Below are 144,179 nucleotides of genomic sequence, written 5' to 3'. Positions count from 1 at the left end.
AAGATTTTGTCAAAATGAATAAATTTTGTCAAAATTTTATGTGTATAGAAAATTTTGTCAATATGTAACTTTTGTAGACAATTTTGTCACAATTTTATTTCTATAGAAAATTTTGTCCAAATTGTATTTCTATAGAAAATTATGTCAACATTTTATTTCTATAGAAAATTTTGTCTATAGAAAATGTTGTCAAAATTTTATTTCTGTAGAAAAATTTGACAAAATTTTAGTTCTATAGAAAATGTTGTCAAAATATAAAAGAAAATTTTGTAAAAATGTTATTTCTATAGAAAATTTTGTCAAAATTTTATTTCTATAGAAAATTTTGGCAAAATTTTATTTCGATAGAAAATTTGGTCTAAATTTTTTCTATCAAAAATGTTGTCAAAATTTTATTTCTATAGAAAATTTTGACAATTTTCTATTTATTTATTTCGACAAAATGTTATTTATGTATAAAATTTCAACAAAATTTTATTTATATAGAAAATTTTCTCAAATTATTATTTCTACAGAACATTTTGTCAACATTTTGTAAAAATTTTATTTCTATAGAAAATTTTGTCAAAATTTTATTTCTATTGAAAATTTTGGCAAAATTTTATTTCGATTGAAAATTTGGTCTAAATTTTTTCTATCAAAAATTTTGTCAAAATTTTATTTCTATAGAAAATTTTGACAATTTTCTATTTATTTATTTCGACAAAATGTTATTTATGTATAAAATTTCAACAAAATTTTATTTATATAGAAAATTTTCTCAAATTATTATTTCTACAGAACATTTTGTCAACATTTTTTTCTATACAAAAGTTTTTCAATTTTTTTATGGAAAAAGTTTATTTCTATAGACAATTTTGTATTTTTTTGACAAATTCAATCAATTTTGCCAATTTTTTTTTTATTTTATATTTTTTTATTTTATTAAAATTTTAATAAGTAATTTTTATAGATGATTTTGTCACAAGTTAATTTCTATAGAAATTTTTTACAAAAGTTTGTTTCTATAGAAAATTTTGTTAAAATTTTCTGTCTATAGAAAATTTTGTCAAATTTTTTTTTTTATGGAAAATTTTGTCAAAATTTTATTTCTATAGAAAAGTTTGACAATATTTTATTACTATAGAAATGTTTGTTAAAATTTTATTTCTATGGGAAATTTTGTTCAAAATTTTATTCCTATAGACAATTTTGTTTATTTATATAGAAAATTTTTTCAATTTTTTTCTATAGAAAATTTTTTACTTTTTTATGGGAAATGTTGTCAAAAGCTTATATCTAAAAAAAATTGTCAAAATTTTATTTGTATAGATAATTTTGTCAATATGTAATTTTTATAGATGATTTTGTCACAATTTGATTTCTATAGAAATTTTTGACATAATTTTATTTCTATAGGAAATTTTGTTAAAATTTTATGTCTATAGAAAATTTTGTAAAAATTTTATTTCTATAGAAAAGTTTGACAATATTTTATTTCTATAGAAATTTTGGTTAAAATTTTATTTCTATGGGAAATATTGTTAAAATTTTATTTTTATAGAAAATTTTGTCAAAATTTCATTTCTATAGAAAATGTTGCCAATATTTTATTTCTATAGAAAATTTCGTCAAAATTGTTTCTATCAAAAATTTTGTCAAGATTTTATTTCTATGGAAATTTTTGACAATTTTCTATTTATTTATTTCGACAAAATTTTATTTCTGTAGAAAATTTCAACAAAATTTTATTTCTATAGAAAATTTTCTCAAATTATTATTTCTATAGAAAATTTTGTCAACATGTTTTTCTCTATAGAAATTTTTTCAATTTTTTTATGGAAAATTTTGTCTTTTTTTGTCAAATTCAATCAATTTTGCCAAAATTTTATTTCTATACAAAATTTTGTCAATATGTAATTTTAATTTTGTCACAATTTGATTTCTATAGAAATTTTTGACAAAATTTTATTTCTATAGGAAATTTTGTTAAAATTTTATGTCTATAGAAAATTTTGTCAAATTTTTTTCTATGGAAAATTTTGTCAAAATTTTCTTTCTATAGAAAATTTTTCATTTTTTTATGGAAAATGTTGTCAAAAGCTTATTTCTAAAAAAATTGTCAAAATTTTATTTCTATAGAAAATTTTGTCAAAATTTTATTTCTATAGAAAATGTTGTCACAATTTTATTTCTATAGAAAATTTTGTCAAAGTATTATTTATATTTATATAGAAAATTTTGTCAAATTTTTTCTATAGAAAATTTTGTCTAAATTTTATTTCTATAGAAAATTTAGTCAAAATTTAATTTCTATAGACAATTTTGTCATTTTTTTTCTATCGAAAATTTTGTCAAAATTTTATTTCAGTAGAAAATTTTGACAAATTTTATTTCTATAGAAAATTTTGTCAAAATTTTATTTCTATAGAAAATGTTGTCACAATTTTATTTCTATAGAAAATTTTGTCAAAGTATTATTTATATTTATATAGAAAATTTTGTCAAATTTTTTCTATAGAAAATTTTGTCTAAATTTTATTTCTATAGAAAATTTAGTCAAAATTTAATTTCTATAGACAATTTTGTCATTTTTTTTCTATCGAAAATTTTGTCAAAATTTTATTTCAGTAGAAAATTTTGACAAATTTTATTTCTATAGAAAATTTTGTCAAAATTTTATTTCTATAGAAAATGTTGTCACAATTTTATTTCTATAGAAAATTTTGTCAAAGTATTATTTATATTTATATAGAAAATTTTGTCAAATTTTTTCTATAGAAAATTTTGTCTAAATTTTATTTCTATAGAAAATTTAGTCAAAATTTAATTTCTATAGACAATTTTGTCATTTTTTTTCTATCGAAAATTTTGTCAAAATTTTATTTCAGTAGAAAATTTTGACAAATTTTATTTCTATAGAATATTTTGTCAAAATTTTATTTCTATAGAAAATTCTGTCAAAATTTTTATTCCTATAGAAATTTTTGTCAAAATTTTATTTCTATAGACAATTGTGTCAATTTGTTTTCTGTGGAAAATTTTGTCAAAAATTTTATATATATAGATAATTTTGACAAATTTTATTTATATATAGAAAGTTTTCTCAAAATTTTATTTCTATAGAAAATTTTGTCAAAATGTTGTTTCTATATAAAAATTTTATTTCTATAGAAAAATTTGTCAAAATTTTATTTTTTTTTGTTTTATTTCTGTAGAAAATTTCGACAAAATTTTATTTTGTGACAATTTTATTTCTATGGAAAATTTGGTCACAATTTTATTTCTACACCCAGAGAAGCAATATGGTCACCTCAACCATGTTTCAAGAGCAAAATGGAATTTTTGGATGGTGACCATGTAACATTTTTATCGCAACCATGTTATTTTCTCGGATATTATGTATCTGTTTTCGGAAAGCATTTTATGTTTGGCGAGAAAACAACATTTTTGCGATAAAAATGTTACGTGGTCACCATCCAAAAATAACATTTTGCTCTTGAAACATGGTTGAGGTGATCATATTCCACCTCTGTGTGTATAGAAAATTTGGTCAAAAATCAATGTATATAGAAAATTGAAGTACCTCTTAGTTGGCGAGAAATGTAATATCTACAAAAACATTAAGAATTTTACCAAACAGTAAAACTTCTACCATTTTTGGTAAAATTCTACCAATTGTGGCAACCGTGATTGTAACACCGATGGAGCCACCGTGGTGCAATGGTTAGCATGCCCGCCTCGCATACACAAGGTCGTGGGTTCGATTCCTGCTTCGACCGAACACCAAAAAGTTTTTCAGCTGTGGATTATCCCACCTCAGTAATGCTGGTGACATTTCTGAGGGTTTCAAAGCTTCTCTAAGTGGTTTCACTGCAAAGTGGACTCGGCGATCTTGGAGATCTTGGACCACTATCTTTCCCTAACTGTGACCGCCTTCCATTCATTAGGTATAGATTCCGCAATATGGAACAAGGGGGTATAGCCCCGTTAAGGATCAGGGACTTGCAACAAATATCAGACGATGTAAGGCTGCGAAACCTCGATGCTCTTTTCAATAATGGAAGCCAATGGTTAGCATGTTCGCCTTGTATAGAATGGGTCGTGGGTTCTATCCCAGTTTCGACCAAACACTACAAAGTTTTTCACCAGTGAATTTTCCCCGCTCAATAACGCTGTTGCCATTTTTTAGTGTCTCACAGATTCTCTAAGTGGTTTCATCGCAATGTGTACCGCCCCTCGGTCTTTTCTATAAAATAGATTCCTTATCATTGAGCTAAACATAGAATTTGGCAGCACTCATTGATAAGAGAGAAGTTCACCATTTGTAGCATCACAATGGACTGAATAGTCTAAGTGAGCCTAAAACAATGGTCTGCCACTATACCTTCCCCTTAATGCCATAATGCATGTACATAAATATGTTTCGCCAGCCAAATTTAGTTTACTTATTCAAATAAAAAACGTGATTAACTTATAAGAAAGAATTAAATCTTGAGCTGGAGTGTAATTTTTTCGGGATTGTGAATTTGCCTTCGAATTTTGTTCTCGATTCACATGTATCACGCGTACACCTGTCACACTTTCGTGCAACGCGTACACCGCCAAAATGTTCTGCCTCAAGATATTTTAGGCAAATGTACCACAATATTCTCGTCTCATATGACCCTCAAAGAAAGATTCGGAGAGATTGGAGGAAGACGTTTGCCCTTGAAACAAAATCAATAATAAAGCCTTCTTTTATCTCATTGGCTCAAGTTTCTGACACTCTTTGCTAAAGATAATCAAAAGGTGTTTTTCAACAATAAAAAAGTTCGATGACATTTTAATACAAAATTAAAAAAATTAAGTATAAGAAGCCTAGTATATAAGTTTGTCTAATGCACAACCAACCCCAACCATCCTATCTATCATCCCACACAGGGAGATGCATAGACAACATAGCTTTAAAAAGTCGCTATAGACAATGTCTCCGGTCTTGATGTTGTATCTATCACACATTTGCTTGATTATGGTTAAGGTTCAGAGACTTTTTAACCCAGTTTTGTTGTCTTTTTTCCGCGGCAACAGTCACGACAGTCACATTTGTTATTTGAGATGGCTTAAAGGTGTGAAAAATGAACGCGTGCATTATACTTGGGTGTCAAACTGCAAATCGCTCGCAAACCTCCCAGCTAACTAATTTAACTCTAAAGATGTTGTATTCACTCATGCATCCATCCATCCATCTTGTAAATGCATTTTCATACTTAACTCCAGTATGTGGGGTATTTTACTTAAATTAGCTTAACGCCTAGGAAATTATGTTCAGTTAAATTGTGGTAACTTAAGTTGTTTGTTGCTTCTTTGGAAAGCAAATTACAAGCATATTTCTTGGCTCGTTAGATGAGTGGGTGTAGGTTAATGAGATTGGCTGATGACAATGGCACGAACTAGTGAAGCTCTATAACCGGATTCAAGGTACAAAGAGAGATACATAGAAATTATCAGCCAAGATAACCAAAGGATGGGAACAGGAGGTGACTAAAGACAAAATTGAAAGCCAATCGAACTCGGGGCATTTTCTTCTAGTAACTTGGGACATTCTCTTTTAGATAGTGACCAAAGACACATAACTTTGGCAGAGCAGTTCTATAACTTCAGATATTGAACGAAGAAGATCCCACGATGGTCTGATAAACAACGTATCTTGGCAACACGGCATTTCACGGGGATTAGACCACCCCCCCCATAATTCTCATCTCATAATTCTCTAGGAGACTTCAATGCCCACAATGAACATGAGACATTTCCCCCTAGGAAATGACCAGACATTTCCCCCTAGGAAATGCCTAGCTTAGGCAGAGCAGATCTATGACTCATCGATATAGCACAATGGATGAAGGGGCCCCATTAAAATTATGGGAGATTGCAGCAGTTCGCTTGATACAGGACGTTATCAACCAGACATACGCATGCTTCAAACACGCTTACCACGTTTACCAACCCGAAGAAAGCCAAATGGGACAGCGTCAGAGAATGCACTGATAACCGCTTCTGTGAGGTCGTATCCCTCTAATATTAAAGAGGGTGTTCCAGGACATTATCAACCAGACATACACTTGATTCAAACACGCTGGTCGACCTACGTCCAGTAGAACAGGCGAGACTCTAGGTGAACGCCGTCTTGCAAATCCTACTGGTCCCAGAATCAGTGAATTCTATCTTGAGATTACTAAGGTAGTCGACGAGACTCATCTGCGTGTCCCGCAGAAGCGCTGCCATGCTAATCCTGCTGATTCTAGAACCAGTGAACTGAATATAGAGATTAGTAAGATAGTCATCGAGCCGTGGGCGGAACACATAACCTAGGCACAGGAACCCGTCCTTTCGCTGTGATCTGAGTACCGCCCAGAATTCTCACCATTGACCGACCCTACGATTTAATAACCTCTAAATGGCGGACTTTTACCAACCCGAAGAAAGCCAACTTGGACAGAGTCAGAGAATGCACCGATAACCGCTTCTGTGAGGTCGTATCCCTCTAATATTCAAGAGGGTGTTCCAGGACATTATCAACCAGACATACGCTTGCTTCAAACTCGCTGGTCGAATTGCACAGGTGATGACCTACGTCCAGTAAAAGAGGCGAGACTCGTAGGCGAACGCCGTCTTGCAAATCCTACTGGTCCTAGAATCAGTGAATTCTATCTTGAGATTGCTAAGTTAGTCGACGAGACTCATCTGCGTGTCCCGCAGAAGCGCTGCCGTGCTAATCTTGCTTATTCTAGAACCAGTGAACTGAATATAGAGGTTAGTAAGATAGTCATCGAGCCGTGGGCGGAACACATAACCTAGGCACAGGAACCCGTCCTTTCACTGTGATCTGACTACCGCCCAGAATTCTCACCAATGACCGACCCTACGATTTAATAACATCTAAATGCCGGACGTTTATCAAACCGAAGAAAGCCAACTGGGACTGCGTCAGAGAATGCACCGATAACCGCTTCTGTGAGGTCGTGTCCCTCTAATATTCAAGAGGGTGTTCCAGGACATTATCAACCAGACATACGCTTGCTTCAAAAACGCGGGTCGAATTGCACAGGTGATGACCTACGTCCAGTAGAAAAGGCGAGACTCGTAGGTGAACGCCGTCTTGCAAATCCTACTGGTTCTACAATCAGTGAATTCTATCTTGAGATTAATAAGGGAGTCTACGAGACTCATCTGCGTGTCCCGCAGAAGCGCCGTCGTGCTAATCCTGCTGATTCTACACGCAGAGAAGAAACATGATTGTCACAATCATATTCGAAGAGCAAAATAATATGATAGGAGCTATTTTTGCGGCGACCATGTAACATTTTAACCTGCAACCATGTTGGCTCAGTGAACATGGTTCTAAGAAAAATGTAATTGTCCTCATCTAAAATGTTATTATATTGATAAAAAGAATTTTGTTTGAATGAAAAGACAATGGTCACGATTTAAAATGTTATGATATTCATTCAAAATGTTTTTCTTCTAGTTAAAAGAACATGGTCACAACCTAAAATGTTTTGATCTTTATGAAAAAACTTTTTTCATCGTCGAAAAAAGGACGCCACTTGAGAAAAGAAAACACAAAATTAACTTTATTTATTTGTTTTTATTTATTTATAAACTAATCCATTGTTTATTTGTATTTATAATGCCGTTCAAGCAAACATCATATATTTTTACACACTCTATTTTATTTAAATTTCAACAATAAGTAATTATTCCATATTTACATCGTGCCCATCAAATGTACAAACGCAGACATCATGTAACTGCAAATAAAAATAAATGATACCATATAGCAAAATCCAGAACAAAAAACAGGTACATTTTTTCAATTACACTTTCCTTTTTTGTCTTCATATAAAACCAAGTGTCACTTCTGAATAAATAAATTAGCACAAAACACAGTAAATCCGTATTCTCCGTCCATTCCAAGAAACAATCAACACACGACTAACGCGCAAAATGAAAATCGTGTGTACATGCTCAATGTTTTTATAAAATTCTTTTCGCTGGAAAAAAGTTAAAAAATTAAATGGTCACGAAAAAAATGTAAATGGTCTTTATGGCCATGTAATGGTTCTAGACATGTCTATACTTAACCTATAAAAATACTTTTTTCCCTGCAAAAAAGTAAAAAAATTGAACGGCCAGGTACATGATTTTCCCGACCATGTAATGGTCTCAAATTCTATCATTTAAATAATAGAACATGTTTGCGGCATTTAAGAACCATTTAAATGCTTATTGCCACCATACATTTTTCCCCGCTCGAAAACTACTTTTACAAAGACAAAATACATGGTTTTCGCGACAATTACATACTCTATATAAGCATTAAATGGATGCGGCAACCATGTCCAAACATGTTTTTTCTATGCGTGTAGAATCAGTGAACTGAATATAGAGATTAGTAAGATAGTCATCGAGCCGTGGGCGGAACACATAACCTAAGCACAGAAACTGGTAAGTTGTGGTCAACAGTAAGAGCGCTGTCGAACCTCACTACAAGGAATGATGTGATCTCAGTCACCTTTGGCGACGTGGCGATGACTGCACCCAAGAGATACTCGAGGTTTTTCAACCAACAGTTTGTTGAGTATCCCAAAAGTTATGGAGCAAGAAGTTGAGCAATTCGTTGCATTCGAGGTCTTCGAGGCAGCGACACCCACGATTTACCGCAACCGTAGTTACCGGTGAACAGCTCAAAACCACAAAGCCTCTGGGGCGCAACGAAATTTCTAAGCTAATGTTGAAGCATCTGAGTTGAGTACTTGACCAGGCTTCCTCGATTTATCCTTGGAATCTCCCATTATATGCGATGTCTAGAAAATTGGTGGGGTGATTCTACTACGAAAGCTAGGCAAAGACTAGAGCAAGGATGAATCGTACAGACAGATCTCCCTTTTCTCGCTAGTAGCCAAGACATGAGGCACTACTCCTTCCCAACCTTGTGGAGAATTTTTCGTCTGCCAACCATCAACATGGATTCCGTAAAGCACACGGCACAATAAAACTTTTGCATACTATTACATCATACATAAAAAAAGGCTCACTCAGCCCAAGCTATGTCACAGGAGGGTCCTCGTGACGCTCGACATTGTTCGATGTTTTTAAGCTACTGCGCGGGCGCCAGTCGTGGGTTGAGGCAGAAAAATCAAGTAGGTTTATATCTCCGGCACTGTTCCACCTCTGCATTTTATCTAATGCACGCCCACCTGGCGACATTGAGATTGTATGATATTCTGATGACTGTAACAGGTTGGCTGATAAGTCCCCGGTCTGACACATAGATGGCGTTGATAGTATTAAATTCATATTATTTTTATATAGTACCAACCTTCAAATGATTCGTGTCAAAATTTGACGTCTGTAAGTCAATTAGTTTGTGATATAGAGCGTCTTTTGTGAAGCAACTTTTGTTATTATGAAAAAAAAATGGGAAAAAAGGAATTTCGTGTTTTGATAAAATACTGTTTTCTGAAGGGGAAAAAAACGGTTGAAGCACAAACTTGGCTTGATAATGAGATTCCGGACTCTGCCCCAGGGAAATCAACAATAATTGATTGGTATGCAAAATTCAAGCGTGGTGAAATGAGCACGGAGGAAAACATCAAAAAGATCCACAAAATGATTTTTAATGACAGCAAAATGAAGTTGATCGAGATAGCGGAGGCCTTAAAGATATCAAAGGAACGTGTTGGTCATAACATTCATCAAGAAGCTCTGTGCAAAATGGGTGCGCGCGAGCTCATATTTGACTGTTAACTCGTAATACACCCGAGTTTTCCGTCGATATGTGACAATGGATGAAACATGGCTCCATCGCTACACTCCTGAGTCCAATCGACAGTCGTCTGAGTGGACAGCGACCGGTGAACCGTCTCCGAAGCGTGGAAAGACTCAAAAGTCCGCTGGCAAAGTAATGGCCTCTGTTTTTTGGGATGCGCATGGAATAATTTTTATCGATTATCATGAGAAGGGAAAAACCATCAACAGTGACTATTATTTATTATTGGAGTTATTGGAGCGTTTGAAGGTCGAAATTGCGGCAAAACGGCCCCATATGAAGAAGAAAAAAGTGTTGTTCCACCAAGGCAACGCACAGTGCCACAAGTCATTGAGAACGATGGCAAAAATTCATGAATTGGGCTTCGAATTGCTTCCCCACCCACCGTATTCTCCAGATCTGGCCCCCAGCGACTTTTTCTTGTTCTCAGACCTCATTTGAGTATATGTAGGATGCTCGCAGGGAAAAAATTTGGCTGCAATGAAGAGGTGATCGCCGAAACTGAGGCCTATTTTGAGGCAAAACCGAAGGAGTACTACCAAAATGGTATCAAAAAATTGGAAGGTCGTTATAATCGTTGTATCGCTCTTGAAGGCAAGGCCGTATTCAGGGGGGGGGGGGGTGAGGGGGATCAAACCCCCCCGAAATGAATGAATATTTTTAAAGAAAAAAAAAAAAAAAAATATATATATATATATATATATATATATATATATATATATATATATATATATATATATATATATATATATATATATATATATATATATATATATATATATATATATATATATATATATATATATATATATATATATATATATATATATATATATATATATATATATATATATATATATATATATATATATATATATATATATATATATATATATATATTTTTAGCTGCATAAAAAACTCTTATCGAAGATGTTGAAGAAAAGCTGGAGGTTTTATTTTGAAAAACGCTTACCTACACACAAAAAAATAATACATTTATTTTAGTGTTCACAAAAATTTTCCAAACACGGGATTCATAAATTATATGAAAACAATTCATAAAATAAAAAATACAGGTTTTCATTGACTATGAATGTGTACATAATATGAATGGAATTTTTAATATTATAAATGAAGTATAAGTATTTTACTCATTGAAAAGTATGTAATTTTACATAATATATACACTGTTAGAAAAATATGTTTTTCATATGTTCCGATATAAACAAAATGTGTTTCGGGCACGATTTTAAACCACAATATATTTAAGTGCGAACATGTAATTTTCCTAAACTAACACTAAATGTTTGGGACATCTATGTTAATATGTTAGAATATATTATGTTTGGGGCATGAATGTTTCATAAAAATCATATGTGTGAATACAAACATATATAAATTTACAAATTTCAACTAAACATACATATGTTGTGATATTTTATTCAAAGCGACAAAGAGAGTATAGAGAGAAATAGAGATGGAAACCGGGAAAGTTGACGAAAGATATCAATATAACACAGCAAAAGAGTCAAAAGAGAACAATTTCTGTGAAACCGCTTGTATGTTGTTTCGGAAAACTGTTTTATGATAAGGCCAAAAATTTGATATGTTTAAGTCTAAATATTATTTAATTTGAATAAAGAGAATATACATTCTGAACCAAGAGAATAGACATTTGAAAAACAAACAGCTTATGTTTTCGCCTTGAGAGCAGCATTTTATGTATGTGTGGACATGTGTTTTGTTTATCATTTTGGCATTATTTTTTTCTTGGTTCGTTAAAAGAAATCAGGGGTCTTCATAAAAATAACGAAAGGGCACTATACTCTTTTTAGAGTTGGGACAGTAAAATGAAATAAGGAGGAAATAGTGAAAAATTACACAGTAAAATGTAAAAAAACAAACTTTAGTTTCTCTTTATTAAAAAGTAGTCCACGAGGAGTTGACGGACACCATCAAATATAAAAGCGGGCATTAAGTTCGACTTTTACAGCTAAAACAATTTAAAAAGTTTATTTTCTTTAAAATGAATTATTGAAGAAAAATAAAAGGAATTTTAGAGCGATGGTGTTAAATGCTAGTAAAAAACTGTTCACTCCTAAATAAATTTATGTTTAGATTATAAAATTATGTATGTATGTTTATACTCGACTCCACGTTCTTCTTTTGTTAGTTTTTGAATTCCTTCCAAATTTTAAAGTTTTGTACAAAAACAGTTTTTTATTACAAGATTGTTATTTTTGCAATAAAAAATAATATTTTATCCAAAAATCATTCAATTTCGTTTATATCAAGCACTGTTACTGACTATAAATCTTTAATAACGCACATTTCGATGTTTCATTTAAAAAAATTAATATAGTATAAATATAAATGTGTAAATTAAAAAAAAAAAAACAAAAAAAAATGTTCGGTCGGAGCAGGGATTGAACCCACGACCCTTTCCATGCAAGGCAGACATGCTAACCACTGCTCCACGTGGCAAACAAATGTATGTTTCTGTTAAATAATGTTATGTTTGCATGGGCTCGTGGGCGCTGCAAACTATGCTATATAAATGTAACTTAAAACGATAATTATCTACTGGTGACTATAACAGCTACGTAGCCCAGTGGATAGTGTGTTGGCTTACAAACTGTATGGTCCTCGGTTCGATTCTCCGTGCAGGCGAAAGGTAAAATTTAAAAAATTTATAAAAGTGAATAATTTCTTCAACATTATTTGTATTACAGAGAAAGGTGCCAATAACTAAAAAATTTCGTGGAAGTGAAAATTACGAGTATGTTAGGGAATGAGCACAATCGTGTTTGGGAAAAATTCTTCCAAGCATATAATATTTTTGGCTCAAAATGCTTCCAAACATATAATATGTTCACATAAAACAAACATATTAATGTTTCGGCAGTATGCAGTAATATATGTGCTTCCTGCAAAATATGTTTGGAACATATGTTAAAGAAGCGATTTTTTTTGAGGGTGTACTAAAAACGTCATGAATTATATGTATTTTTTTTACATTTTTCCCCTGATTCTTAATGCCTGCATAATTGGTCAAAATGTATGAGCCCATTTATTAAAACCAGCATTAAAGTTCAGCCAGCAAAGAACATAATTTTATAATATTTTATATTCTTGATAAACATGAGCACCAACGCTTCCAGTTAATATTGTTTTTCGTCAATTTTTGTTACAGCAATAAAAGATCTTCGAATCGCGATGACGACTCAAACTGTACTGAAAAAACTCATACACATCAAATACACGTGTTACCTTAAAAACGTTATGTTTCGTTTTTTTTTTTGTCTCGTATTATATGCTTGTATTGTATACATATGAGAGTAACTCTATGTTATGTTGTGGCTCTCTCACGCTAAGAGAAAACCAGTATTTTTTTGATATATTAAGTAAAATTTCATTAATTTTATGAAACCGTCTCTATGTATTATTAAAAAATTCATAATTTCATAACAAGTATTTATAAAAACAATACCTTATGTAAGTGTACACATTTTTTATGCAACAGTCCATAAATTTATAAAAATGTACAAATTTATGTACAAATTCATATTTTATTTTTTTGTGTGTATAAAACTTGCACAAATCATAGAATACTAGTTGAAGAGCCCGTCAAACGACGGTCGAAAAAAACAAATTGTTTTTGTTCTCGCACCACAAATTTCATTTTTGGAAAATGTATTTCTGCTTTTTATGTGTGTTTGTTGTTCTTTTTGTGAACATGGCTCGCTTTGTTTGGCCATAGCAACAACAACGAAACAGCCAAACACACATATGTAAATGAAATGGCGCAAAACCTGCGAAAAGAACCTGCCTAATTCAGCGATGGAAGCACTTGGAGAGTGGAATAAAGAGATATTTCCAAACGTGCATATTCTTTTAAAAATTTTGGTCACTTTGCCAGTTACTCAGGGATGGAAAATACAATTTTTAAGAAAGTACAAAAAAGGTATTTTTTGAGCGGAAAGGTACTTTTTACTAAATTTCAACAAAAATTTCACTGGAAGATTATTGTCAAGAGACTGAATTTTAAAGAAAATAAAATTTTGACAAAATTTTCTATATAAATAAAATTTTGCAAAAATTTTCTATAGAAATAAAATTTTGCAAAAAAATTCTATAGAAAAAAAATTTAGCAAAATTGTTTCTATAGAAATACAATTTTTAAAAAATTTTCAATTGAAATAAAATTGTCACAAAATTTTCTATAAAAATAAAATTTTGCAAAAATTCTATATAGAAATAAAATTTTGACAACATTTTCTACCGAAATTAAAAATCGATAATATAGAATCGCATTCTTTTTTCGACTAAAACATTCTTGAAGTTCAATAAAATCCTGTTTTTGACTATGTCTTTTACAAAATCGAGATGTTCTTCCCACATGAACATGTCTGTTTTGCCACATTTGTAAAAGACTATTAGCAAATAAGGTTGATAAAGACTTTCTCAAAATATTAAAATATTTTGTCAAAGCTATTGTACCATAAATCTGATATCGACTCAAAAATGTCTACACAAAAGGTAACGGACGGACATGGTTATATCGACTCAGGGACCCACCCTGATCATTATTGCCAAAGACACCATGTGTCTATCTCGTCTCCTTCTGGGTGTTACAAACATATGCACTAACTTATAATACCCTGTTCCACAGTGTGGCGCAGGGTATAAATATGGGAAGCATTTAAATCTGAAGCAATTTTAAGGAAATTTCGCAAAAGTTTATTTATGATTTATCGCTCGATATATATGTATTAAAATTTTAGGAAAATTACAGTCATTTTTACAACTTTTCAACTAAGCAGTGGCGATTTTACAAGGAAAATGTTGGTATTTTGACCTTTTTTGTCGAAATCAGAAAAACATATATATGGGAGCTATATCTAAATCTGAACCGATTTCAATAAAATTTGGCACACTTGACTACACTACTAATTATAGTCCTAGTGCAAAATTTCAACCAATTTCGGGTAAAAATCTGGCTTCTGGGGCGATATAAGTCCATATCGGACGAAAGATATATATGGGAGCTATATCTAAATCTGAACCGATTTGCACACTTGACTATACGACTAAGTGTTATGTTTGTACAAAATTTCAAGCAAATCGGTATAAAACTCTTGCTGCTGGGTCCATATTAGTGCATATCGGGCGAAAGATATATATGGGAGCTATATCTAAATCTGAACCGATTTCTTCCAAAATCAATAGGGATCTATTCTGACCCAAATTAGGAACATGTGCCAAATTTGAAGGTGATTGAACTTAAATTGCGACCTAGACTTTGATCACAAAAATGTGTTCACAGACAGACGGACGGACAGACGGACAGACGGACATGGTTATATCGACTCAGGGACCCACCCAGAGCGTTATTGCCAAAGACACCATGTGTCTATCTCGTCTCCTTCTGGGTGTTACAAACATATGCACTAACTTATAATACCCTGTTCCACAGTGTGGCGCAGGGTATAAATATTGTATACATACCTACACACAAAAAAATTTTTCTGGTTCAATCACGAAATTAATTGATCCAATTAATTTTTTAATTGAAATGTCTTCAATCACAGAAATAATAGTATCAATTAAAAAATTAATTGAAGGTCAATTAAAAAATTAATCGATCCAATTAAAAAATTAATTGATACTATTAATTTTTGTGATTGAATTTTGTTTCAATTAAAAAAAATTGTTGAATCAATTAAATTTTTAATTGAATATCTTTTAAAACTCACTTAAAATTTTAATTGGAAAAAATTTCGTGAAATTTTTTTCTGTGTATGCATAAATAAAATTTTCTACACATGCGATTATATGAATATTTTTTTTTAAAGAAGTACGCAGGCAGTTGAATATTAGATCAAATGCCGTAAAAATTCCGACAAAAAACTGCCCCAAAACTCTCCGGGTCACATTCGATAGTCTTTTTAAGCCATCTGCCCACGCCACTTCAATTTGTTATAAGCTCAGCGTTAGGAACAAAATTCCTAAGTCACTTGTCGGCAGCACTTAAGGAGCCTACAAAGAAACCTTGTCGGCCCGAATAGGAGGGTTTTGTAGATGAAGCAGCGAGAAGCTTCCAGGTTAATCTTGTTCTCGGACTCAGACCACCACACCGGAGGAAAGAGACCTCCCACAGCCCAACCATCAGACAAGTGCAATTTCTACCTACCAGTGATCAAGGCCGTAGCCAGGATTTTAATTCGGGGGGGGTTCAACTTTAAAAAAAAATATTCATATAATCTCATGTGTAGAAAATTTTATTTATGCATAGGTTTGTATACAATATTTTTATACCCACCACCATAGAATGGTGACGGGGGTATAATAAGTTTGTCATTCCGTTTGTAACACATCGAAATATCGATTTCCGACTATATAATGTATATATATTCTTGATCAGGGAGAAGTTCTAAGACGATATAACGATGTCCGTCTGTCTGTTCGTCTGTTGTAATCACGCTACAGTCTTCAATAATGAAGCAATCGTACTGAAATTTTGCACAAACTCGTCTTTTGTCTGCAGGCAGGTCAAGTTCGAAGATGGGCTATATCGGTCCAGGTTTTGATATAGTCCCCATATAAACCGACCTCCCGATTTGGGGTCTTGGGCTTATAGAAATCGTAGTTTTTATCCAATTTGCCTGAAATTTGAAACCTAAAGGTATTTAATGATCATAAAGAGGTGTGCCAAAAATGGTGATTATCGGTCCATGTTTTGGTATAGCCCCCATATAGACCGATCTCCCGATTTTACTTCTTGGGCTTATAGAAACCGCAGTTTTTATTCAATTTACCTGAAATTGGAAATTTAGAGGTATTGTAGGACCACAAATACGTGTGCCAAAAATTGTGAGTATCGATCCATATTTTGGTATAGCCCCCATATAAACCGATCTCCCGATTTTACTTCTTGGGATTATAGAAACCGCAGTTTTTATTCAATTTACCTGAAATTGGAAATTTAGAGGTATTGTAGGACCACAAATACGTGTGCCAAAAATTGTGAGTATCGGTCCATGTTTTGGTATGGTCCCCATATAAAACGACCTCCCGATTTGGGGTCTTGGGCTTATAGAAACCGTAGTTTTTATCCAATTTGTCTGAAATTGGAAATCTAGAGGTATTTTAGGACCATAAAGAGGTGTGTCGAAAATGGTGAGTATCGGTCCATATTTTGGTATAGCCCCCATATAGACCGATTTCAAGATTTTACTTCTTGGGCTTCTAGAATCCGAAGTTTTTATCCTATTTGCCTGAAATTGGAAATCTAGAGGTATTTTCGGGTCATAAAGAGGTGTGCCGAAAACGGTGAGTATCGGTCCATATTTTAGTATAGCCCCCATAAGAACGATCTCCCGATTTAACTCCTTGGGTTTCTAGAAACCGTAGTTTTTATCTGATTTGCCTGAAATTGTAAATATTCTGGTATTTTAGGCTCACAAAAACGTGTATCGGATTAAGTTTTTATCGATCCATTTGGTAATGCCTCCATATAGACCGACTTCACTTCTTGAGGGTGTAGAAGGCGCACTGATCATGAAAATTGCTTGAAACTCAATGTAAAATTTCCAGATTTTACTTCTACAGATTTAAGATTTCAAATCAAGACTTTATTTTATAATTTTCTTGCACACTTAGAAGAGATGTTAATGATGCACACTTAGAAGAGATGTTAATGATGATTAATAATGAAAAAATGGTTCTTATAAATCCAGAATCTGGTATAGTCCTCATAGGTGAAATCTTTAAATTTATCTTCGGGAATATCCTCAAGTCCTCAAGCCCTCCTGAAATTTCAAAGGAAACCCTAATATTTGGTTCATGGTGGTGGGTATTTAAGATTCGGCCCGGCCGAACTTACTGCTGTATATACTTGTTATAATATTAAATTGAGCCGACGGGCTTTTTGGGCAGCAAATAAATCAATGACTTCTTCAGTCGACACATTTATTCGGCGATGAACCGACATTAATGCCAATCCTTTGAGTCTACTCTCGCTAGTCGAATTTCTAAGATACGTTTTTAATCTCTTCATTGTTGGAAATGAACGTTCGGATGAGCACGTAGTAACTGCAGGGATGGAAAATGCAGTACTATAGTACTTTTTCAAACCTTTTTCACCCCGGTCAATACCGTAGTACCCCCGCGAGTCGATATCAGATTTATGGTACAATAGCTTTGACAAAATATTTTAATATTTTGAGAAAGTCTTTATCAACTTTATTTGCTAATAGTATTTTACAAATATGGCAAAACAGACATGTTCATGTGGGAAGAAAATCTCGATTTTGTAAAAGACATAGTCAAAAACAGGATTTTATTGAACTTCAAGAAAGTTTTAGTCGAAAAAAGAATGCGATTCTATATTATCGATTTTTTATTTCGCTAGAAATAGTTGTCAACATTTTATTTCTATATAGAATTTTTGCAAAATTTTATTTTTATAGAAAATTTTGTCAAAATTTTATTTCAATTGAAAATTTTGTAAAAATTTTATTTCTTTAGGAAATTTTTGCAAAATTTTATTTCTATAGAAAATTTTGCCAAAATTTTATTCTCTTTAAAATTCAGTCTCTTGACAATAATCTTCCAGTGAAATTTTTGTTGAAATTTAGTAAAAAGTACCTTTCCGCTCAAAAAATACCTTTTTTGTACATTCTTAAAAATTGTATTTTCCATCCCTGAGTAACTGGCAAAGTGACCAAAATTTTTAAAAGAATATGCACGTTTGGAAAAATCTCTTTATTGCTTCCATCGCTGAATTAGGCAGGTTCTTTTCGCAGGTTTTGCGCTATTTCATTTACACATGTGTGTTTGGCTGTTTCGTTGTTGTTGCTATGGCCAAACAAAGCGAGTCATGTTCACAAAAAGAACAACAAACACACATAAAAATCAGAAATACATTTTCCAAAAATTAAATTTGTGGTGCGAGAACAAAAATAATTTGTTTTTTTTTTCGACCGTCGTTTGACGGGCTTTTCAACTAGTATTCTATGATTTGTGCAAGTTTTATTGGGAAGCGTTTTTCAAAATAAAACCTCCAGCTTTTCTTCAACATCTTCGATAAGATTTTTCTATGCAGCTAAAAATAAATTTTTATTAATATAAAAATATTCATTCATTTCGGGGGGGTTTGATCCCCCTCATCCCCCCCCCCCCCCATGAATACGGCCTTGCCAGTGATTAATAGCAGTGTAGCTGTCGTTTTTCTCATCTGTAATCAAGGGCCACATGACACGCGTCACCTTTTCACTTGTCCAGCCAAACCTGCCCCACTCAACACCAGATCAACGTTAACGCATCTCAATTTACTCGCTAATTTCCTCGAATAAAAATAAAAAACCAGCTGTTGTGATCTGGAAAACACCGGTTTTACCGGTCCATCGAAAATGGGATTCTCATCAAAACCGGAAAAAAGATCAACCGGTCCACCGGTTTCGATCGCTCTAGTATCGTATCGCCACCATGTTTTCTTCATGGGATTTGTTAATTGCCATCATTTATAAATGTGGCAGATGTATTCCCTGGGTAATCTGTTAAGACAATAATAATGGGAAACAGTAACAAATCGTTGGGGAATTCTCTCTTTGCAGACAATAGCCGACGATAAAAGCCATTGTTCTTAGATTAAATTGAGTTAATTTCGCATGGAAACTATTTTGGATTTATAACCAAACGTTGCGAACAATTTATAATTGTTAGAAGTACGGCCATTTTCATGTAGCTGTGTTAACCAAAAGTACATCGCAGATATCATGGCATATGAGTATATGTATTTGCAGGATAACAGATACATATATTCCTGAAACGTTTTACTCTTCAAAATGCCACAAGCACAAATGTCCAAAGGTCCTCTTTTTGAAGTCATTCTTACTTCACGTGTACTGACTGCGATTGTGCTGAGTCCTATTGGAATGTCCATGGTCTGTGGTCAAAATGTTTCTCTACCCCAAGCATAAATACTGGTTCCTATAATATTCTGCATTTTTTTGAACCCACGGAACCACCGTGGTGCAATAGTTACACTCAAAAAAAAGTGACCCCTCTATTTCACGAAAGCCAATTTAACTTTATTTCAGTTCATGGAATTATTATGTTTGGTACTAAAAATATTCTTGCAATTTTGAAATCCAATTTTTTCCTTCACATTAAAAAATTTTCTTTAACAAGTGAAAACAAGTATATACGGCCAAGGCCGTAGCCAGGATTTTAATTCGGGGGGGGGTTCAACTTTAAAAAAAATATTCATATAATCTCATGTGTAGAAAATTTTAATTATGCATAGGTATGCATACAATATTTTTATACCCACCACCATAGAATGGTGACGGGGGTATAATAAGTTTGTCATGTGTTACAAACACATCGAAATATCGATTTCCGACTATTTAAAGTATATATATTATTGATCAGGGAGAAATTCTAAGACGATATAACGATGTCCGTCTGTCTGTCTGTTGTAATCACGCTACAGTATTCACTCTTTTGTCTGCAGGCAGGTCAAGTTCGAAGATGGGCTATATCGGTCCAGGTTTTGATATAGTCCCCATATAAACCGACCTCCCGATTTGGGGTCTTGGGCTTATAGAAATCGTAGTTTTTATCCAATTTGCCTGAAATTTGAAATCTAGAGGTATTTTATGACCATAAAGAGGTGTGCCAAAAATGGTGTGTATCGGTCCATGTTTTGGTATAGCCCCCATATAGACCGATCTTCCGATTTTACTTCTTGGGCTTAAAGAAACCGCAGTTTTTATTCAATTTACCTGAAATTGGAAATCTAGGGGTATTGTAGGACCACAAATACTTGTGCCAAAAATTGTGAGTATCGGTCCATATTTTGGTATAGCCCCCATATAGACCGATCTCCCGATTTTACTTCTTGGGCTTATAGAAACCGCAGTTTTTATTAAATTTACCGGAAATTGGAAATCTAGAGGTATTGTAAGACCTCAAATACGTGTGCCAAAAGTTGTGAGTATCGGTCCATGTTTTGGTATGGTCCCCATATTAAACGACCTCCCGATTTGGGGTCTTGGGCTTATAGAAACCGTAGTTTTTATCTAATTTGTCTGAAATTGGAAATCTAGAGGTATTTTCGGGTCATAAAGAGGTGTGCCGAAAACGGTGAGTATCGGTCCATATTTTAGTATAGCCCCCATAAGAACGATCTCCCGATTTAACTCCTTGGGTTTCTAGAAACCGTAGTTTTTATCTGATTTGCCTGAAATTGTAAATATTATGGTATTTTAGGCTCACAAAAACGTGTATCGGATTAAGTTTTTATCGGTCCATTTGGTAATGCCTCCATATAAACAGACTTCACTTCTTCAGGGTGTAGAAGGCGCACTGATCATGAAAATTGTTTGAAACTCAATGTAAAATTTCCAGATTTTACTTCTACAGATTTAAGATTTCAAATCAAGACGTTATTTTATAATTTTCTTGCACACTTACAAGAGATGTTAATGATTCCTCTACAACTCAAACAAAAATGGTTCTTATAAATCCAGAATCTGATATGGTCCTCATAGGTGAAATCTTTAAATTTATCTTCGGGAAGTGTCCTCAAGTCCTCAAGCCCTCCTGAAATTTCAAAGGAAACCCTAATATTTGGTTCATGGTGGTGGGTATTTAAGATTCGGCCCGGCCGAACTTACTGCTGTATATACTTGTTATAATATTAAATTGAGCCGACGGGCTTTTTGGGCAGCAAATAAATGAATGACTTCTTCAGTCGGCATATTTATTCGGCGATGAACCGACATTAATGCCAATCCTTTGAGTCTACTCTCGCTAGTCGAATTTCTAAGATACGTCTTTAATCTCTTCATTGTTGAAAATGAACGTTCGGATGAGCACGTAGTAACTGCAGGGATGGAAAATGCAGTTCTATAGCACTTTTTTCAAACCTTTTCACCCCGGTCAGTACCATAGTACCCCCGCGAATGATTTAGTACCTTTTGTGTAGACATTTTTGAGTCGATATCAGATTTATGGTACAATAGCTTTGACAAAATATTATAATATTTTGAGAAATTACAAATATGGCAAAACAGACCATGTGGGAAAAAAATCTATTTCGTAAAAGACATAGTCAAAAACAGGATTTTATTGAACTTCAAAAATGTTTTAGTCGAAAAACGAATGCGATTCTACATTATCGATTTTTTATTTCGGTAGAAAATGTTGTCAAAATTGTATTTCTATATAGAATTTTTGCAAAATTTTATTTTTATAGAAAATGTTGTCAAAATTTTATTTCAATTGAAAATTTTGTAAAAGATTTATTTCTATAGGAAATTTCAACAAAAATTTCACTGGAATATTATTGTCAAGAGACTGAATTTTAAAGAAAATAAAATTTTGACAACATTTTTTATATAAATAAAATTTTGCAAAAATTTTTTATATAAATGAAATTTTGCAAAAATTTTCTAAAGAAATAAAATTTTGCAAAAAAATTCTATAGAAAAAAAATTTGCAAAATTTTTTCTATAGAAATAAAATTTTGCAAATTTTTTTTCTATAGAATTTTTTTGCAAAATTTTATTTCTTTAGAAAATTTTTGCAAAATTTCATTTATATAAAAAATTTTTGCAAAATTTTATTTATATAAAAAATTTTGTCAAAATTTTATTTTCTTTAAAATTCAGTCTCTTGACAATAATATTCCAGTGAAATTTTTGTTGAAATTTAGTAAAAAGTACCTTTCCGATCAAAAAATACCTTTTTTGTACTTTCCTAAAAATTGTATTTTCCATCCCTGAGTAACTGGCAAAGTGACCAAAATTTTTAAAAGAATATGCACGTTTGGAAATATCTCTTTATTGCTTCCATCGCTAAATTAGGCAGGTTCTTTTCGCAGCTTTTGCGCCATTTCATTTATACATATGTGTTTGGCTGTTTCGTTGTTGTTCTATGGCCAAACAAAGCGAGTCATGTTCACAAAAAGAACAACAAACACACATAAAAAGCAGAAATACATTTTCCAAAAATGAAATTTGTGGTGCGAAAACAAAAACAATTTGTTATTTTCGACCGTCGTTTGACGGACTTTTCAACTAGTATTCTATGATTTGTGCAAGTTTTATAGGTAAGCGTTTTTCAAAATAAAACCTCCAGCTTTTCTTCAACATCTTCGAAAAGATTTTTCTATGCAGCTAAAAATATATATTTATTTATATAAAAATATTCATTCATTTCGGGGGGGGGTTTGATCCCCCCTCATCCCCCCCCCCCAGAATACGGCCGTGTATACGGCCGTAAGTTCGGCCAGTCCGAATCTTATGCACCCTCCAACATGGATTGCGTAGAAACTTCTACTACAGACTGTCATCCACAATCGAATTACTTGGGTTGCGATAAACCTTGCCGATGGCAAGGTATCTTAAAACTTCGTAACACCGTCTTCTCAAAAAAAGGCCGATTAAGTACGTATACAATTCAGTTTGATAAAACTTTCTATAGAAATTAAATTTTGACAAAATTTTCTATAGAAATAACATTTTAACAACATTTTTTATATCAATAAAATTTTGACAAAATTTTCTATAGAAATAACATTTTGACAAAATTTTCTATAGAAATAAAATTTTAACAAAATTTTCTATAGAAATAACATTTTACAAAATTTTCTATATCAATAAAATGTTTACAAAATTTTCTATAGAAATAAAATTTTGGTAGATTGTTTTTAGGGATCGGCTATATATAACTATAGACCGATATGGACCACTTTTGGCATGGTTGTTAGCGGCTATGTACCAAATTTCACCACGCTATATATAATTAAGACCGGTATGGACCAATTTTTGCATGGTTCTTAGAGACCATATACTAACACCATGTACCACATTTCAACCGGATCAGGTGAATTTTCCTCTTCCAAGGGGCTTCGGAGGTCAAATCTGGGGATCGGTTTATATAAGGGCAACATATAATTATGGACCGATATGGACCACTTCCTACATGGTTGTTAGAGACCATCAAATAACACCACGTACCAAATTTCAACCGAATCGGATGAATTTTGCTCATCCATGAGGGTACGGAGGTCAAATCTGGGGATCGGTTTATATGGGGGCTATACGTAAAAGTGGTCCAACATGACCCATTTGCAATACCATTCGACATACATCAATAACAACTACTTGTGCCAAGTTTCATGTCGATAGCTTGTTTCGTTCGGAAGTTAGCGTGATTTCAACAGACGGACGGACGGACGGACGGACATGCTCAGATCGACTCAGAATTTCACCACGCCCCAGAATATATATACTTTATGGGGTCTTAGAGCAATATTTCGATGTGTTACAAACGGAATGACAAAGTTAATATACCCCCCATCCTATGGTGGAGGGTATAAAAAAAAACTTAATTATGTCTAATAAATTTTCTTGAATTTATCGAAACATATTTCCTTTTTTTATATCTGCGTGAAGTCAGCGTTTTTATACCCTCCACCATAGGATGGGGGTATATTAACTTTGTCATTCCGTTTGTAACACATCGAACTATTGCTCTAAGACCCCATAAAGTATATATATTCTGGGTCGTGGTGAAATTCTGAGTCGATCTGAGCATGTCCGTCCGTCCGTCTGTTGAAATCACGCTAACTTCCGAACGAAACAAGCTATCGACTTTAAACTTGTCACAAGTAGTTGTTATTGATGTAGGTCGGACGGTATTGCAAATGGGCCATATCGGTCCACTTTTACGTATAGCCCCCATATAAACGGACCCCCAAATTTGGCTTGCGATTGCTCTAAGAGAAGCAAATTTCATCCGATCCGGCTGAAATTTGATACATGGTGTTAGTATATGGTCTCTAACAACCATGCAAAAATTGGTCCAATCGGTCCACTTTTACGTATAGCCCCCATATAAACGGACCCCCAAATTTGGCTTGCGATCGCTCTAAGAGAAGCAAATTTCATCCGATCCGGCTGAAATTTTAACTTTGTCATTCCGTTTGTAACACATCGAAATATTGCTCTAAGACCCCATAAAGTATATATATTCTGGGTCGTGGTGAAATTCTGAGTCGATCTGAGCATGTCCGTCCGTCCGTCTGTTGAAATCACGCTAACTTCCGAACGAAACAAGCTATCGACTTTAAACTTGTCACAAGTAGTTGTTATTGATGTAGGTCGGACGGTATTGCAAATGGGCCATATCGGTACACTTTTACGTATAGCCCCCATATAAACGGACCCCCAAATTTGGCTTGCGATTGCTCTAAGAGAAGCAAATTTCATCCGATCCGGCTGAAATTTGGTACATGGTGTTAGTATATGGTCTCTAACAACCATGCAAAAATTGGTCCAATCGGTCCACTTTTACGTATAGCCCCCATATAAACGGACCCCCAAATTTGGCTTGCGATCGCTCTAAGAGAAGCAAATTTCATCCGATCCGGCTGAAATTTGGTACATGGTGTTAGTATATGGTCTCTAACAACCATGCAAAAATTGGTCCATATCGGTCCATAATTACATATAGCCCCCATATAAACCGATCCCCCGATTTGGCTTGCGGAGCCTCTAAGAAACGAAAATTTCATCCGATCCGGCTGAAATTTGGCACATGGTGTTGGTATATGTTCTCTAATGACCGTGCAAAAATTGGTCCTTATCGGTCCATAATTATATATAGCCCCCATATAAATCGATTCCCAGATTTGTCCTCCGGAGCCTCTTGGAGGAGCAAAATTCATCCGATCCGCTTGAAATTTGGAACATCGTGTTAGAATGTCGTCTCTAACAAACACGCAAGAATTGGTCCATATCGGTCCATAATTATATATAGCCCATATAAACCGTTCCCCAGATTTGATCTCCGGAGCCTCTTGGAGGAGCAAAATTCATCCGATCCGGTTGAAATTTGCAACGTGGTGTTAATATAAGGCCGCTAATATCCATGCCAAAATTGGTCCATATGGGTCTAAAGTTATATATAGCCGATCCCCAATCACACAAAAATTGGTTCATATCGGTTCATATTCATGTTTGCCACTCCAGCCAAAAATAATCTACCAAAATTTTATTTTTATGGAAAACATTGTCAAAATGTTATTTCTATAGAAAATTTTGTCAAAATTTTATTTCTATAGAAAATTTTGTACAAATTTTATTTCTATAGAAAATTTTGTAAAAATTTTATTTCTATAGAAAATTTTGTAAAAATTTTATTTCCATAGAAAATTTTGTAAAAATTTTATTTCTATAGAAAATTTTTTCCAAATTTTATTTCTATAGAAATTTTTTTCCAAATTTTACTTCTATAGAAAATGTTGTCAAAATTTTATTTCTATAGAAACTTTAAACTTAATTATATACGTATTTAATTTGCCTTTTTAGTTTAATATATAATACGTATAGACTACCCAGTAATTTAGAAGACGATGTTAGGAAGTTTTAAGATACCTTGCCATCGGCAAGTGTTTCCGCAACCCAAGTAATTCGATTGTGGATGACAGTCTTCAGTAGAAGTTTCTACGCAATCCATGGTGGAGGGTACATAAGCTTCGGCCTGGCCGAACTTACGGACGTATATACTTGATAATACTATTGAGTTAAAATTTTCTAAAAATAATCTAAATTTTCTAAAATTATCCAAAATTTTTCTTCCCGGTGGGTTCACAGTTTTTCAGTGTAGAATGTCAGTCCAACTTTTTTGTGCATGGGTCAGCTCTTTCACTTCTTGCAAATTCAATGGCTTTAGTCCGAACTAATTTTCCACTATGTCCGTTCTCGCGATATGTTAAGTTCACGAGCAATTTTCTACCACTGCGGTGTGGATTTCGATCAAATGTGGCCTTCGCTTTTTGAATCAATTCGGGTAATGTTGCCGTTTTTTTGGCCCCCGTTTTGGACCCGATGCAACAGTGCCAGTATCACGGTATCTATGTTCATATTTAAAAGCTGGAGAGTTCTAACAACAGCCGAATATAATGCAATCACACTGCCACGCTTGAAATCCATCTCGAATAAATTTATTTCTGAATGCAATATATCAAAAGGCTTTTGTAAGCTTGTAAGTAATAAAAAAAGTAACCTGAGGTTGGTTGCAATACATATCAGCCACCCTATATTCGTCGATTTTCAATTTGCTGCAAAATACGAAAATTGTGCCCACCTTTATTCTAAACAAATATGTAAATTTCCATTTTTTAGAAATTTCATATTCTATCTAATGTTAATATAACATTACAAAATGTTAAATTTATTTCCATTGTATTCCCCAGTCGAAGTTTTGAAATAATTATACATGCCAACATTATGTAAATTTAAATCAATAATAACAAATTATTACACATTTAGTCCGAACCCTTACATCTCCATCCCATTCATAATTGCTAAAGACCATTATGGCAAGAAAAGCTAAGAATATTATAACTTCCCCCGAATACTTGTCCTTAAAGTTGTTTAACATTTCCTTGGGAAAATAAATGGAACATCTGATGTTACACACAATACCCATCCCCTTAAACCGAAACTTCATGCAGGAAGTCCGTATTTTTCTATTACGTGTAAGGGTAGTAATGTGAGTCAGTAAATGAATATGGAACAAGTACCCGTCCATCCGTTACTACATATTCCCGTTCCCTTTTTCGAACATCGGAAATCATTAATCATTTATGTGCTCTTTAACAACAACAAAAGGGAGTTATTGGTTTCTGAAAGTTAAATTTATTATTTAAAGAAAATAATAAAATTGAATAGAAATGTATTTTGAAAAGGAAAAGGATCTTCAATATTAAAAAAAGCGTATATACACCCTCAAAAAAAAAATCGCTTCTGTAACATATACCCCAAACACATTTTGCTTCAACCATATATATTTTCAAGATTGGTCCAAACAAAATATTGTTTGTATTGTTCAAACATATTATGTTTCACCTTAGCATACACTGGTAGAAAACAATTTTAATGAAATTTTCTTTGTGTGGATATATTTTTAAGGCGCCAATTGGTTACTTTCATTATTTTACTTGCAGCATCTTCTCTAGGTCTCTCTTTCTAAACACATATATGTTTATTGTCTATTTCTAAATTAATATATGTTTGTATCTAAGCATATTAAATTTACATACACTTTATGTTCCAAACATAATATGTTCTAACATATTAACATATATGTCCCAAACATTTTATGCTAGTTTATGAACATTATATGCTTGCACTTAAAAATATTGTGTTAAGAAATTTGAGTTACAAACATATAATTTTTCCACCCAAACATATAAAAAACAGTCTTTTTCGTCCGTGTAGAAACTTGAGAGTGACAAAGTTGCTAGAATTCTACCAAAAATGCCTATAGAAATAAAATGTTGACAAAATTTTCTATAGAATTAAAATTTTTACAAATTTCTCTATAGAAATAAAATATTGAAGAAATTTTCTATAGAAATAAAATGTTGGCAAAATTTTCTATAGAAATAAAATGTTGGCAAAATTTTCTATAGAAATAAAATGTTGACAAAATTTTCTATAGAAATAAAATTTTGGCAAAATTTTCTATAGAAATAAAAATTTGGCAAAATTTTCTATAGAAATAAAATTTTGACAAAATTTTCTATAGAAATAAATTTTGGAAAAATTTTCTATAGAAATAAAATTTTGACAAAATTTTCTATAGAAATAAAATGTTCAGAAAATTTTGACAAAATATTCTATAGAAATAAATTTTTGACAAATATTTCTATAAAAATACAATTTTGACAAAATTTTCTATAAAAATACAACTTTAACAACATTTTCTATAGAATAAAATTTTGGCAAAATTTTCTATAGAAATAAAATTTTGACAAAATATTCTATAGAAATAAATTTTTGACAAAATTTTCTATAAACATAAAATTTTGACAAAATTTTCTCTAAAAATAAAAGTTTTACAAAATTTTCTATAGAAATAAAATTTTGACACAATATTCTAGAGAAATAAAATTTTGACAAAATTTTCTATAAAAATAAAATTTTGAAAAAATTTTCTAAAGAAATAAAGTTTTGGCAAAATTTTCTATAGAAATAAAATTTTGACAAAATATTCTATAGAAATAAAATTTTGACAAAATTTTCTATAAAAATACAATTTTGACAAAATTTTCTATTTAAATAAAGTTTTCACAACATTTTCCATAGAAATAAAATTTTGACAAAATTTTCTAATAATAAATTTTTGACAAAATTTTCTATAGAAATAAAATTTTGGGAAAAATTTGTATGGAAATAAAATTTTGACAAAATTTTCTGTAAAAATAAAATTTTAACAAAATTTTCTATAGAAATAAAATTTTGACAAATTTTTCTATAGAAATAAAATTTTGAGATATTTTCTATCGAAATAAATATTTGTCAAAAATTTGATTAAAAACTTAAAACCAAGATTTTTAAATTTCTGCAGAAATAAAATTTTGACAAAATTTTCTATAGAAATAAATTTTGGAAAAATTTTCTATAGAACTAAAATTTTGACAAATTTTTCTGTAGAAATAAAATGTTGACAAAAGTTTCTATAGAAATAAAATTTACAATTTTAACAACATTTTCTATAGAATAAAATTTTGGCAAAATTTTCTATAGAAATAAAATTTTGGCAAAATTTTCTATAGAAATAAAATTTTGACAAAATTTTCTATAGAAATAAAACTTTTGAAAAAAATTTCTATAGTATTTTTCTGTAGAAATAAAATGTTGAAAAATGTTGAAATGAAAAATAAAATATTGAAGAAATTTTCTATAGAAATAAAACTTTGACAAAATTTTCTATAGAAATAAAATTTTGACAAAATTTTCTATAGAAATAAAATTTTGACAAAATTTTCTATAGAAATAAAACTTTGAAAGAATTTTCTATAGTATTTAAATTTTGACAATATTTTCTATAGAATTGCAATTTTGATAAAATTTTCTATAGAAATAAAATTTTGACAACATTTTCTATAAAAATAAAAGTTCGACAAAATTTTCTATAGAAATAAAATTTTGACAAAATTTTCTATAGAAATAAAATTTTGACAAAATTTTCTATAGAAATAAAATTTTGACAAAATTTTCTATAGAAATAAAATTTTCAGAAAATTTTGACAAAATATTCTATAGAAATAAATTTTTGACAAATATTTCTATAAAAATACAATTTTGACAAAATTTTCTATAAAAATACAACTTTAACAACATTTTCTATAGAATAAAATTTTGGCAAAATTTTCTATAGAAATAAAATTTTGACAAAATATAGAAATAAATTTTTGACAAAATTTTCTATAAACATAAAATTTTGACAAAATTTTCTATAAAAATAAAAGTTTTACAAAATTTTCTATAGAAATAAAATTTTGACACAATATTCTAGAGAAATAAAATTTTGAAAAAATTTTCTAAAGAAATAAAGTTTTGACAAAATTTTCTATAGAAATAAAATTTTGACAAAATATTCTATAGAAATAAAATTTTGACAAAATTTTCTATAAAAATACAATTTTGACAAAATTTTCTATTTAAATAAAGGTGAAAACATTTTCCATAGAAATAAAATTTTGGGAAAATTTTGTATGGAAATAAAATTTTGACAAAATTTTCTGTAAAAATAAAATTTTAACAAAATTTTCTATAGAAATAAAATTTTGACAAATTTTTCTATAGAAATAAAATTTTGACAAAATTTTCTATCGAAATAAATATTTGTCAAAAATTTGATTAAAAACTTAAAAACAAGATTTTTAAATTTCTGCAGAAATAAAATTTTGACAAAATTTTCTATAGAAATCAAATTTTTACAAAATTTTCTAAAGAAATAAAATTTTGGCAAAATTTTCTATAGAAATAAAATTTTGACAACATTTTCTATGACATAGAAATAAATTTTGGCAAAATTTTCTATAGAAATAAAATTTCGACAAATTTTTCTGTCGAAATAAAATTTTGACAAATTTTTCTGAAGAAATAAAATGTTGACAAAAGTTTCTATAGAAATAAAATGTTGACAAAGTTTTCTACAGACATACAATTTTGGCAACAAATTGTATGTCTGTAGATTTTGACAAATTTCTCTATAGAAGTAACATTTTAAGAAAATTTTCTTTAGAAATAAAATTTTGAGAAAATGTTCTATAGAAATAACATTTTGAGAAAATTTTCTATAGAAATAAAATTTTGACGAAATTTTCTATAGAAATAAAATTTTGGGAAAATTTTGTATGGAAATAAAATTTTGACAAAATTTTCTGTAAAAATAAAATTTTAACAAAATTTTCTATAGAAATAAAATTTTGACAAATTTTTCTATAGAAATAAAATTTTGACAAAATTTTCTATCGAAATAAATATTTGTCAAAAATTTGATTAAAAACTTAAAAACAAGATTTTTAAATTTCTGCAGAAATAAAATTTTGACAAAATTTTCTATAGAAATCAAATTTTTACAAAATTTTCTAAAGAAATAAAATTTTGGCAAAATTTTCTATAGAAATAAAATTTTGACAACATTTTCTATGACATAGAAATAAATTTTGGCAAAATTTTCTATAGAAATAAAATTTCGACAAATTTTTCTGTCGAAATAAAATTTTGACAAATTTTTCTGAAGAAATAAAATGTTGACAAAAGTTTCTATAGAAATAAAATGTTGACAAAGTTTTCTACAGACATACAATTTTGGCAACATTTTCTATAGAAATACAATTTTGACAAATTTCTCTATAGAAATAACATTTTGAGAAAATTTTCTTTAGAAATAAAATTTTGAGAAAATGTTCTATAGAAATAACATTTTGAGAAAATTTTCTATAGAAATAAAATTTTGACGAAATTTTCTATAGAAATAAAATTTTGACAAAATTTTCTATAGAAATAAAATTTTGACAAAATTTTCTATAGAAATAAAACTTTGACAAAATTTTCTATAGAAATAAAATTTACAATTTTTACAACATTTTCTATAGGAATAAAATTTTGTTGTTTTTTTATTTCAGCTTAAAACAATACATTGACTAAACTACAAGTGTAGCTTAACCAACAGAGGAAAAGAATGTTTGTCAAATTTATTTGGGCAAAGCCCTATAGACTGCAATATGGTTGGATGGACGCACGTTTCGGAATTACCACATTCCTTATCAGCATCCTCTACTTGCAGCAAAACTATCAACCAGTTATCAGAATAAATTCAGGCAGTTCATTAAACCCAACAATGAACCACACTTGAACCTTCCGAAAAAAGGTTTTACTTTGATAGCCGGCTTATGCCGAAAATAAATTTGTATAAACATATCTCTTTTCCTTTGCCATCGTCAAATCATCGATTTGAATGCAGTTGGCTGGGTTTTATTTTGAGCGTGCTTCCTCTTCTTTCCTTCATTCGTTTTGTTTTGTTATTGTTGGTTTTGTTCTTTTATCATTATTGTTGTTTTTTGATTTCAGCTTAAAACCATACATTGACTAAACTACAAGTTTAGCTTAACCAACAGAGGAAAAGAATGCGAGAACGTGCGTCCATGCAACCATCTTGCAGTCTATAGGGCTTTGCCCAAATAAATTTGACAAACATTCTTTTCGTCTGTTGGTTTTTCAAAATTTTCTACAGAAATAAAATAAAAAAAAAATTGACAAAATTTTCCATAGAAATAAAATTTTTATATCGAAACAAAATTTTGATAAAATTTTCTATAGAAATAAAGTTTTGACAAAATTGTATATAACATAGCAATAAAATTTTAACAAAATTTCCTATATAAATAGAATTTTAACAAAATTTTCTATTGAAATAAAATTTTGACAAAATTTTCTATAGAAATAAAATTTTGACAATATTTTCTATTGAAATAAAATTTTTACCAAATTTTCTATAGAAATAAAATTTTGATAAAATTTTCTAAAAAATACAATTTTTACAAAATTTTTTAAAGAAATAAAGTTTTGACAAAATTTTCTCTAGAAATAAAATATTGACAAAATATTCTATAGAAATAAAATTTTTACAAAATTTTCTATAAAAATACAATTTTGACAAAATTTTCTATTTAAATAAAGTTTTCACAAAATTTTCTATAGAAATAAAATTTTGACAAAATTTTCTAATAATAAAGTTTTGACAAAATTTTCTATAGAAATAAAATTTTGGGAAAATTTTCTATGGAAATAAAATTTTGACAAAATTTTCTGTAGAAATAAAATGTTGACAAATTTTTCTATAGAATTAAAATTATGACAAAATTTTCTATAGAAATAAAATTTTGATTAAAAACTTAACAACAAGATTTTTTAAATTTGGTAGATTTTTTATAAAATTTGCCTGAAATTTTGGTAGATTATTTTTTTGCAACCGTAACCAGATTCCGTTGAAACCACTTAGAGAAACTTTGAAAGATTCATAAATGTCACCAGCACTACTAAGAGGGGATAATTCACTGCTGAAAAATTTTCTGTTGTTAGGTCGAAACTCGTATTGATCCCATGACCCTTTGTATGCAAGGCGGCCATGCTATCACAGTGGCCCAGTTATATCAACGATATGTCCCTGTGTTACAAACGGAGTTGCAAACCTATTATACCCTCATCACCATTCTATGGTGATGTGTATAAAACAAACAATTTCAAATGTTAAAAATCTCTTTCACTGAAATCAACAATAATATTATATTTATTCTTATCATGTATATGGACTTTTTCGTTGATAATATTATTTACCACGCATCATTGAATCGACAATATCAATATAATCCATTCTCCATGTCATCAACAGCACTATCAACTTTATTACTACTCGTACTCAATGCGAGTACTACAGTATTATTACTTCAAGTCAATGTCTGTTTGACAATGGAAAGAACATTGAAGAAATTGAAGAATTGAAGAAATTTTATTTTAGTAATCGAATTGATGAGATTTCATTTCTTTTTAAATCATCAGTTTTTTTCTCGTATTTGTCTTTGGCGAAATTATTATAAGAGTTCGATGATGTTTTACAAAAGATTTTAGCAAAATTAAATTCTCTTAGAGGACATGGAAAATTATACTTTATCCATTTGATCGGCATACACAAGAATAAATTCATACAAATTAAATATAAACTTTTTTATGGATATGATTTCGGGGAACATGTTTTATTTGGTGAGAAAATTGTATTTTTACGACAAAAATGTTTCATGTCTCCTGTGAAAAAGTAACATTATGATCTTGAAACATGTTTGGGATAATCAAATTCCTTCTCTGGGATTGTATCAGTACATAAGTATCAGTCCCCAGATTGCTTCAGTCATAGATTGGGTTATGTTGGGTATAGTGACATCCCGATATTTCAGGACAACACTGAGTGTTGTACAAGGGACCTTATTTTTTATAGGCCAGTCGGAACAGCATTTAGAACTTATAGAAGCTTCGAAACACTCAGAAATATCACCTGTGGATTGTAATTTGAACCTCTTGCGCCCGTTTAGCCATAGTTGAAGATGGACGCAATATGGGAGGGGTAGATGATTCGTGCTCGTCAGCAGGGAAATATTGTGTGCGTTCAGCCCATTAGCGATCGCAAAGGGAACGTCGAGCCTAGCTTGAAATCTCACCGAGCAGGTCTAGTGGTACAAAATCTGGTAGATAAAGTGTCACTCAACCCAGATTCCGGGGAATAAGACAAATTATAACCACTTCTACTAAAATAACTATGGTAAGAAAACCCCGAACGATAAAGGCAAGCGCCTATACAACGAGGGGTGTATAAAGGTTGCTATGTGGACGACTCAAGTGCGGATCGAAAATAAACGAAGAAAATTGGAAAATACTAGAAAGTAAGCTACTGTTCGAGGTCTCGGAATGAGGCACCCTATTTGGGAACATTCAGTCTAAGCAGGGATACAAGATCCTGCACTGTAAGACAACAACGAATGGCTAAGAAGAGCCTTAGAGGGGATAGAACTATGGGAATAAGCAAAATTTATGGTTATTCCCGAAATGGAAGTTAACAGGCAACCCAGAGTGCGGGTCTTCATAACGGGACCCATCCTGTCTCAAGATCGCTTACTCGCAAAACAAAATGGATTACCCCCACGATTGCCACTCGTTCCAAAAATAATCTACCAAATATTGAAGAAAGTTTTACCAAAAATCTACCAAATTTGAAACCCTTTATTTTTAAGTTTTCAATCAAGTTTTTGACAAAAATTTTATTTCTATAGAAAATTTTGCCAAAGTCGAATTCTCTATAGAAAATTTTACCAAAGTTTAATTCTCTATAGAAAATTTTGTCAAAATTTTATTTCTCTATAGAAAAATTTGTCAAAATTTTATTTCTATAGAAAATTTTGTCAAAATTTTATTTCTATAGAAAATTTTGTCAAAATTTTATTTCTATAGAAAATTTTGTGAAATTTTTTTTTTCTATAGACAATTTTGTCAAAATTTTATATCTATAGAAAATTTTGTCAAAATTTTTGTTATACCACCACCATAGAATGGTGACGGTCCAGGTTTTGATATAGTCCCCATATAAACCAACTTCGGGATTTGGGGTCTTGGGCTTATAGAAATCGTAGTTTTTATCCAATTTGACTGAAATTTGAATTCTGGAGGTATTTTATGTATTATTGGTCCATGTTTTGGTATAGCCCCCATATAGACCGATCTCCCGATTTTACTTCTTGGGCTTATAGAAATCATAGTTTTTATCCAATTTGCCTGAAATTTGAAATCTGGAGGTATTTTATGACCATAAAGAGGTGTGGCAAAAACGGTGAGTATTGGTCCATGTTTTGGTATAGCCCCCATATAGACCGATCTTCGATTTTACTTCTTTGGCTTCTAGAATCCGCAGTTTTTATTCAATTTACCAGAAATGCGAAATCTACAGGTATTTTAGAACCGTAAAGAGGTGTGCCAAAAATAGTGAGCATTGGTCCATGTTTTGGTATGGTCCCCATATAAACCAACCTCCCGATTTGGGCTCTTGGGCTTATAGAAACCGTAGTTTTTATCCAATTTGTCTGAAATTGGAAATCTAGAAGTATTTTAGGACCGTAAAGAGGTGTACCGAAAATGGTGAGTATCGGCCCATGTTTTGGTATAGCCCCCATATAGACCGATTTCACGATTTTACTTCTTGGGCTTCTAGAATCGGAAGTTTTTATCCAATTTGCCTGAAATTGGAAATCTAGAAGTATTTTCTGGCCATAAAGAGGTGTGCCGAAAACGGTGAGTATCGGTCCATATTTTAGTATAGCCCCCCATAAGAACGATTTCCCGATTTAACTCCTTGGGTTTCTAGAAACCGTAGTTTTTATCCAATTTGCCTGAAATTGTAAATATTCTAGTATTTTAGGCTCACAAAAACGTGTATCGGATTAAGTTAAATAGACAGATTTCACTGTTTGAGGGTATAGAAGGCGCACCGATCATGAAATTTGCTTGAAACTCAATGTAAAATTTCCAGATTTTACTTCTCGGGTGAAAATTTACAGATTTAAGATTTCAAGTCAAGACGTTATTTTATAATTTTCTTGCACACAAGATGTTAATGATTCCTCTAAAACTCAAACAAAAATGGTTCTTATAAATCCAGAATCTTACATAGTCTTCATAGGTAAAATCTTTAAATTTATCTTCGGGAAGTATACTGGTTGAACTGCTCTGATTGATCTAACCTCAAACCCCGCTGCAATTTCAAAGGAAAACCTAATATTTGATTCATGGTGGTGGGTATTTACTTATATACTTGTTCTATAGACAATTTTGTCAAAATTTTTTTTTCTATAGACAATTTTGTCAAAATGTTATTTCTATGGAAAATTTTGTCAAAATTTTATTTCTATAAAAAATGTTGTCAAAATTTTATTTCTAAAGAAAATTTTGTCAACATTTTATTCCTATAGAACATTTTGTGAAAATTTCAATTCTATAGAAAATTTTGTCAAAATTTTATCTATATAGAAAAATTGGTCAACATTTTATTTCTATAGAAAATTTTGTAAAAATGTTTTGTCAAAAATTTATTTCTATAGAAAATTTTGTCAAAATGTTATTTCTATAGAAAATTTTGTCAAAATTTTATCTTTATAGAAAACTTTGTCAAAATTTTATTTCTATAGAAAATTTTGTCAAAATTTTATTTCTATAGAAAAATATATCAAATTTTTTTTCTATAGACAATTTTGTCAAAATTTTATTTCTATAGAAAAATATATCAAACTTTTTTTCTATAGAAAATTGTGTCAAAATTTTATTTCTATGAAAAATTTTGTCAATTTTTTTTTTTTTAATTTTGTCAAAATTTTGTTTCATTGGAAATTTTGTCAAAATTTTATCTTTATAGAAAATTTTGTCAAAATTTTATCTCTATAGAATATTTTGTCAACATTTTATTTCTATAGAAATTTTTGTCAAAATTTTATTTGTATAGAAAATTTTGTCGAAATTTTATTTCTATAGAAAATTTTTTTCAAAATTTTATTTCTATAGAAAATTTTTGTCAAATTTTTAATTCTATAAAAAATTTAGTCAAAATATTTTTTCTATAAGAATTTTGTCGAAATTTTATTTCATTGTTGTTGTTTTTGATTTCAGCTTAAAGTCTTGCTACAAGTGTAGCTTAACCAACAGAGGAAAAGAATGTTTGTCAAATTTATTTGGGCAAAGCCCTATAGACTGCAAGATGGTTGGATGGACGCACGTTTCGGAATTACCACATTCCTCATCAGCATCCTCTACTTGCAGCAAAACTATCAACCAATTATCAGAATAAATTCAGGCGGTTCACTAAACCAAAAAGTGAACCACACTTGAACCATCCGAAAAAAGGTGAACTGCCTTAATTTATTCTGATAATTGGTTGATAGTTTTGCTGCAAGTAGAGGATGCTGATGAGGAATGTGGTTATTCCGAAACAGTTGTACATCCAACCATCTTGCAGTCTATAGGGCTTTGCCCAAATAAATTTGACAAGCATTCTTTTCCTCTGTTGGTTAAGCTACACTTGTAGTTTAGTCAATGCATGGTTTTAAGCTGAAATCAAAAACAACAACAATGAAATAAAATTTCGTTTAGAAAAAATATTTTGACTGACATGGTTTTAAGTTGAAATCAACAACAAGAACAATGATTAAAGAAAGAAACCAGCAATAACAAAACGAATGAAATTTTATTTCTATAGAAAATTTTGTCAAAATTTTATTTCTATAGAAATTTTTGTCAAAATTTTATTTCTATTGTGCTGCCACTATGCCTATAGAAAAGAGTAATAGAAAAGAGTAAAATACTATTTTACCTGAATGATTTGTTTAGTATCAAAGATAAATTTAGAAGAAGATTCTTGTTATACTCAATTATCTTTGTTAGTATCAGAAGTAGGGTTGCCAGATCCATAGTTTTAATACCATTTCCTTTGTAACGTTTATAATCGATGCAATCAAAAAGAGCAAATATTTCATTTTATTTTATACATAAAAATACACATTTGGAATTGAGTTCTAAAATCAAACTAAAATCCCTTAAAAATTAAATTTTCATGAAAACAGACATTTAAGAAATTTCTTTTGTATTTACTGATAGTTTTGCCTCAGTTTTTAATTCTTGCTCGTCTGATATTGGTCCTACACAAAACAAATGCGTATTTGATTAAATTTTCTTAAGCTCATGAAAATCCATCTTTTATGAGTTTTGCGTGCGAGTCAAATGTCATTTTTATGACAATAGCGGAAACGGCAACAAAACGGATCTTTAGAGTAGAGCTTAAATTTACGAGCTCATACAGAGCTTTATTGACGTGTCCAAAGTAAAGGGTGATTTGTTAAGAGCTTGATAACTTTTTTTTTAAAAAAAACGCATAAAATTTGCAAAATCTCATCGGTTCTTTATTTGAAACGTTAGATTGGTCCATGACATTTACTTTTTGAAGATAATTTCATTTAAATGTTGACCGCGGCTGCGTCTTAGGTGGTCCATTCGGAAAGTCCAATTTTGGGCAACTTTTTCGAGCATTTCGGCCGGAATAGCCCGAATTTCTTCGGAAATGTTGTCTTCCAAAGCTGGAATAGTTGCTGGCTTATTTCTGTAGACTTTAGACTTGACGTAGCCCCACAAAAAATAGTCTAAAGGCGTCAAATCGCATGATCTTGGTGGCCAACTTACCGGTCCATTTCTTGAGATGAATTGTTCTCCGAAGTTTTCCCTCAAAATGGCCATAGAATCGCGAGCTGTGTGGCATGTAGCGCCATCTTGTTGAAACCACATGTCAACCAAGTTCAGTTCTTCCATTTTTGGCAACAAAAAGTTTGTTAGCATCGAACGATAGCGATCGCCATTCACCGTAACGTTGCGTCCAACAGCATCTTTGAAAAAATACGGTCCAATGATTCCACCAGCGTACAAACCACACCAAACAGTGCATTTTTCGGGATGCATGGGCAGTTCTTGAACGGCTTCTGGTTGCTCTTCACTCCAAATGCGGCAATTTTGCTTATTTACGTAGCCATTCAACCAGAAATGAGCCTCATCGCTGAACAAAATTTGTCGATAAAAAAGCGGATTTTCTGCCAACTTTTCTAGGGCCCATTCACTGAAAATTCGACGTTGTGGCAGATCGTAAGTCTATTCATGATGAAATGTCAAAGCATACTGAGCATCTTTCTCTTTGACACCATGTCTGAAATCCCACGTGATCTGTCAAATACTAATGCATGAAAATCCTAACCTCAAAAGAATCACCCTTTATGATGGAGATAACATCACTTTACAGACGGGGCTTTTATGGTAGTAATACACCTTTGCAAACCTCCTACCGAAGACAGTCATTACAGCCTCTGTCAATGTCATATAGACCATTTCGTTTAAGTTATTAAGGGATTTCCTCTTCAATGTTGACCACATCAAAAGTACCATATGTGTGTGTTTTGCAACAACAAAACTTTACGACCTTTTAAGGTGGGTGGAGGGGACGTTCTTTCTCCTGTAATTCCCAATTTTATTCCGATGTGTTTCTTGAATTATGCATAACAAGAGGAAAAACATCATGTCGTCATCGTTGAAAGTCGTAAAAGGAGGCTTCAATGGCATCAAACGTATTGATGTCATTGTAAAGCCTTGGTGTATAAGAAAGCACATAAAAGTGACGCTAGTCTGCCGTCGGCAAAAAAAAAACTTGCAGCCACTTTTCTCCGTCATGTCTGGTAGGATGGTTCCATATGTTTAACACTTAAATACAAGTTTCTTACTTTTCATGGAGCATGCATCCCTACAAGGTATCACAAATGGACTTTTCAGGACTTTAAGTTTCTTTATTCCTCATATCCTTAAATACGAGGGTGATTTTAATGAGCCACCGTATCAATCGATGACCATTCCGGAAGGAAATCCTGCCCGGTAGAACTGGTATACGGTCTATATGGTACCAGAGATGATCTGTATCAAACTATTTTATGTTTGCGACTGTCGTAAAGTTGTAAACGTCGTAAACGTCACATACGCGTCGTAAATGTAGAAAAAGTAGAAAATGTAGAAAAAGTAGCAAACGTCGCAAACTCAAAATTCATCAGTCCCTTCAGCTACGTAACGAATGATATGTAACATAATGAAATGTGAGAAGAAATTTCAATACTCAGGAATGTTCATAAAGTTATTAAGGAGTTTAAAAAACTAGAGAGTAGATTATTTCAATTGGAGATTCCAAGCCAAAATTACAATTAAGTCTTGCATAAGTGAATTTTTGTTTAGAGAGAATTTTATAAAATCACTTTTTGGCTTATTAGAGTCAATTTCCATACTAATTAAAATTTGTAGCTAGTCATTTGCTGATGCAACTAAGGTTTGGGTGGACATTATGAACCACGCAAACCAAGAATAGGTTGAAGTTGCGAAAGAGAGATATACAACTAGTAGAGTTTTTAATAAATACAATATAAAGCATTTTTTGGCATCCCTTTATCGGACAGTCTATCTAAATTAAATTAAAAAACAAATTCTTTAATTCAAAATTAGTTTTCTTACTTTGGGTTTACGACTTTTACAACATACGTATTATACCGTCGTAAACGTATATTGAAAAAGTCACAGTTTGCGACAGGCCAACTCTGTATAGTACATGATCTTTGATACTCGCAATCCCCTTCGTTAACCCTTTCACTACCAAAATAAACCATATGTTAAAAGCTTTAATTTTTCTTCTGTTTTTACTTGTACTAACAGCAGGTAGAATAAAAATTGTCATTTTGAGAGCCTACCTCAATTACTTCAAGAGCTATATGAGCTTGTTCTGAAAACTTGATTCTTGAATTGCGACCAAATGGCCTTACGAAAATGAGCGTTATTTGGCCTACAATATCTTTCAAAGTGTGAGAAAAAATACAAAAAAGAACCCGAAAGAGTATCAGCTATAGTTTTTGTATAAATGTCCATTTACTAGAAACATAAAGTAGAAAAATTGTCTCAAATTTTCGTATTTTTCTTTTATTGTTAATGAAGTTTATCAAAAAGGTATTTTAGTGCTCACCAATATGGAAAATATTTATAGCTTATTTAGATTAAAGCCTCTACTTTAAAATAACATTGAGAAATAAATCGAAACTAAGTTGGAAAATAGAATTTGGTGTCTTTTCCGAATGTCCTTCTTAGTGGACATCGGTAGTGAAAGGGTTAAGACCAAATAAACCCGAAGTTATGCTTTAAAATAAAATTCTTTAGGATCAAAAAAAAACATAGTTTGTCAAAAATTTCTAGCTCTTCTTCAAATCAGGATGGTTTCGTTCAAAAAACAATCCCCAATTTGAACCAAAATTCCCCCAAAAAATTCGAAACGAAATTTTTTCAACCATAATTAATTTTTGGCAAAATTTTCTATAGAAAATAAATTTGACAAAATTTTCTATAGAAATAAAATTTTGACAAAATTTTCTATAGAAATAAAATTTTTGACAAAATTTTCTATAGAACTAAAATTTTGACCACATTTTCTATAGAAATAAAATTTTGACAAAATGTTCTATAGAAATAAAATGTTGACAAAATTTTCTATAGACATAAAATTTTGACAAAAATTTCTATAGAAATAAACTTTTGACAAAATTTTCTATAGAAATAAAATTTTGACAAAATTTTCTATAAAAATAAAATTTTTGGCAAAATTTCCTATAGAAATAAAATTTTGACAAAATTTTCTATATAAATAAAATTTTGACAAAATTTTCTATAGAAATAAAATTTTGACAAAATTGTCTATAGAAATAAAATGTTGCCAAAATTTTCTATAGAAATAAAATTTTGACAAGATTTTCTTTAGAAATAAAATTTTGACTAAATTTTCTGTAGAAATAAAATTTTGACTAAATTTTCTATAGAAATAAAATTTTCTATAGAAATAAAATTCTGACAAAATTTTCTATAGAAATAAAATTCTGACAAAATTTTCTATAAAAATAAAATTTTGATAAAATTTTCTACAAAAATAAAATGTTGACAAAATTTTCTATAAAACTAAAATTTTGACAAAATTTTCTATAGAAATACAATTTTTGGCAAAATTTTCAAATAAATAAAATTTAGACAAAATTTTCTATAGATATGAAATATAGACGAAATTTTCTATAGAAATAAAATTTTGAGAAAATTTTCTATTGAAATAAAATTTTGAGAAAATTTTCTATAGAAATAAAATTTTGAAGAAATTTTCTATAGAAATAATATTTTGACAAAATTTTCTATAGAAATAAAATTTTTGACAAAATTTTCTATAGAAATAAAATTTTGGAAACATTTTCTAGAGAAATAAAATTTGGACACACTATTCTATAGAAATAAAATTTTGACAAAATTTTCTATAAAAATACAATTTTGATACAATTTTTTATAGAAAAAATTTTGACAACATTTTCTGTAGACCTAAAATTTTGACAATATTTCCTATAGAAAAAAATTTTTGACAAAATTTCCTATAGAAATAAAATTTTTAACAAAATTTCCTATAGAAATAAAATTTTTGGCAAAATTTTTATAAGAAATAAAATTTTGACAAAATTTTCTATAGATATAAAATATTGACGAAATTTTCTATAGAAATAAAATTTTGAGAAAATTTTCTATAGAAATAAAATTTTGAGAAAATTTTCTATTGAAATAAAATGTTGAGAAAATTTTGTATAGAAATAAAATTTTGAAAAATTTTCTATAGAAATAAATTTTTGACAAAATTTTCTATAGAAATAAAATTCTGACAAAATGTTCTATAAAAATAAAATTTTGATAAAATTTTCTATAAAAATAAAATGTTGACAAAATTTTCTATAAAACTAAAATTTTGACAAAATTTTCTATAGAAATAACATTTTTGGCAAAATTTTCAATAGAAATAAAATTTTGACAAAATTTTCTATAAATATAAAATTTTGACAAAATTTTCTATAGATATAAAATATTGACGAAATTTTCTATAGAAATAAAATTTTGAGAAAATTTTCTATTGAAATAAAATTTTGAGAAAATTTTCTATAGAAATAAAATTTTGAAAAATTTTCTATAGAAATAAAATTTTGACAACATTTTCTATAGAAATAAAATTTTGACAACATTTTCTATAGAAATAAAATTTTGCAAAATTTTCTACAGAAATAAATTTTTGACAAAATTTTCTATAGAAATAAAATTTTGAAAAATTTTCTATAGAAATAAATTTTTGACAAAATTTTCTATAGAAATAAAATTCTGACAAAATGTTCTATAAAAATAAAATTTTGATAAAATTTTCTATAAAAATAAAATGTTGACAAAATTTTCTATAAAACTAAAATTTTGACAAAATTTTCTATAGAAATAACATTTTTGGCAAAATTTTCAATAGAAATAAAATTTTGACAAAATTTTCTATAGATATAAAATATTGACGAAATTTTCTATAGAAATAAAATTTTGAGAAAATTTTCTATTGAAATAAAATTTTGAGAAAATTTTCTATAGAAATAAAATTTTGAAAAATTTTCTATAGAAATAAATTTTTGACAAAATTTTCTATAGGAATAAATTGTTGACAAAATTATATATATATTATAGAAATAAAATTTTGAGAAAATTTTCTATTGAAATAAAATTTTGAGAAAATTTTCTATAGAAATAAAATTTTGACAAAATTTTCTATAGAAATAAAATTTTGACAAAATTTTTCTATAGGAATAAAATGTTGACAAAATTTTCTATAGAAATAAAATTTTGACAAAATCTTCTATAGAACTAAAATTCTGACAAATTTTTCTATAAAAATAAAATTTTGATAAAATTTTCTATAAAAATAAAATGTTGACAAAATTTTCTAATTAACTAAAATTTTGACAAAATTTTCTATAGAAATAAAATTTTGGCAAAATTTTCTATAAAACTACAATTTTGACAAATTTTCTATAGAAATACAATTTTGGCGAAATTTTCTATAGAAATAAAATTTTGGCTAAATTTTCTATAGAAACAATTTTTAAAAAATTTCTATAGAAATAAAATGTTGACAAAATTTTCTATAGAAATGAAAGTTTTATACAATTTTTTATAGAAATAAAATTTTGGAAAAATTTTCTATAGAAATAAAATTTTGACAAAATTTTCTATAGAAATAAAATTTTGAAAAATTTTCTATAGAAAAAAAAAATTGACAAAATTTTTCTATAAATATCAATCTTGACAAAATTTCCTATAAATATAAAATTTTGAAAATTTTCTATAGAAATAAAATTTTACAAAATTTTCTATTGAAATAAAATTTTGGCAAAATTCTTATAAATATGAAAAAGTCGTTCTATAATTTAATGATTGGCCCTCGTAAGTGACAATGAAATTTTCATCTTGTATGTACACTGTATTGTCTAGTACATGACTCCTGTCATTTGTATTCCCGAATAGAGTTTTGCGAAAAAATAATCCAATTTAGTTGCCTAGTCTCGTGTTGTAGTTTCCCCCAACTACCTAAGTGAACCAGAAATCTTCCGATGGCTTTCTTCGCAAAATATATGTACGTGTATTTTGCAAATGGAGTGTTCCACACAATATCTTGCAAAAAAAAATATATAAAATACTTTGGCATCAAAATGTATACCCCCACTCCATGTGTACAACATGTTGCTTTTTCAAAATTATTTAGGAGGTATTTGTCTTCCTCCCTCTTCGTCGCTTTTTATTACGATTCCTGGCAAGGAGTCTGGTCCCCCTCTACTCATTTCATGATACAAAGTACTTAAAAGGTCTAGCCAGTTTTATTTTGTCACAGAGCGATGTGGGATGGTGGGGTGTATTTTCAACTTTCGTGTTTACCTTAAAATATGGGTCAAATAGTTGGCGGAAGATATACGGTCAAACTCTCAGAAATGTCAAACTACCGTTGAAGAACTTATTGGTTTTCGTTCGAAACTGGGATTGAACCCATGACCTTTTGTATACAGAGAAACCACAAGTAAAACTGATGTTTCCCCATTCACAGAAAATCCTCAATTTGGAAAAAGAAATCCCCAATACTGCCAACGTCAGCTCCTGGAGATGATATCTTCGACTTGTTGGGTTTCTTTGGGGTTAAAGAATGAAAAAAATCGATAAAGTCCACTTCATGGTAGACGTACAGAGTGGTTGATATGTATTACATGTGAAGAAATCTTTTGTTTCTCAGTCCATTGATCGTTACAATGATACTGGCCGTGTTTCATCGGCGACAAAAAATAACGATAATAACACCAGAAGTAATCTGAAAAATGAAGACCAGATTTGATCGCAATCCTGCTGTAGTAGTAGAATAATTTATCGTGAGCTCAACGTATCGCGAGAACGGATGCAATATAAGCTTGCAATAAAGCCATTCAAGTCTCGGCTGGAAAGAGCCAAGGAGTTGCTTCGCTTGCACGCTTTGGGTTTCTCCGATGGGAAATAAAATTTCAAAATTTTATTTGTATAGAAAATTTTGTCAAATTTTATTTATTTAGAAACATTTTACTTCTATAGAAAACTTTCTCAAAATTTTATTTCTATAGAAAATTTTCTCAAAATTTTATTTCTATAGAAAATGTTGTCCAAGTTTTTTTTCTATAGAATATTTTCTCAAAAATTTATTTCTATAGAAAATTTTTTTAAAATTTTATTTTTATAGAACATTTTCACAAAATTTTTTTCCTATAGAAAATTTTTTCAAAAATTTATTTCTATAGAAAATGTTGTCACAATTTTATTTATATAGAAAATTTTTTAAAAATTTATTTTTTTTTGTTTCTATAGAAAATTTAGTCAAAATTTTATTTTTACAGACAATTTTGTCAACGTTTTAATTATATAGGAAATTTTGTCAATTTTTTTTATAAAAAAATTTGTCAAAATATTATTTCTATAGAAAATTTTGTCAAAATTTTATTTCTATAGAAAATTTTGCCAACATTTTATTTCTATAGAAAATTTTCTCAAAATTTTATTTTAATAGAAAGTTTTCTCAAAATTTTATTTCTATAGAAAATTTTCTCATTTTTTTTGTCTATAGAAAATTTTCTCAAAGTTTTATTTCTATAGAAAATGTTGTCCAAATTTTTTTTCTATAGAAAATTTTGTCAAAATTTTATTTCTATAGAAAATTTCTTCAATTTTTTATTTCTATAGAAAAAATTCTCAAAATTTTATTTCTATAGAAAATTTTGTCAAAATTTTATTTCTATAGAAAATTTTGTCAAAATTTTATTTCTATAGAAAATTTTGTCAAAATTTTATTTCTATAGAACATTTTCACATAGAACATTTTCACAAAATTTTTTTCCTATAGAAAATTTTTTCAAAAGTTTATTTCTATAGAAAATGTTGTCAAAATTTTATTTATATAAAAAATTTTTTAAAAATTTAATTTTTTTCAGAAAAACTTTTGTTTCTATAGAAAATTTAGTCAAAATTTTATTTTTACAGACAATTTTGTCAACATTTTAATTATATAGGAAATTTTGTCAATTTTTTTTTATAAAAAACTTTGTCAAAATATTATTTCTATAGAAAATTTTGTCAAAATTTTATTTCTATAGAAAATTTTGTCAACATTTTATTTCTATAGAAAATTTTCTCAAAATTTTATTTTAATAGAAAATTTTCTCAAAATTTTATTTCTATAGAAAATTTTCTCAATTTTTTTTTGTCTATAGAAAATTTTCTCAAAGTTTTATTTCTATAGAAAATGTTGTCCAAATTTTTTTTTTCTATAGAAAATTTTGTCAAAATTTTATTTCTATAGAAAATTTCTTCAATTTTTTATTTCTATAGAAAAAATTCTCAAAATTTTATTTCTATAGAAAATTTTGTCAAAATTTTATTTATATAGAACATTTTCACATAGAACATTTTCACAAAATTTTTTTCCTATAGAAAATTTTTTCAAAAATTTATTTCTATAGAAAATGTTGTCAAAATTTTATTTATACAGAAAATTTTTTAAAAATTTAATTTTTTTTCAGAAAAAATTTTGTTTCTATAGAAAATTTAGTCAAAATTTTATTTTTGCAGACAATTTTGTCAACATTTTAATTATATAGGAAATTTTGTCAATTTTTTTTTATAAAAAACTTTGTCAACATATTATTTCTATAGAAAATTTTGTCAAAATTTTATTTCTATAGAAAATTTTGTCAAAATTTTATTTCTATAGAAAATTTTCTCAATTTTTTTTGTCTATAGAAAAATTTCTCAAAGTTTTATTTCTATAGAAAATGTTGTCCAATTTTTTTTTTTCTATAGAAAATTTAGTCAAAATTTTATTTCTATAGAAAATTTCTTCAATTTTTTATTTCTATAGAAAAAATTCTCAAAATTTTATTTCTATAGAAAATTTTGTCAAAATTTTATTTCTATAGAAAACTTTCTCAAAATTTTATTTCTATGGAAAATTTTCTCAAAATATTATTTCTATAGAAAATCTTGTCCAATTTTTTTTTTCTATAGAATATTTTGCCAACATTTTATTTCTATAGAAAATTTTCTCAAAATTTTATTTTTATAGAAAATGTCCAAATTTTCTCGTCTCGTCTACAGAAAATTTTGCCAAAATTTTATTTCTACAGAAAATTTTTTAAAAAGTTAATTTTTTTCAGAAAAAAATTTTATTTCTATAGAAAATTTAGTCAAAATTTTATTTTTACAGACAATTTTGTCAAAATTTTAATTCCAAGGAAATTTTGTCACTTTTTTTTTTCTATAGGAAATTTTGTAAAATTTTTTTTCTATAGAAAATTTTGTCCAAATTTTATTTCTATAGAAAATTTTGTCAAAATTTTATTTCTATAGAAAATTTTCTCTTGTTTTTTTTTTGTCTATAGAAAATTTTCTCAAAATTTTATTTCTATAGAAAATTTTCTCAAAATTTTATTTCTATAGAAAATTTTCTCAAAATTTTATTTCTATAGAAAATTTTCTCAAAATTTTATTCTTATAGAAAATCTTGTCCAAATTTTTCTTCTATAGAAAATTTTACCAACATTTTATTTCTATAGAAAATTTTCTCAAAATTTTATTTCTATAGAAAATGTTGTCAAAATTTTATTTCTATAGAAAATCTTGTCACAATTTTATTTCTAAAGGGATAAACCACGTTAAAAACCATTTTGCTGGTTGACCAAGATGGAAACCATTTCAGAAACCGAAGACAAGTTTGAACACCCTAGATCAAATCAAACTTACGACAGGGTGTATATATTTCGACTTCAACAAATTTATAACCCGCATCCTCTGTGGTCAACGAAACGAAAAGATGCGAGACGCATAAGCAATGAGACAACACCAATGAGAGGAACAAAGAAACAATGTGGGCTGAAAAATTCTCAACCAGAAACGACAGTTGAATACTGTCAATATAACGACTTGTTACTCCAAATTTGGAGCTGTTCTTGTTTGTCTGCTGGTCGTTGCCATTGTTTTTGATCATTGATTCTCTTCGAATTGATGTTGTTCAGCATCAGCTACTGATTTAATTTTTATTTTTTGTAAATTTGGCAGATAGAGGTGATGTCATGGATTCAAGGCCGTAGCCAGGATTTTAATTCGGGGGGGGTTCAACTTAAAAAAAAAATATTCATATAATCTCATGTGTAGAAAATTTTATTTATGCATAGGTATGTATACAATATTTTTATACCCACCACCATAGAATGGTGACGGGGGTATAATAAGTTTGTCATTCCGTTTGTAACACATCGAAATATCGATTTCCGACTATATAATGTATATATATTCTTGATCAGGGAGAAATTGTAAGACGATATAACGATGTCCGTCTGTCTGTCTGTTGTAATCACGCTACAGTCTTCAATAATGAAGCAATCGTACTGAAATTTTGCACAAACTCGTCTTTTGTCTGCAGGCAGGTCAAGTTCGAAGATGGGCTATATCGGTCCAGGTTTTGATATAGTCCCCATATAAACCGACCTCCCGATTTGGGGTCTTGGTGTTCCAATTTAGCTGGTGTTATCCAATTTGCCTGAAATTTGAAATCTAGAGGTATTTTATGACCATAAAGAGGTGTGCCAAAAATGTTGAGTATCGGTCCGTGTTTTGGTATAGCCCCCATATAGACCGATCTCCCGATTTTACTTCTTGGGCTTATAGAAACCGCAGTTTTTATTCAATTTATCTGAAATTGGAAATCTAGAGGTATTGTAGGACCACAAATACATGTGCCAAAAATTGTGAGTATCGGTCAATATTTTGGTATAGCCCCCATATAGACCGATCTCACGATTTTACTTCTTGGGCTTATAGAAACCGCAGTTTTTATTCAATTTACCTGAAATTGGAAATCTAGAGGTATTGTATGACCACAAATACGTGTGCCAAAAATTGTGAGTATCGGTCCATGTTTTGGTATGGTCCCCATATAAAACGACCTCCCGATTTGGGGTCTTGGGCTTATAGAAACCGTAGTTTTTATCCAATTTGTCTGAAATTGGAAATCTACAGGTATTTTAGGACCATAAAGAGGTGTGCCGAAAATGGTGTGTATCGGTCCATATTTTGGTATAGCCCCCATATAGACCGATTTCCCGATTTTACTTCTTGGGCTTCTAGAATCCGAAGTTTTTATCCTATTTGCCTGAAATTGGAAATCTAGAGGTATTTTCGGGTCATAAAGAGGTGTGCCGAAAACGGTGAGTATCGGTCCATATTTTAGTATAGCCCCCATAAGAACGATCTCCCGATTTAACTCCTTGGGTTTCTAGAAACCGTAGTTTTTATCTGATTTGCCTGAAATTGTAAATATTCTGGTATTTTAGGCTCACAAAAACGTGTATGGGATTACGTTTTTATCGGTCCATTTGGTAATGCCTCCATATAGACCGACTTCACTTCTTGAGGGTGTAGAAGGCGCACTGATCATGAAAATTGCTTGAAACTCAATGTAAAATTTCTAGATTTTACTTCTACAGATTTAAGATTTCAAATCAAGACGTTATTTTATAATTTTCTTGCACACGTACAAGAGATGTTAATGATTTCTTTAAAACTCAAACAAAAATGGTTCTTATAAATCCAGAATCTGATATAGTCCTCATAGGTGAAATCTTTAAATTTATCTTCAGGAATATCCTCAAGTCCTCAAGCCGTCCTGAAATTTCAAAGGAAACCCTAATATTTGGTTCATGGTGGTGGGTATTTAAGATTCGGCCCGGCCGAACTTAGTGCTGTATATACTTGTTATAATATTAAATTGAGCCGACGGGCTTTTTGGGCAGCAAATAAATCAATGACTTCTTCAGTCGGCACATTTATTCGGCGATGAACCGACATTAATGCCAATCCTTTGAGTATACTCTCGCTAGTCGAATTTCTAAGATACGTCTTTAATCTCTTCATTGTTCAAAATGAACGTTCGGATGAGCACGTAGTAACTGCAGGGATAGAAAATGCAGTACTATAGTACTTGTTTCAAACCTTTTTCACCCCGGTCAGTACCGTAGTACCCCCGCGAATGATTTAGTACCTTTTGTGTAGACATTTTTGAGTCGATATCAGATTTATGGTACAATAGCTTTGACAAAATATTTTAATATTTTGAGAAAGTTTTTATCAACCTTATTTGCTAATAGTCTTTTACAAATATGGCAAAACAGACATGTTCATGTGGGAAGAAAATTTCGATTTTGTAAAAGACATAGTCAAAAACAGGATTTTATTGAACTTCAAGAAAGTTTTAGTCGAAAAAAGAATGCGATTCTATATTATCGATTTTTTATTTCGGTAGAAATTGTTGTCAACATTTTATTTCTATATAGAATTTTTGCAAAATTTTATTTTTATAGAAAATTTCGTCAAAATTTTATTTCAATTGAAAATTTTGTAAAAATTTTATTTCTATAGAAAATTTTGTCAAAATTTTATTTTCTTTAAAATTCAGTCTCTTGACAATAATCTTCCAGTGAAATTGTATTTTCCATCCCTGAGTAACTGGCAAAGTGACCAAAATTTTTAAAAGAATATGCACGTTTGGAAAAATCTCTTTATTGCTTCAATCGCTGAATTAGGCAGGTTCTTTTCGCAGGTTTTGCGCCATTTCATTTACACACGTGTGTGTGGCTGTTTCGTTGTTGTTGCTATGGCCAAACAAAGCGAGTCATGTTCACAAAAAGAACAACAAACACACATAAAAAGCAGAAATACATTTTCCAAAAATGAAATTTGTGGTGCGAGAACAAAAATAATTTGTTTTTTTTTCGACCGTCGTTTGACGGGCTTTTCAACTAGTATTCTATAATTTGTGCATGTTTTATAGGTAAGCGTTTTTCAAAATAAAACCTCCAGCTTTTCTTCAACATCTTCGATAAGATTTTTCTATGCAGCTAAAAATATATATTTATTTATATAAAAATATTCATTCATTTCGGGGGGGGTTTGATCCCCCTCATCCCCCCCCCCCCCCTGAATACGGCCTTGCATGGATTGTAGATAAATTATTGGAGTTGAAGGTGGAGATCGCAATGCGAGGAATTAAAAGTTAATATACATATATAATATGTCTTTGTTTTAAGGAATATTTATTTATGAAGTCTTCAACCATATAAGGAAACTTGTTGGAGGAAAAAAGTTGGAAGCAGGCATACACAATTCATTCTTTTGTGGATTGATAAAAAAATGTGCATGGTTCATTCAAAATATATCTCTATAACAAAACATCTAAATATAAACATCCTCCATATACAGGGTAGCTGATATGTAACAATGTAAATGGCTATACTTTTTTTATTTTTCATTCTAATTGGCTACCTTTGTATAGTGACCTTCAAACGGTCGATAAACCCATCACACGCTTCATGAAAGGGGCTCTTAGGGTTCTCACTGAACAGCATAATATAACTCTGTGGTAGGTACCTGTGTACTGTGAAATAATGGAAAATTAACCCTTTCCGACCGTGTACGCACAATTGTGCGGGTAAGTTTAAGTCTCTATAATTTCTTTAATATATGACGTACTGCGATAAGAGCGGCAAAAAAGTAATTGTGTATGCTCTCTCTTTGTCTAAGAATGTGAAGAACCGTTATAAATATTTGTTTTTCATATTAATTTTGTAGTTTCAGCAGTGTACTTTGCGCATTTGTAAAAATGAGTGGAAGAGGTAAGTTTGCAAATAAATTAAAATTATTTTAATTGTTGAATATTTCATCAAACAAGTGTTTTCAATAAGAAAACATATTAAATATTGTATGCAAACAGTAACTGATTATTTTGTGGTTTTTGATATTTTTACGTCCGGACTTTTACTGGAATTTAACGGACTGCAACAATTGTGCGTATCCTGAAAAAACAGGCTACAGGATCAAAATGAACAAACTTAATAATTTAAAATGTTCTATGTACACATAAATAACAGAATTCAAAAATTTAGGAAAATCTATCACGTGGCTCGGCTATAGATCGGAAAGGGTTAAGAAACAGATGTGCTGGCTAAAGAGGGCGCTCATGAGACGAATAATGTCCTGGCGAATGTTTTTCCACCACTGATTCGTTCTCTACAAAATTCATGTCAAATATGATGTTGGGTCTCCTCGGAAGGTTGGAAGAAGAAAGATGCGTAGGAATTGCAAAAATCTAACGGCGATGACCGGGCAGGAATCGAAGCCTTTAATTTGGGCATAACACACTGGCAAAACATATTGTAAGAATAGACCTTAAAGATTATGACATTTGCAGAAGCTACGGAAGACTCGTACTACTTCACATGCTAGTGTTCAGCATTTTCCGTTAAAAAGAGAAAAAAAAAAAACAAGTATATACGGCCGTAAGTTCGGCCAGGCCAAAGCTTATGTACCCTGCACCATGGATTGCGTAGAAACTTCGACGAAAGACTGTCATCGACAATCGAATTCCATGGGTTGTGGTATCTTAAATCGTTTTCTAAAATGTGAGTTAGTCCATATGGGGTATATATTAGGCACCGGAGGTCAAATCTGGAGATCTGTTTATATGGGGGCATGGTTGTTAGAGACCATATACCAACATCATGTACCAAATTTCAGGCGGATCGGATGAAATTTGCTTCTCTTTGAGGCTCCGCAAGCCAAATCTGGGGTTGGGTTTATATGGGGGCTATATATAATTATGGACCGATGTGGACCAATTTTTGCATGATTGTTAGAGACCATATACTAACACCATGTACCAAATTTCAGCAAGATCGGATGACATTTGCTTCTCTTTGAGGCTCCTCAAGCCAAATCTGGGGATCGGTTTATATGGGGGCTATATATAATCATGGACCGATATGGACCAATTTTTGCATGGTTGTTAGAGACCATATACCAACACCATGTACCTAATTTCAGCAGGATCGGATGAAATATGCTTATGTTAGATGCTCTGTAAGCCAAATCTGAGGGTCCGTTTATATGGGACCGATATGGCCCATTTGCAATACCATCCGACCTACATCAATAACAACTACTTGTGCCAAGTTTCAAGTCGATAGCTTGTTTTGTTCGGAAGTTAGCGTGATTTCAACAGACGGACGGACATGCTTAGATCGACTCAGAATTCCACCACGACCCAGAATATATATACTTTATGGGGTCTTAGAGCAATATTTCGATGTGTTACAAACGGAATGACAAAGTTAATATACCCCCCATCCTATGGTGGAGGGTATAAAACACAAGATACTGGGCTCCTTTTTCTTTCAGGCCCTGAAAGATCTGCGGGAGTGTAGCCTAAAGAATATACTCGCCTTCATCAAGCCCTTTGGTTGGATGTATTAAGCAAATTTAAAGAAGACGAATAAATGGAAGTTCTTGTGCAACTTTAAGGAATACAACCTCGCAAAGAAGAAAATGAGAAAATTACCTCGATGAATCACAATGGACCGATAGTGGTCTAAGTGAAAACTAATTCGATTCAAGGCTTGTTGTTATCCTCTACAAACTAATCTAACCTAGCTACTGAATAGTCTAAGTGAGCCTGATACAATGGGCTGCCACCTAACCTAACCTAAGTGAGCCTGAAATAAATCGGGCTGTTACTTAAATCTAATACCTAAACAGAAGCTTCTGTAGTTAAACAGTTGGTCGAAATGACCTGCAGTTCGACGGATTAAAATTTGAACTAAAGGCCGAAGTCTTAGTATTTGAGCTCCAGGTTGGAACTTCAGTGGTTGAACTGTAATTCTAAGCTTCATGAATTTGATTCAGGAATTGGTATAATCCTGTACAACCTCATCTAACCAAACCTACCCAACAAAATGCCATAGGCGCAAAAGTCCAACGGATTGAGATTCAGAGATTTTTGTGGTCATTGTACGGTAGAAAAGATGTGCGGAACCTCCAATCTTGGTTGTGCTTAGTGTGATGGTGCGGCGGCCGAAACATTTGTCCTGGGCTTCAATACTGCCTTTCGGACAATTTCCTTATAATATTCCCATACCCATACTATTACTATCGGTGCCGCTTCAATTCTTATGGCCAATCAAAGGTGTAAATCTTCAGTTGACATCTTTGCCAAGTAAACCTGGTCATTTTGTTGGTTTAGAAACTGCTCAATTTGAAATGGCTTCTCATCGGAGAAAACCAAATTCGGTAAGTGGTCACTATCGTGCAAGTGATGCAACTCCTTAGCTCTTTCCAGTGAGCTCTTGTCATGTTTACAACTTCAATGGCTTTAGGCCAAGCTCAGTCTTCATCATATGCTGCATTCGTTCTAGCAACATAGTCAGCTCACGAGAAAGTTTTCCACCACTGTGGCATGGATTTCGATCAAATCTGGCCTTCATCATTTCTAGCGTTGTTAACGTTTATTTTCGTCCACTTTTTTGACACGATGCAACACTGCCAGTATCACGGTAACGATCAATGACATGGGAAACAAAATATTTATTCACATTCACATACTGGAGGGCTCTAACAATAGCCACTTGTGGATTCCCAGCCATATATAAAGCAATTACACTATAACGCTTCAATTAACTTTATTTCTCAATGTATAGATCAAACTGCTTTTGTAAGGTTCTAAACAATAAAATAAACCGTCACCGGAAAAACATTTTGAAGTTGGTTGCAATACTTATCAGCCACTTTTGATTTTTTACTTTAGAGTTTTGGTGGAAAAACCGTGCATAGTACCCACCTTTATCAAGTATTATTTTCTAGCAAAAATGTTCTTGGTTTAGGCTCAGTATGTACCTCTATCGAAACCTCCGTACCTTTAAGTTTACTACTAAAAGTTTCGAGTAGCTTTGTTATCGATAATAAAGTACTGTGCAGTTCTAACGAAAATCTCATTTGCATGCCAATAAGACATTCAAATGCTGGCTTTATCGATCAATAGACAAAGCCGGTATGCACATCTATCGATATTACCGCTCCCATAAGAAACACTTTGATATAAAGGGTGATTTGTTAAGAGCTTGATAACTTTTTTTAAAAAAAAAACGCATAAAATTTGCAAAATCTCATCGGTTCTTTATTTGAAACGTTAGATTGGTCCATGACATTTACTTTTTGAAGATAATTTCATTTAAATGTTGACCGCGGCTGCGTCTTAGGTGGTCCATTCGGAAAGTCCAATTTTGGGCAACTTTTTCGAGCATTTCGGCCGGAATAGCCCGAATTTCTTCGGAAATATTGTCTTCCAAAGCTGGAATAGTTGCTGGCTTATTTCTGTAGACTTTAGACTTGACGTAGCCCCACAAAAAATAGTCTAAAGGCGTCAAATCGCATGATCTTGGTGGCCAACTTACCGGTCCATTTCTTGAGATGAATTGTTCTCCGAAGTTTTCCCTCAAAATGGCCATAGAATCGCGAGCTGTGTGGCATGTAGCGCCATCTTGTTGAAACCACATGTCAACCAAGTTCAGTTCTTCCATTTTTGGCAACAAAAAGTTTGTTAGCATCGAACGATAGCGATCGCCATTCACCGTAACGTTGCGTCCAACAGCATCTTTGAAAAAATACGGTCCAATGATTCCACCAGCGTACAAACCACACCAAACAGTGCATTTTTCGGGATGCATGGGCAGTTCTTGAACGGCTTCTGGTTGCTCTTCACTCCAAATGCGGCAATTTTGCTTATTTACGTAGCCATTCAACCAGAAATGAGCCTCATCGCTGAACAAAATTTGTCGATAAAAAAGCGGATTTTCTGCCAACTTTTCTAGGGCCCATTCACTGAAAATTCGACGTTGTGGCTCGTTAGTAAGTCTATTCATGATGAAATGTCAAAGCATACTGAGCATCTTTCTCTTTGACACCATGTCTGAAATCCCACGTGATCTGTCAAATACTAATGCATGAAAATCCTAACCTCAAAAGAATCACCCTTTATTTACCCCCGAAAATTCCGTAAACATGGTTATCGATTGTTTATATTTTGCTCCCATAGTAGAAATACATGGGAAACGGTATTATTGACAATCAACAAGAATTGTCGCCTTTAATTAATACACTTTACAAATTTCATGGGTTGCCTACTACGTAGCGCAACAATAGCTATGAACAAATTAACAAGAACTTAACAATTACTCAGTTTAGACACCATCACCAAACGCAGCATCTATTCAAACTTTAGATGTCGATAGCACTGTCACTTCAACGGACATTATTCACAATATGAGTAAACTATTGTGAATAGCCTACCATATGATATGAAAATCAATCAAAATCAATTACGCTCCCACAAGCATACGAGGCATCTCTCATTCTCTTCTCTAATTGTCAAACAAGATTTCAGCAACCCATACGTGGAACTTTCATACAACATATTAATAATAAAATAGGGAAAAAAATGAAAAATAAATAGAAACATCAATAATACCCATAAACAAACATCACTTCTTTGCTACAAATTAAAAGAATCTTTAACAAAAAGCCACATAAGTGCCCTGGAAACTATTTTCGAAATCGGAGTCCCGGTCCTATAAGGAGAGAAAAATAGTTGTAGCTGGATGATTTGGTATTGTTGGTGGTAACAAGCAGCTGATAAAACAAGTCAGTGTTATAATTGATTTAGATTTGTTTGAAAAGGGGGTTAAGGTTGACGCACACAGAGAGAGAGATACATCACACACAAATGGCCCCAACCAGAAGACCAAGCGATGGCCTTTTGGCCCGTGTAAATTTTCCTCTTTATGCCGTGGAAATGTTGACCAGCCGTCATGTTTTAGTGGCAGGAGGTGGGGGTGCAAGTAAAACGGGTGTAGCCAATGGCTTTGTAAGTAAAAATCCTTTTTTTTTTAAGGAGAATAAATGTAACAAAATAATTGATGTGACCTTATGTGTTCATAGGAAATCTACGAAATATATCACAATGGTCAGCATTTCTGTGCCCAAGAAGTTATTCGTCACGAAACAGGCTCGAATGTTGTTATGAATTTTGCCGTGCGTAATGATGGCCGACGTTCGTATTTATGTGCCGGTCAGGAGGCCCATTGTCAAATGTATTTTGTTAATCCTAAAGTGGTCAATGAAGATGGCAAAGATGAAGTTTCAGCTACACCAGATTCATCAACGCAGAAAACTGCAGGAGATTTCCATGGTAATGAAAATGGTGTAAGGCAAAGGCATCCACCAACATCAGGCGTGGAAGAGGTACCCAATGGTCATGTTCCAGCTGGTGAAAAGGAGACTAAAACCCAGGGCAAGCAAGACCAAAATGCAAAACTCAGAAGAATACTAAAGTTCGATATCAAAGCTGCTGACTCAGTACAAACAGATTTTCTTACAACAGATCCATTACAACGAGTAGTTCGTATATCACCCAATGGTCATGTAATGACGACTGGTGGTACCGATGGCCATCTGAGGGTTTGGTCATTTCCCCAAATGTTACAAACCGCGGATATTGAGTAAGAATTGAACTCTTTAGAAATATAAAATTACAAAATTTACACTTATATTGTTTATTGCAGAGCCCACACTAAAGAAATTGATGATATTGATATAAGTCCCGATTCTAAATACATTGTTACCATTTCCAAAGATGGACAAGGTATAATCTGGGACGTGGCCACTTCAAAAAAAGTTTTCGATCTCAAATGGGCGACCCCCGAAGGGATTAAATATTTGTACAAACGTTGTCGCTATGCCACTATTGAAGCTCAGCGAGATAAATATCGCCTTTATACAATCACTAATCCCTTGGGAAAAGTTGGAAAGCAACGAGGTTTTCTACAGCAATGGGATTGTGCAAGTGGTAAATTACGTTTAGCAGTGCCTATTGAGGAAAGTTTGGCATCGTTGGCTGTGCGCGACGATGGACGTTTTGTTGCTGTGGGCACAATGTTTTCGGGCAGTATTTCCATGTACATTGGTTTTAGCTTGCAGGTGAGCATATCCAAATTTTAAAAATAGCAAAAAATCTATTTCCTTATAATGAAATCATCGAGAGCATCTTGATCTTATAAAAAAATAGGCAGAACAAGAGTAATCTTGAGGAGATTAATTCTTTTTTTTTTTTGAGTTGAACAACGAGAAGTTCAATAACCTTCAGGTTCATAATCTTAAATATAGTCCCCATTTAAACAGATAACCAAATTTAATTTTGTTGACTAGATGGTAGTATTTCCAGCCGATTGTTTCAAAATGAATAAACTATATATTATTATTACAAGCTAAAGGTCCCAGGAATAACTAACGCAGATCCTAACCTTGCTAACACATTCAGTTTTTAAAATTTCTTGTGGAAAGTGTACTCGACTGTTGGCAGCTCTGGCCTTATTATGAGAACGTCATAAACAAAAGCAATAGATGCAATATGGCATTAAGGGAATCTATAACGGTCTAACTAAATATTCCTCAGATATACATCGTCATAAATAAAAGCAATAGATGCAATATGGCATTATGGGAATCTATAACGGTCTTACTAAATATTCCTCAGATACACATCGACACCAAACTCAGAACATTTGCCTATACGGCAAAAAATATGTTAGGTTGAAAGACGATCCCGGATTCCCTATCTCATATGGGCTGACAAACATAAACAAGTGTTCGGCCCAATTTTATTCGTGTTCATAATTTATTCGAACAAATTGGGGATTTGTTTCTACTCCCTGTTTCCAAGATGCGACAGTTCACGATTCTTCTCTTCCGTGATATGGTGGCTTCTATGACTCTTTCATTATTTCTCCTTTTTCTTTCTTGCTTGGTAACCTCTCTGCCTCGAGGTATTTTTTTTTTTCGAAAGGTCCCATCGCCAACTTTCCCGCCCGTTCCTACCGTGAGGTCCTCGTCCCCATGACGTAGGGACAGCGTACACACCATGATCCGGGCCATGGCGGGGTGGAGGCAGAGGGATTTAACCAGCTACATAGAAGGACTCATCAGCCGTATATATTACAACACAAGACCAAATATTAGGTTATTCAATAAAACAAATGTATTAGTTATCCAAATATGCTATAATTCTGGACATCACCATTTCAATACTTAAGTTAGTGTCACTAGATGATAGATTGAATTAAAATTAATGCACATCCTACGAATAGTCTCCACAGAAGCACAATTCGAACGTTGAAAATCAATGAAAAGAAACTGGTAATTCCTAGATGCCCTAAAAGGAATATTTATCCTAATCCTAGATATCAATTCAGGGCATGGAATATCCTCACAAACTAGCCTATACATCATCATGGAGCTCAACATCGTCCGTCGGCTCCTAAGAGTAGGCAAATGAATCAGCCTCAATCTAGAAGTGTAAGGAGGAAGAACAAAATCACTATTCCAATGAAGATATCTTAGAGCGAACAACAAGAACTACTTTCACAGCTATTTAAAAGATTTTCTTATCGTAGATTGAATTAAAATTAATGCACATCCTACGACTAGGCTCCACAGAAGCATAATTCGAACGTTGAAAATCAATGAAAAGAAACTGGTTATGCCTAGATGCCCTAAAAGGAATATTTATCCTAATCCTAGATATCAATTCAGAGCATGGAATATCCCCACAAACTAGCCTATACATCATCATGGAGCTCAACATCGTCCGTCGGCTCCTAAGAGTAGGCAAATGAATCAGCCTCAATCTAGAAGTGTAAGGAGGAAGAACAAAATCACTATTCCAATGAAGATGTCTTAGAGCGAACAACAATAACTTCTTTCACAGCTATTTAAAAGATTTTCTTATCGTCCGCATTCCTGCTTGAGGGACTGTGCTGTAGTCAATTTGGGGTTTTAGGTTGCATTTTTCGCCCACTTTTTATTGAACGAGTACAAAGGAACCCTACCTTTCCTAACATTTTCTTTCAATTCCAACTTCGGAGATTGCTTTCACACGGATGTAAATAATTCCAGGACTTGCCAGGCTTTACACTTTCATCATTCATCTCTCGTCCAAAAAATTCAAAAGAAACTTTTTATATGCCATCCATCCATTGTAGATAGTACCTAAGATTTATTTTTCTATATTTGATTCAAAACTAATATCTTATTTTTTGTTTTTCCTTTAGCGCGTTTTACACATACCCAATGCTCACTCAATGTTTGTGACGGGCCTACAATTTTTGCCTGTGACTAATGAGGAAGGTCCACCCATATCAAGCGATACTGAAGCCGCTGTACTCTCAATATCTGTGGACAATAAAGTGTGCATACACAGTTTGCAACATAGACGTAAGCATAGTACAAAAATTTCTAAAGTAACATACATAAGAGACAAACAATGACAAAATTTTCTCGCACATTTTCCCTCAACAGGTACTATGCCCGCGTGGTTAGCAGTAGTGCTTATTATTGTGGTACTATTTGGAGCATTTACATTATGCTCATTTCTGGGACTGTAATTACGATGGGAAAAACTGAAATGAAATCCACATACTACATCATAGCACCCCTCTTGATACAGGTGACAGTATAAATAAACCTATTGTAGAAAGGATAATGATGAATAACGCAAGTAAATTAAGAAATACATATATCTTTTAGGCATTTATAAAAATTTAATAAACAAATTCTTATGCGAATAACTAAGTGAATGAGGAAAACAAAAAATAACGAAAACGAATCGTTTATATATTTTTAAAATCATTTTGTTGTTTCATTTTTTATCTAACAAAAGAAAACGAGTAAAAAACGATCATTAATAAAAAAAGAAAAAACCTATAGTTAAATTTATATTTATAATCAAATGAAACTCAACGCAACTATATAAATAAATGCAATCTACTGCAATAGTTTCTAAACAATATTCATGTATGTATATTTGTTTTAAATTTTATACATATTAAAAATTGCAAGTCAATTGATTATTATTATTATTAAAACTATTGTATATGTAAAATTAATTTTCACCAACTTTTAAAATAGCCTTCAATTTAATTGCAATTGTATACATACACTTTCCCGCCTATCTTTATTGTCTTATTATTATTTCTAGTTAACTGTAATAAATTAAGAAAATTCCTCCCCATATGAAAGTCAAAACATTCTACAGAGTAAAGATATATAAAACTTTGTTTTGTGCTTATATTAATGCTTTAAAAAAAAAACATTATATATATATATATTTTTTGTCTTTTTATTTTGTCAATTATGTAATTCGTTCTCTATAATCTTCAATATTATCTACTTACGATAAAATATAAGTGACTTGTGAGTCTGCGAAAAAAATAAACAATAAATTATGGAACTGTTACATTAAAGATTACTGTTTTAGTGGTCATAAACATATAAGGTGATGATATACATTGTATATCCTTTCGACAGCATCAATACGAGAGTGGGTGGATATTCCACTAAAGGATAGGTTAGGTGGCAGCCCGATGTATCAGGCTCACTTAGACTATTCAGTCCATTATGATACCACATTAACTAAAACTACCTATTACATACGGGCACTTCTAGTTTTAACCGCTGAACCTTCTTGATTATTTTTCTTTGTTGAACCAACCAGATTGTTCCAAAAACATTAGCAGACTGTTTAGGTTAAAGTTTTCCAGATCCGCCAGTAATCTGAAGCTATATGCTCCTAAAAGTTGCTTGCGCTTAACACAAAATGCAGGACACTCACCCAAGAGGTGTTTAATTGATTCCTTTTCCTCCGCATCATGACAGCTGATACAATTGTCATTTATACTTCGCGCCTATAGTTTTTGCAAAGTCGCCTATCAGGCAGCGACCCGTTATAGCAGATATCAGGAGTGATATCTGACGTCTCGAGAACACTAGCATATCTAGTGTGTGGTTTAAGTTTAAATGGGGCCATATTTGCTTGGTATCGGTACAGCCCTTACAATTCTCCCATCGAACATTTGCCATCAAAATAGCCTTCTCACGCAGCATGAGCTTGCAGGTAGCCAGGGGCATACCAACAGATTCTAGTTCCCCTGGAATGTGTAAGATAGTCCCTAGACTTGCCAACTCATCCGCTTCGCAGTTCCCCGGTATGTTCCTATGGCCAGGCACCCATATTAGGTGAATATTGTACCGATTCTATGTTTCGCTCATTGACATGGGACCTCGTTTTTATAGCCGATTACGAACGGCCTTCCACATTACAGAGATTTCAACCACTTAAAGAAGAACACTCAGAAATGCACCCGGCAGTACTGAGAGGAGATAATGCACCGCTGAAAAACTTTTTGGCATTTGGTCGAAACTGCGATTGAACCCGTGACCCTTTGTATGTAATGCGATCGTGCTAACCATTTCACCACGGTGACTACCTCAGACCCCATAAAGTATATATAAGCCGTGGTGAAATTCTGAGTCAATCTAGCGATGTCCCTCCGTCCGTTGAAACCACGCTAACTTGAAAACGGAACAAGCTATCCCCTAGAAACTTGGCAGAAGTTGTTGTTATTGTTGTTGATCGGATGGTATTGCAAAAGGGCCAAATCGGACCACTTTTAAGTATAGCCCCCATTATAAACCCACCCTCCAGAAGTCGCTTGCGGAGCTCTTTGGAGGGGCAAAATTTATCCGATCCGATTGAAATTTGGTACATGGGTTTAGTATATGCCCTCTAACAACGATGCAAAAATTGTTCCATATCCGTTCATAATTATATGTAGCCCCCATATAAACCGATCCCTAGATTTGATTTCATGGAGGAAAAAATTTCGTCGGCTCCGGTTGAAATTTGGCTCACTAATTACCGTGCGAAAATTGGTCCATATCGTTTCATAATTTTTATAGACTCCCCTATATAAACCGATAAAGAACTGATCTAGATAATAAAGGTATTAAGTCGAACTTTTTTGAGTCTAAACAATTAAGAAGACTAACTTTTAAAAGATCTTGTTATCGGCAAGTGTTACCATAACCCATGTTATTCGATAGTGGATGACTGTGTTGGATAACCAGTCAAGGACCAAAATTCTGTGGACCTCCCTGTTGATAACACTTAGTGCTACTTACAATTACAATTTTCACCCGATTTTTTAGAATATCAATTGCAATGTCATCTCAGTCAGTCTCGCCGGTGCAGGGCTCTATTGTGATGCCGAAGGCCAGCAAAATAATGTTTATTTAGGCAGCTTCAAAGACTATACTAATCTCTTGGGAGCCACCATGGTGCAATGGTTAGCATGCCCGCCTTGCATACACAAGGTCGTGGGTTCGATTCCTGCTTCGACCGATCACCAAAAAGTCTGCGGTGGATTATATCACCTCAGTAATGCTGGTGACATTTCTGAGGGTTTCAAAGCTTCTCTAAGTGGTTTCACTGCAATGTTGAACGCCGTTCGGACCCGGCTATACAAAGAAGGTCCCTTGTCATTGAGCTTAACATGGAATCGGGCAGCACTCAGTGTAAGAGAGAAGTTCACCAATGTAGTGTCACAATATACTGAATAGTCCAAGTGAGCCTGATACATCGGGCTGCCACCTAACCTATCGCTCCTTTAGTGGAATACCCACCCACTCTCGTATTGATGCTGTCGAAAGGAATTTCCTAAAAGCTTCTATAGCCTCTTACTTCATACCGAATAGTCCAACTGGGTACCTAACTTCCCAGCAGAAGCAGAGGGAGCCACAAAAGATCTAGCCCAGCTACTTATAGAATCAGGTAACAGAGTCTAGTGTTACGTAAGCCACGTGGATAGAACACCCACAGAGAAACACCAAGAACGGGATAAAAACAAGGGTTAAAGGTTAAAGCGGCAGCCCAATTAAGATTCAGGCTCACTTAGACTATTCAGTCCATTGTGATACCGTGTGTTAATGATAATCAATGAAAATCGGTAGAGTGATTCCAAAACAAAGACCCGAATGTCAACAAACTCATAGTCACTCATGGCCAGAGCACTAACAATTTAGAGAGAATGCCCAAAAGCAACAAGCCGCCCTCGTTGCAGTCGGGGCGGACGCAGACGCCCATTTGGAGTATGTCTATTTCCCGAAAAACTCGAAAATACAAAATCCAAAGGACTACAACAAAAACAACCATTCGTTCTAATGATGATCAAGTAAGCAATAGTTTGAGTACTTGCTCAGAATCCTCAATCAACATCAGTAGAGTGACCCGACTAACGTTTAATCGATCTCCTTCACTTCTAGAGTGATTCCGAACTAGTGAAACCAAAGTCGTAAGGAGTTTTCTAGCTGCCACTTATCTATATGGATTTCTAATTGATATTCAGTGATAAGAAGTAAAAGTCGCGCATAGTGGAACACTCTACAATCATGACATATATAAATTGATTAACCCTGATGACCTTTCCAGAAATAAAGCTTCAAATATTCTTCACCAAATACATAGTACCACACTGGATAATGCTGTTGCTAACATTGGGGAGTTACGTGTTGTACAAGACAACTTATAAAAATCCGAAGATTTTTCTCATCTTCCGTATATTTAACTTCCTGATTAATATACAAAAACATTTATAAATCAAAATATATTTTAGTGTATAAGTTCGGAATTGTTTTGTATATACAGAGGTATATGGAGTAAATGAATATATAATTCAATAATCAAATAATAATAACACGAAATTCGAAAATAAAAATTAAAAATAAAATATAAAAAAAATAAATTGAATCCAGTTGGTGGTTGTAAGTGAAATATTCTTTAACAACGTATATCGTATAATCTTATAACTATGCACATTTTGGTCAATTACTTCACTTGAAACATTGCTAAGGACGTTTTCCGAGAGTCAATTTTTAACGTGTACCGAAATAGGGTTATACTAAAAACGAAAGATTTCAAAAAATTATATCTATCCTACTAGACAATAATCCTCATTTCACATTCTTTTCCATATTTCGCCTCACATATTTCCGCTTAGCGACTCCACCTTTGTTATTTTCCGATGGATTTACTACAGCTTTTAGCAGGGCTTCAAATAATCTTAAATTACGTTCATCCGTTTTTAATGCTCTTAAGGCTTCATCGCGTTCCTTTGATAATCGTAAATTTTCAAATTGCAATTGTTCCAATCTTTTTAGAGTTATATGGCCTATAACCAGAGGTTCTTTTCGGGATTGTAATTCTTCCTCGTTGTTAACAGCAGACATACAATTGTCCATTCCAACTAAAGTGGCCATACCACTCACAGCCGTTTGCATAGGTGGTATATAACTCAACAAGGGAGTAGAAGGATTGGTTGTTGTCGTTGTTGTTGTCACTGGAACAGTGGTGGGTGCATTTCCAGGTCTGTTTGTGTGAGTTTTAGATGTCACTAAGGGTGGCCGTGCTGGTGATGGAACTGTTAAAGGCTTTGGATGGATTTTCACTTCTGGTGGTTTTGGAATCTTTTCCAGAAGTCTACGTATAACCTGTAATAAAAAAAAACATTGCTAGTTATGCTGATGAGAGACTACAAGAAATTCATAGTCTTACAATTGGTTCATGCCAAGGATCAAATTGTTTTATTTTAGGCGACTTTACGCAATGTATTAGTGGGAACAATCTCCATTGTGGCTTAATGCCTGTTAACCTCTGGCTCTCAAGTTCAGCTCTGAAATACAAAAATAACATTACATGCTATAAACTTTTTCATTGCAAACTTACTTGTATCTATTATTAAGCGTGTTTAGTTTGCGCCGGCAGTCCTGTCCTGTCACCATCATTTCTTTTTGACGCATTGCAACCATTATTTTTCGATGAACTGGTAATGGCTTATTGAACTCGGTCACTTCATCGCGGAAACGTCGCCAAAGCTCCACAATATACATTTCCTCAAAAGAATTCCAATATCTCTGTTTCTTGTGATTGGTAACATGCTCCTCTTCCTCGTCCTTACTGTTTTCCGTCAAAGGTCGCCGTCTCGATGGAGGAATATATACACGATTGCTTTGTCCTAGAACTTCCACGGAAAAGCGAGATGTGCTTGGCTCCGGTTGCGTTTGTACACATTCAGGTGTTGGTTGTGTCAATACAATTTTCTTCGGTTCACCATTTGGAAGAACCCCCTCCATAGTTAAGAACTGAAATGTCGTAATGAAAATCTGGAAAGGCTAAAAGGAAATATATAACACCGGCAATAACTATACAAATTGGCGACACTGCAATTATTTGTTTGTGACTGACCAATTCAGTGTTGCCAGGTATTTTCTGAACCTTCCCCACAAAATATTAAGAAAAAACTCCAAAATTGTTTTAATTTTTTTCAAACCCGCACAAAAATCTTATTAATGTAAATGAGTACAAAATTAAGTCCTTTAGTTTAATAAAAAATATAATTATGAATATCCATTTAAAAAGCAGGTAAAACTAAATAAATCCATTTAAAAATTATTTAAAAATATATAAGTGAAAAAAAAAAATACAAAATGACCCAAGCTCCTAAATATAAGCAAGAATGCTAAAGCTGCGTACTATGTTCAGTTTTCAAGCTGAAACCCAACTTGTTTTCACGGTTACTTTTTCTAATTAATATAAAATTATTAGCAATCAATTCCTTAGAACTTTTCCATCCATTATTTGGCAAGACTTTATCAAAATATATCAAAATAGAACAAAATATGATTATCGTCTTCATAAATATATTTGTACTTTTAATCTAAATTGTGAAAATCCCGAACTTGGCAACACTGTTCCAATATTTGCCGGAAGAAACCGTTGTCATTGTCTTCATTGAATCGGCGTTGAATTTGTCTGTAGAGATACCAGATTGATTCAGTTTGGATTTTTTTGGCAAACCATATTAGCTCCGTTCGAGTACACCATGGCTGAATAAGGAGGTTGAATCACGATAACAAAAACAACAAATTTCAATATGTTGTTTACAATTTTAAGAAGTCAAAATCAGCTGATAAAAGAATCGTATGGCATTGGTAAAAGTGGCAATTATTTATTCTTTCAATTGTGCTGAAAAAATAATTAAAATCCAGAGAAAAATAAAGGTTCAAATTTAATTGTGTCACCTATGAGTGATTGTGAAGTGGATAATTCTTCCGAGGAACGCCGATATGAGACAAATAAGACTATAATACCCACCAAAGTTAAGAATGGAAGTCAGTCAAATGGATCTTCGCCATCCATTAACAAAAACAGTTTATGATGCAGTTTAAAAACTGATGTGCGTGGTATTTTGGGTCTGGAATATGGTATCAAAATACTCAAGTAATCTTTGAACAATTCTCCAGCTATGAATGCAGTGTCATTTGGAGAGCTGCAATCACCATAAACATATGATTTTGACATCTTAAAATTTTGTCGAAATAAAAAAATTGTAATCATATGGGCCCATGATTTAACCTTCTTGTTCAGCCATGGAGTACACAATAATTTTTCATAATTATCACACATTTTTACTCGAAGTCGGTCGTTTACCTACCAAAAAACCCAAAAATTTCCTCAATCGCTAGTTTCCGAAGCACAATGATACATAATACGAAATTTTTATATACTATTCTTATGAATAAGGAAATGGAAGAAATTTCTTGTCAAAATATTAAATTGTTCAAAATTTATTAACAATTAAAATTTTTGCGTTTTGCGAATTCGTAAACCGTAACATGGGGTTTGAATTGAAATTGACACAGTTTAATGCTTGGGCAAATTTATATAAGATTTTAAAAATTCGTTTCTTTTGGACATCCTAATCGAACGAAATCTTTCGTTTCGAATACAAGAAAAAGGCCAACAAAAGCAAACCCCGTAAAATTAGACGAAAGACTCTTTTAAATTGTGCATCCCGTAAGGACGCTGATCTGGCAACACCATTTTGTACCCCATGAATGCTAACAAAAGGAAGAAGAAGCAATATCTACGTGATTTTTGTGCATTTTTATCGGCGGTTCGGATGCATTGCTAAAGATATAGACACAGGAAAACAATTAAAAAAATATAAAAGTTTATAGAAAATCTGCAAAATGATAGAAGTAAAACCCGAAGAAACTGAACCATCACCGGAAGACAAGAAGGAAAACGATATAGAACCCACGCCAGAGGAGAAAACTGTTAATGAAACGGAGCCGACGCCAGAAAATATTGTTTCAGAATCAAAAGCCAATGAAGAGCCGGAAGACCAAACCAAACAAAATATTGAAGACGAATTAAATACATTGAATCCCCTCAATGAACCAGACTGTCAAACAGAAACCGAAGCAAAGGGTAAAAATCGTCGCTATTGGACGCCCAAAGAAGAAGATAAGTTTTTTCTAATATGGGGTAGAGACAATTGGCGTCTCACCAAACATGGCAAAAATACCATCTTTTTTGCCAAATGGTCCGAGGAGATGAAGACAAGGTTCGATATTGATGTTAAGCCGGAGGAAGTACAATGCAAAGTAAATCAAACTAGGGCAAAATATAGGTATGTTATGGGATGAAAATGGGGTTGATAGAATGTGCTCAATATATATAACTAATTAATTTTCCATCTCTTCCCCCCATAAATGCGATTATTAAAGGCAAGTGAAAAGATTAGTGGAAACGAACGGCACTGCCATAACATGGAAGAAATACGATTTAGTGGAGAAAATTTTAAAAAATCAATATCGTTCCAAAGATGACGAACCCGTGCCGCAAGAGGCCTTAGAGAACAATCGCGATTTGTCTCCAACAGAGTTATTGAATAACCCCGGGGCACCAGCGTCACCAACAAACGTATCAAACTCAGAGCAAAGTATTACTTTGAATCAGTCAACAGGAGATCATCAACTCGCCGAAGATGTAAGTATTCGATGTATACGTAGTTAGGGCTTTCCAAATTCAACTACTAAGAGTAAAAACTTTCCGAAGCGTTGAGAAATACAATGTGGATGCTAGAGACATTAAGCATTTAGACGCTATTGTTAGCAAACCCACTTTCCATAAAGATAAGTTAGTGGGTTAACTCGGTCACACATCCAAAATGTTCAAAAATAAGTGGTTCGAATAAGACAACTATGGTATAATAAGTTCTATATTGTTATACGACTTGATCGCCAACTCAAAAGTAAGAATGCTTTGCACACGTCCTTGCTGCTAGATAGCGGCATTTCCAAGCATTTCCGAATCTGGTTTCTAAATCCCAATTACTGTTTCGATGTAGCTTTCGCCAGAGTATTTTCGACCCTGTTTGTTGGACATTCTATTCAAAAGAAGCAACAGTAAAAAAATATGTGTTCGACTTGTGCCTGACATGTGCAAAGATTTCATACGTTATTTACATTTTTTTTCTAAAACCGACCAACAAATTGATTGCTGAAGATCTGACCAACACAGCACATTACTATCGGTCTAACCCAAGGAAGTAGTTGCTGCCAATGCCCAATTCTTGGTTTCAGTACTCATTTCTTCGTTATTGATTTTTTGCATGTGTACAAAGTTTCTCTGGCTTTCCTCGCGATTTCTGAAATAATATCTTTATCATCGTATGCTATCCCTCTTTCCTTTTTCCAATGAAAACAACTGACTATAGCATCATTTAAAAGAGGAATTGGAATTCAAATATATAGATTAGGTTATTATTTTTAATAAATTTTCATGAATATTTTTTTTATAATTTTTAGGTTTCATTATCGGAGCAGAATTTAACCGCAAATATTTTACATAATAACTCGCAATCAAATAATAGTTTCAGTACAGAACTATTTGGACTTGATCAAATGGAAATTAAACAAGAATTCGAGGCTGAGTTGAAAAGAGAAGGATTTTCTGAATTTGCGCCCATTGTTCCTAACGAGCATGGGAACTCTGGAGAAACGGTGGCGCCCGTTTTAGACAACCAATTGGGCTTAATTCAAAATGTTGTAACACAACAACCACAAGAGGAAACACAAAATACCGTTCCAAATTCTCAAGTTCCTTCAGACATCATCAATAACATTAACCAATGGGAAAACCCTCAACATATTATTGGTTTAAATAGTGACATAGCTCAGCAAATGAACCAGAATCATATGCCTCTTATGGCAATTACAAACAATAATGGACCAGAAAGTATGGCCGTAGCTGAAGTAAATCATGTTAATAATAATCATGTTGAAACAAAGGTATCACCACCTCGACGTCGCTCTTCGACAACAACTACACCACGCAAACGCAATCGTACACCATCGGGGGCTGGTAATGCTAAAAGGCCTCCTCCTCCTCCAGCTTCAACTACAGTTGCAACCACTGCCTCGAAAACTACGGCAAAAGCAGCTACTAAAGCACCACTTACCCAGGATTCTTTGGAAACAATGTATTTGGAGGAAATGAAGAAAAAGAATGTTATACTTGTAGAGCAAGGAGAAATAAGTCGAAAACGATTACGTCTGGAAGAGAGAAAGGTAAAACTAATGGAAGATTTTTTCCCCAAGTTTTTAAAAATTCAACAGGATATATTGCAAAAGTTGGATAATGTAACGAACATTACAACACCCGAAGCCATTAATATTAGAATAGAAGAGTAAGGAGTATAACTGCACTTGATGCTGTCATCGAAAAATCATGGAGATATATATTTCAAATTTCGTTAAGTTTAGAAGAAGCAAAGAATAATTGCTGTATATTTTAAAAGATGAATACCTAAGAGGGAATGATTTGTTATCAAACTAGGTAATCATATAAAGATGCGATATGGGGAATAGTTAGTCAAACTTTGAATTTCCCATAAAATAAAAATATTTATAAAATCACTATATGTTCCAAAAAAAAAAAAGAACCAACAGAAAATGAATGAAGAACAAATTGCTATAATGCGCTATGCACCAAAAAAAAAATAATTCTTTTTCATCATCCATTGATAACCTTTTTGATAGCATATCACTAGGTATTCACTAATTAAGTTTTAGAGAGTATGTGTACATCTTGGTTTCATCTTGCTACGAACAAATCTTACATTATGTGTCCCTTCTTTCAATGTTGTCAATGATCCCATCAAAGTTATATTAAAAATGTAGTTTTGTCTTGTAAATGATTTACTCTGTACTTATTACTCCTCTTTAAGAAATGTCCACTTATATTTTCTACAATTTCTTTATAGTTCCAAAGAAGAGAGTCCTTAACATGGATAACATTGACTGGAAAAAGAATTCATTAATTCTAGATTAACAAAAAAAATTTCGTATTCCTAAAAAATGTTATACCAAATGCCGAAATTTCGAGTTTGTTATTCTCTAAATTTCTGTTAATAACACCGCATTAAGACCATGATCGAAATATATTCAGACGATTGATATATAATTTTCCATTTTTCCACTCAGTGTTATTCTCTTAAAACCTCCCTAAGATTTTATTTATTGTGACTGTTATTAGCATGCTATAATGTAATTTTATTAACATATATATATATTTTTTCTTGTAATTCTACTTTGAAATTCAATTTATAATTCATTCTCCCTCCTAAGAGCCCTTCATATTTGTATATTATTTTCCTAACACATACAAAATCGTAATAGTCATTCTTTTGTTTTTTGAAAACATGTTTAAGTATTTAAGCCTAAATAACCGATTTAATAACGTTGGTTTATTTTAACGTTTATATATTTAGTAATGTAGGGGGGAATAAAACAGTTGAACCCAACTTGCACCCCCACAAAAAAAATAATATAAACATAGTTTTTAATATAAGACAGTTTCTTTGTATAGAAAAAGAAAATTTATCATAATAAAGTATTAAATAAGAACCGTTTTCATTAAATTTTCTGTGTTTATTTTTGATATATACAGAGGTATAAAGCTTAACAAACTTCCAAGAGGGGCTAAGTGTTGCTCCATAAGACAAAAATATGCTAATAAAAGCTAGATCTCTTGTTTTTAATCCGAACCTGTAGACGAAAAATACGTTTGGGGTACACCCTAGAAGAGTTATTGACACTGCCTCGTCTAATGCAGACTGATGTTATTGTCGGTTATAGTTCTGCATATTGCGGAGGTTGGTCGCGCAACAAGTTAATCTAAGAGTAAAGGAATATTCCATATTATTAATTATATTTCCCTGCCAACATTTCAAAGTTCCATTTCATCCTCATCGCTACCACAGACTCGTAAGTGACTCTGCAACAATCGCCAACTGTGATAGTATTTTGCCATCACTATTCGCATGAAAGTATTTTGCCATCACTATTGTTACAAGAGCCATTTTATATTTTGTGAAACACCAAGCACCACTAGCTTCTTATAATTTATTTAAATAAAAATGATAATGAAGTGCTGAAAACATAGTTATTTCGCTTAAAATTGTGAAAGGTACATTGGTGAAGAATTTTTGACTTTCCAATGGAATAAAGTGATGGTTTTTCAAATATTTTCCAGACACGTTGCCTCCATTGGGAATAAAAGCACTCGCTGATAGACGCTACAACATGTAATTTGCAACTTGTAACTCAACATCAATCTTTTATTAATGCATAAAAATATGTTAAATGTGATGTGATAGCCGTATAAATGTTATATTTATGAGAATTTGTAAATGTTTAATAAAATTAATAAACATCTAAACAATCGTGTTTTACTTGACCACAATGATTCTTTTACAACTATCTTACAATGCACTTTTTCTGATTGTTTGAAGGGGCTCTTATTGGCGTCGTTCTAAATTTATTAAAAAATGCACCTAATAATTGCACTCATGCGATACTTTTTTGTAGTAACTTGGCGTGGTACAACTTCTCAATAGTGACGGCGCTTTTCCGAGGAGTTTTGGATATCGTATACGACTGTTTTCGACGTAGTGGGGATTCTCAGAAGCGCCCCCAAATTCAAAAAATGTTGGCAGGGTTGTAGCATCGGTACTACCTTGTTTTCTGATAACGGCGTTTTTATATACTACTTGGAGATTAATTCATTATATTTGAAAAAAAAACACGGCAACTCTAAAATTCTGTGTTTGTTTATCTCCAGAACGTCAAATCATTGGCTAGAATATAACAGCTGACTGAGAATATTTGTGAACAATTATTTATTGATTTACCATTTATATTATTATTAATAAAAAGTATTTAATAATTTAGAGCGATATTTGGTCATTTCATTTGACTAAATTTGTAACACTTTTTTAAAATAGAGAAATTCCCTCGATACCTAACACTGACTTCGTTGTTGGGTGGTCATTGAAACCGCTCGTAATTTTGGAACCGGGTAATGTTAACATACCGTCCTAAGTTGCGTAAGATAGCTTTTACCGGTAAATTCTATTTTAGGCCATAATCGACACCGGCATTAGATATTTACTTTTACAAGCGGTGAAGTAGAAATCTTGAGAAATATGTTGCAAATATTTCAAGGGGCCAGACTGAGAATACTTCAGTGCCACAAAACCCATATGCGCACATTAACACAAAGTCCTGTGCTATACCAAGTACGGGACTCAAAGAGATCTGGAGGCTTACAGGTGCGCTCAGAAAAGGATGGTGGTCCATCACAAGTTGGTATGCCATTGGGTGAGAAAATTAAGGAAAACACCAAGACTGCCAGTTATACTGCAATTATAATGTGCGGTATTGGTGTGACGGCTGTAATGTTCTGGGCAATCTTCCGGGAATTGTTCTCTAGTACGAGTCCAAATAATATATATTCGGAAGCCCTAAAGCGGGTAACTGAGGTATGCACAAGTTTTAAACTACATGTATTCCTAGAAAATGGCTAATTTTATTGATATTTAGGATTACCGAGTTCAAGATGCAATTGGAGCACCTATTAAAGGTTATGGCGAAGAATCCAGGCGTGGCAGACGTCAACATGTTGCCCATATGGCCTTTGAAAGGAATGGTGTTCCACATATACGCATGAAATTCTATGTTCAAGGATTAAGAAACAAAGCTACAGTACACTTAGAAACCAGAGAGGTAGGTTTTATTTGTTTATTATATTAAGCCAAAGTGTTACAATGGATTCTATGCAGTGATGGTTATATCTCGGTTTCGGGCAAACCATTAAAAATTTTTTCAATGTTTGGTACACGCTTTCCCTTGAGAGAGGGAATACATTTATATGAATGGTATATCTTGTTATTGCCGTAAAATCTCCGATATAGGGTTAATAAGTAATTCTCCAAATTGCTAGTTTTCAGATGAAAAGCATAAGAACACGAACCAAAAATCTAAAATGGAAAATGAAACGGCAATAAATATGTTGTCTATCATTTGTCGTTCTTTCTTTAGTGCTTTTTTTTTTGGAAAAAAGCAAAGTCCATTTAAATAAAATTTTGAAACTCAAAAATAGAGTATTTTTTGTTTAATGTTAAAAACGGTTTCCTATTTTTAGAATTAAAACACAGAAACAATGTTTTCTCTAAAGTTGTAGTCCTATTATCCTGGAGTACCATTTTGCCTATAGTTTAAGGCTTCAAACTCAAGAATTCCAAGGCCCATTTTGGAATCCAAGATTTCTGTTTTTCACATCGTAAGATTTTCGCATTGCAAATTTTCTTTGAACTTGCCATATTATTTTCATTTCGGTGGTTTCAAAGATTTGAAAGATTCCAAGCGCTTTTTCATGTTTGAAGTATACTATGAATTACAAGCTAAACGGCCACAAGTAGAGTTTGAGGCACAATATTAAACCGGATGTGTATATTTTGGTTACAGATTTTTTGTCAATATATATGTTTTTCTAATTTTAGGACAAATCTGGTAAAATGGAGTATCGTTATTTATTCGTTCAACTGGATCACTATCCAAATACAACGATTATACTTGAAGACAATCGTGCCTCGGAACCTTTGGCATCTTCATCATCACAGTTCTCCAATGGAAACCAGTCTGCATTAAGTGGTTCTAGTCTATCTTTTGCTTCTTTTGATGGTAAAAAATAATAAAGATTTTGATAGAAACTTTGTTGTATTAAAAAGTGCAGGTAAGAATGACGGATTATTTTGTTATTGAATGCTTTCTGGGTTTATGTTGGCGCATTAAAGGCCAGTACTATGTTCGGTTTATGGGTTGAAAATCACTAAATTTCTAGGGTAACATATTTTGTAATAATTTAAAATATAAATCTATTCCTGCTAAATTTTAATAAAATTTGGATGAAAAATTAACTGAAATTAATTAGGTTGCAAAAAGTAACCCGAAAAATAACGTGATTTTCAACGCGAAAAACTAACATAGTACTCAGCTTTAAACTGAGTAGTATGTTCCATTTTCAAGCTGAAAACCAGCTTGTTTTCGCGGTTACTTTTTTTATTAAATAATTTAGAAATATACAATTATTTGGAATCAATTCCTTGGATTTTTTCCATTCATTATTTGGCAAGACTCTTGTACTTTTAATATAGTGGTATAGTAAAAAAAAAACCGAACTTAGTACCTACCTTAAGGTGGGTATTAAGTTCGAGTTTAAGGTGAGTACTAAGTTCGAGTTTATCCGCTAGGTTAGGTTAGGTTAGGTGCCAGCCCGATGTATCAGGCTCACTTAGACTATTCAGTCCATTGTGATACCTCATTGGTGAACTTCTCTCTTATCTCTGAGCGCTGCACGATTCCATGTTAAGCTCAATGACAAGGGACCTCCTTTTTATAGCCGAGTCCGAACGGCGTTCCACATTGCAGTGAAACCACTTAGAGAAGCTTTGAAACCCTCAGAAATGTCACCAGCATTACTGAGGTGGGATAATCCACCGCTGAAAAAACTTTTTTGGTGTTCGGTCGAAGCAGGAATCGAACCCACGACCTTGTGTATGCAAGGCGGGCATGCTATCCATTGCACCACGGTGGCTCCCAAGTGAGTTTAGCCACTAAAGGTGGGTATTAAGTTCGAGTTTAGCCGCTAAAATCGTCATTTTTTCACGATTACTTTTCTTTTATAATCCACTTTAAGGAATACAAACTTTGTAAAAATTTGCTTTGTGCTATTCCCCATCAAGTTATAATAAAAATTGCAACAAATGTATAATTTTATGCCTTTTTATGCCCTGCACCATAGGATGGGGGTATATTAACTTTGTCATTCCGTTTGTAACACATCGAAATATTGCTCTAAGACCCCATAATGTATATATATTCTAGGTCGTGGTGAAATTCTGAGTCGATCTGAGTATGTCCGTCCGTCCGTCCATCTGTTGAAATAACGCTAACTTCCGAACGAAACAAGCTATCGACTTGAAACTTGGCACAAGTAGTTGTTATTGATGTAGGTCGGATGGTATTGCAAATGGGCCATATCGGTCCACTTTTACGTATAGCCCCCATATAAACGGACCCCCAAATTTGGCTTGCGATTGCTCTAAGAGAAGCAAATTTCATCCGATCCGGCTGAAATTTGGTACATGGTGTTAGTATATGGTCTCTAACAACAGTGCAAACATTGGTCCACATCGGTCCATAATTATATATAGCCCCCATATAAACCGATCCCCAGATTTGGCTTGCGGAGCCTCAAAGAGAAGCAAGTTTCATCCGATACGGCTGAAATTTGGTACGTGGTATTAGTATATTGTCAACCATGTCAACAACCATGCAGAAATTGGTCCATATCGGTCCATAATTATATATAACCCTCATATAAACCGATTCCCAGATTTGAACTCCGGAGCCTCTTAAAGAAGCAAATTTCATCCGATCCGACTGAAATTTGGTACATGGTATTAGTATATAGTCTCTAAGAACCATTCAAAAATTGGTCCATATCAGTCCATAATTATATACAGGGCTGTGGAGTCGAGCCAATTTTGCTCGACTCCGACTCCGACTCCAGCATTTTTCATCAGCTCGACTCCGACTCCGACTCCGGAGTCGACTCCGGGTAATATAACTAAATCTCATTTTAGTACCACTAATTTGTAGTTCTATTGAGGGGGTATATATGGGATATATATATGGATCGATATAAAGTATCGTATTTATTTTTGTGTCAAGAAAGGTCTTAATTTCGCATTTATACCAATTAAACTCTTTATTTAAAATTTAGGGCAATGTTTAATAAATAAAATAATGATATAAATACCCATCATAATATGAGAAGATACCGACAGTATACGAAAATTATTATAAAGGGTTATATTCCCATATGCATGAATTTGAATCTGAATCGATTTAGACAAAATTGTATATACTTCTAGAAAATCTCTGTACCTAAAATTTAAATCTAACGTTATGGGACGTAACACAATTATAGCAAAAAATAAAAATGCAAAGAAAGTCTAAAGTCGGGCGGGCCGATTGTAACATACTCTGCACAACTTTGTATTTAGATCTACATTTTGATAAAATCTGAAATCAGACTTCTACAAAATCTCGTGCAATATTTGGGAAACATTCATAATTTTTTATATAGCAAAATTTGAGTCACTTTTACCAGTTTTCGACTTAGCAGTGAGTATCAGTAAGAAAAAAATTTGAGATATTTTGCTATATAAATAAAATTTTGACAAATTGTTTTATAGAAATAAAATTTTGAAAAAAATATAAATAGAAATTTTGGAAAAATTTTTGTGTAGTAAATAAAAGTTTGCAAAATTTTCTATAGAAACAAAATTTGAACTAAATTCTCTATATAAATAAATGTTTGAGAAAATTTTCTATATAAATAAATTTTTACCAACTTTTCTATAAAAAAACTATAGTAAACAAATTTTGACAAAATTTTCTATAGAAATAAAATTTTGAAAAAAATATCAATAGAAATTTTTGGAAAATTTTTTGTGTAGTAAATAAAATTTTGCAAAATTTTCTAAAGAAATAAAATGCTGCAAAATTTTCTATAGAAAGAAAATTTAGACTAAATTTTCTATAAAAATAAAATGTTGACTAAATTTTCTATCGACATAAAATGTTGTATAAATTTTGTATAAAAAAATCTATAGTAACAAAATTTTGGCACAATTTTCTATAGAAAAAAATTTGAAAAAATAATTAATAGAAATTTTGGAAAATTTTTTGTGAAAATAAAATTTTGCACAATTTTCTATAGAAGCAAAATTTTGGCTAAATTTTCTATAGAAAAAAATTTTTGATAAAATTTTCTACATAAAAATATTTTTATACCCACCACCATAGAATGGTGACAGGGGTCTAATAAGTTTGTCATGTCGAAGATGAGCTAGATCCGTCCAGGTTTTGATATAGCTCCCATATCAACCGATCGCCCGATTTGGGGTCTTGGGCTTATAAAAACCGTAGTTTTTATCCAATTTGCCAGAAATTGGAAACCTAGAGGTATTCTAGGGCTATAAGGAGGAGTGCTGAAAATGGTGATTATCGGACCATGTTTTAATATAGCTCCCATATAGACAGAACTCCCGATTTTATTTCTTAAGCTTCTAGAATCCGTAGTTTTTATCCAATTTGTCTGAAATTGGAAATCTAGAGGTATTTTATGACCATTACAAGGCGTGCCGAAGATGGTCATTATCGGACGAAGTTTTGATATAGCCCCCTTTTAGACCGATGTTACGAGTTTACTTCTTGGACTTCTACAATCCGTAGTTTTTATCCAATTTGCCTGAAATTGAAAATCTGGAGGTATTCTAGGACCATTAAGAGGTGTGCCGAATATATTGTGTATCGGTCCAGTTTTTGATATAGTCCCCTTATAAACCGGCCCTCCGTTTTGGGGTCTATATACTAGAACTACAATAGATGTGCTGAATACTGTACGTATCCTTCCATGTTTTTGGCGTAGCCCCATTAGTCCGATTGGACCAAAATAGACCCAAAAAATTATTGAAGTTGGTCCGATGGTCAGACCAAATGGAATTTTTCTGCAGAAATAACATTTGGACAAAAATTTCTATAGAAATAAAATTTTAACAAAATTTTCATAGAAATAAAATTTTAACAAAATTTTCATAGAAATAAAATTTTAACAAATTTTTCATAGAAATAAAATTTTAACAAAATTTTGTATAGAAATAAGCTACTTAAAAATTTTTGGGATACAATATTATGCAAAAATTTTGTACAAATTTTAAGAAAAAATAAAATTTTGCTATAACTTTCTATAGAAAAAGATTTCTGCTAAATATGTAATAGAAATAAAATTTTGGTTAAATTTTTTACAGAAATTAAATTTTGGCTAAATTTTCAATAGAATTTAACTTTGGCTACATTTTCTATAGAAATTAAATTTTGGCTAAATTGAAATTTTGGCTAAAATGAAATCTATTGAAATAAAATTTGGACCAAATTTTCTATAGAAATAAAATATGGACAAAATTTTCGATAGAAATAGAATGAGGTCAAAATTTTATATAGAAATAAAATTTTGAAAAAATTTTCTTTCGAAGAAAAATTTTAGAAAAATTGTAACTTTTAAATTATATTAATTTAAATTAGAAAACTGGTCCCCTGGTACGAATTTTGGAAAAATTTGGTCCAAAATAAAAATTCGTTGTTGCAACGCTGGTAAGGCCTCCATATAGACCGATTTCAGATATTGAGGGTACAGAAGGTGCATTTACCATAAATCTAAATTTGCCAGATATTATTTCCCGTAATCATAAAACAGTTGGTGTACTATAGATTTTAGATTTCAAATCAAGGTATTTTTTCTTAATTTTCTTGCACATTTACAGGATATGTTTATGATTCCTTTAAAACTCAAACAAAAATAGTTCTTATAAATCCGGAATCTGATAGGTAAAATCTTTGCATTTATTTTCGGGATGCGAACTGGTTAAACTGATCTGTCATCAAACCCCCATGAAATTTTCTAAGGAAATTAGTATATTTGATTCATGGTGGTGGGTATTTATGATTTGGCCCGGACGAACATACTGCTGTATATACTTGTTTTATTTTTTATTTTCTATAGAAATAAATGTTGACTTAATTTTCTATAGGAAAAAATTTTCTATAGTAATAATATTTCGAATAATTTTTTTATAGAAATTAAATTTTGACAAAACATTCCATATAAATACAATAGTGACAAAATTTTCTATAAAAACCAGCTTTGACAATTTTTTCTGTGATATGTGTGTAGGTATATAGCCTTAAAATAAAATTAAAAACAATAAATTCGAATTATTGTTCGAATTATTTCAAATAAATTGATATGGGGATTAAAATGGATCGATCCAGCCCATTTACGAGTCTAACAATCTAGGAAACATAAAATGATAGCCGTAATTGGAAGTTGATTTTTATTTCCAATCGTGGTGTACACTGATCGAATGCATAACGCATTGGAAACTAATTTGCGTAAAAACTTTTTTAGTTACAAAAATGTGAAGTGTTTTAAAAAATTTGGTTTAGCCGGAGTCGGAGTCGAGCAAAATTTTTACGACTCCGACTCCGACTCCGACTCCAGCCAAATCTTCAGACTCCGACTCCAAGACTCCGACTCCGACTCCACAGCCCTGATTATATATAGCCCCTATATAAACCGATCCCCAGATTTGAACTCCAGAGCCACTTGGACGAGCAAAATTCATCCGATCCGGTTGAAATTTGCAACGTGGTGTTAATGTATGGCCGCTAATAACAATGCCAAAATTGGTCCATATCGGTCTATAGTTATATATAGCCGATCCCCAATCACACAAAAATTGGTCCATATCGGTTCATAATCATACTTGCCACTCGAGCAAAAATAATCTAGCAAAATTTTATTTCTATAGAAAATTTAGTCGAAATTTTATTCCTATAGAATATTTTGTCAAATTTTATTTCTATAGAAAATGTTGGCAAAATTTTATTTCTGTAGAAAATGTTGTCAAAATTTTAATTCTATAGAGAATGTTGTCAAATTTTTAAATCTTTTGAAAATTTTGTTAAAATCGTATTTCTTTAGAAAATTTTGTCCAAATTTTACTTCTATAGAAAATGTTGTCGAAATTTTATTTTGTCAAAATTTTATTTATATAGAAAATTTTGTCAAACTTAATTATATACGTATTTAATCGGTCATTTTAAGTTTAATATATACCACTATATATTACGGTATTAGGAAGTTTTAAGATACCTTGTCTTCGGCAAAAGTTACCGCAACCCAAGTAATTCGATTGTGGATGACAGTCTTCATTAGAAGTTTCTACGCAATCCATGGTGGAGGGTACATAAGCTTCGGCCTGGCCGAACTTACGGCCGTATATACTTGTTTTTACTGATTTAGTTTTCACTTTATTGAAAAATGATTTAGCGGCTAAACTTGAACTTAATACCCACCTTTAGCCGCTAAACTCGAACTTAGTACTCACCTTTAAGCGGCGAGAATTTGTATTACGCTGAAATAGCTAATTAGACTGTTGTGTGAGCATCTTTACTATATTTCCTTTTTAATCCAATGAAACATTGAAAAAGTTAGAATTCCAGTAGTTAAGAAACAATCTGCATGTTTCCTCTTAATGGCCTATCACGAGATGTTTTGATGAAGCAGACATGGGCATTTTATTGGTTTGGGCTTTTATATATTCAAAATATGGAGACATATTTAAAGAGGCAATATGTGCAATATGTCATTGTTATAGGACCGATATCAAGATCATGTTTATCGGTGCAAATCAATATATATATATATTTTTTTTTTTCAAAAATCTAAAAGCAGTTTTTTTGGACTTCTATTTACAATGTAAATTTTACAAAAGACAATGACTCTAATTTGGTTGTACCTGTGGACTTACCCATATTAGTTTATCATGACGAAGTTGGCAGAATAATAACAACACTTTCGTAACTATAATTTGGAAGGAGTTGGTAACCCTAACACGAATATTATTTTCACAAGCACTTTCCATATGACAGGTGTCACAATTTTCACGTCATAATGTAAAAGCGAAAAATACAAAATTTACTGGAGAAAGTTTTTTTCTGTTAATTAAACAAGAGGATTTAGGGCTCAATTGGTTTCATGGTGAAAAACAATAAGTAATAGTCAAAATAATTTGAATATAACTGGTAAATCCTATTTTCAATACAAACTGAATTCAATTGACAATCAGCTATTATCCTTGTGACAAATTCAATAAATCTCTAATCATTTGGAAGGGAAATTCCAATCATGGAGAGAAAGAAGGTGAAATTTAATTATGAAGAAAAAAGATTTCTTATAGAGTGCGTTAAGAATGCGCCCATAATATGGGATAAAACACCCGGGACATTGTAATAAAAAAATATCTTAAAATTGCATGGGGAAATGTTGCCGCAGATATGAATATTGATGGTAGGTACGACATGTATCAATTGAGCAGGGCACAAATTGTATAAATAATTCTATATGCGATCATAATAGAACAGGCATGCCGAATAGCTTGGAAAAGTTTATGTGATAGTAGACGCTACTATAGAAGGAAAGTAGGCAGTAAATCCGACGACAATAATCTACGCGACTGCGATTATTCTTCTGACGATTCTTTTGCTAAGCCTCCTCCGTTTGAAGAGGAAATGAAGTTTCTAGATTATGTAGAAAAAACGTGAGTTCATTAATAAACTTGTTGATATTCATTAGTATTGTACGACACATCTCCATTACTTCCAGAAATCTATTATCAAATAAATTATCAAATCCTGAGATGGAGGAAATTAATCAAAATGGATGTATGTCACCATATTCATATGTAAGTATCTATTATCGGTGTTATAAGCAAAATAATTTAATTTCTGTAACTGCTCATAAATGTAGTTCGTATTAAGGATTAGTTTTTTTACGGGAAGATTGAGCGGGATTTTACCTCCTTTTGGTGGAAAATACCGCCAATTTGAGCCAATTTCTCATATCCGAAACGTTCAGCCGAACGAAAGCGTTCGTTTTGGATATGAGAAATTGACGGTTATTATTTTTTCTGAGGAGCAAAACAAAGAAGAATATAAATTTTCAACAAATGCAAGCGAAATGCGATTCTACCCACAAGTGGGAACTAAATAAAAAGTGGAAACTAAGACTGAAAATTGAAAAGTACAAATAAAAATATGTATTTTTGTTTTATTTAGGAATTCCCTATTCTTTAATTTGTCCATAATTCAAGGTGCTGGTTACCTAGATTTAAGTTATTAAAATACTATCTCTTAAAAGAAGAGATATGTGTATTGTGAAAGTATGGTAGTATTTCTCTATAATTTATAAAATTTTATTTATTTGATTTTACCTCCTTTTGGTGCAAAATACCGCCAATTTGAGCCAATTTCTCATATCCGAAACGTTCAGCCGAACGAAAACGTTCGTTTTGGATATGAGAAATTGACGGTTATTATTTTTTCTGAGGAGCAAAACAAAGAAGAATATAAATTTTCAACAAATGCAAGCGAAATGCGATTCTACCCTCAAGTGGGAACTAAATAAAAAGTGGAAACTAAGACTGAAAATTGAAAAGTACAAATAAAAATATGTATTTTTGTTTTATTTAGGAATTCCCTATTCTTTAATTTGTCCATAATTCAAGGTGCTGGTTACCTAGATTTAAGTTATTAAAATACTATCTATTAAAAGAAGAGATATGTGTATTGTGAAAGTATGGTAGTATTTCTCTATAATTTATAAAATTTTATTTATTTGTTTTGAATTTTTGATTTAATTTATAACAAAAAATTAGGTACAAAATATAAAAATAATAATTAGAGTTCTGTGTTAAAAGTTAAGAAATATAAAATTATATATATATATATATATATATATATATATATATATATATATATATATATATATATATATATATATATATATATATATATATATATATATATATATATATATATATATATATATATCACCGCGACATACTGTTGACCTGCCTATATGTTACAATGGGGTACCAATAGACTTTGTCCACAGCTTCAGATGTCTGGGCATTGTTATAGATGATTGATTGACATTTGAGGAACACATTGATGTGGTTGCCCGCACGGTTTGTGGCATTCGCCAGCTCTACAACATAGACCTAGTGCTACCTCGATTTGTAAGGGAAAAACTGGTCCATGCTCTTATTATGCCAAACATTATCTATTGTTTAGAGGTCTATTCTGGCACATCCGACATCATCATGAGAAGAGTGAACTCCGCGTTTAATCAAGCAGTCCGCTTTATATATTCATGCAGATTGTATGACCATATTTCACCATTCGTACGTCGCTTTATTGGTTCATCATTTTCGAACTTTGTGAACTTTCGCTTACTCTTGACATTCTATAAATTTTTCCGTAGTCGCAACCCGTCTTTCCTTTACAATATGTTTACATTCTGTCACTCTGTACGAGCCAATCAACTTGTTATACCTCGAGTGGGACCTTATTTGGGACATTCATTCACAGTACGAACGGCTAGACTATTCAATGCCCTTCCCAGCACTTTAAGGGTATAATAGTACAAATGCTACATACCGCAAGCATCTTCTGCAATACTGTCAAGATTTGGACTAACATATACCATATTTATATATATATATATATATATATATATAAAATCCTAGTCACTATAATCTGATTATCATAATGCTATTTTTTAATAGGATAAAAAAAAAAAATAATAATAATAATAAAAAAATACCAAAAATAAAACCATATTGTACTTAAGAGTAGGTGTCACTGAAGACGACAATAAAAACTTTATATATATATATATTTATTCGCAATAGTAATATTGATTTAAAAGAAAACGATCAAAAATAAAAATAAATAAAATAAAAAAAATATATATATAAAAAAATACAAAAATAAAAATAATAATAACAATAAAAAAAATATTAATAATAATTGCAAGAGTAGTTTTTTATTGAAAATTATAAAATTTTATATTTTTTTTCTTTAGACTTAAGAAGTTTATATTTGTGATAACTTTAATACCATACCTTTAACCATCTTAGATTATAAGTAAAACTTTGTTTCGAGGAGTTATTCTTTAGTATATTAATTGTAATTTACCTCAATTGGCCTTTAAGGCTTCAAATTACAAATAAAGATAATAATAATAATAATAATAATTAGATTATTACAAACAATTTGGAGTTTAAAATTTAATAATTTATATGGTATAATTTAGATAAATGAAAGTATAAACTCCACATCACAACAGACAAATTGCTTAAATGAACTAATATTCGATATGGTGGAAGTGGAAGATTACAAAGAGACTAAATATGATCCCAACCAATCGGACCATAATCCTATGACGGCAGAGAAGAGGTGGGTAACAAAAAATTTTAATTGAATTAATTTCACTCACAATTGAAAAACTTTTTTTTATATAGAGAAAAAACCTCCCAGCAATATGTAAGTTACATTGTTAAAGATATGCGCTAGTTTTGTCCCCATAATCATACAAAATCATCATTTAAACTAGGAACGAAGTACAATTCACATTACAAAACGAAGAAGAATCGAAGAAACAGATAATGGAGCATTTTTAATTCATTTGGATTCCATACTTAATAAATTACCCCTAAATTTGTCCGAAGGTTTGCAAGCTAAAATGATGACAATGGCATATCAAGAACTTGCTAGACACAGGAGTTCATAGAGGCCAAAGATGGATCCGTTCAATAATGTCTGTATATATAGTTTTAGTGTCTCCATTTTCTCTAAGAATTATATTAGGAATGTTAATGACAAATTGAAAAAAAACATTGTTATCTTAAGAATGTAATCCATTTGTAATAGGTTCTGTACCAATTTCAAGACATTCTTTTTTCTAAAATATTTAAGTTTTTAAATCTAAAAAAATATGAATACTTAATTTTTGATTTAAAACTTATCTACAAGTAGATGATTTACCAGTTCTTCATAAAAATATTTACAAACGTTTTGTTGCACTTATACATTCCCTGTAATTAAATAATCGTTATGTTTTGGTTTGAATAAAATAGTAAAGGACTAATTTTCACTTGAACAGAAATTCTGCACTATTTTTCACATCTATATATATGAATAAGCTTATTTATGCCCTATTTTTTAGAAGAAAAAGAAAAAAAAAACGAAGCTTAGGTTAAAGTGGCAGCCCGATTTTATTCAGACTCACTTAGACTATTCAGTCCATTGTGATACCACATTAACTATAAGTACCTATTCAAGTTTTTACCCTTGAACCCAATCGATTATTTTCTTCTCTTGAACATTAGCGAATCTGTTTGAGATAACGTTTTCCACGTCCGCCAGAGACATACCAACGGATTCAGTACCCTTGGAATATGTAAGGAAGTTCCTAGCCTTCCTACAAAGCTTGAATCAAAAACAATAGAAGATTATTATTAATTAGAAGCAGATACCAAAAATTGACGGAGATGGGTTCAAACGTGTCGTTTACGATTGTAATATTGTAAAACTAAAAATAAGAAGAAATTATTATAAAAAACAGGCATAGAAAAATCGATTTTAATTACTCAAAATTTAAGATCCATTGTTAGTTTTTCATGAAAAAAAAAATGTATATTAAGGTGAGTATTAAGTTCGAGCTTAGCCGCTAATTTTCACTAAAGTGAAAACTAAAGCAGTAAAAAACGTCATAAAATTATATATATATTTGTTGAAGATTTCATTACGACTTGATGGGAATAAGCCAAAGCAAGTTTTCACAAAGTTTGTATTCCTTAAAGTGGATTATAAAAGAAAAGTAATCGTAAAAAAATTACGATTTTAGTGGCTAAACTCGAACTTAATATCCACCTTTGAAATGAACATTTGGTTCCTATTTCCCATATTCCCCGCATAACCGATCTCGTCAGGTTCTATGTTCTAGTGACCAATAATTAAAAATTCAGACAATGTATTTAAGCAGTGAAGAAAAATACGATCGTCTACATTGAAACTGAAGTTATCGGGTCATACCGGTAGCATCGTAGTGTATCATTAATTATATCTAAGTACCGGTACTAAGTTCGTGTTTAACCGAAGAAAATCAACACTAACAGAGTAAAATATGAGTTTTCTTCACAAAAAAAATAACATAACTTGGAGAAAATGATCCTTTAAAAGAAATTCAACAGTGGACAATTTTGTTTTTCATCTAGGAAACATGTTCGTGTTTACCGAAAATGAGGCTACTGAATGATTTTGCAGGCTTCTTCAATTTCTTAATAATTCAGGTTATAAGCAAATTTCCATTAGTGTTTTTGACTTCATTTAAAAACAATCATATACAAATAAATTAACAAAATCGGAATGTTGTAACACTCCTTTTTTTCTTATGGCAAAATATTGAAATGTTTATGGTAAATGTTTTGTCCGATACTGTATATTCTGGGGCGTGGTGAAATTCGGAGTCGATCTAGCCACGTCCATCCGTTCTTCGTCTGTTGAAATAACGCTAACTTCGGAAAGAAATAAGCTATCTTGGTATAAGTAGTTGCTGTAGGTCGGATGGTATTGAAAATGGACTTTATCGGACCACTTTTATGTATAGCCTCCATATAAACCGATCCCCCCAGATGCTTGCGGAGCCTCTTAGAGAAGCAAATCTCATCCGATCCGGTTGAAATTTGGCACGTGTTGTTAGTATATGGTCTCTAACAATCATGCACGGCGGCGGGTTCTACGCACCGGATTGACCCGATGGATACTAGCCATCGGCCAGCGGCTGCCACCTCAGTGTACGTGTTGTCTCGTCCATTTTTTCGTGTTGGATAAGGTGCATCCCGGGGAGCCTTCTCCGCCTGCTTTTGGTCCGAGCCGGGATAGAGGAAAACCCCGGACCATGGTACTGTGCCGTCTGCCGAAATCGAATTCACCATCGCTCGGTTTCGGTGAGGTGTAACCGGTGCATGGAATGGGTGCACTTCCGGAATTGCTCCGGCCTAACATCGCTGCGGGAGTATAGTCAAACTGACTTCGTGGCTGGATGCTGTGCCAATGACAGCTGCAGTGGGTCATCTGATTATGTGACCCCACCGACTTCTCCCGCACAACAATATTCTCCGCCGCAGCATCTTACACCGAATATTGTTGTACCAGTTCCGGAGAGTGCATCATTTTTGCAATTTAATTGCAACGGGCTCCGTGGTAAGATTAGTGAGATCGTAGACTTTATGAATCGGAAAAGGATAAGGGTCGCGGCGATCCAGGAAACAAAGCTGAATCCCACCTGCAGCCTACGACATTGTGATGGGTACAATGTCCTACGGAAGGATCGCACAAGAAATGGAGGTGGTGGCCTGGCTTTCATATTACACCGTTCCGTGCAGTATAGACCTATCACGCTTGTGCTAGACACTAATGACCCGTACATGGAATGTATGGGGGTAGCAGTTAAGTGTGGGGCTGCCGAGATAGGGCTATACAATGTGTACATACCGCCGGTTGGTAGCTGTGCTCCTGGTTATAGCCCAAACATTGAGTGGTTGTTGAGCGGGCATAACCGATTGGTTCTAGGAGATTTTAATGCTCACCATGAACTTTGGCATTCTCTCCTGGGTAATGACCAGAGGGGCATAGCTTTGGCAGAGCAGATAGACGACTCCACATTTTGCACGGTGAACGAAGAGGCCCCCACGAGAATTATGGGTGACTGCAGCAGTTCGCCAGACTTATCGTTAGCATCGCCTGGTCTGATAAATGACGTCTCCTGGCAACCCGTCATTTCATTGGGTTCGGACCACCTCCCCATAATTCTCACCATCAACCGACCCTCCGATATATAACCTCTGAACGCCGGACGTTTATTAATCAAAAGAAAGCCAACTGGGAAGGCTTCAGAGAATACACCGATCGCCGCTTCAGTGAGCTCCCGTCCCCCTCACATGTTCATGTTGCCCAGAGGGAGTTCCGGGACATCATCAACGCAGCAGCCGCTCGCTTCATACCCGCTGGTCGAATTGCCCAGGTGAGGCCCAACTTCCCAGCCGAAGCGGCGGGACTCGCAGACGAGCGTGATGAACGCCGTCGTGCTAACCCTGCTGATCCTAGAATCAGAGAATCTAAATCTAGAGATTAGTAAGATAGTCGACGAGCACAAGCGGAACACTTGGTTAGAGCACCTGAAGCAATGTAACTTAGGAACAGGAACTGGTAAATTGTGGTCAACAGTTAGAGCCCTCTCGAACCCCTCTACAAGGGATGATGGGATTTCAGTCACATTTGGCGACGTGACTGTGACTGATCCGAAGAGGTGCGCCAAATACTTCAACCGACAGTTTGTCGAGCATCCCGAGAGTGATAGAGCGAAAAGGAGAGCCACCCGTCGTGTACGTGGTCTCCGAGCCGATGACACACCACAATTTACTGCAGCCGAAGTTACCAATGTCATCAACAGCGCGAAACCATCTAAGGCGCTGGGCCCTGACGGAATTTCAATGCTAATGCTAAAGCATCTGGGAATACTGGGAGTTGAGTACCTGACCAGACTCGTCAATTTGTCTTTGGAATCACACATTATACCCGATGTCTGGAAATTGGGAAGGGTGATTCCACTACTGAAACCGGGCAAAGATTCGAGCAAAGGTGAATCGTACAGACCGATATCCCTTCTGTCGCCAGTAGCCAAGACACTTGAGGCATTACTCCTCCCCAGCCTTGTGGAGAATTTTCCAGCTGCCCACCATCAACATGGATTCCGTAAGGTACATAGTACGACAACAGCCTTACAGGCCATTTCGACACATATTAATAAGGGACTTAACCAGCCCAGGCCGTGTCACAGGACGGTCCTCGTGGCGCTTGACCTATCGAAAGCATTCGATACGGTCAACCATGCCACATTATTTGAGGACATCGAGAATACGTCCCTACCGGCAGGAGCGAAGCGTTGGGTGCTGAATTATATGTGTGGACGCCAGTCGTACGTGGAATTCAGGGACAGAAAGTCAAGACCGCGTAGAGTTAAACAGGGAGTTCCCCAAGGTGGGGTGATATCTCCGGCACTGTTTAACCTCTACATGTCCTCGATTCCACCCCCTCCTGACGGCGTCGAGATTGTATCATATGCGGATGACTGTACAATCTTGGCATCTGGGCCCAATGTTGATGACATTTGCGATCGGTTGAACGTCTACATAGCTAATCTTACCAGTTATTTCACTGCGAGAAACTTGAGGATATCCCCCACCAAATCCTCAGCCACACTATTTACTACATGGACGGCAGAAGTGCGCAGGCAGTTGAATATCAGAGTCGATGGAGTAATAATTCCGACCACAAATTACCCCAAGATTCTTGGGGTCACATTCGACAGCCTTTTTAGGTCATCTGCCCATGCCACTGCAATTTGTAATAAGCTCCGTGGTAGAAACAAGGTCCTCAAGTCACTAGCCGGCAGTACTTGGGGTGCGGACAAAGAAACCTTGCTAACTACTTATAAGGCAATTGGCCGGTCAGTGGTAAACTATGCAGCGCCAGTGTGGACACCGCAGACCAGTGATACGCAGTGGAATAACATACAAACCTGCCAGAACGCTGCTCTTAGAACTGCGACTGGGTGTCTCCGCAGCACACCCCTGGATCACCTTTATGTGGAGACAAAGATCATCCCTGTGCGAAGACACAACTACATGTTGTCAAAGCAGTATCTCCTGGGTTGTTATCGCAGTAATCATCCAAACCACCATCTTATGGATACACAACCACCACCCAGGAACGTAAGGGTTGATATACATAATCTAGAGCGCGAGATCCAGCGCTATAAAAGAGAGCCTCTAGATCAAGCAGCGTACCAGGCAGGTTTGAACAGGATTCATGAGGATACTGTAGCTGAAGCGGTGAGAAGCTACAAGGTTAATCCTGTTCTTGGAGTCCGACCACCGCCCATAGCACCGGAGGAAAGAGACCTCCCACGGCAGACTAGGGTAGTTTTGGCCCAATTAAGATCAGGCAAGTGCAGCCGCCTCAATTCCTACTTATCGGTGATTGATAGCAGCGTAGCTGACGTTTGTCCAATTTGCAACCAAGGGCCACACGACACGCGTCATCTTTTCTCTTGCCCAGCCAAACCAACCCGACTTACCACCAGATCACTCTGGACACACCCCATCTTAGTCGCAGAGTTCCTTGATCTGCCAACAAGCTGATGTACCAAGCGTATAACATGAAATGGATGAGATCACAATAAACTGTTACAACAACAACAACAACAACAATCATGCACAAATTTGTCCATATAGGTCCATAATTATATATAGCCTCCATATAAACCGATCCCCAGATTTGACCTCCGGAGCCTCTTGGAGGAGCAAAATTCATCCGATCCGGTTGAAGTTTGGTACGTGATGTTAGTATATGGTACCTGATAACCACGCGAAAATTGGTCCATATCGGTCCATAATTATATATAGCCTCCATATAAACCGATCCTCAGATTTGACCTCCAGAGCCTCTTGGAGGAGCAGAATTATTCCGATCCTTTTGAAATTTGGTACGTGATGTTAGTATATGGTCTCTAACAATCTTGCAAAAATTGATCCATATCGGTCCATAATTAAATATAGCCCCCATATAAACCGATCCCCAGATTCCACCTTCGGAGCCTCTTGGAGGAGCAAACTTCATGCGATCTGGTTGAAATTTGGAACGTGGTGTTAGTATATGGCCGCTAACAACCATGCAAAATTGGACCATATCGGTCTATAGTTATATATAGCCCCCATATAAGCCTATTCCCAATCACACAAAAATGGGTCCATTTCGGTTTATATTTGTGTATAGCCTCCATATAAAAATACCCCCATATTTCAATTCCGTCTCTCTAATTACCGCGCAAAACTTCATATCCGTTCGTAATTATTTGTAGACCATATATCGATCAAGAACTGAATTATATACGTATTTAATATGTTTTTTTTTTGTCTAATATATACCACCTATGAACTAGCAACCAAGTTAGAAGACGATGTTAAGAAGTTTTAAAATACCTTGCCACCGGTAAGTTTTATCACAACCCGAGTAATTCGATTGTGGATGACAGTCTTTAGTAGAAGTTTCTTTGCAATCCATGGTGGAGGGAACATAAGATTCGGCCTGGCCGAACTTACGGCCGTATATACTTGTTTTTATTTTTTTAATTTTAATAAAATAATGGCGGAAATTTCAAAGCGAAAAACAAAGCAAAAACACTTCGGACAATATTTTATTAATAATTTAGTGCAATCGACACAGAAATTTGCGAGAACTTGCAAGAAAATAGCAAAATAAAAATTGTCGGCAACAAACCAATAAGTTCGGTGCATTTTTCCTACAAGTATGATACTAATCTTTGGTTTCTGGTACTAACACAAGCACACCTCATTTCACATCTTCCTAAATTTATTATCTTCTTTTTTTGCATTTTTTTTTTGTGAAATAATGGCAACCCAGATCATTTTAGTTGTTTTTTTTAAAGAAATAGTTGTTGGTCAACAAGGAATTTCACTTTATAATATCCCTCAATGACAAAGTTTTTGTTTTGATTACAAACTACTTTGGAAATTCTTACGTCCAACACTTTATCTTAGTTAAGCTAGTATTATTGGTTTCTGTACAAGGGCCCTGCATAATTTTGTACAACGAGCTGCGGCTACTGATTTGAAATTATTAAATTTCACGACATAGCATACTGGACATGGATAGGAAAAAGAAACATTTCACTATATCACAGAAAATATATCTCATACGATGCATAAAGAAGCATCCAATAATATGGGATCGTTCCCATCCAAAACGTAAACAGCGACGACTTCTTAAATTGGCTTGGGAAAAAGTAGCAAGAAATATGAACATTAATGGTATGTGTGGCACATAGATTTTATTTGTTTATGGTTTCGATCTAACGCAACTTCCAGATGATACTATTTGCCGTATGGCCTGGAGAAGTATATGCGACAGTCGGCGCTACTATAAAAAGAAAGAAAATAATTCCATTACCAATGGTAGTTTGAATGAAGGCGATGGCTCATCAGATGACAACTTTGCCAAGTATATGCCAATTAAAGATGAATTGAGTTTCCTGGATGAAAATGAAGCGTAAGTCAATAAGTCTCTGCTATGTGGAGTTTATGTTAACTACAGTCAATTTTAGAAATGCTGCAGGCGAATTGGAATCTTTTGAAAAATATGAAATGTTGGGAGATGAAAGCATATCGCAATATTCATATGTAAGTAAGGTTGAGTTTTTTAATATAGAGTTAAGGGAATGGGGACTGTACCTTAAAAACGTCGAACCTTAATAACTCCAATGCAATGCAAAAAGACAACATAAAATAATTTATCTTAACAAATAACCGAAGGCTTGAGATATATGCCAACATCTATAGGTCTGGCACATCAAGAAAAAACGTTGAAGAAGTTGTTGGTGTTTGGTTGCAACTGGGTTTGAATTAGAGGTGCACACGTGAGTAATATTTTACTCACGCTCCCGCACACTCACGACGGAGAAATCTTACTCACGCACGAAATGTCGTGACTCACGAAAAATATCGTGACTCACGAATAATTTTGTGACTAATTTATCTTAGGAACGTATTTGAAAACATGAACATGATTATAATCGAGAGCGTTATTAAACTCTTAACATCCCAGGTGTCACTAAAATTGTAAATGAATTCATCCCATAAGCGTTTTATGTCCGTGGGCGGGATTTTCTCGTGAGCGTATTTTTCCGAAATTCGTTACTCACGAAAAAATTATTTTCGTGACTCACGCTCACGCACGACTTTGATTTGTTAATCACGGTTATGCTGTTGCCATCAGCGTGACTCACGCTGTTCGTGATTCATGACAATTTCGTGCCTCGTGCACACCTCTAGTTTGAATCCATGACCCTCAGTAGATACCATTTCACCTACAGAGGAGGGTACATCCGAAGATAGATCACAAACGAACTTAACCCAAGTGCTGCTGGCAATTTTTTTGTAGATCGTGTTCCTACTTCAGAGCTTATGAGCGTGGGTTAAGCAGATCACTTGAAAAGGCTGTCAAATCTTGGGGTAGTTTGTTGTAGAAAATGTTACGTCGTTGAACCCAACAGTGAACTACATGTGTGCTTTTTATAGATACGTTTGCGGCATTATAGACTTTTCAGCACCTATTTCCACTTTCGTGAATATACTTTGTTCCAAATTTGCTCCATTTATTCGCTATAAAAACAAAAATAATTTCCGATTTTCATAAATCATGGCTAGTATGGGTGCCGTTTGTTAGTAACTTTCTCTTCTATCATCTCTACGTCAGACGGAGAATATAAGTTTTGATCGTTCCCTCTCTTCTATAATAAATTATCACCTGCTTTCAATTTCGACTATCCCAAAAAAACGTTTCTACAACTTTCACTTTTAGCCAACGTTGATATTCTTATGAGGGTTTCAAATAGCTTAGCTCTGGTTTTATGTACTCCCAAAACATTTTTATTACTATATTAATTTATTTTTAGAGAAGTAATAGCCCGACATCAACAACGCATCATTCAATTTTAATAAATGAACCCATATGCGATGTGGAGGAAATTTTTGACTATCCGGAAGAAAATATTGAACATGACGAGTATGCGATGATAACGGCAATAAAGAAAGACATGTTAGTATAAATTATGATATAAAAATATAAATTGTATGTTTCTAATTTATATTCACATGCTTTTAGACATAATGACAGTAATGTTCGGCGTAAGAGTCCTATTAAAAAACGAAACAATAGCATAAATGTAAGTATTAGTTATAATTTAATAAATTGGATTTGAAATCTTCATTAATACGAATTTAAAATTCCAGGTTAGCCATGATCCAAATCATTCTCTAACAAAAAAATATAAACCATCAGAAAGTGGCAATGAATCATTTCTAAATCACTTGGACTCTATTCTATTGAAATTGCCCATAAAAACATCCGAAAGCCTTCAGGCTAGAATTATGGCTATGGCATATGGAGAACTAGAGCAGATGAGGGATTCTTAGGAGATATAGAGTCTTGATGATATTTAATTCCATGCCTTATGTTCTATATAAGTTTTCGGCAAAAGTTTTAATGTTCATTTGTTTTTACTTACCTTTATATATAATTCCTAATTAATATTGTATTTCAATTTATTTTTAATTACTATAATTAGTTGTATATTTATTAGATAAATAAATAAGTAAACATTCGTAACGACTCATTATTTAAGAATTTTCTCATTAATGATTTAAAATTATAAATTGTTTACACAGATTGATTTTAAAAGCCCTTGATGTGTAAAAAATGTTGAAATCCGTATTGTCCCAGAATCACATTCTAAAATATACTTTTGTGCGAATTATAAAATTAAACAAAACACCTGCAATCAATAGACAAATGTTTTAATAATCAATGGTTTAATAAGCTGTTATTTGATTGGCAGACAGTTCTTATGAAAGAAGTTTATTTCCCAAAATATTGTCATTAGAGAATAAAAGTATTTTTTTTTTCAATAAAGCACCCATAAAGACATATTCACGTGATATTTGAACTATCTGATGTATGTACTACAAAAAGGTAGAAAATGTGTTGTCTCCTAGTTTTCAATAGAAAATAGAATTATGGGAATAGCTTCGAAATGCTTCGTCATACAAGTGATATAAAAGTCGAAAATCGACTTATAAATGTTGCCCAAAAAATTTGGATACCTAAAAACGGTATCCAAATATTTCCAAAGTGCTCCTGAAAAAAACTTTGACACTAATTTTCGGCAAATAATTCCCTAGTGTGACCATACCCAAACAATACCCCATAACAATCGCCAACGGTGATGAGAAATGTACCAAAAATATTTGCCATCGCTGTTGTTATAAGAAAAAAAAAACAAGAGTAAATAGCATCTTTTAAATTATTTGAAGAAAGCCAAAAAAATCTGCGTTACGGTATGGTCACCAAAAACCATTAATAAAGAAGACGTGAATTGGGCTTTGATAGTGTTAGTAATAGAAAACGGAGATTAATATCATACAAGTTGGAAAAGCGCTCCGAACTTACTGGTTTGATGCAGATTATTTAGCTATTTTTTCCAAAATGTCAAGCAAATTTCTGTGTCGGTTGCACTAAATTATTAATAAAATGTTTCACGAAATGTTTTTGTTCGTTTAAGAGTTAAAAAAAATTACTAAAATAAGCGAATTAAGTTTTGTTACGAATGCAAAATGAAAAGAGAAACCGAAAAAAAGTTGCAATGTCTCATGGAACATGTACGATATTAATCTCTGTTTCTTCAAGAAAAAGAGGAAGAACAAGCTTATCTCACGTCTTCTTTATTAATGGTCTTTGATGGTCACATTGGGAAAACATTTGACAGAAATCAAAACAGAATTCGTCGGCACCAAAAACAATAGAAAAGGAAGATTGGAAAATGGGCGACGTCATACCAAAAGTTGTTCGTTCATTTTTAATTTGCAATATTTTTTGTTAAAAACTCACAAATGATGTTAAATTTTGTGTAAATATTAATGAGAAACTTTTGACCGATTGTTCTACGTCATTCCCTGATATACATTTCTTTTTATTCTTAGTTTAATTTGTGGAACAAAAAATCATAAACGACACGTTTGCATCGAACGCCGTCAATGGTTTGATACCCTCTGCTGCCATTTTCCCATCTTCATCTTCCATTGTTTTTGGTCGGCACATTCAAAACAGTAAACATTTGAAGCTCATATTGGATATATAAAATCACAATTGGAGTATTTTCCAAAAACGTTATTCAGATATTTCGAAAGTGCTGCAAGAAAAAAGTTTGACACACATTTTGGGCAAATATTTGCCTAGTGTGACCATACCCTTAGAAACATTGTTATTACGCTTAAAATTGTTAAAGATATGTATATTTGTGAAAAATTGTCGAAACTCAAAATGTTTAAGTTCGAGATACACAGAAAAAAAATCTTTTCTCATTAAGTCACGAAATTAATTGGTCCAATTATTTTCCTTTAATTGAAATGTCTATAATCACGAAGATGATAGTAACAATCACAGTTTTAGTTGGGCATAAAGAAAATACTTAATTAAAAACTTAATTGATTTTTTGAAGTGATTAAATTAAAAATTTAATTGATGCAAAACTCAATTAATTTTTTTTTTAATGAAAAACGTATCACTTTCATATAGCTTCATTAGGCTTTAACTGTCAGTTAATAGAAAGTAAATTGGAGATATCTACTTTTTAGTTAACATTAACTGAAAACTATTCAGTAGTTAAGTTCCTATATGACATATGACTATGTACGCAGGATGACAGATATATCCGTAGTACGGTTTTAAAGTTCGTTAGCTAACCTAGCGCTAACGGAGCTTCATGAAAATGGGGGTTAGTGTTTTTAGTTTCATAAAAAAATATTTGTTTCAATTAATTATACCCTTCACCACTACTGTGGTACAGGGTGTAATAAGTTTGTGCATTTGTATGTAACGCCACGAAGGAAAAGTCTGAGACCCATTAGTATACCGATCGTCTTAGATTTAAATTCTGAGTCGATTTAGCGATGTCCGTCTGCCTGTCTGTCTGTCCGTCCGTCTGTCTGTATATGTAATTTTGTGTACAAAGTACAGCTCGCAGTTTAAGTCCGATCGTCCTCAAATTTGGAACATAGTTTTACATTGGCTCAAAGACAATCGCTATTGATTTTGAAAAAAATCGGTTCAGATGTAGATATAGCTGCCATATATATTCATCACCGATCTGGTCATAATTGACGTATTTATCAACGTATTTTCTCAAAATTTCTGGAAGCCAAATATTTTGGCGCTTTCGTAAGATATGCAAAATATCAGCCAAATCGGTTCAGATTTAGATATAGCTCCCATATATATCTTTCGTCCGATTTGAACTTGTATGACCAAAAAAGCCAGAGTTTGTCCTGATTTGCTTCAAATTGTGTACAAGGAATACGTATAATAGTATTGTTAATTGTGGTAAATTTGGTTGAAATCGGTTCAGATTTAGATATAGCTCCCATATATATCTTTCGTCCGATTTCGACTAATATGGCCTCAGAAGCCAGAGTTTTGCCCTGAGTTGCTTCAAATTTTGCATAAGGAGTACGTTTAATAGTATCGTTAAGCGTGCCAAATTTTGTTGAAATCGGTTCAGATTTAGATGTAGCTCCCATATGTTTGCTATTTTAGCTTGCAGTGGCTGCTTTTCAGCAGAATTTTTGCTGTTTCAGCAGATTTTTCACCTGCGTCTACTAACAAATTTGTTTGAGAGTAAATACACTTATAAAAACTATTATTTGCTATTTAACTCTCTGTTTTAAAAAGATGAACATATTGGGCTGTTGAGTGGTGTCTCCCGATATATACCCCTCACCTAGGATTCTGTTTGAACCACATCAAATATCGACATCCGACTATATAAAGTACATATATTCTTGATCAGGCAGAAATTCTTAGACGTTGTTGAGAAATTTGGGTCAGGTTCGGTTTTTGTCTACGTGACACGAAATTGTCGTGACTCAAGAAAATTTTCGTCGGTCACGCTGATGGCAACGGGGTGAGTGTGCGTGAGCGTGATTAACAAACCAAATGTCGTGCGTGAGCATGGTCAATTGTGGGGTTTGTACCAATATTTGGCCACATCGAGTGACATTTACACAGCCGGAACCTTATCTAAATCTTCGGTGGACATCTTCGCTGGCGCTGTGCCGTTTTTGCCTAAGGAGGAATATATGGTGCTTTGTCTAAATCTGAACCGATTTGGATAAAATTCGACACAGATAGAATGTTAAATCTTTTTTCTGTGTAAAATAAAATCAATTGCAGTAAAATTCCGTTGAAATGGGGGTAAAATATGAAATTTTCTACCACATTTCCCCAAATCAGCCGTATATATGGGAGCTATAATAAAATCTATACCAATTTGAACTAAATTTGGTACACAATGCTAAAATCTTAATTCTACTCTCAGGGCGAAATTTCAAGTAAATCGAAATGAAAATTTGATCTCCGGTTGTTATATGAATCTAAATCGTGCGAAAGATATATATGGGAGCCATATATAAATCTGAATCGATTTCAACGAAATTTAGCATACTTGACCATTCATTCAATATGCAAAATTTGAAGGAAATAAAGAGAAAATTTTGGCCTCTAGGGCCAATTAAATCCATATCGGGCGAAAGATATATATTGGAGGTATATCTAAATCTGAACCGATTTTAACAAAAAAATTGTCATGGATAGCTATAATATTAATTATACTCCCTGTGCATAGCCTCACATAAGTCGGAGTAAAACTTTGGCCTATATGGCCTCTAAATCAGACTAAAGCTATATATGGGAGCTATATCTAAATCTGAATCGATTTCAACCAAATTTAGCAAGCATTGGTTAATTTCAATTCTACTCTCTGTGCAAAATTTCACGTAAATCGGTGTTAAACGTTGTCCTCTGTGGTGTGCACGTGAGTAATATTTTACTCACGCACACTCACGATGGAAAAATCTTACTCATGCACGATATTGTTTGGTAGGACTCATGCTCACGCACACTCACGAAAAGAAAATTTGTACTCACGCAGGAAAATGTCGTGACTCACGAAAAATACTCACGAATAATTGTATGAGTAATTTACCTTAAGGACGTGTCTGAAAACACGAGCTTGCTTAAAATAAAGAACGTTATTAAACTCTTAACATCCTAGGTTAGGTTAGGTGGCTGCCCGATGTATCAGGCTCACTTAGACTATTGTGATACCACATTGGTGAACTTCTCTCTTATCACTGAGTGTTGTCCGATTCCATGTTAAGCTCAATGACAAGGGACCTCCTTTTTATAACCGAGTCCGAACGGCGTTCCACATTGCAGTGAAACCACTTAGAGAAGCTTTGAAACCCTCCGAAATGTGTTCGGTCGAAGCAGGAATCGAACCAACGACCTTCTGTATGCAAGGCGGGCATGCTAACCATTGCACCACGACATTTTAAATGAACATTTTAAATCACTAACATTTTAAATGAATTCAACTCGTAAGCGTTTTATATCAATGAGCGCGATAATTTTCGTGAGCGTATATTTTCGAAATTCGTTACTCACGCACACTGACGAAGAAATTATTTTCGTGACTCATGCTCACGCACGATATTTGGTTTGTTATTCACGCTCACGTTGTTGCCAACAGCGTGATTCACGCGTGAGTCACGAACATTTTCGTAAGCACGACCAGATTGATTTTTTCCAAAATCAATAGCGATTGTCTTTATACGGAAACAAGTGAGTAAAGTAGAAAGTCGAGCGGGGTCGACTATATCATACCCTAAACCATCCCTACTGGATTCGTAGACATTGTTTGTAGGGTATCAATGGTATAGGTTTGGGTGATAATCCGCATTTTCACATTTAAGAACATGAAGGGGTACATGTTTATGTGAGACTTGCCACAACCTGAGCAGAAATGTCCGATATTTGGAGCTATAGTTGATTTTGTACCTACGGAGTTAGTATGCTACTAATATTGAGTACATTATTAAAAAAGGGGAAATCGCTCAATTAGTTTTGGGTAATAAGTCCAAATTAGTAAAAATCGGTCAATATTATTTTGTAAGAGCTACATGTAAGTCCAAATACGATTGACAAGTACATCAAAATTTGAAATTTGGTTAAAAATCAGAGTATTATGGCCAAATTTGGGAAAATCGAGCGATGCATATATATGGGAGCTATATCTAAATCTGAACAAATTTGTATAACATTTTGCAGGTATGATTGATACCACGGACGGTTACCTTGTGCAAAATTTGAGTACGATCAGGTAATAAATTATGCTTCTATGGTCAAAAATAAGGTTATTAGGGCGAAATTTGGCAAAATCGGGCGATACATATACATAGGAGCTATATCTAAATCTGAACCGATTTCGATGAAATTTTGCACATACAGTTAGTGCTGTAGAAGATTATATTAAGCCAAATTTGAGTACAATCGGTTGATAAATAAGAGTTTTACGGCCAAATTTGACAAAATCGGCCGATGCATATATATGGGAGCTATAGTTAAATCTGAAACGATTTCGATGATTTTTTGTACATATTGTAAGCACTATAAAAGATTAGACTGAGCCAAGTTTGAGTAAGATTGGCTAATAAATAAGGATTTTGTGACCATATTTGGCAAACTCGGGCGATACGTATATATGAGGGATATATCTAAATCTGAACCAATTTCGATGAAATTTCGCAAACTTGAAGAGTGATGAAAAATATTACTTTGTGCCAAATTTGACGACGATCGACGAGTACTAAAGCTCAACGTGACCCTATTTGTCGAAATCGGGCGATACATATAAATGGGAACTATATCAAAATTTGATCCGATTTCTTCCAAATTAAATAGCGTTCGTCCTTGTGCCCAAAAAACTCAGTACCAAATTTCATCAAAATCGGTTAATAATTGCGACCGGAATCCTGCGAACAACAAATACGTGGACAGACGGACGGACGGACACCAAGCGCTAAATCGACTCAGGAGGTGATTCTGAGTCGATCGGTATATATTTTATGGGGTCTAAAATCAATATTTCTGGTAGGCACATTTTTTGGCAGATCAAACTTATTATACCCTGACCACTAACATATGTGGTTTAGGGTATAAAAAGACCCTATGCCAAATTTGAGGACGATCGGACTTTAACTGCGACCTGTACTTTACACACAAAAATACATAACGGACATAGCTAAATCGACTCAGAATTCAATTCTAAGACGATCGGTATACATTACATTCGTTTCAAATGATTTTTCATCTTAAATTCTATCTTCATTGGTCTTTTGTTCCCATCGCTACCACAGAGACTAAAATGACACAGTAACGATCGTCAACTGTGAAGGGAAATTAAGCTGAAATTTTTGAATGATAAAGGAAGCTTTCTTCAGATAAAAACCTATTTTGATTAATTGCCTGATAATTTCCAGTCGAGATGAGGCGTAGTCGACGGCCTCATTCTCTGAGTGTAATCGTTACAAATGTGGCCACTTCACATATAAAAATCATTTGATCATCTTCGCTTTGTCTGAATGATATGGCAAGGTGCAAAACGACGGTTATGATTTTGACAACCTCTTTGTTATTATCAAACGAATACAGAATGCTATAAACATGAACACAACACAATCTTAACCGTTAGTACGCCGCGTTACGTTCAATCGTTAGGTTGTGTGAATGAATGGTCGTCTCATACATCCGGTTTTTTAAGTTTGTTTTTGTTTTAATTTGATTTGAAACATTATATTAATTTAAGCCGCAGTGTATTAGTGTAACTACTGTAAATTATTTTGCTGTGATAAATCGCATTAATTTGTGTGTTATTTAAATTTAACGTTTTTGGATTATCGCCATGCATTTTCCTAAATTGCTGGCATTTTTTGCCATTCTTGGCTGTTATCTTTTTACGCCAGTCGCAAATATTCCTTTACAAAATCGAAACGACAAGACACCCTGGGCTCTTTTGGAAGCTCTATCAGCGGGATCACAAATACGTTCATCCAATATCACTTGGATTACTGGTGAGTTATAGAATGCTACTTCATTGATTGAGTGTTTGACGTGGGACCATGCGTAGGTGACTGAGACCAAACACTTTTGTTTGTCGTCTCTTGTTAATGACCTATTAATGTCTTTTAAATGTTCTCCAAATATGGCAAAAATTAATTAATTAATGAATTTAGAGTATGTATTCGAATAAATGTTCATAGATTGCTTATATTCCCTTTGAAAAAAAGATAGAAAAAAACTCTTGTTTGAGATTCCCAACACGTTTGAGGTAGGCCTGAACTCCAAAACAAATGACGTGTGGTATTAATAGCATGTATTTGTTATTGCACATGCATTATTATTATAATATTTAAATAAATTCTAAAAGATGTGCACGAAAATGAAAGTATCGATTGAGTTTATATACTACCATGTGCTTTAGCCATATTTCAACTGATGTAGGGCAAATCCCATTTTGGAATGATAAAGAGGGGAATTTGACAAATCAAAGTCGCTATATCTTTTTGTGTATTTAGTGTCTAAGGGGTTGGTCTCATAGGTACTTTGCCTAAAAACAGAGCAAATCGGGCGATACATATAAGGATGGTTAAAATTTCAAGGGCCGATATTGATTTTGAATCAAACACAAACTATTTAGGAAATTATTGTAATTTTATTATATTATGATATATTGGTATTACTCAATTATGTATGTAACAATATATCGGCCAAATGGGCGCCGCGACCTCGGTGGCACACCTTCATCCGATGGTCCAAATTTTCGATGACGATGAGGCATAATGGAGGTTCTATGCCGTTAATGTGCCGAATTATCTCATCCTTTAGCTCTTGAATTATTGTTGGCTTATCGACGTATACCTTTTCTTTCAAATAACCCCAAAGAAAAAGTCCAACGGTGTCAACTCACATAATCTTGGCGGTCAATTGACATCGCCATTACGTGATATAACAGGGCCATTGAATTTGATGCGCAACAGAGCCATTGTTTCGTTAGCTGTGTGGCAAGTGGCACCGTCCTGCTGAAACCACATATCGTCCACATCCATATCTTCCAATTCAGGCCATAAAAAGTTCGTTATCATCTCACGATAACGAACACCATTCACAGTAACTGCCTGACCGGCCTCATTTTGGAAAAAATACAGGCTGATGATGCCGCCAGCCCATAAACCGCACCAAACAGTCACTCTTTGTGGGTGCATTGGTTTTTCGACAATCACTCTTGGATTCTCATTCGCCCAAATGCGGCAATTCTGTTTATTGACGAATCCACTGAGGTGAAAATGTGCCTCATCACTGAAGATGATTTTCTTCGAAAATTGATCATCCACTGTTGCCATTTCTTGGAACCATTTAACACGTTGTTGGATTGTGTATCTCTCCATGGTTCAAATTGAGTAAGTCTGAAATAGAGAAATGTCAAATAAAATTCAGAAAAAAACTTGGCGTTTAGGTGTGGTTCACATTCAACATCGGCCCTTACAATTTAACAACCCTTTATGTATATGAGAGCTATATCTAAGCCTAAATCGATGATATTTAGCAGGTTGGGTTGATACTACAGAAGGTAACCTCGTGCAAAATTTGAGTAAGATTGGTGAATAAATAGGGCTATTACGGTCAAATTAGGGAAAATCGGGCGGGAAGCTATAACTAAATCTGAACCGATTTGGATGATAGTTTGCATATATAGTAAGTACTACAAAAAAATGCATTTAGCCAACTATCAGTAAGATCGGTTAAGAAATAACAGTTTTATGGTCAAATTTAGCAAAATAGAGCGATACATACACGCTCACAAAAAATCGCTTCTGTAACATATACTCCCAAACATATTTTGCTTCAAGCATATACATTTTTGGCTATTGCCCAAACATTTATATGTTTGATCTCTTCCAATATATAATATGTTTGAAAGCATATTGGTCTAAACAATATATGTTTGGGTAGTCAATTTCCAAACATTTTGTATTTTTGCATCCAAATTCAATAATGTTGTCTTCCAAAAAACAATATGTTATTATGTGAACATATAATATGTTTGGAAGCATTTTGTACCCAAAAATATTATATGCTTAAAAAAATTCTCCCAAACAATATTGTGCTCAAAATTTTATTTATTTATTTATATATTTACAATCATAATGAATTATGAAAATAAACAGGTAATATAGGTGCTAACAACATAAGTTTTCGACCTGAATGCTCAAAATTTTGTTTCTGCCCAATTGTATATTCCCCCACATCTTTCTCACTTCCACGAGATTTTTTAGTTCTTTGCACCTTTTTCTGTAATACAAACATTGTAGAAGAAATTATTCAATTGTATGATTTTTTTTATTTTAATTTTACCTTTTGCCGGACGGGGATTCGAACAGTGGACCACACAGTTTGTAAGGATCAAAGAAGTAGCTGATCAATTGCCCAAGGAAAAATAAAATGTTAATTTTGTAATAACAAGCAACAACCACCAACTTAATTCAATATCGCTCCCTGTTAAATAGCGCTCCAAGCTACTAAACACATATATGTTTATAGGCTATTTCTAAATTAATATATGTTTGCATCCAAGCATATTATATTTACAAACATTTTATGTCCCAAACATAATATGTTCTAACATATTAACATATATGTCCCAAACATGTTATGCTAGTTTATGAACATTATATGCTTGCACTCAAAAATATTGTGTTTAAAAATTTGTGTTCCAAACATATAATGTTTATAGCCAAACATATGAAAAACAGTCTTTTTCATCCGTGTATATATGAGCGCTATATCTAAATCTGAACCGTTTTCGATTTGAAAATTTTCGCACTTATAGGGTAGTGAATTATATTACTTTGTACCAAATTTGATGACGATAGTTTATTAACAAAGCTCAATATGAGCTCAGTTGTCGAAATCAGACGACACATATACATATATCGGTGTAATATCTAAATTTGATTTCTTCCAAATTCAATAGCGTTCGTCCCTGTGAAATAAAAACGCCATGTAACAAATTTCATCAAAATCGGTTAATAATTGAGACCGGAATCCAGCGAACAACAATTATATGGACAAACTGACGGGCGGACACCAAGGGCTAGATCGACTCTGGAGCACGATTGCCACAGTTGGTAGAATTCTAGCAAAAGTGGTAAATTTTTTATTGTTTGGTAGATTGGTAGAATTCTTGGCGTTTTGGTAGAGTTTGCAAAATATTCCTCACCAACTAAATGTTGACAACATTTTCAATAGAAATACATTTTTTTATAAAATTTTCTATAGAAATAAAATTATGACAAAACTTTTTATAGAAATGAAATTTTGACAAAATTTTCTATACTCGGAAGGTTCGAGTTGGCTCCGAAACGGCTGAACCGATTTACTTGAAACTTTCAGAGATCGTAGGGGGCGTTCATGTGGTGAAAATAGGGTACCTCATTTTTTGACACCTGGTCGCGCAGGGGAACCTCCCCTTTGTCGGACTTTTTGAAATTTGGACCAAAGTTGACCTATTTGCTTGAAATTTTCATTGAAGGTTGGGGTTGGCATCTAGACAAAGATCCGCTACTTTATATTTCGATATTTGGTGGCGGAGGGGGACCTCCGCTTTGTTCGACTTTTTTTAAAGTACAGTGAAAAACTAAAATTCTCTAAATTATCTGAGATTTACAGAGAACATGCGGTGAGGTTATGGAATTAATATGGGGTACCTGATGATTTCATATGTGGAGGGGGACGGGGACCTCCCCCTTGCCCTACTTTTTGAAACTTGGAACAAAATTATGCGATTTGCTTGAAATTTTCATTGAATGTTGGGGTTGGCATCTAGACAAAAATCCGCTACATTATTTTTCGATATTTGGTCGGGGAGGGGGACCACCCCTTTGTCCGACTTTTTTGTTAAAGTACAGTGAAAACAAAACTAAACTCCCTCGACTGAAATTTTACGGAAAAAATGGGTGAGGTTATGAAATTTATATCAGGATCCTGATTTTTTAATAAAAATAAAAGGGCATAGGGAGACATCCGCTTCTCTTAAGTACATACAGAGAAACAATTAAACTTTACCGAGTCACTTGAACTTTACAGAGGACTGGGGAGAGGTTACGATATTAATAGTTGATACCTGATTTTGTGATATTTAGACGGAAGAGAGGCCGCCCCTTTAGGCTTATAATTTACTTGACATTTTCTGGGACGTTTACAAAAGATACGCTACATCACTTTTCGATATTTGGTTGGGGAGGAGCTCCTCCTCTAAAACTGCAAAAAAAAAACAAAAATTCTTAAGTTTTCTTGAAATTTACAAAGGCAGTGGGGGAAGGTTATGAACGAAGAGGCAACCTTCGTTGCCACACACTTGAAGGAAAGTTTCAAGAATTTTCAGGGAAGGTTAGGGGTGCTATTCACTACGGTTTTTGTCGATATTGTATCGGGGAAAGTGACGTCCCTTTAAAACAATAGAGCAAAATTTAAACATCTTCGATCTATTTGAAATTTACAGGGAACGTGGGAGCAAGTGATTAAATTTATACATGATTTTTAAATTAGTATCTGGTTGGGGAAGGGGAAAATTGAAATAAAGTTTGTCGATTTACTTCGATAGAATTTATAGGGACAGTTGAGTAATTGTGAAATTAATATAGGGTACGTGATAGTCCGATATCAGGTCGGAGTGGAGCGAAGGTGGGGAGAGGGTTCCCTTTTGTCCGTTTTTTTTCTTAAATTGAAAGTAGAGGGTTGTCGGTAAATGGGAACTCGGTACATAATTTTATGATTTTTGCACAGGCTTCTGCCAGAATTCTTTATAGTAAAGAACTTAAATTTACATGAAATTGGCACCCAACGTAGAGGGTGCACCATTTTCCAACATTTTAACAAATGCTAATGTGGTAAAATTTTTTACTACTTTTGCTTTTTCCGACTTATTGGATGGGAAACATTAATTCTTTGTATGTTATTATAATGCTTAATTTTCAGATATGCTGAGGAGAAGGATACCTTTCCTTGACAAACCACGCTTAAAATTCACAAGAAATATAGAAGATTGTCCAACTACTTGAAAACAGAACATTATTTAAAAAATTTGGAGAAAAGGGTACACCCTCTCCCCGACATTTTTTAAGACGAACCGTTTTACATATGCATATCCGCCGTATTTGTACCTATAAACGAAAAAGCAAGTAGTCCGATTTGTTTGAAAGAATTCAAATCTTTTCGAATTTATTTTCAGCACGAAGGATATGGTTGACTAAGTTAACGCAAAATGTACCTACAAATACGCTTCGGAAGGCGCAGCGAAGCGGGCCGGGTTACGTTAGTATTTCTATAGAAATAAAATTTTGGCAAAATTTTCTATAGAAATAAAATTTTGGCAAAATTTTCTATAGAAATAAAATTTTGGCAAAATTTTCTATAGAAATAAAATTTTGACAACATTTTCTATAGAAATAAAATTTTGACAAAATTGTCTTTAAAAATAAAATTTTGACAAAACTATTAACCACAAGATTTTTCTTTTTGGTAGTTTTTTGGTAAAATTAAAAAAAAAAACATGGTAATAAATAATATTTTGACAAAATTTTCTATAGAAATACAATTTTGACAACATTTTCTATAGAAATAAAATTTCTGTAGAAATAAAGTTTTGACAAAAATTTCTATAGAAATAAAATTTTGGCATAGTTTTCTATAGAAATAAAATGTTGACAACATTTTCTATAGAAATAAAATTTTGACAAAACTGTCAATACAAAATTTTTGACAAAATTTTCAATAGAAATAATTTTTTTATAAAATGTTCTTTAGTAATAAAAGTTTGACAAAATTTTCTATACAAATAAAATTTTGACAAAATTTTCCATAGTAATAAAATTTTGACAAAAATTTCTGCAGTAATAAAATTTTGACAAATTTTTCTATAGAAATACAAACTTGACAAAACTATTAACCACAAAAATTTGATAAAATTTTCTATAGAAATAAAATTTTGAAAAAAAAAATTCTATAGAAATAAAATTGTGACAAAAAATTTTTTATAGAAATAAAAATTTGACAAAACTAACATATTAACCACAAAAGTTTCATAAAACACAGCGAAATAAAATTTTTCTATTTGGTAAAATTTTCTTAACAAATTGGTAGATTATTTTTGGCTTGAGTGACAACCGAGCTCAATCTATGTCTATCGGTATATATTTTATGGGGTCTAAAATCAATATTTCTGGTAGGTAAATTTTTTGGCAGATCAAAGTTAATTTACTCAGACCAATATGTGGTTTCGTGTATAAACATTAATTTCCAAAAACTAAACAAAAAAATTTTGCATCTATTTAATGTGAAAATAAAATGTCTTTATATGTACTTTCTGTTATGTTGATTTTTCTTATCGTTCCAAAATAAAATCTAATCAACTGGAATTGAATTATAAACGATTTGAATTGACTGCCTTGCCATCCATTTACTATTACCAACTACAACAGTTGAGATTATGAAGAGGAAGGTAAAGTGTAGTACGCCTTGCAAAGAAAAATCTTATCGATGGATTTGTTTTTGGAAAACCTTATAACCTACTCACATGTATCGTATAAATACTTTATATATTTGAATATGTATGTGTGTGTATGTGTATCAACGTTCATTTGAGTTTGTTTAACAACTTCGAATGCAAACAGCGGTAATTTATGATACGCTTCTTACGTATATATTGTTGGGATCAATGGGGGGAAATGACATGATCAATGAGGCGAACATCATGTGTTTGATAGTCAAACGGTTGCAATAATGTACTCGTAGCATGTATGTATGTATGCAATCAATCTAAGAAAAAGTGCTATTACATCATAAGGACTTGAACTCGGTGAAATAAACTCTTGCCGTATACAAACAAAATATGTTATATAAATAAAGGGTGATTCTTTTGAGGTTAGGATTTTCATGCATTAGTATTTGACAGATCACGTGGGATTTCAGACATGGTGTCAAAGAGAAAGATGCTCAGTATGCTTTCACATTTCATCATGAATAGACTTACTAACGAGCAACGCTTGCAAATCATTGAATTTTATTACCAAAATCAGTGGCAGAAAATCCGCTTTTTTTATCGACAAATTTTGTTCAGCGATGAGGCTCATTTCTGGTTGAATGGCTACGTAAATAAGCAAAATTGCCGCATTTGGAGTGAAGAGCAACCAGAAGCCGTTCAAGAACTGCCCATGCATCCCGAAAAATGCACTGTTTGGTGTGGTTTGTACGCTGGTGGAATCATTGGACCGTATTTTTTCAAAGATGCTGTTGGACGCAACGTTACGGTGAATGGCGATCGCTATCGTTCGATGCTAACAAACTTTTTGTTGCCAAAAATGGAAGGAAGAACTGAACTTGGTTGACATGTGGTTTCAACAAGATGGCGCTACATGCCACACAGCTCGCGATTCTATGGCCATTTTGAGGGAAAACTTCGGAGAACAATTCATCTCAAGAAATGGACCGGTAAGTTGGCCACCAAGATCATGCGATTTGACGCCTTTAGACTATTTTTTGTGGGGCTACGTCAAGTCTAAAGTCTACAGAAATAAGCCAGCAACTATTCCAGCTTTGGAAGACAACATTTCCGAAGAAATTCGGGCTATTCCGGCCGAAATGCTCGAAAAAGTTGCCCAAAATTGGACTTTCCGAATGGACCACCTAAGACGCAGCCGCGGTCAACATTTAAATGAAATTATCTTCAAAAAGTAAATGTCATGGACCAATCTAACGTTTCAAATAAAGAACCGATGAGATTTTGCAAATTTTATGCGTTTTTTTTTTTTTTAAAGTTATCAAGCTCTTAACAAATCACCCTTTATAATTATGTACATTTTGCATATATTATCTGTTTATAATGAGAGGCAGAGACTGAATACGATTCATTGTTGACGAAAGCGGCTGGTAATTAGAATTCGTTTTTCTTGGCCATCTTCAATTCCCGAGAAAACGTTTTTTTTTTTTTAACTTTCCGTGATCCCGCTCAAAAAATCATTTTCTTTTGCTGTGGTATAAATTGTAGGCATTTGAATTAATGAAAAGTCGTCCAAGGTCTAGGTTCTAACGTGCTATGGGGATACCTAACAATGTAGTTTATGTGAACACTAAAAATTCAAATCTACAAATCTACATGAGAATAAATTACCTAAATCAAGATTAAATATTTTATTTTATAAATTTTTATTATTTAATTTTTTGTTTTCAATTACGAAATTAATTAGTAAAATTGTTCATTAACCTTAGTAAATTTCTTCAAAAGTGGTGAAAATTTACCATAATGAAGTGAAAATGATAAGAAAACGTGGGCTTCATCAGTCCTGATTTTGATATAGCCCCCATATTAAACAACCATCCCAATTTTATTTCTATAGAAAATTTTGTCAAAATTCAAAGTCTAGAGGTATTTTGTGCACTAGTAGCAACTCGACCCAAAAATAATTTACCAATTTTTTTTAGAAAATTTTACTACCAAATATAAAAATCTTATTTCGCAGTTTTTTTATCACATTTTTCTGGTTAATTGTTTTGTTAAATTTTTATTTCTATAGACGATTTTGCCAAAATGTTATTTCAATAGAAATTTTTATTTTTTTTTATTTTATTTTTATTTCTAGAAAAAATTATGTCAAAATTTTATTTCTATAGAAAAATTTTATTTTTATATAAAATTTTGTCAAAATTGTATTTTTATAAAAAATGTTGTCAACATTTTATTTTTATAGAAAATTTTGTCAACATTTTATTTCTATAGAAACTTTTGTCAAAATTTTATTTCTATAGAAAATTTTGTCAAAATTTTATTCCTATAGAAAATTTTGTCAAAACTTTATTTCTATAGAAAATTATGTCAAAATTTTATTTCTATAGAAAATTTTATTTTTTAATTTTTATTTCTATAGAAAATTTTGTCAAAATTTTATTTCTATAGAATGTTTTGTCAAAATTTTATTTCTATAGAATTTTTTTTTAAATTTTATTTCTATAGAAAATTGTGTCAAAATATTATTTCTAAAGAAAATTTTGTCACAATTTTATGTCTATAGAAAAGTATGTCAAAATTTTATTTCTAAAGAAAATTTTGTCACAATTTTATGTCTATAGAAAAGTATGTCAAAATTTTATTTTTATAGAAAATTTTGTCAAAATTTTATTTCTATAGAAAATTTTGTCAAAATTTTATTTCTATAGAAAACTTTGTCAAAATTGTATTTCTATAGAAAATTTTGTCAAAATTTTATTCCTGTAGAAAATATTGTCAAAACTTTATTCATATAGAAAATTTTGTCACAATTTTATTTCTATAGAAAATTTTGTTAATTTTTTTTTCTATAGAAAATTTTGTCAAAATTTTATTTTTATAGAAAATTTTGTCAAAATTTTATTTTTATAGAAAATTTTGTCAAAATTTTATTTTTATAGAAAATTTTGTCAAAATTTTATTTCTGTAGAAAATTTTGGTTAAATTTTATTTCTATAGAAAATTTTGTCAAAATTTTATTTCTATAAAAAATTTGGCAAAATTGTATTTCTATAGAAAATTTTGACAAAATTTTATTTCTATAGAAAGTTTTGACAAAATTTTATTTCTATAATCTATAGAAAATTATGTCAAAGTTTTATTTCTATAGAAAATCTTATGTTTTAATTTTTATTTCTATAGAAAATTTTGTCAAAATTTTATTTCTATAGAAAATTTTGTCAAAATTTTATTTCTATAGAATTTTTTTTCAAAATTTTATTTCTATAGAAGATTTTGTCACAATTTTATTTCTGTAGAAGATTTTGTCAAAATTTTATTTCTATAGAATGTTTTGTCAAAATTTTATTTCTATAGAAAATTTTGTCAAAGTTTTATTTCTATAAAAAATTTTGTCAAAATTTTATTTCAAAATTTTGTCAAAATTTTATTTCTAAAGAAAATTTTATTTTATTTCTATAGAAAATTTTTGTCAAAATTTTATATCTATAGAAAATTTTGTGAAAAATTTTTTTTCTATAGACAATTTTGTCAAAATGTTATTTCTATAGAAGATTTTGTCACAATTTTATTTCTATATAAGATTTTGTCACATTTTTATTTCTATAGAAGATTTTGTCACCATTTTATTTCTATAGAACATTTTGTCAAAATTTTATTTCTATAAAAATTTTTTTCAAATTTTTATTTTCATAGATAATTTTGACAAAATTTATTTCTATAGAAAATTTTGTTAAATTTTTTTTTCTATAGAAAATGTTAAAATTTTATTTCTGTAGAAAATGTTGTCAAAATTTTATTTTTTTAGAAGATTTTGTCAAAGTTTTATTTCTATAAAGATTTTGTCAAAATTTATTCCAATAGAAAATGTTGTCAACATTTTATTTCAATAGAAAATTTTGTGAAAATTGTGTTTCTATAGACGATTTTATCAATATTTTATTTCTATAGTTAGAGAAGAAAATTTGTCAATATTATTAATAGATGTCAAATTTTGTCAATTTTTTTCTATGAAAAATGTTGTCAAAATTTTATTTCTTTAGAGAATTTTGTCAATATAAAACTTCTATAGAAAATTTTGTCAAAATATTTTTTTGGAAAATGTTTTCAAAATTTTATTTCTATAGAAAATTTTGTCAACATTTTATTTCTATAGAAAATTTTGTCAAAATTTTATTTCTATAGAAAACTTTGTCAAAATTTTATTTCTATAGAAAATTTTGTCAAAATTTTATTTCTATAGAAAATTTTGGTTAAATTTTATTTCTATAGAAAATTTTGTCAAAATGTTATTTCTATAAAAATTTTTGTCAAAATTTTATTTCTATAGAAAATTTTGTCAAAATTTTATTTCTATAGAAAATTTTGTCAACATTTTATTTCTAAAGAAAATTTTATTTTATTTCTATAGAAAATTTTTGTCAAAATTTTATTTCTATAGTAAATTTTGTCAAAATGTTATTTCTATAGAAGATTTTGTCACAATTTTATTTCTATATAAGATTTTGTCACATTTTTATTTCTATAGAAGATTTTGTCACAATCTTATTTTTATAGAATATTTTGTCAAAATTTTATTTCTATAGAAAATTTTTTCAAATTTTTATTTCCATAGAACATTTTGACAAAATTTATTTCTATAGAAAATTTTGATAAAATTTTTTTTCTATAGAAAATGTTAAAATTTTATTTCTATAGAAAATTTTGTCAAAATTTATTTCTATAGAAAATTTTGTTAACATTTTATTTTTATAGAAAATTTTGTTAAAAAAATTTCATTTCTGTAGAAAATGTTGTCAAAATTTTATTTTTTTAGAAGATTTTGTCAAAGTTTTATTTCTATAGAAGATTTTGTCAAAATTTTATTTCTATAGAAAATTTTGTGAAAATTTATTTCAATAGAAAATTTTGTCAACATTTTATTTCAATAGAAAATTTTGTCAAAATTTTATTTCTATAGAAAATTTTATCAAAATTTTATTTCTATAGAAAATTTTGTCGAAATTGTGTTTCTATAGACGATTTTATCAATATTTTATTTCTATATTTAGAGAATGTTGTCAAAATTTTATTTCTATAAGAAAATTTGTCAATATTATCAATACATGTCAAATTTTGTCAATTTTTTTTCTATGAAAAATGTTGTCAAAATTTTATTTTTTAGAGAATTTTGTCAATATAAAACTTCTATAGAAAATTTTGTCAATTTTTTTTTTTTTTTTGGAAAATGTTGTCAAAATTTTATTTCTATAGAAAATTTTGTCAAAATTTTGTTGGTGAGGACTATTTGGCAAAATTTACCATTTGTGCTAGAATTCCACCAACTGTGGTAACTGTGATTTTGTGTCCATAGAGAAGGGTGCCGAATATGGTGTGTATCGGTCTGTTATTTTGTATAGCCCCCATATAGCCCGATGGTCTGATTTGAATTCTTGAGCGTCCAGATATCCGAATTTGTATCCGATTTGCCTGAAATTCAAAATCTAGAAGTGTTTTGGGTTCATAAGCAAGTAAGTCGAAGATGGTGTGCATCGGTCCATATTTCGGTATAGCCCCCGTATTGACCGATCTCCTGATTTGACTTCTGGGGCTTCTAGAAACGGCAATTTGTATTCGATTTGCCTGAAATAAGAAATCTAGACATATTTTAGGTCTACACATAAGTGTGCCGAAGATGGTGTGTTTCGGTAAATGTCTTGGTATTCCTCTCATATTCTCCGATTTCACCTGTTGAGAGTCTAAACATCCCATTTTTTATACGATTTTCCTAAATTCAAAATCTAGAGGTATTTTAGGTCTGTAAGTGGTGTAGGTGTGCACGGTTGAAAAAGACTGTTTTTCATATGTTTGGCTATAAACATTATATGTTTGGAACACAAATTTTTAAACACAATATTTTTGAGTGCAAGCATATAATGTTCATAAACTAGCATAACATGTTTGGGACATATATGTTAATATGTTAGAACATATTATGTTTGGGACATAAAATGTTTTTAAATATAATATGCTTGGATGCAAACATATATTAATTTAGAAATAGTCTATAAACATATATGTGTTTAGTAGCTTGGAGCGCTATTTAACAGGGAGCGATATTGAATTAAGTTGGTGGTTGTTGCTTGTTATTACAAAATTAACATTTTATTTTCCCTTGGGCAATTGATCAGCTACTTCTTTGATCCTTACAAACTGTGTGGTCCGCTGTTCGAATCCCCGTCCGGCAAAAGGTAAAATTAAAATAAAAAAATCATAAAATTGTATAATTTCTTCTACAATGTTTGTATTACAGAAAAAGGTGCTAAGAACTAAAAAATCTCGTGGAAGTGAGAAAGATGTGAGGGAATATACAATTAGGCAGAAACAAAATTTTGAGCATTCAGGTCGAAAACCTATGTTGTTAGCACCTATATTACCTGTTTATTTTCATAATTCATTATGATTGTAAATATATAAATAAATAAATAAAATTTTGAGCACAATATTGTTTGGGAGAATTTTTTTAAGCATATAATATTTTTGGGTGCAAAATGCTTCCAAACATATTATATGTTCACATAATAACATATTGTTTTTTGGAAGACAACATTATTGAATTTGGATGCAAAAATACAAAATGTTTGGAACTTAGACTACCCAAACATATATTGTTTAGACCAATATGCTTTCAAACATATTATATATTGGAAGAGATCAAACATATAAATGTTTGGGCAATACCCAAAAATGTATATGCTTGAAGCAAAATATGTTTGGGAGTATATGTTACAGAAGCGATTTTTTGTGAGGGTGTAGTTGTTTTCCTTGCTTAGGATTTCTATGTCGTTTAAGTTAAGTTTGTGACCAGTCAAAGTACAGTGGGCCGCAAGTGCTGTTTTTTGTTCCATTGGCTTGTCTGTTGTTTTAAAATCCGATTTATGTGAAGACAATCTTGTTTTTAATTTTGTCATTGTTGTACCAATATATGTCTTTTGGCATAAGTTGGATTTGTCACCGTTGCATTTTATCTTATATATTACGTTATGTTGGTCTTCATTCTTAATTTTTGTTTTGGTTTTACTAAATAATCCGTTTACTGTATTAGTAGTTTTTAACGCGAGTTGGTATTTTCTTTATTGTATATATTAGACTTGCACAGTCTCTCGGAGAAGTTTGGTATATACGTCACTGGTTTGTATAATTTTGAATCCTTATCATTAGTCAATTTTTGGTTGTTATGCTGGTTGGCTTTTACTTTCGATAAAAGTTGAAATATCGTTCGCTGTGGGAAATTGTTGTCTTGGAGAATTCGTTCAATTTTATCTTCATTTTCAGAATTAAATTCTGGATCACTAATATTAAATATCCTTCGTATGAACTTTGTCGCGGTATTGATTATTATACGTTTATTGTGCTTAGAGTAAAAATTAAGCAATCGCCCCGAAGCCGTTGGTTTTTGGTACCAATTTAGTCTCAGTTGGTTTCCTTCATCTTGAATCGTCAAATTTTCCAATCTTTTTTTCTATAGAAAATGTTAAAATTTTATTTCTATAGAAAATTTTGTCAAAATTTATTTCTATAGAAAATTTTGTTAAAAAAATTTATTTCTGTAGAAAATGTTGTCAAAATTTTATTTTTTTAGAAGATTTTGTCAAAGTTTTATTTATATAGAAGATTTTGTCAAAATTTTATTTCTATAAAAAATTTTGTGAAAATTTAAAAAAAAAATCAAAATTTTTTCTACAGAAATTTTTTTCAAAATTTTATTTTTATGGAAAATTTTATCAAACTTTTATTTCTATAGAAAATTTTGTCAAAATTTTATTTCAATAAAAAAATTTCTCAAAACTTTATTTCTACAGAAAATTTTGTCAAAATTTTATTTCTATAGAATTTTTTTCAAAATTTTATTTTAATAGAAAATTTTGTCAAAATTTTATTTCTATAGAAAATTTTGTCAAAATTTTATTTCTATAGAAAATTTTGTCAACATTTTATTTCTATAGAAAATTTTTTCAAAATTTTATTTCTATAGAAAATTATGTCAAAATTTTACTTCTATAGAAAATGTTATCAAAATTTTATTTCTATACAAAATTTTGTCAAAATTGTATTTCTATAGAAAATTTTGTCAAAATTTTATATCTATAGAAAATTTTGTCAAAATTTTATTTCTATTGAAAATTTTGTCAAAATTTTATTTCTACAGAACATTTTATCAAAATTTTATTTCTATAGAACATCTTATCAAAATTTTATTTCTATAGAAAATTTAATCAAAATTTTATTTCTATAGAAAATTTTGTCAACATTTTATTTCTATAAAAAATTTTGTCAAAATTTTATTTCTATAGAAAATTTTGTCAAAATTTTATTTCTATAGAAAATTTTATCAAAATTTTATTTCTATAGAACATCTTATCAAAATTTTATTTCTATAGAAAATTTTGTCAAAATTGTATTTCTATAGAAATTTTTGTCAAAACTTTATTTCTATAGAAAATTTTGTCAAATTTTTATTTCTATAGAAAATTTTGTCAAAATTTTATTTCTATAGAAAATTTTATATAAATTTTATTTCCGAAGGAAATTTTGTCAAAATTTTATTTCTATAGAAAATTTTATTTCTATAGAAATTTTTGTCAACATTTTATTTCTATAGAAAATTTTATCAAAATTTTATTTCATTGTTGTTTTTTTCAGCTTAAAACCATACATTGACTAAACTACAAGTGTAGCTTCACCAACACTCAAATCGATGATTTGACGGTGGCAAAGGAAAAGAGAGATGTTTGTACGAATTTATTTCGGCATAAGCCGGCTATCAGTGTAAAACCTTTTTTCGGAGGGTTCAAGTGTGGTTTTTGTTGGGTTTAATAAACTGCCTGAATTTATTCTGATAATTGGTTGATAGTTTTGCTGCAAGTAGAGGATGCTGATGAGGAATGTGGTAATTCCGAAACGTGCGTCCATCCAACCATCTTGCAGTCTATAGGGCTTTGCCCAAATAAATTTGACAAACATTCTTTTCCTCTGTTGGTTAAGCTACTCTTGTAGTTTAGTCAATGTATGGTTTTAAGCTGAAATAAAAAAACAACAACAATGCTTAAAGAACAAAACCAACAATAACAAAACAAAACAAATGGAAAAAGAAGAGGAGGCACGCTCAAAATAAACCCAGCCATGTGAATTCAAATCGATGATTTGACAGTGGCATAGGAAAAGAGATATGTTTGTTTCGAATTTATTTGGCATAAACCGGCTATCAATGTAAAACCTTTTTTCGGAGGGTTCAAGTGTGGTTTTTGTTGGGTTTAATAAACTGCCTGAATTTATTCTGATAATTGGTTGATAGTTTTGCTGCAAGTAGAGGATGCTGATGAGGAATGTGGTAATTCCGAAACGTGCGTCCATCCAACCATCTTGCAGTCTATAGGGCTTTGCCCAAATAAATTTGACAAACATTCTTTTCCTCTGTTGGTTAAGCTACTCTTGTAGTTTAGTCAATGTATGGTTTTAAGCTGAAATAAAAAAACAACAACAATGCTTAAAGAACAAAACCAACAATAACAAAACAAAACAAATGGAAAATTTTATTTCTATAGAAAATTTTATCAAAATTTTATTTCTATAGAAAATTTTGTCAAAATTTTATTTCTATAGAAAATTTTGTCGAAATTGTGTTTCCATAGACGATTTTCTCAATATTTTATTTCTATAGAGAATGTTGTCAAAATTTTATTTCTATAAGAAAGTTTGTCAATATTATCAATATATGTCAAATTTTGTCAATTTTTTTTCTATGAAAAATGCTGTCAAAATTTTATTTCTTTAGAGAATTTTGTCAATATAAAACTTCTATAGAAAATTTTGTCAAAAATTTTTTTGGAAAATGTTGTCAAAATTTTATTTCAATAGAAAATTTTGTCAAAATTTTGTTGGTGAGGACTATTTGGCAAAATTTACCATTTGTGCTAGAATTCCACCAACTGTGGTAACTGTGATTTTGTGTCCATAAAAAAGGGTGCCGAATATGGTGTGAATCGGTCCGTTGTTTTGTATAGCCCCCATATAGCACGATGGTCCGATTTGATTTCTTGAGCGTCTAGATATCCGAATTTGTATCAGATTTGCCTGAAATTCAAAATCTAGAAATGTTTTGGGTTCATAAGCAAGTAAGCCGAAGATGGTGTGCATCGGTCCATATTTCGGTATAGCCCCCGTATTGACCGATCTCCTGATTTGACTTCTGGGGCTTCTAGAAACGGCAATTTGTATTCGATTTGCCTGAAATAGGAAATCTAGAGATATTTTAGGTCTACACATAAGTGTGCCGAAGATGGTGTGTTTCGGTAAATGTCTTGGTATTCCTCTCATATTCCCCGATTTCACCTCTTGAGAGTCTAAACATCCCATTTTTTATACGATTTTCCCAAATTCAAAATCTAGAGGTATTTTAGGTCTGTAAGTGGTGTAGGTGTGTGTGCCAATTTTGTCTAACCTCCGGATGCCAAATAAGAACATTTTCATTACTTTTTGACGACGGCTTTTTCTTTGCTGGTAACGAACTAAAGCTCAAAATTCATCTCCACCATGTGGCGTTCAACCATGTATACTGACTTTTATATTCAGTTTCCACTTTGAAAGCTGTCGTTTAAATTTCCTCTTTCATGCACCAATTATTGACTTTTAACTGAAAATGGAAAGGCAACGCTGTTTGTTTTATTATTTTCGTCTTTCCGCTATTAAATTCTGCAAAGAAAGTTCAGAGCGCTAATAAAAATGTCATAGAATAGACCATGGAACAATGACATACTAGTTGAGCTAACAAAGGAAGACCGTCTCTTAATGTTTGTGCTGTTTGCAATTACACGCGTAGTTAAACATTTGTTATCTCTGAGACGTTGATTATTAGAGAGTGAGAAAAATACTTTGACAGCTCAAATGCCATTAAAGTTGGGTTAGTAACTGTTTACATGGTGTAGATAAACGATCTTATCAATTTTGTGGAGGGTCGTTTCTTTGATTTTCGTTTCATAAAATTCAATTTTGAAAGGGAGTTTTATACATTTTAAAAATATTTAAAATTTGACTTTTCTCTCTCTCTCTCCATGCAAAATGACCAATTGTTGCTAATAAATGAATATACATGATATGTTAAATTAAGACACCATTAATGACCTTAAGGTAAATTGAAATTTGACAATACATAATGTGGGCGTATTGGAGATGAATGTTACTTGAAGATAATATATTGAATTATGGTATTTTCAACATCATGTTGAAGATGACCTTTGATGTACTAATCGAAAAACGACACCAAATCATCTATGTTAGTAATACATTATAAGATGCCATAAATTTTTAAAAATTAAATTAAAATTGCCTGCAAAATTATACAGGGCTATCAAAAAGAACATTTGCCATTATTGGGTTTTGTTAATATTATTAAAATATTAAAAATCGTTTGAATAGTTTAAAAAATTGTTATTTCAATGGGGTCTAAATAAACCAATCCAAAGGTTACATATCCAGTGTGGCTGATATACATTGCAACCAACTTCAGTTAACTATAATATCTAAACCGCTCTTCTGACAGCTGACAGATTTATTCCAGTGACAGTTCATTTTTTGTGTACAAGGAAATAAAGTTATTCGCGAAGGAATTCAATCGTGATAATCTCTTGCAGGGATGAAAAATTAAAATATTAAATGTAACTAAGAGAATAAACATGTGTACTTCCTGGGTTCAAATTGTATTAAATTTCAAATATAATGCATTGGAATATAGTAAACATAAAAATTATTTATAAGCTTGCCCAAAGGAAACTGGCAGAAACCAACAATCACTCGTAGAATTACCCTTAGTAATACTCACTGTCAATATTTAAGTTGGATAACTTCACAATCAGGGTACCCATCACTGGCTTACACTTCTCACAGGCTTGATAAAGGGTGATACGGTCAAAATTTGGTCAATATAAACTTGACGTATTTCTTTCAATTTTGCATTTAAAAAACCTGAACACCCCTCATTTTGAAGGTGTGTGTGTGTAGGATGTTGCTCCTATTTTGATTTTGGAATTCACTCTTCAGTTGTCAAAATGCCGCCAAAGCAAGAAGAGCAGCGTATCAAAATTTTGCTCGCGCATCGCGAAAATCCAAGCTACTCGCACGCAAAGCGGCCAAAGTCGCTAAAAGTTGCCAAATAAACCGTTACAAATGTAATTAAAGTGTTTGGGGTACGTTTGTCGACAGCCAGGAAGTCTGGATCGGGGAGAAATCGAAAACCGGAAGCCGCTTAGACGACAAAGAGAGTTGCCGGTAGTTTTAAGCGAAACCCTAACCTCTCTCTCCGAGATGCCGCAAATAAGCTGGGTGTCGTCTACAACCGTGCATCGAGCCAAAAAACGAGCCGGACTATCGACTTACAAGAAGGTAGTGACTCCAAATCGCGATGATAAACAAAATACGACGGCCAAAGCGCGATCCCGGAGGCTGTACACGACGATGCTGACGAAGTTTGACTGCGTGGTAATGGACGACGAAATCTACGTCAAAGCCGACTACAAGCAGCTTCCGGGACAGGAGAAGAGTGTTTCAATAAACGTCTGCTGCCTTTCCTGAAGAAACACGGTTGTTCCGTACTGTTTTGGCCGGATTTGGCATCTAGCCATTACGGTAAAATGGCCATGGAGTGGTACGCCGCCAACAACGTGCAGGTGGTTCCCAAGGACAAGAACCCTCCCAACATGCCAGAGCTCCGCCCAATTGAGAAATACTGGGCTATTGTCAAGCGGAACCTAAAGAAGACCAAAAACTGCTAAGGACGAGCAGCAGTTCAAGGCAAACTGGCTTTCTGCGGCGAAGAAGGTGGACAAGGTGGCTGTACAAAATCTGATGGCAGGTGTCAAGCGTGAGGCCCGACAATTCGGATTTGGAAAAGCGAAAGCCTAACTGAATATTTTTCCTGAATTTTATACTAATTGAATTTGAAAAAGAAATTTAATTTGATTTTTTAAATAAACGATTTCACCGATTTACACGCGTTTTCCGTTGACCAAATTTTGACCGTATCATCCTTTATGAGAAAATACCGCACTATTCCTCGATATTGGTGGGTTCATTCTTTAGTCATAACGAGACAAAATCCTTAATTCGTATGGAAATACCCAGCAAAAAAAATTGGAAGTTGTTCCACAAACATTTCTTTTAAAGCCCATCCCAGAATCCCCCATCGAGTGTTTTTCAACTTCCGATGCAGTCCTTTTGGACAAGTGCAGAAACATTTCTTCTAAAGCGCATCTTGGGATCCCCCAATGATTTTTTTCTACTTCCGATGCAGTATCAGAAAGAACGCAATCAAGCTATTTTAAGTGCAAATTTTGGACAAATAAATTTTACAAAAAAAAAAAAAAAAATATATATAGAAAACTAATAAAAATAAAAAAAAATAGAAAATTATAAAAAAGTAAATAATAATAATAATAAAAATTATTTTATCCCCGCTGGGATTTGAACCTGTGCCGTTTGACTTTTTCGCTTCCATGGAAGTTCTTTTGAGAAGGTTTTGTAAAACGATAATTTTTAATTTTTTTTGTTGATTTTTTATGGAAAAATATATCTATACGAAAATATATGCCGAAAATAAAAAAAAAAAACGATGGACATGATCCAAGTTTGCACTACTTCCGGATCACAGATTGGGAATCCAAACTACTTTTGGAAGCTCTTTTTTTTGCTGGGTACGAAAATAGGAAATGGTTGTTATTATAAAAGGGGCTACGTCCACGGTTGCCACTCGATTCAAAAATAATCTACCAACATTTGGAGAAAATTTTACCAAAAAACTATCAAACAAAAAAATCTTCTATATACAATTTTGTAAAAATTTTGCCAACATTTCATTTCTATAGAAAATTTTGCCAAAATTTTATTTCCACATACAAAAAAAAAAATTCTGATTCAATAACGAAATTCATTGATTCAATTAATTTTTTAATTGAAATGTCTTCAATCACAGAAATGATAGCATCAATTAAAAAGTTAATTGATACAATTAATAAATTAATTGATACTATTAATTTGTGTGCACAGAAAAAAATATCACCTAAATATTTTCAATTAAAAAGTTAATGAAAATTGAAAATTTTTCAATTAATAAATTAATTGATACAATTAACTTTTTAATAAAGATAGAAACAATAACTTAATTAAGTCAATGATTGAAAATTTAAAAATTTTTAATTAAAAAATTAATTGATACAATTAACTTTTTAATCAAATTCGGAAGTGATGAACATTTTTTTAATTTTTAATTAAAAATGTATTTCAAACAATCAATTGTTAATCCAAATAAAAACTCTAAGCCAATTCAGAATGTAATTGGACATAGTTCCTCTTTTTAATTAAAAAATGAATTGAGTTTTGCGATCAACATCAATTAAATATTTAATTGAAATTTGCTAATGAAATCAATTAATTGTTTGATCAAGAATTTTTTCTATGCCCAATTAAAACTGTGATTGATACTATAATTTTCGTGATTGAAGACAAATCAATTAAAAAATTAATTGGATCAATTAATTTCGTGATTGAATCAGAAATTTTTTTTTGTGTGTGATTAATTTTTGTTTCAATTAAAAAATTTGTTGAATCAATTAATTGCATATTTTTTAAAACTCAATTAAGACTTTAATTGGAAAAATTTTATTGAAATTTTTTCTGTGTGTAGAAAATTTTGCCAAAATTTTATTTCAATAGAAAATGTTGCCAACATTTTATTTCTATAGAAAATTTTGCCAAAATTTTATTTTTATAGAAATTTTTGTCAACATTTTATTTCTATAGAAAATTTTGCCAAAATTTAATTTCTATAAAAAATTTGTCAAAATTTTATTTTTATAGAAAATTTTGCCAAAAATTTTATTTCTATAGAAAATTTTGCCAAAATTTTATTTCTATAGAAAATTTTGCCAAAATTTTATTTCTATAGAAAATTTTGCCAAAATTTTATTTCTATAGAAAATTTTTAGAGAGCAATATATCTCAAAATTTACCAAAACACTAAGAATTCTACCAATCTACCAAACAGTAAAAATTTTTGATATTTGGTAGAATTCTACCAACTGTGGTAACCGTGGCTACGATTCATTCTCTTTTCAATTCAAAGTCGATTTTTTGGTTAAGCCACGTTTTTTTGATTTTGACCCAATTTTCCAAATTATATTAGTTTTGAATATAACGAAAACTCGACATTGACTTTCCCATTTATTTGAGAAAAAGTCGATTTTCTACTTTGATCATTACGAAAAGTTGTCATTATTTCTGTTTTTGTTCTATGAGTATAAGAGGCGCATTTTTATACAAATTCGCACACATAAAATATTGTGTTTTTTATTTACGCAAAAAAAAAAAATATTGACTTTGTAGAGTAGTCCTATAGATATTAGATCAATAGGACTACACTATTGATATTAGATTGTCATATATTTAAAGCTCACATATGTTTTACTATTCAATTTAGTTAATGTGAAGAAAAGTAACACTCTTTTAAATTTTTGTTTTCCATTGACAAATTACCAACAAAAACCGTAACGTGTGTAAATCACGGTTGCCACTCGTGCCAAAAATAATCTACCACAATTTTACCAAAAATGTACCAAAAAAAAATTTATTCTGAAGTTGTTGATCAACATTTTTTGTGGTTAGTATAAAAAATGGTTTCTTATTCGAAATAATTTTTTTATTGAACATTTTGTTAACATTTTATTTCTATAGAAAATTTACGCAATTTTTTTGTAAAGAAAATTTTTGCAAAATTTTATTTTTACAGAAAATATTTCTAAATGGTTTTTTATTCGAAAGAAATGTTCTATATATATTTATGAAATTTTTATATATATTTATGATATTTTTATATATATTTATGAATTTTTTTTTCTATAAAAAATTTTTGCAAAATTTTATTTCCAAAGAAAATTTTTCTAAAATTTTGTGTCTGTAGAAAATTTTTCCAAAATTTTGAAGTCCATCTTAATTGGAGAGGAATATTTTGCAAAATCTATCAAAACATTGAGAAATCTACCAATCTACCAAACAGTAAAAAATCGACCATTTTGGTAGAATTCTACCAACTGTGGCAACCGTGGTGTCGATACACATCATGTTTGGAACATATACATTTGACTAATAAATTGACTTTAAATCAGATCGTTGACACTTTAAGCTTTATAGTCAATAACCTTTATCGTAAAAGCATTATTCTTACCGGCAACAATATTTTGTTGTTATTTATTTAATAAAATTGTAAATAAACTTCTGTATAAATATTCCAAGTAATCTAAGCCTAAGTGTCTTAAGTTGACGTTTATCTTATTACTTGAAATTTCCTATAAACTACTAGCCTAACAATAGGTCTTTCAGTGATAGTTAAGGGATTACTATCAATATAATAGTGACATCAGAGGGGGGTTTAACAAAATAAAGTTATTAAATTTATTCTTGTAGGAGGTACACTGAAAGAATAGTTTTCTTTTCTGAGGAACGAAATGAAAAAATATTAGAGACAATTATTGCAACGCTTCTCACAAATTCGGATTTATTTGCCCTTGAATAATTAATTTATAACAAATAAAATTTTCGTTTGTTTATGATTTCCTTCCGGAGGAAAGAAATTTCTCTTTGGGTGTGTGTACTTGATCCACTGAAAAAAATCATGCCCGGTTCCAAAGATTTTGCCCTTACACTAATGATTTTCGTATTGATTCCGAACCCTAAAAAAGCGAAGAATTGATGTAAGGACGCATTTAAGACACAATCCTCTTTTAAATTTGAGTTTTGCGTACTTGAAACAAATTTTAATTTTTTTTTTCAAATTTTTTCTTCATGTGTTATAAGGACAAAACGACTTCATTGAAAAGTTTATTGAATTGTGGACAAGGAAAACCCCTTTATATCAGAGAAATGCGTCTTTTATGCTAAGCAAAATTCACATTCGAGTTTTAAGGACATGAAATCTTTGGTCTCACGTCAAAATTTTTTTCAGTGTGGGACATTGTCTTGATCAACGAAAAAAATACGAACCAGTATTGCAAGTAGGTTAGTTTAAATAGGTTAGGTGGCAGCCCGATGTATCAGGCTCACTTAGACTATTCAGTCCATTGTGATACCACATTGGTGAACTTCTCTCTTATCACTGAGTGCTGCCCGATTCCATGTTAAGCTCAATGACAAGGGACCTCCTTTTTATAGCCGAGTCCGAACGGCGTTCCACATTGCAGTGAAACCACTTAGAGAAGCTTTGAAACCCTCAGAAATGTCACCAGCATTACTGAGGTGGGATAATCCACCGTTGAAAAACTTTTTGGTGTTCGGTCGTAGCAGGAATAGAACCCACGACCCATACACACGGTCGTGGCGGGCATGCTAACCATTGCACCACGGTGGTATTGCTAGTAATGCGGATTTTCTCCAATTTGGGGAGTTTTTCCGGGAATTGGTAATTTCAAGAAATTTGTGGATTTTACTAGTGATTTTTCGAAATTAATGGGTGTGTTTCTTTTAAATAAAGTTTCTTTACATGGGTTTGTGTGCGCACAAAAGTGTGTAACATAAATAGAATTGCTTGACTGTATGCGTTGTTTGTGCATTGATGGTCATAAAGAGATTTATGTGTTGATGACAATTACGGCTGTGTGACCCAGTTGTTAGTGTTTTTCCTTACAAACTTTATTGTCCGTGGCACAGTGGTTCCAAATCGCTTTTTTGGAAATAATTCTGCAACTTTTGAACCGATAAAGATATCAACATAATTTTTCTTTGTATGCCCTGACCTGTTTTCCTTTACGTTTGCACGGGCTGATATGTAGGCGTTGAAAGTTGGTCACCTCGGAAGTATGTAATTTTGTTTTAGCATTTATGAAACGACTTCGATGATTTTTTCTTTGCTGCATAGAACTTATAAATTCCTCCAAAGTTCGCGTGCTTGTGCGAATATCTTTTATAAAGGGTGATTCTTTTGAGGTTAGGATTTTCATGCATTAGTATTTGACAGATCACGTGGGATTTCAGACATGGTGTCAAAGAGAAAGATGCTCAGTATGCTTTGACATTTCATCATGAATAGACTTACTAACGAGCAACGCTTGCAAATCATTGAATTTTATTACCAAAATCAGTGGCAGAAAATCCGCTTTTTTATCGACAAATTTTGTTCAGCGATGAGGCTCATTTCTGGTTGAATGGCTACGTAAATAAGCAAAATTGCCGCATTTGGAGTGAAGAGCAACCAGAAGCCGTTCAAGAACTGCCCATGCATCCCGAAAAATGCACTGTTTGGTGTGGTTTGTACGCTGGTGGAATCATTGGACCGTATTTTTTCAAAGATGCTGTTGGACGCAACGTTACGGTGAATGGCGATCGCTATCGTTCGATGGTAACAAACTTTTTGTTGCCAAAAATGGAAGAACTGAACTTGGTTGACATGTGGTTTCAACAAGATGGCGCTACATGCCACACAGCTCGCGATTCTATGGCCATTTTGAGGGAAAACTTCGGAGAACAATTCATCTCAAGAAATGGACCGGTAAGTTGGCCACCAAGATCATGCGATTTGACGCCTTTAGACTATTTTTTGTGGGGCTACGTCAAGTCTAAAGTCTACAGAAATAAGCCAGCAACTATTCCAGCTTTGGAAGACAACATTTCCGAAGAAATTCGGGCTATTCCGGCCGAAATGCTCGAAAAAGTTGCCCAAAATTGGACTTTCCGAATGGACCACCTAAGACGCAGCCGCGGTCAACATTTAAATGAAATTATCTTCAAAAAGTAAATGTCATGGACCAATCGAACGTTTCAAATAAAGAACCGATGAGATTTTGCAAATTTTATGCGTTTTTTTTTTTAAAGTTATCAAGCTCTTAACAAATCACCCTTTAGTTTGCGAGACATGAGCCCCACAATTTATTTTTGTGCTAAATTTTAACAAAGTGGGGTCAGTATGTTGAACCTACAAGGTTCGTATTTGGGCGGATCGTGCGGATGTGCTTTAGGTTAAAAGTTGTAGACTCCACAATTTGGAATTTCGAAAAAATACATCGTTTTGACAATTTTTTTTTTCGAGAAAAGTACCTTTTGTTTCTAGACTTGTTTCCTATAGAGCATCAATAAGGCATAGGTTTTAAGCTTTTATCGGCCATTTTGGTCACGTAGCGTATGAGTTCTTCTCATCTCAAAATCGGCAATTTTTAAAAAAGAACAAGTATATAGGGCCTTAAGTTCGGCCAGGCCGAATCTTATGTATCACCATGGATTGCGTAGAAACTTCTGCACGCAAAGAAAAAAAAAAAAACGTTTGGAAAACGTGTACCGAAAACGTTTTTCTTTTGTTACAGTTTTTTGAATTGCTTCGAAAATTTTAAACTTTTATCGGCAAAAAAAATCGTTTGTTACAAAATTTTTATTTTTTCAATAACAAAAAAATATTTTTGAAACAACAACACAGTCCATTTCGTTTATATCAAACACTGTTCTTTTCTGACTTTAGGTCTTTAATAAGACACATTTTACAGTTCAAAATTTAATATAGTTCAATGTAATGTTCAACATTTTTTTGGAATCTTCCGAACATATCTGGAATATATGTAAAAAAACTTTGGTCGAAGCAGGGATCGAAACCACGACCCAAACTAAATGTTTGTTTCTGTTAAATAAACTTTGTTTATTCGGTTCGTGGGCGCCACAAGCTATGCTATATAAATATAACTTATACGGATAATTATCTATTGATGACCATAACAGGTACATAGCTCAGTGGTTAGTGTGTTGGCTTACAAAGTACATGGTCTGCGGTTCGAAATTTACCTTCATTTTCTTGCACACCTACACGAGATGTTTGCGATTCCTGTAAAACTCAAACAAAAATGGTTCCTATAAATCCAGAATCTGATCTAGTCTTTATAGGTAGAATCTTTAAATTTCTTTTCGGGATGCGTATTGCTTGAACTGGACTGCTTAGGAGAATATCTGTCATCAAACCCCGCTAAAATTTTATATATTATCAACTCGCTAGAACGAAGAGTTTTCAATGGAAACTATTACATTTGATTCATGGTGGTTGGTATTTAAGATTCGGCCCGGCCGAACTTACTTCTGTATATATTTGTTTTTACTATTTTTGGGTATAATACGAAAATTTTCTTTTAATTTCATTCATAAAATGCTTTAGATACACTTAAAAAATGAAAATTTCATTGGGCAATGGAATATTTCGAAAAATTAATAAAATTTAACTACAAACAAATATTTTTTTGTAATAAATATAAGTTACATTTAGCGTTAGTTTAACTACGGATTTTTTGGTTTGGTGTAGAATCTAGCACCTTCAGAATATTATTTTTATAATGGTAGATTAAATTTGCTAGCATTAGGATGAAAGAAAACAAGTATATACGGCCGTCAGTTCGGCCAGCCCGAATCTTATGTACCCTCCACCATGGATTGCATAGAAACTTGCACTAAAGAGTGTCATCCACAATCGAATTACTTGGGTTGCGGTAACACTTACCGAAGGCAATGTATCTTAAAACTTCTTAACACCGTGTTCTCAATTGTAAGTTAGTCCATACGGGGTATATATTAAACAAAAAAAGACCGATTAAATACGTAAATAATTCAGTTTGAAAAATTTTCTATAGAAATAAAATCTTGACAAAATTTTGTATAGCAATAAAATTATGACAAAATTTTCTATACACTCATAGAAAAAGTCTGCTAAAAACAGCAGTCGATGATTTTTGTACTTCAGGGCGTAATGAACAACAATTTATAAAATTTTTAGGTTATAAAATTTTCCCCAAAGCCTATTTAAGAACCAAAAGTAGTTTTTGGTATATTTTTGCACTGTAATATACTTACAAGCTCCTAAATACGATCAGCAAACATTTTGTTTGCTGTTATGCCTCAATTCGATAAATATTCAGATTTTTGGTCAAATACTATAGATATTTATAAAATATTGTGTTAATTATGTTAAGTTGACATTTTTATTTGTTTTAGCCAAAATAAAACATGTTTTAGTGTAATCGAGCTTAAAAACAAGTAAGGAAAGTCTAAAGTCGGGCGGGGCCGACTATATTATACCCTTCACCACTTTGTAAGTCCACATTTTCGATACCATATCAAATCCGTCCAATGTGTTGGATGCTATATGAATCCATACACATATATTCTGTAAATCTGAGCAGATCTGTATAGAGTTCTGCAATACTTATAGATTTTACATTTAAGTCGTCTAATGCGCAGAGGTGGAACACAATGTTAGTAAAAAAATATAGGAAACATTTAAATATGAACCAATTTTGAGGCAACTTCGCAAAAGTGTATTTATGATTTATCGGTCGATAGATGTGTAATAGAGTAATAGGAAAATTTGAGTCATTTTGATAAGTTTTCGACTTGGCAGTGGCGATTTGATAAGGAAAATGTAGGTATTTCGGCCAGTTTTGCCTAAATAGGAAAAACGTATATATGGAATCTATATCGAAATCTGAACCGATTGCAATCAAATTTCACATGCATAGTTACTATGTTGAATCTACTCCCTGTGCAAAATTTCACGTAAATCGGATAACAACTTTGACCTCTGTGGTCATATGACGGAAAATCGGGCGAAAGATATATATGGGAGCTATCAAAATCTGAACCGATTTCAACCAAAATAAACACGCATATGCAGAATCTTAATTCTACTGCCTGTGCAAAGTTTCAAGTTCAATTCTACTCCGTCTGCAAAATTTCACGTAAATCAGAGTAACACTTTTCCCTCTGTGGGCATATTAGTCCAAATCGGGCGAATGGTATATATGGGAGCTATACTAAAACTGAACCGACTTCAACTAAATTTTGCACAATTAACGATACTATAAAACGTACTCCTTGTGCTAAATTTCAAGCAACTCAGGGCAAAACTCTGGCTTTTGAGGCCATATAAATCCAAATCAAACGAAAGATATATATGGGAGCTATATCTTAATCGGAACCGATTTTAACCAAATTAAGCACACTTAACGATACTATTAAACGTACTTGTTGTGCAAAATTTGAAGCAAATCAGGGCAAAACTCTGGCTTTTGGGGCCATATAAGTCCAAATCGGTCGAAAGATATATATGGGAGCTACATCTAAATCTGAACCGATTTCAACTAAAGTTGGCACAATTAACGATACTATTAAACGTACTCCTTGTACAAAATTTTAATCAAAACTGGGCAAAACTCTCGCTTTTGGGGCCATATAAATCCAAATCGGACGAAAGATATATATGGGAGCTATATATAAATCTGAACCGATTTTTTCCAAAATCAATTGCGATTGTCTTCTACCCGAAGAATGGCGTTATGTCAAATTTGAAGACGATCGGACTTAAACTGCGACCTGTACTTTGTGCACAAAATTACATATACAGACAGACGGACGGACAGGCAGACAGACAGACGGACATCGCTAAATCGACTCAGAATTTAATTCTAAGCCGATCGGTATACTAAAAGATGGGTCTATGACAATTATTTCTTGGCGTTACATACAAATGTACAAACTTATTATACCCTGTACCACAGTAGTGGTGAAGGGTATAAATAGCAGGAAATGTTTGCTATTTCAGCAAACAGTGACTGCTGTCCCTTTTTCAGCAGACTTTCTGCTGTTTTAGCAGACCTTTCTGCTGTCCCTACTAACAAATTTCTTTGGGTAGATTTGGTAGATTATTTTTGGGGATCGGCTATATATAACTATAGACCGATATGGACCAATTTTGGCATGGTTTGGCATAATTATGGACCAATGTGAACCAAAGTTTGCATGGTTGTTACAGACCATATACTAACACCATGTACCAAATTTCAGCCGGATCGGATGAAATTTGGTACATCCAATCCAATCCAAATCTGGGGATCGGTTTATATGGGGGCTATATAATTATAGACCAATGTGGACCAATTTTTGCATGTTTGTTACAGACCATATACTAACACCATGTACCGAATTTCATCCGGATCGGATGAATTTTGCTCCTCCAAGAGGCTTCGCCATCCAAATCTGAGCGTCGGTTTATATGGGGGCTATACGTAAAAGTGGGCCGATATGGACCTACATCAATAACAACTACTTGTGCCAAGTTTCAAGTCGATAGCTTGTTTCGTTCGGAAATTAGCGTGATTTCAACAGACGGATGGACGGAGTTTAAAGTACAGGAGTTTAAAGTTTTGAATCTTCACTGAAAATCAGGAGAAGGTGTTTTTTGGAAAACTTTGCTACAGATTTCTAGAAGAGATACAAACATGAAAAATTTAGAGCAAATAAATAAAAGATACGCTGAATACGATGGTACTAATAACTCAATTGTGTCCTAACTCGAGTTAGGCTGTTAAGGGTTGTGACCACAGGTATATGTTAATATGTTAGAACATATTATATTTGGGACATAAAATGTTTGTAAATATAATATGCTTAGATGCAAACATATATTAATTTGAAAATAGCCTATAAACATATATGTGTTTAGAAACAGAGACCTAGAGAATATGCTGCAAGTAAAATAATGGAAGTAACGAATTGGCGCCTTAAAAATATATCCACACAAAGAAAATTTCATGAAACTTTTTTACTACCAGTGTATTCCTAAGGTGAAGCATAATATGATTGAACAATACAAACAATATTTTGTTTGGACCAATCCTAAAAATATATATGCTTGAAGCAAAATGTGTTTGGGGTATATGGGTGTAGACAACCATCAAACCATTTAAGATTTTTTTCATTAACATTGCACCACCGAAACAATTTCATAAATACAATGAAACATTTCATAAATATAAGAAAACTTTTCCAAATATATGTATTCATAAATACTATGAAACTTTTCATAAATATAAGGAAACTTATAGCTATGATTTGTCTACTAAATAACGAAACCTTGCATACTATTAATGAACATTTTTATTAATGAAAAAACTAATAAAAAATATTATGTTATGTCCATGAAAATTTTTTATCGGTTTCAATGATTTTTTGTATTTACAGATGACGAACTTTATTACACACATACCGATAGGTCAATCCATAAATTTAATGCAGCTACAGGTAGCGATAGCATATTTGTAACCTCGGAATTTTTGGTAAATTCTTCGATGATATTTATTTTGTCACATGTCACATAACAAATACTATGTTTCGTTCCTCCGCAGAATACCTATAGTAGCAGTAGCTCATTTACTTTATCACCGGATAATACTAAAATTTTAGTACGTTACGATGTGGAGGAAATATTCAGACATTCATACATAGCTAAATATGATGTATTTGATATAGCAAGCAAGTAAGTAGGGAGTTCTCCATCTAGCAAAAACAAGTAAGCAGCTTTTCCAATTGATTTCCAGGACATCAATCAAGATCCATAATGGTGAAAAACTGCAATACTGTGCTTGGTCTCCAATTAAGGATCGCTTGGCCTATGTCTACAATAATAATGTGTTCATTCATTTTGATGATTCCATTGAATTGCCCATTACATCGGATGGCATAAATGGTGTGGTCTATAATGGAATTCCCGATTGGGTGTATGAAGAGGAAGTATTGAGCAGTGGCAGTGCCATGTGGTGGGCACCTGACGGTGGTTATTTGGCTGTGGGTGTCTTCAATGATACCTCGGTGGAAACTTTTAAATATTTCCTTTATGGCGAAGCTGAAAATCCAGAATACCAATATCCCAAAGAGGTGGATTTGAAATATCCCAAACCTGGTACCAATAATCCTGTGGTAGCCTTGAGAATTTTCGACTTGAGCTTAAATCCCACCTATGTCACTGTAACAGCCCCCATTGATATTGTTAGCAATGATCATATTCTACAAAATGTGGCATGGACTCGTGATCAAAAATTATTGATCACTTGGTTGAATCGTCGTCAGAATATAGCTTCCCTACAATTGTGTAGTGTGACTGGTGATTGTCACGAAGTGAAGAGAATTGAAGAACCCAAGGGTTGGGTATCAATGGGTAATCCTCAATGCCTGAAGCAGAGTGATAGTTGTATGTTTACCTATTGGATCGATAATTGGTATCAAGTTTGGAAATTGAATTTGGCCACAGGAGATAATTTGGCTGCGAAACGTGGAAACTTTACTGTATTGAGATTGTATGGCTATGATGAGGTCAATGATAAAGTGTAAGTTGGAGGATTTGATCGGAATGTGGAAAATCGTTAATTGCCTTCTTCCTATTTCAGTTTCTACCAGGCCACTTTGGATTATGATCCTTCAATCTATCATGTGTTCAGTAATGATGATTGTTTAACTTGCAGTTTAAAGGATGTAGATGGTGCTGAATGTAAATCAGCTGCTGCAGCCTTTAGTAAAGGTTTCTCATATTATACGGTTACCTGTAGTGGTCCCAATCCCAGTTACACCAAAGTTATCGAAACCAAAACTAATCAAGCCATTAAAGATTGGGAATTGAACACTGTCTTCCGAGACCGTTTGGCAACAAAACTTAGACCCACAATACAATATATGAATGTAACTTTGGATGATGGTTTTACTGGATTTGCTAAATTGATGTTGCCTCCAAATTTGGATAAAAATAAAAAATATCCCATGATTGTTTATGTTTATGGAGGACCCAATTCCGTTAGAGTTACCAATGCCTTCACCGTAGGATTTGAAGGCTACATGACCACTAACCGTGAGGTTATCTATGTGCAGATAGATGGCCGCGGTACTGGCAATAAAGGCAAAGATTTACTATTCTCTGTTAACAATCATCTGGGAGAATATGAGGTGGTCGATCAGATAGCTGTTACCAAATTCCTTCAAGCAAATTTACCCTATGTAGATCGCGAACGTTGTGGTATTTGGGGATGGAGTTATGGAGGTTATATGACAGCCCGTACTTTAGCCCAAGATAATGATCGGGTATTCCAATGTGGCATATCGGTAGCACCGGTAACTTCATGGTTATATTATGATACCATCTATACGGAACGTTATATGGGCTTACCCACCCTTGAAGATAATTTATGGAAATATATGAATACCAGTGTTTTGGAAGAGGTTGAGAATTTCCGTAATCATGACTTTATGCTTATTCATGGTTCGGGTGATGATAATGTCCATTATCAACAATCCTTAATGTTGGCCAAGGTATTGCAAGCCCATGATATTCTTTTCGAAGAAATGGTAAGTTCTGATTGTACAAAATCAATTCTATATATGGTAAGACATATTATTTTTTCTCTTCTAGACCTATACCGATGAGAATCATTCCATTGGCAATTTCTTGCCTCATTTGTATCATACTATGGATCATTTTTGGATTAACTGTTTGAATTTGGATGTACCAGAAGATGAAGAATAATTGAGCAACTCTTTTCCTAAAACCATTTTACCTGCATAGGGATTTAATTATATTTAACAAAAAACAAAACATATTAAATTTTCTGAAATTTCTGGATAATCCAGAATATTTGTATTGTTCACACCGTGTAAACGACCCATAAGACTTATGAAGTATTTTTCTCTTTAAAATAATACTTTTTTTATTAATACAACCTTACCTTCCTTTTGGTTAGCTTACATTTCTAGTAACAATTTATCAAATTTTTGAAATGGTTGTATAATTCCGAATTTTTCCATGTTTATTGATCAGATAGTGTAAAAGGCCCATTAGACTTATTAAGTATTTTTTTATCGTAAAATAGATAATTATAAATTTATAAATAAAAATATATAACAATGTTGAAGGTGTAATCTAAATGGGGATTTCAAAGGGTAATCTTGTCATAATAATTTTTGGATTTTCAGTGGCATAACGTCCATCTAAACATGTCCGTCCGTCCGTCTGTTTAAATCACGTTGACTTCCGAACGAAACAAGCTATCGACTTCAAACTTGGCATAAGTAGTTGTTATTGATGTAGGTCGGATGGTATTGCAAATGGATCATATCGGTTCACATTTACGTATAGCCCCCATATAAACGGACCCCCAGATTTGACTTGCTGAGAGAGAAGCATATTTCATCCGATCTGGCTGAAATTTGGTACATGGCCTTAGTATATGGTCTCTAACAACCATGCAAAAATTGGTCCATATCCGTCCATAATTCTATATAGCCCCCATATAAACCGATTCCAAGATTGGCTTGCGGATCCTCTAAGAAAAGCATATTTCATCCGATCCGGCTGAAATCTGGTAGATGGTGTTAGTAACACATTGGCTGATAAGTCCCCGGTCTAACAAAGAAAAACACATTTTTTTGTCAAAATTCGTTTTTATTATTCAACATAGTTCCCTTAAAGAGCGATGCAACGATTATAACGACCTTTCAATTTTTTGATACCATTTTGGTAGGACTCCTTCAGTTTTGCCTCAAAATAGGCCTCAGTTTCGGCGATCACCTCTTCATTGCAGCCTAATTTTTTCCCTGCGCGAGCATCCTTTTGAGGTCTGAGAACAAGAAAAAGTCGCTGGGGGCCAGATCTGGAGAATACGGTGGGTGGGGAAGCAATTCGAAGCCCAATTCATGAATTTTTGCCATCGTTCTCAATGACTTGTGGCACGGTGCGTTGTCTTGGTGGAACAACACTTTTTTCTTCTTCATATGGTGCCGTTTTGCCGCGATTTTGACCTTCAAACGCTCCAATAACGCCATATAATAGTCACTGTTGATGGTTTTTCCCTTCTCAAGATAATCGATAAAAATTATTCCATGCGCATCCCAAAAAACAGAGGCCATTACTTTGCCAGCGGACTTTTGAGTCTTTCCACGCTTCGGAGACGGTTCACCGGTCGCTGTCTACTCAGCCGACTGTCGATTGGACTCAGGAGTGTAGTGATGGAGCCATGTTTCATCCATTGTCACATATCGACGGAAAAACTCGGGTATATTACGAGTTAACAGCTGCAAACACCGCTCAGAATCATCAACACATTGTTGTTTTTGGTCAAATGTGAGCTCGCGCGGCACCCATTTTGCACAGAGCTTCTGCATATGCAAATATTGATGAATGATATGACCAACACGTTCCTTTGATATCTTTAAGGCCTCTGCTATCTCGATCAATTTTTACGGTCATTCAAAATCATTTTGTGAATTTTTTTGAATTTTGAATAACACGCTTGAATTTTGCATACCAATCCATTATTGTTGATTTCCCTGGGACAGAGTCCGGAAACTCATTATCAAGCAAAGTTTTTGCTTCCACCGTATTTTTCACCTTCAGAAAACAGTATTTTATCAAAACACAAAATTCCTTTTTTTTATTTTTTTCACAATAACAAAAGTTGCTTCACAAAAGACGCTCTATCTCACAAACTAATTGACTTGCAGACGTCAAATTTTGACACGAATCATTTGAAGGTTGGTACTATATAAAAATAATATGCATTTAATACTAGCGACGCCATCTATGTGTTAGACCGGGGACTTATCAGCCAACCTGTTATGTGGTGTGGTCTCTAATAACCATGCAGAAATTGATCCATATCGGTCCATAATTATATATAGCCCCAATATAAACCGATCCCCAGATTTGGTTTGTGTCAAATTGTGACACGAATCATTTGAAGGTTGGTACTATATAAAAATAATATGCATTTAATACTAGCGGCGCCATCTATGTGTCAGACCGGGGACTTATCAGCCAACTTGTTATGTGGTGTGGTCTCTAATAACCATGTAGAAATTGATCCATATCGGTCCATAATTATATACAGCCCCCATATAAACTGATCCCCATATTTGACCTCCGGAGTCTCTTGGAGGAGCAAATTTCATCCAATCCTGTTGAAATTTGGTACGTACCATATAAACTGGTCTCCAGATTTGACATCCGGAGCCTTTTGGAGAAGCAAAATTCATCCGATCCGGTTGGTACATATCGGTCCATAACCATATATAGCCCCCATATAAACCGATCCCCGGATTTGGTGTTGGAGTCTCTTGGAGCAGCAAATTTCATCCGATATATAGCCATCAGATAAATCGATGCCCAATCACACAAAAATTGGTCCATATGGGTTCATAATTGTATATAGCCCCCACACTGAAAAAAATATTGTCGTGAGGTCGAAGATTTCATGTCTTTAAAATACGAATGCAAATTTTGCTTAGCATAGAAGACGCATTTCTCTAATATAAAGTTTTTTTCCTTGTCCAAAAGTCGATAAACTTTTCAATGAAGTCGTATTATCCTTATGATTAAGTGATTTCCCTTAAAAATGGGTATCATAACATGAAAGAAAAAATGTTTGGGCTAAGGTCAACTTGACTTTAATAATTCAGAAAAAATCTTTACATTTAATGAAATTGGCTTTGAATTTGTTGTCTTTTTGCATCTTGACTACAAAGCAAAAAATCGTTCAAATACAGGACATGCTTTTCAACACTTTATTTTAAAGACGTTTTTTACTTGAAACATAGCATAATTTCTACTAGAAGTCGAGTCTGAATTTGGAAAATAAAGTTGTCGTTAACTCGTTTTAAAAGGACTTTGATAGCATATGAAGAAAAAAAGCTGAAAAAAAAACAAAAAAAAATTTGCTTCCTAGAAGCAAGTACACACAACCTAAATTTAAAAGTGAATTGTGTCTTAAAATTATCCTTACTTGTATTCTCCGCTTCTTTGGCTCGGAATTAATACCAAAATTTTTGAAGTAAAGACAAAATCCTTGGAACCGGGCATGATTTTTCTTCAGTGCATATAAAGCGACCCCATATTTCAATTCTGGCTCTCTAATTATAGGCGCAAAAGTCCGTTTCGGTTCATAAGTATTTCTAGACTTACTTATATATATATCTTTTGTGTCCAATATTAACACGTATGGACTAACTTACAATTTAGAAGACGATGTTAAGAATATTCAAGATATCTTGCCATCGGTAAGTATTACCATAACCCAAGTAATTCGATTGCGGATGACAGTCTTTAGTAGAAGTTTCTACTCAATCTATGGTGGAGGGTACGTAAGATTCGGCCTGGCCGAACTTACGACCATATATACTTGTTCGACTTTTTTTGGTCGAAACGTGGATTTTCGACTTTTGTAACACTACTCGTGCCCCTCTCCAATATTCACTAGGGCTGCCTGTTAAGTACAACCCGCATCTCAAGTACGACATCTATGGTAATTTTTTGTAGTTATAATTAATTGGTTTGAGTACCAGCTATACTGTCATAGTATTGCCATATTGGGTAAACTACAGGGTTGTATTTCATCATGCATGCTTCGTTAAAATGACAGCGATTCGCAGATGGCAAATCGATCCATGTTGTGTCAGAGAGTATTAAGAAAATAAGAGGACGAAAATTTCTCTTCTACTAAAACAACAAATGTCAACCGTATAGATGTCGCACAATGCCTGCAGCTTTGGTATAACCGACGTTGCTGTCGAAGCGCTTTTTTGATCAATTCTTTATTAAGCCATCGGCAGTTATAATTTCAAATTGTATGCCAAAAAATTTAACAGAATGAAAAGATTTATATAAAAGAACATTTGTTACTACAAAGTAGGTTCTAAATCCTATTTTTCTTACGTTTCATAAGGCCGGCAGAGAACTGAACTGGGTGACGCCGACGCAAACTGTATAATATTTGAGAGAAGCGCCGACAAAAACTGCATGACATTGGATACATTTCCTCATGACTTCCACCTACTGTCGCAGTTTCGCTTGACAGATTCGTTCATTTGTTATCTTAGTACTCTTTGGTAGTGTTTTATGCCCGGTAGCCATATTTTTTCCAGAGATCCCCAAATTTTCGAAAGTACACACAAAAAAATTTCACGAAAAATTGTCCAATTAAAATTTTAATTGAGTTTTAAAAAATATTCAATTAAAAATTAATTGATTCAACATTTTTTTTAATTGAAACAAAAATCAATCACAAAAATAATATTATCAATTAATTTTTTAATTGGATCAATTAACTTTTTGATTGACCTTCAATTAATTTTTTAATTGATACTATCATTTTTGTGATTGAAGATATTTCAATTAAAAATTAATTGGATCAATTAATTTCGTGATTGAATCAGAAAAAAAATTTTTTGTGTGTATATCCCCAACCCCAAAAAAAAGTATTCCCATGAAAACTCGCCACACTGTGGAAGAGGATATTTTAAGTTACTGCATATGTTTGCAAAACCCAGAAGGAAACGACATAGACACAGAGTGTTTTTGACTCAGGGTGAAATTCTACCAAAAATGGTAGATTTTTTACTTTTTTTATACCCACCACCATAGAATGGTGACGGGGGTATAATAAGTTTGTCATACCGTTTGTAACACATCGAAATATCGACTTTCCGACTATATAAAGTATATATATATTCTTGATCAGGGAGAAATTCTAAGACGATATGACCATGTCAGTCTGTCTATTGGTCTGGTTCTCTGTTTTAATCACGCTACAGTCTTCAAAAATGAAGCAATCGTGCTGAAATTTTGCACAAACTCGTCTTTTGTCTGATGGCAGGTCAAGTTCGAAGATGCGCTATATCGGCCCAGGTTTTGATATAGTCCCCATATAAACCGACCTCCCGATTTGGGGTCTTTGGCTTATAGAAACCGTAGTTTTTATCCAATTTGCCTGAAATTGGAAATCTATACGTATTTTAGGACCATAAATAGATGTGCCGAAAACGGTGAGTATCGGTCCATGCTTTGGTATAGCCCCCATATAGACCGATCTCCCGATTTTACTTCTTGGGCTTCTAGATCCGAAGTGTTTATCCAATTTGCTGAAATTGAACATGTAGAGGTACTTTATAACCATAAAGAGGTGCGCCAAAAATGGTGAGTATCGTTCCATGTTTTGGTGTAGCCCCCATATAGACCGATCTCCCGATTTCTCAAGATAATCGATAAAAATTATTCCATGCGCATCCCAGAGGCCATTACTTTGCCAGCGGACTTTTGAGTCTTTCCACGCTTCGGAGACGGTTCATCGGTCGCTGTCCTCTCAGCCGACTGTCGATTGGACTCAGGAGTGTAGTGATGGAGCCATGTTTCATCCATTGTCACATATCGACGGAAAAACTCGGGTGTATTACGAGTTAACAGCTGCGAACACCGCTCAGAATCATCAACACGTTGTTGCTTTTGGTCAAATGTGAGCTCGCGCGGCACCCATTTTGCACAGAGCTTCTGCATATCCAAATATTGATTAATGATATGACCAACACGTTCCTTTGATATCTTTAAGGCCTCGCTATCTCGATCAACTTTTACGGTCATTCAAAGTCATTTTGTGGATTTTTTTGAATTCTGAATAACACGCTTGAATTTTGTTGATTTCCCTGGGGCAGAGTCCGGAAACTCATTATCAAGCCAAGTTTTTGCTTCCACCGTATTTTTCCCCTTCAGAAAACAGTATTTTATCACAAACTAATTGACTTGCAGACGTCAAATTTTGACACGAATCATTTGAAGGTTGGTACTATATAAAAATAATATGCATTTAATACTAGCGAGGCCATCTATGTGTCAGACCGGGGATTTTATTGTTTGGGATTCTAGAAGCCGTAGTTTTTATCTAATTTGCTTGAAATTTGAAATCTAGAAATATTTTAGGAACATAAAGAGATGTGCCGAAAACGGTAAGTATCGGTTCATGTTTTAGTATAGCTCCCATAAGACCAATCTCCCGACTTAACTCCTTGGGTTTCTAGAAACCGTAGTTATCCGTAAATATACTGGTATTTTAGACTCACAAAAACGTGTATAGGATTCAATTTTTATCTGTCCATTTGGTAAGGTAATGTAGACCGATTTCACTACTTGAGGGCACTGATCATAAAAATTGCTTGAAACTGAATGTAAAATTTCCAGATTTATCTTCTCGTAATGGGAGCCACCGTGGTGCAATGGTTAGCATGCCCGCCTTGCATACACAAGGTCGTGGGTTCGATTCCTGCTTCGACCGAACACCAAAAAGTTTTTCAGCGGTGGATTATCCCATTTCAGTAATGCTGGTGACATTTATGAGGGTTTCAAAGCTTCTATAAGTGGTTTCACTGCAATGAGGAACGCCGTTCGGACTCGGCTATAAAAAGGAGGTCACTTGTAATTGAGCTTAACATGGACTCGGGCAGCACTCAGTGATAAGAGAGAAGTTCACCAATGTGGTATCACAATGGACTGAATAGTCTAAGTGAGCCTGATACATCGGGCTGCCACCTATCCTAACCTAACCTAACCTAGCCGGCTTATGCCGAAATAAATTCATACAAACATTTCTTTTTTCCTTTGCCACCATCAAATCATCATCAATATTTATTTGTTGTCTTTGTATTACAAAATTCCTCACAGATAAAAAGTTAAAAACTATACACATATTAAAATCAGAAATATATGAAATCTAGAAATTTTAAATACTTTGTCAAACTTAATAAATACAATTTTTGACAAAATTTTCTACAGAAATAAAACTTTGACAAAATTTTCTATAGAAATAAAGTTTTGACAAAATTTTCTATAGAAATAAAATTTTTACAAAATTTTCTATATAAATAAAATTTTGACAAAATTTTCTACAGAAATAAAATTTTGACAAAATTTTCTACAGAAATAAAACTTTGACAAAATTTTCTATAGAAATGAAATTTTGACAAAATTTTCTATAGAAATAAAATTTTGACAAAATTTTCTATAGAAATAAAATTTTGACAAAATTTTCTACAGAAATAAAACTTTGACAAAATTTTCTATAGAAATGAAATTTTGACAAAATTTTCTATAGAAATAAAATTTTGACAAAATTTTCTATAGAAATAAAATTTTGACAACATTTTCTATTTTTTGGTTATATATAAATTCAGACTCGATTTCCAGTAGAAATTATGCTATGTTTCAAGTAAAAAACGTCTTTAAAAAAAGTGTTGAAAAACGTGTCCCATATTTGAGCGATTTTTTGCTTTGTAGTCAAGATGCAAAAAGACAACAAATTTAAAGACATATTCATTAATTTTAAAGAATTTTTCTTAATAATAAAGTCAAGTTGACCTTACCCCAAAATGTTTTCTTTCATGTTAGTTATGATACCCATTTTTAAGTCAAATCACTTAATTATAAGGACAATACGACTTCATTGAAAAGTTTATCGACTTTTGGTCAAGGAAAAAAAAGAAATACGTCTTCTATGCTAAGCAAAATTTGCATTTGTATGTTAAAGACATAAAATCTTTGACCTCACGACAATATTTTTTTCAGTGTACATTTTCTATTTTTATACCCTGAGCCACACTGTGGAACAGGGTATTATAAGTTAGTGCATATGTTTGTAACACCCAGAAGGAGACGAGATAGACACATGGTGTCTTTGGCAATAATGCTCAGGGTGGGTCCCTGAGTCGATATAACCATGTCCGTCTGTCCGTCCGTCCGTCAGTCTGTGAACACATTTTTGTGATCAAAGTCTAGGTCGCAATTTAAGTCCAATCGCCTTCAAATTTGGCACATGTTCCTAATTTGGGTCAGAATAGAACCCTATTGATTTTGGAAGAAATCGGTTCAGATTTATATATAGCTCCCATATACATCTTTCGCCCGATATGCACTAATATGGACCAAGCAGCCAGAGTTTTATAACGATTTGCTTGAAATTTTGTACAAACATAACACTTAGTCGTGGTGATTGAAATCGGTTCAGATTTAGATATAGCTCCCATATATAGCTTTCGCCCGATTTACACTCATATGACCACAGAGGCCAATTTTTAACTCCGAATTAGTTGAAATTTTGCACAGGGAGTAGAATTAGCATTGTAGCTATGCGTACCAAATTTGGTTGACATCGGTTTAGATTTAGATATAGCTCCCATATATATGTTTTTCTGATTTCGACAAAAATGGTCA

The 144,179-nt window shown here is 32.4% G+C and overlaps 7 protein-coding genes across 9 annotated transcripts; 6 read left to right on the top strand and 1 right to left on the bottom strand.

Annotated features, from left to right (window-relative positions):
• Positions 1 to 56,949: 56,949 nt before the first annotated feature.
• On the top strand, positions 56,950 to 61,242 carry LOC142224130 (guanine nucleotide-exchange factor SEC12). Its single transcript, XM_075293920.1, has 5 exons — positions 56,950 to 57,457; positions 57,532 to 58,091; positions 58,155 to 58,569; positions 60,699 to 60,861; positions 60,946 to 61,242. The coding sequence occupies exons 1-5, from the start codon at positions 57,317 to 57,319 to the stop codon at positions 61,029 to 61,031; spliced, it is 1,365 nt and encodes a 454-aa protein (XP_075150035.1). The 5' UTR covers positions 56,950 to 57,316; the 3' UTR covers positions 61,032 to 61,242.
• A 3,830-nt stretch (positions 61,243 to 65,072) lies between these two features.
• Positions 65,073 to 66,729, bottom strand: LOC142224127 (uncharacterized). Its single transcript, XM_075293919.1, has 3 exons — positions 66,206 to 66,729; positions 66,035 to 66,152; positions 65,073 to 65,970 (listed from the first exon to the last, which is right to left on the bottom strand). The coding sequence occupies exons 1-3, from the start codon at positions 66,610 to 66,612 to the stop codon at positions 65,434 to 65,436; spliced, it is 1,062 nt and encodes a 353-aa protein (XP_075150034.1). The 5' UTR covers positions 66,613 to 66,729; the 3' UTR covers positions 65,073 to 65,433.
• Positions 66,730 to 68,394: 1,665 nt separating this feature from the next.
• Positions 68,395 to 72,248, top strand: LOC142224124 (uncharacterized). Its single transcript, XM_075293918.1, has 3 exons — positions 68,395 to 68,954; positions 69,052 to 69,313; positions 70,135 to 72,248. Exons 1-3 carry the CDS (start codon positions 68,512 to 68,514, stop codon positions 71,017 to 71,019), a joined length of 1,590 nt encoding a protein of 529 aa, XP_075150033.1. The 5' UTR covers positions 68,395 to 68,511; the 3' UTR covers positions 71,020 to 72,248.
• A 1,213-nt stretch (positions 72,249 to 73,461) lies between these two features.
• LOC142224123 (mitochondrial import inner membrane translocase subunit Tim21) lies at positions 73,462 to 75,380 on the top strand. Its single transcript, XM_075293917.1, has 4 exons — positions 73,462 to 73,687; positions 73,750 to 74,150; positions 74,212 to 74,394; positions 75,171 to 75,380. Exons 2-4 carry the CDS (start codon positions 73,815 to 73,817, stop codon positions 75,360 to 75,362), a joined length of 711 nt encoding a protein of 236 aa, XP_075150032.1. The 5' UTR covers positions 73,462 to 73,687; positions 73,750 to 73,814; the 3' UTR covers positions 75,363 to 75,380.
• Positions 75,381 to 82,199: 6,819 nt separating this feature from the next.
• On the top strand, positions 82,200 to 86,308 carry LOC142224122 (uncharacterized). 3 transcript variants are annotated; one of them, XM_075293916.1, is made up of 6 exons: positions 82,200 to 82,648; positions 82,723 to 82,898; positions 82,964 to 83,042; positions 85,457 to 85,599; positions 85,665 to 85,686; positions 85,757 to 86,308. In XM_075293916.1, exons 1-6 carry the CDS (start codon positions 82,646 to 82,648, stop codon positions 85,931 to 85,933), a joined length of 600 nt encoding a protein of 199 aa, XP_075150031.1. In that variant the 5' UTR covers positions 82,200 to 82,645; the 3' UTR covers positions 85,934 to 86,308. The 3 variants fall into 3 exon arrangements, with proteins under 3 accessions (XP_075150031.1, XP_075150030.1, XP_075150029.1); XM_075293915.1 differs by having other exon boundaries at positions 82,200 to 82,652; positions 82,718 to 82,898; XM_075293914.1 differs by having other exon boundaries at positions 82,201 to 82,648; positions 82,718 to 82,898.
• A 6,381-nt stretch (positions 86,309 to 92,689) lies between these two features.
• On the top strand, positions 92,690 to 95,461 carry LOC142224121 (uncharacterized). Its single transcript, XM_075293913.1, has 6 exons — positions 92,690 to 93,095; positions 93,153 to 93,333; positions 93,389 to 93,464; positions 94,739 to 94,881; positions 94,948 to 95,008; positions 95,076 to 95,461. The coding sequence occupies exons 1-6, from the start codon at positions 92,933 to 92,935 to the stop codon at positions 95,256 to 95,258; spliced, it is 807 nt and encodes a 268-aa protein (XP_075150028.1). The 5' UTR covers positions 92,690 to 92,932; the 3' UTR covers positions 95,259 to 95,461.
• A 6,954-nt stretch (positions 95,462 to 102,415) lies between these two features.
• On the top strand, positions 102,416 to 136,078 carry LOC142224120 (venom dipeptidyl peptidase 4). The gene is made up of 6 exons (XM_075293911.1): positions 102,416 to 102,806; positions 133,352 to 133,446; positions 133,516 to 133,646; positions 133,708 to 134,493; positions 134,554 to 135,502; positions 135,567 to 136,078. The coding sequence occupies exons 1-6, from the start codon at positions 102,638 to 102,640 to the stop codon at positions 135,678 to 135,680; spliced, it is 2,244 nt and encodes a 747-aa protein (XP_075150026.1). The 5' UTR covers positions 102,416 to 102,637; the 3' UTR covers positions 135,681 to 136,078.
• Positions 136,079 to 144,179: the final 8,101 nt, after the last annotated feature.

The sequence above is a fragment of the Haematobia irritans genome, chromosome 2, assembly GCF_050003625.1.
Source record: "Haematobia irritans isolate KBUSLIRL chromosome 2, ASM5000362v1, whole genome shotgun sequence".
In the NCBI taxonomy this organism is placed as follows: domain Eukaryota; kingdom Metazoa; phylum Arthropoda; class Insecta; order Diptera; family Muscidae; genus Haematobia; species Haematobia irritans.
This window is presented reverse-complemented; position numbering and strand designations above follow the sequence as displayed.

Bases quoted from the DNA above. Each gene is read 5' to 3' on its own strand.
- LOC142224123 (XM_075293917.1), top strand. From the start codon at position 73,815: ATGTTGCAAATATTTCAAGGGGCCAGACTGAGAATACTTCAGTGCCAC. The intron at 74,151-74,211 runs GTATGCACAAGT...ATTGATATTTAG, and splicing joins CCCTAAAGCGGGTAACTGAG to GATTACCGAGTTCAAGATGC. The intron at 74,395-75,170 runs GTAGGTTTTATT...TTCTAATTTTAG, and splicing joins TACACTTAGAAACCAGAGAG to GACAAATCTGGTAAAATGGA.
- LOC142224120 (XM_075293911.1), top strand. From the start codon at position 102,638: ATGCATTTTCCTAAATTGCTGGCATTTTTTGCCATTCTTGGCTGTTAT. The intron at 133,647-133,707 runs GTAAGTAGGGAG...ATTGATTTCCAG, and splicing joins GTATTTGATATAGCAAGCAA to GACATCAATCAAGATCCATA. The intron at 135,503-135,566 runs GTAAGTTCTGAT...TTTCTCTTCTAG, and splicing joins ATATTCTTTTCGAAGAAATG to ACCTATACCGATGAGAATCA.
- LOC142224122 (XM_075293914.1), top strand. The intron at 82,899-82,963 runs GTGAGTTCATTA...CATTACTTCCAG, and splicing joins CTAGATTATGTAGAAAAAAC to AAATCTATTATCAAATAAAT. The intron at 83,043-85,456 runs GTAAGTATCTAT...GGTATAATTTAG, and splicing joins GTATGTCACCATATTCATAT to ATAAATGAAAGTATAAACTC.
- LOC142224127 (XM_075293919.1), bottom strand. From the start codon at position 66,612: ATGGAGGGGGTTCTTCCAAATGGTGAACCGAAGAAAATTGTATTGACA. The intron at 66,153-66,205 runs GTAAGTTTGCAA...TTTGTATTTCAG, and splicing joins ACGCTTAATAATAGATACAA to AGCTGAACTTGAGAGCCAGA. The intron at 65,971-66,034 runs GTAAGACTATGA...TTTTTATTACAG, and splicing joins ATCCTTGGCATGAACCAATT to GTTATACGTAGACTTCTGGA.
- LOC142224124 (XM_075293918.1), top strand. From the start codon at position 68,512: ATGATAGAAGTAAAACCCGAAGAAACTGAACCATCACCGGAAGACAAG. The intron at 68,955-69,051 runs GTATGTTATGGG...CGATTATTAAAG, and splicing joins CAAACTAGGGCAAAATATAG to GCAAGTGAAAAGATTAGTGG. The intron at 69,314-70,134 runs GTAAGTATTCGA...TATAATTTTTAG, and splicing joins ATCATCAACTCGCCGAAGAT to GTTTCATTATCGGAGCAGAA.
- LOC142224130 (XM_075293920.1), top strand. From the start codon at position 57,317: ATGGCCCCAACCAGAAGACCAAGCGATGGCCTTTTGGCCCGTGTAAAT. The intron at 57,458-57,531 runs GTAAGTAAAAAT...ATGTGTTCATAG, and splicing joins CGGGTGTAGCCAATGGCTTT to GAAATCTACGAAATATATCA. The intron at 60,862-60,945 runs GTAAGCATAGTA...TTCCCTCAACAG, and splicing joins ACACAGTTTGCAACATAGAC to GTACTATGCCCGCGTGGTTA.
- LOC142224121 (XM_075293913.1), top strand. From the start codon at position 92,933: ATGGATAGGAAAAAGAAACATTTCACTATATCACAGAAAATATATCTC. The intron at 93,096-93,152 runs GTATGTGTGGCA...CGCAACTTCCAG, and splicing joins AAGAAATATGAACATTAATG to ATGATACTATTTGCCGTATG. The intron at 93,465-94,738 runs GTAAGTAAGGTT...ATTTATTTTTAG, and splicing joins GCATATCGCAATATTCATAT to AGAAGTAATAGCCCGACATC.